This window comes from Aedes albopictus, chromosome 2 (assembly GCF_035046485.1).
Source record: "Aedes albopictus strain Foshan chromosome 2, AalbF5, whole genome shotgun sequence".
NCBI classification, from domain to species: domain Eukaryota; kingdom Metazoa; phylum Arthropoda; class Insecta; order Diptera; family Culicidae; genus Aedes; species Aedes albopictus.
Window position 1 is genome coordinate 212131460 of NC_085137.1, and position 144179 is coordinate 212275638.

A 144179-nucleotide genomic window follows, 5' to 3' on the forward strand; every position below is an offset into this window, starting at 1 on the left:
TCTGATTCCTACACCGCGATACTTGGAAGGACAGTGCTTAAAGTATGCTTGATCTAACTGAAAAACGTCTGATCAATTTCGACCCGGAGATCAATTTGACCCCGGTTTACGGTACTGTCATGGTAACTTCTCAAGTTATTCAAGGTTTCAAAACTTCAACGCCCCCTATACTGGTACGCCCCAAGGAAAAGACTTTACTATTGCGCCTTATTCGAAATTACTCGGGCAAAACCCCTCCACTCCAGGCATCATTATTTCACGAAATGTTTATGGATCTATCGCGGAAGGGACATTGTTGCTGGAATTCTTTTCGTTAATTTGCAAGAATTCTTCTTAAAATTTATAGAAATTTATCCTAGTCCATGGATTTTTTTTTGAAAATTTCTCCAGTGATTCTTCCAGAGATTCTTTCAAAAATTTCCCCAGGAATTTTCCTAGACACTTTGTCAGCAATTTCCAAGAAATTCTCCTTCTAGGATTCTTTAAGGGATTCTATAGGAAATTCATACAAGGATTGCTACATAAGTTCATGTTTGTATACCGTCATGCATTTCTTCAAACACATTTGAAAGAATTCCTCCCAAAATATGGTCAATTTTTTTTCCCGGAGATTTTCTTTGGAAGCAATTCCAGGAGATTTTTTATAAAGATTCGGAGATTCTTCAGAACATTCTCTTAATTTTTTTTTTAATTTATAAATTCTACCAGAAACTTTTTCAGAAATTATTGTTTGAATTTCTTCAAAGGTACCTTCAGGAATAACTCAATTTATTCTGGTGTTTTCTCGGACATTTATTTGGAAACTCCTAGGAGGAAAATTCTCAAGAGATTGCTCTGGAAGTTCCTCCAGGTATTACTCTAGGTTATGCCTGCTCTAGGCATTGCTTTGGATTTATTTGGACCTTCCTTCAGGGATTCTTTCAGAATTTCTGTTTCCAAACATTCTCTCTGCAATTCCTGTAGAAATTGCTCCACAATCTATTTCTATGCATTTTCAAGGGAATTGTTAAGGGAAATTTATATACCTGTAGAGATTTCTTCTAAAAAAAATTTTTTATTTTCCTTAGTGGATTTCCAAAGCAAAAATTCTCCAGGGTGTTATATTGCTTCAGCATGAGTTCTTTCAGAAATTTCTGCAAGTTGTAGTTTGAGGAACAAATTCCTTCACGCTGATATAAGCCATTTTTCTCTGAATATTTAACTACAAATGCAAATCTACAAGAAAAACTTTGTGTTTTTACCATAAATAATAGCATAGCATCTGCTGAGATCCGTGAAGCTCTTGAAATCTCAAATGTCATTTAGAGACACTATGGGAATGTTCCAGGTCAGCCAAACTATCCATGAGTTCAGAACTTCAGGTCTACACTCGTAACATTAGCTATATCTGACATACTGAGTAACATTTCATAATCAACAGCGGTGATTGGACCTACCTAAAGTCTTCCATATATTTTTATGAACCTTTGCGGCATTGAGCGTCGTCCAAACTATCCAGAAGTTTAGCTCTTGATAGTAACAGTAGTTAGTCTCACTATGAACTTTAGACTGTAATCTGTAATGATAGTTTTGAGATATTCCAGATCAACATCACTACTCCGGAGACCATAGTTTCATGTCTACACTTGTGATTATACTTTAGGATCAAAACTCAAGAACAGTTTGGAAGACCTAGAATATCCGGAATCATCTGATACTGTCTATTAAATTTTCAGAAGACTTACTGGACATGATAGATTACAAATCGTAGCTTTGCATAATGAAAGAAGTTACCGTTACACTCGTAGACTTAAGGATCTAAACTCAAGAACAGTTTGGATGACTGTTCTGATACTGTCCATTTACCTTCCAGAAGACTTGCTGGACATGATAGATTACAAATCGCAGCTTTGTATAATGAAATCAGTTACCGTTACACCCGTAGACTTAAGGATCTAAACTCAAGAACAGTTTGGATGACCTAGGATATCCCGACTGATTTGATATTGTCTATTTACCTTGCAGAAGACTTGCTGGACATGATAGATTCTAAATCGCAGCTTTGTATAATGAAATCAGTTACCGTTACACCCGTGGACTTAAGGATCTAAACTCAAGAACAGTTTGGATGACCTAGGATATCCCGACTGATTTGATATTGTCTATTTACCTTTCAGAAGACTTACTGGACATGATAGATTACAAATCATAGCTTTGCATGATAAAAGAAGTTACCGTTACACCCGTAGACTTAAGGATCTAAATTCAAGAACAGATTGGAAGACCTACAATATCCCGAATCATCTGATACTGTTTATAAAATTTTCAGAGACTTACTGGACATGATAGATTACAAATCGCAGCTTTGTATAATGAACGCAGTTACCGTTACACCCGAAGACCTTAGGATCTAAACTCAAGAACAGTTTGGATGACCTAGGACTGATCTGATATTGTCTATTTACCTTTCAGAAACTTGCTGGACATGATAGATTAAAAATCGCAGCTTTGTATAATGAAATCAGTTACCGTTACACTCATAGATTTTAGGATCTAAACTCAAGAACAGTTTGGATGATCTAGGATATCCCGAATGATCAGATATTGTCTATTGAACTTTCAGAAGACTTACTGGACATGATAGATTACAAATCGCAGCTTTGTATAATAAAATCAGTTACCGTTACACCCGCAGACTTTTGGATCTAAACTCAAGAACAGTTTGGATGACCTAGGACTGATATGATATTGTCTATTTACCTTTCAAAAAACTTGCTGGATATGATAGATTACAAATCGCAGCTTTGTACAATGAAAGAAGTTACCGTTACAGCCGTAGACTTAAGGATCTACTAAACTCAAGACTAGTTTGGATGACCTAGGAAGTCCAGAAAAAAATATTCCGCATATACTATTGAATACCAAAACTACAGAAAAACGTAGAAAAAACTCCAGAAGAACGCTTGAAAAAATTCCTGCTTCAAAGGGTTAAGTTAGTTCATTGATTCTCTTAGGGGCGATTTAATCACCCTGGCTTAAGCGTTAAGCCAGGTTTAACTGTATGGGTAAGCCTGGCTTACCGGTTAAGCCGAGGTGAAGAAATCCGCCCTTAGAACTTACCTTAACTTAACAAATAACCCTAAAAGAAAGCTTCAGAAACTGTGGATCGAGCCTGGTTGGATGGTTAAACACGTGACTATCATGCTGAGGCCCTGAGATCGGATCCCACTCCCTTCGGAAGGGAAGTAAAGCGTGAGTCCCGAGATGAACAAGCCGAGGAGCAAAAATCTCGATAATACAGATAAAGAAAAGCTTCAGAATCTACTTTAGGAGTTTTTGATCAGAAATTTTTTTTCCTTGAGTTTGCAATGGTATCTCAAGGAGATTTTAAGGGATTTCATGACAGGATTTTTGAGGGTATTTATTGAGACGATCCTCCTAGGATTTCTTAGATATTCCTTAAAGATATCTAATGTCGTTTTTAGGCAATGCCTTGGCGAGTTTATGAAAACTTCCTGAAGGAATATCTGAACTAATTGTACAGTGATCTCTTAAGACATCCGAGTAGATATTTCTGATTAAACCACAAGAGCAATTTCTAAAAAAAATACCTCGTATGTATTGTAGCACTCATTGAAGGAGTTTCACAAAGAATTCTTTCAAAAAAGCTGGGAACAATTTCCGAAGCTGTCCCTGTAGGATTTGTAAAGAAGTTTTTATAGGAATGGAAAAATTTAATGAGACTTGAAGTTTTGAAGAAATCCCTAAAATGTTGAGGAAGTTTCTGGAGATAAAAATATTTTCTCAGGAGATTTTCAGGAGGAATCCCGATTGTAGTTTTTGAAAGAAATTCTGAAGGATCAGTAGAATCTAATTTTAGAAATCTTAGAAATTAGAAGAAATCCCAGGGAAATTTCCGCTGGAATCTCAGGAGAAAGCCTTTGTAAAGTTGAAAAAATATTGAGGAATTTATAAAAAAAATCGTGGGGGAATCCGTTAATAAAAAAAAAATAAAATTATTGGAGGATTTTCTTGGGGTATTCTTGGAGAAATCTGAGGCCGAATTTCTGAAAAAAAAAATCCTGAATACCTCGAGAGGCGTAAAGATAAGCTACTGCAAAGATCCCCAGAAAAAAAAACTTGGGAGACACTTCTAAAGGCATTTCCGTTGAAATTCCTAGCAAATATTTTGAAAAGAATTTCCAAACCGGAGAAATTTTTGAAATAATCTAAAAAGAAAATGACGGATGAACTTCTGGGGTAACACCTGGAAGAATATACGGTGGAAATGCTGAAGGAATCTCTGTATGAACTCCTGCAGGAATCTCGGGAGTAATAGCGCAAGAATATCTGGAGGGTATCTTGTAGGCTCTTCTGAATGAATTCTTGAATATACTTTTAGACACATTCATGTGGAAATTTTCAATGGAATCCCTATCGTAATTCCTGAACAAATCTCTGGTGGACTTTCTAAAAAAATTTCTGAAGGATTATCTGGAATTTCCCAGATTCCAGATTTTTGGAATCTGGAATATCCTGATGGAATATCTGGAATTCTGATGGAATTCATGGAATAATTTGGAAGAAAGCCATAAAAGATTTCCGTGAACAAATCTTATGAAGAATTTATTGTGAAATTTCAGGGAAGTTTCTAAAAGTATCATTGGAGAAATTTCTGAAGTAATCTTTGTAAGAATGTTTGAAGGAGTCAGCGAAAAATTCCTTGAAAAATTCTAGAGAAGCCTGTGGTTTTCTCTAAGAATCGCTGAATGTTTTTTTTTTGAAAGAATAGTTTCCTGACGAATTGCCGGAAAAATCTATAGAGGTTTTTTTAAGAATTACTTTTAAAGATTTTTTGGAGAATTTTTAGGAGGATCCTTTGACGATAATTCCGAATGAAATTTTAGATGAAATTTTTGAGCGATCCATGGATTATGTTCCAAGAAACTTTCCAAAAAGATCCGTGAAAGATGTCCCGGAAGGAATTCCTGGAGAATTTTCTAAATGAATCCATGGAGAAATATCAGAAGGTATCCAGGGAAGGTTTTATTAAGAAGTTGCTTAATTGATTTCAGGATTAATCTCTAGAAAAATTCAAATGAAATTCAAGGGAAAACTAAGAATGTTTTAAAGCAAACAATAGAAGAATTCCTGAAGGATTTCTTAGATAAATCTTTGAAGGCATTAGCAGAATTTCTTAAAAATTATTTGGAACATTTTCTTAAGGATTCGCTGAAGTAACTTCTGAAGATATACATGCATAGAGGATATTTTTTTTTCATCACTGAAGATAGGTAGACAATTGGCAGGGGTCTCTAGTTGGCCGAGTTCGATTCCCGCTCCGGTCGGGATGTTTTCTCGACTCCCTGGGCATGTATCATTGTCCTTAGAATATACAAATGCATGTAATGGCAGGCAAAGAAAGCTTTTCACTTAATAACTGTGAAAGTGCTCAAAGAATACTAAGTTTAAGAGAGGCAGATCAAGCTCCAGTGAGAACGTAGAGCCATAAAGAAGAAGAAGAAGAAGAAGAAGGTGAAGAAGAAGAAGAAGAAGAAAACATATACAGTCATAGCGTAGTGCACAGTTAAGCTAAGAATTCCTCACTTGCATTTTGACGATGAACCCTAACACGGGGAGCAGTCACTGTTGTAAGCTGCTCCTAACCTGGAGAATAAACGCTCGAGCTGCAGAAGCAAACCTCTCCCTCTTTCATACCAGCCTAAAATAATGATTCTCACCGGGGTTGGTTATCCGATCTTTGAGAAACTCGGAGACTTCCGATGCTACGAGAAGGTAGGAAAAGGAGCTTTTGGTAAGAGAATGATAACCTCATTGGAGTACGTGTTATACGTTATCCAGCATTTACCGTGCCATAGCTCAGTATGCAATTACGAAGTTCATTAAGCAAAGTTTTTTGCTTAGACTTCAGGTCAATTTATTTTAAATAGTCTTTAGGTCTAGATACAGGCATATGTCTGGATCATGTAGCTATGCAGAAAGCATCGGGTGAATTTCGGATTCCTTGATTAAAAACACGCGAGTAACACCGTCTAAGATTTAGTACTTTTTATTTTCCAGAATAGAAAACAAAAACTTACAAATGTACCAAAAACTTGAATCGTTGACACTAGTATAGACAATGAGTCAGAATTTTGACGAAATGTTACCGAAAGTTTAAAACAATTTTTAGTAGCTTTTTTTCCAAAAAATGGCTGTTTTTTTTCTACGCCTCATACGCTAAGGCTAGCATCACTTCTTCATACTCTGATATCTTGGTCATGTTCGAATTTTTCCTTCATTACTGTTTGCTTCTCTAACGCGCTGTTCATTTGTACAGAGAAATTCGCACAACTGGGTCCTTCTTCATGTTAAAACATAATTACATTACAATAAATAATAAAACACAATAAGTATAACGTACAATTTGTTGGCGCTTCCGCGGGCTGTCTGTTTTGAGCGAAAGCTTTTTGTTGTTTTTTTTTTTTCAAGCTGGAATGAGTTGCCGCAGGTCAAGTCCGAATGCGTCTCCTCGTAGAAGGTGTTATGACCATTCCATGTGAGTTTGAGGGGCCGCCTTCAGCTTGACTCACGTCATACTCGCTGTTCTGGGGTTGGGGATGGGGATTGCTTTGAGGAACACTGGGTTTACGAAGGGGTTTTGGTTGAGTTTTTTTTTGTTTCAAAGAGTTCTTTTACAGACGGATTCCTGGGTTACGGGAGCGGACAAAGTTCAGCAGCTCATCGGAATCTTCGCAGACGAATGGCTTCAGATGGTGGCAGGCAACATCGTGCCACTTCAGTCCGTCGTTGTAGAAGTTGTTCAGAATCGACAGGCAAGATTCGTCGTTACCCTAAAATTAGAGGAGAAATGGGAAGATTGGTTCATCTGACTTCAGCGACCTTGGGTTATCCGGTCGTACCTGAGCTGCTTCACGGTTGTCCGGTTGCTGTTGTCCGTATCCTCCGGTGTAGCTCCAGTCTCCGGTGTTGCGCTGGGTGGTTGGTCCGATCTTGACTCCCGATCCGGACCAGAACCATCCGTTCTCATTTGGTGGCTGCAGATCTGGGCGGTCGCATCCAGCAAAGTTGCACTTGCGTCCGGACGTCCAGATGTACCGGACGTTTCCGCGGGCAATGCGCTGCTTGATGAATTCGTTCTCCTGGGGCGTTTCCATCGAGACGGCGTCCATACAATGGCGACGGCAGATGTTACGGGCATCAAGCCAGTCCACTTCCAGGTTGCGGGTTGGGTTGTGCTCCCAGCTGAAGAAGTACGAATGGGCTACACCACGGGCATCTCGGTACGTGGCGTGCCGCACGCCTGGAACGGGGAAGCAAAAACGTTGTTTGAGTTCATCATATGATGTGGCTAGATGTGATAGATTGCGATTTCCGGTCGTCTATATGCAACCTGTTTGCAACTGAGTTGCACACTGCTCGGATTATACAAAGCTACACAATTACATTTGTCATGCGAGGTGTGTTTGAATTTGTTTCCGACTATCAAACAAGATTTCCCACCATGACAAGATTGTTGATTTCAGATGAATGGATTCCGATGGAATTACAGTACGACATGTCAGGTGCATTGATGAACTTGTTTATTTTATATTTTATTTGCGTTCAAGCTTATGAAACGGTTGCGTTTTCTGTGAGATTGGAGTTGCATCTGGTCTTCAGGCCCGTATGAAAAAAATCATCAAGTCACTAAAACCTCTTTTTATATGTGTTATCTTTATGCACTTTTAATTTATTTACCCTGCATAAAAAGAGGGAAAGCTACTCAGAACCAATATTGTGCATAAGAATATTTATTAATGAAGGGAACTATTGCAACAGCGACCAGAGTGGTGTTTATAGGGCAGAGTAAAGTAAGGATACATGGGCGTTCCAAGGGGTCTTAAGGGGTTTCAGTGTGGTACCAGGAAATCTCAGGGGAGTTATTGGGGTTTGAGGGGGTGTTCGAAAGCATTGCAGAGTTTCAGAAAATTTTCGACGGGTTTTATTGGCGTTACAGGTACGTTTTCTGGGGTTTCCGAAGGTCTCGCGTGCGACACAAGGGGTTCGAGTGGGTCTTGAGAATGCATTTCAGGAAGTTTCAGAGAATTTTCGGCGAGAGCCAGAGGCGTTACGCAGACGTTTTCGGGGGTTTCGGAGGGTCTCAGATTCGTTACATGGGGTCCGAGACAGTTTGAATTTTGGAGGCATTTCAAAAAGTTTCATAGCATTGTCGACGGGATTCATATGCGTAACAAAAGCGTTACGGAGAAGTTTTCGGGCGTTTCGGACTGTCTCAGGTGCATTTTATGGGGTCTGAGGGAGTCAGGCATTTCAGGGAGTTTCAGAGGATTTTTAGAGACCCAATCACATTTTTTTAAACGCCTTTTATATTGTTTGATTTAAAAGTGTCCTTGAAACCCTCTGATACGACCCTGAACAAAAATGCCTCGAGGCGTCCCTGAATCCTCCGTAATCCAAGTAAACGACCTTGAAATCATCATAATCAATTTGACATGCCTCTGAAATCCCTTTGGACGCCTATAATAGGGTTCATAAACCCCTTGAAACGCCCCTGAAATGCTATCAAATGCGTCTAAAACCTCTAGATCGTCCTTAAAATGTACCTGAAACACCCTGAAACTCTCTTGAATGACTCTGAAATACCTTGAAACGCCCCTCAAACCCCTGGCAACGCCCTATAAAGGCTCCTGAGATCCCTTGAGTAGCCCTCAAAGCCCCTTGAAACCCCCTTAATACTATGAAAATGCCCCTGAATTCCTCGTAATCCCATTGAAACGTCAACAAATCTTAACAGAGCACCCTTAAAAGGCTTCTCAAATCTCCTGAAACAACCTCTTAAAACGCCCCTGAAGCCCAATGGAATTCCATTTTTTGAGCTCTCTGGGAACTTTCTGGAAACTTCCTTAGCTCCACCTTAAATACCCAGGAGCAAAACCTGTTCTTGCGAATTATATTACCCCTTTAAAGCCCAAACACAATTTATACCTTAAATGTATGCACATTTTTAATTTATGCAGTCCAAGCCATGTGCATAAGAAGAGATTCCAGTGTTTTAACTTCTTTTCCCGATCAGCTAAGATAAAAGTGTAGTGACGGATATTTGAGTTGGCTAAGAATAACACTACGAATCGCCTGTTCCGGTGTTAAAAGTCGTCTTATAGGTGACCTTTAATTCATGGTGTCAAGCGACTATATTCTAACCACAGACAAACAGACGTATCACTAGGAACAAAGTGCGATTAAAATCATCGTCGCAAAAGCATAATCACCCAATGCTGATTACGCTGTATTTCGCAAACCCACTGAGTAGATGGCAGAAGTGAGCAAACGTCAAACAGGAGCAAAAACGATGCGAGAGCCCCCTCACTCATGGTCCATTTGCGAACTACAGAATATTTGAATAGTCCTTTAAAAAGGGATACGCTGGGAAGTGGGTAGAGTGAGACGTCTGTTTGTCTGTGTTCTAACCGTGCCTAATAGTTTGTGGATGTGGACCTTATATCGCCCCCTTAATGCTAGAACTAGGTAACTCGTTTTGGAAAATACGGATAAAAATGGCTGGTAAAACATTTCCTGGTATAAAACAAACTCTTTGTTGGTCTTAAAAGTTGAATTAATATGTGTTTTCGGATTTTCAATTGACAAACTTGTGTTATTGTGGTGTACGTTCAGATATAAACAAATTTCTTGCGATTTCGCAAAACCAGTTACCTAGTTCTAGCATTAATGGGACGATATACCCATCCGCTAACAGAGCTTCTGGAGGCCCTGGTACAAGCGGTCCTTGGCCCTTCACCAGTGTTCTGCCTATATTGCTCTAAACGGAGTAATGGTGTAACTGATTTCGTAATTCTCCGAGATAATCAGCTTCTTTCTAAGAGTCAAACTCGTGGCTCTGTGTGTTTTCGCCTCTGATGTTCTTCAATCGATTTCAATTTGGTTTCATCGCAATTGATCGTTTTCATGTAAATCTCAACGAGTCTCGTTTGGGTAGTGCAAGCCGTCACATTAGGATCGATACCAGTAACATCCTGATTGAGGCGTTCTAGTCACGCTATAGTTCAATGGATATGGTACATATTACGAATTGGACGATACAATTGAGTTGATACTCGTGCTGTTTTACTCCCCGAGAAGGGGGACACCAACTTGAAAGGGCTAGTGGGCTAATGGTACATTTGCCTCCGGTTCGGCGAATCCTCGGCAGGCCTCCGGGTAAGTTCATCATCAGTACATCAACATAATGCATACAAAGCTTGGATGTGACATTCCGGGCTTGCACTGACCTGGCTCTGTGACCCAAACCTCATGAAGGAACGTGTCCAACCCTTGCTTTGACCTCCCTTTCTACATAGACAATCAAGGGATAGTGAAGGCGATTATGTACAACGGGTGGTAATAGTAGTGCGGAGCCAATAAACTGAAGTCACAAAATAACGACGACGTAGTTGGAGAGAAATAACACGCATTTTGAACAAGTGGAAAGAGGCTGCGATCAACAGTTTCATCGCTGTAAACTGTTGCGAGAATTAGCAGTAGCATAAGGAGCGAGCCCCAAGGAATTCAGCGGAAGCTAACATTTCTGTATCAGCGAATGCCTGCACCGAACTCCGACAGCAGCACAGCTCAGAGAGGACACGGAGTTCGCAAGATCTGGGCGAGAACGTGGTGAAGACCAGACGCAGTCGAAAAGGAGAGATGCTGTTCATGTTAATGAATGATCCGAGATCAAAAGCTTGTTGGTCAAAGAGCTCATGAGTGGCAAGCCCAATAAAACAGCTTTGTCATAGGGGGGTGGTGGTTGACGAACTCATGACCGATGAAGAACTGAGACAGAGGCAAAACATGAGTCTATAAGGAGAGTGTCCACCATAGCTCTTGTTCTCACAAGTTCCTATAGGTATACCTCATGCTTCCATGGGTCAGGCGATGACAAAGACCGCCAGCTAAGAATTGTGTGCTTCCACAAAGCCACCTGGAGATCACCCGACTATTAAATAGAAAACCAAATCGACCACGTTCTGATCGACGGTAAATTCTTCTCGGATATATCCTATGTCCGCACATACCGCAGAGCGAATATATATTCGGATCACTACCTAGTTGCTGTGTGTATGCGCTCAAAACTTTCGACAGTTATTACCACGCGTCGAAGTAGAACGCCGCGGCTCAACATTGAGCAGCATCGAGAAGTGGCTCAAGACTACGCTTAGCAGCTAGCAGTGGCCCAACTAACGGAAGAGCAGCTTGGCGCAGCTACACTTGAAAATGACTGGAGGAACACCCGATCCGCCATAGGTAGTACCTCGGCTGCAGCACTATGCTTCGTGACTCCAAATCACAGAAACGACTGGAACGACGGCTAATGTGAACAGTTAAAAAACGAGAAGAATGTAGCATGGGCCAGAATGATGCAACACCGTATGAGGGCGAATGAGGCACGTTATAGACAGGCGCGGAACAAGCACAACTTAGTCTTCCGGATGAAGAAGCGTCAGCAGGAAGCGATGGAAGAGCTGTACTAAGGACACACAAAAGTTGTACGAAAAGCTGAACCGCTCGTGCAGGGGTTTTGTGCCACAAGCCGACATGTGCCGAGACAGTCACGGGAATATTCTCACGAGGGAGCGTGGTCGAGAAGTGGTGACAGCATTACGATGAGCACCTCATTACCAAGATTTGGGTCATTACCAAGATTTGGGAGGAGGAAGTATTACCGGAGGAATAAATGGAAGGTATCGTGTGTCCCATCTACTGAAAGGGCGACAAGTTGGATTGCGGGATCTATCGCGCGATCACACTACTGAGCGCTGCCTACAAGATACTATCTCAAATTTTATGCCACCGTCTATCACCGATTGCAAGAGATTTCGTGGGGCAATATCAGGCTGGATTCATGAGTGAACGCGCTACAACGAATCACATGTGCGCCATCTGCCAGGTGTTGCAAAAATGCCGCGAATACAACGTGCCCACACATTACTTGTTCATCGATTTCAAATCGGCGTATGATACAATCGATCGAGAACAGCTATGGTAGATTATGCACGAATACGGATTCTCGGATTATCTGATACGATTGATCAAGGCGACGATGGATCGAGTGATGTGCATGGTTCGAGTATCAGGGACACTCTCGAGTCCCTTCGAATCTCGCAGAGGGTTACAGCAAAGTGATGGTCTTACGTCAATGACACTAGCAGAGAAATTCAGAGACGCATTGTGGTAGGAAATCGAGCTTACTTTGGACTCCGCAGAACTCTACGATCGAACAAAGCTCGCCGTCACACGAAGTTAACCATCTACAAAACGCTGATTGGACCGGTAGTCCTCTATGGGCACGAACATGGACGTGTAGAAGGCCAACCTTGGAGTTTTCGAACGGAAGGTGCTGCGTACCATCTATGGCGGAGTGCAGATGGAGGACGGGACTTGGAGAAGACGAATGAACCACGAACTGCATCAGCTGCTAAGAGAACCAGTCATCGTCCACACCGCGAAAATCGGAAGTGGGCGGGTCATGTCATCAGGATGTCGGATAGCAACCCGACTAAAAAAAGTTATCGAGAGTCATCCGACCGGTACAAGAAGACGTGGTGCTCAGCGAGCTAGGTGGGTCGATCAAGCGGAGGACAATCTGCGAACCCTTTGCAGATTGTGGAACTGGAGACGCACAGCCATGGAGCGAGCAGAATGGAGACGACTACTATGTATAGCAGAGGTCTCTCAGGCCTTAGTCTGACCGGTAAGGTAAGTAAAGAAAGAAAATCGCAGGCCCGTTAGGAAAAGAAAAAGCGATGCGTTGATCGTCGATATGAACGGCAAAACAGCGTACGCTGCGCTTCACAAGAAAGTTAGAGATGACACGGAGTTAGCAAACACGTGGGTAAGAACGTGGTGAAGACCAGACGCACCTAAAAAAGTAAAGATGCAGTTCGAGCTCAAGAAAGATTCGACAATCAAGGGCTGTGCGTTCAGAGAACTCGTTGTAAAGACAGGTATTGATGGAGCAGTACAACTTGCAAGGTAGTCGGTGTGCTCGTATAGACTGGCGATCCACCAAACATATATAGCGATGTTTCAAATACATGAAGTTTGGTCACCAGGCGAGAGACTGCAAGGGCCATGACAGATGCTCAGCCTATAAGAAGGCGATGATTGAGGTAAGCCAAATCAATCTCAATCATTGCAATACCGCACAGCAACTGTTGTGGCAACCGACCAAATGCGATGTTGCAATAATTGCAGAGGCCCGAAAACTGCAATTGGGTTAAGGATACAGCTCAGATAGTGACAATACAGGCCATGGCACAATGGTTTATTTTCCCATTTTCACGCTCTTAATTAATAGCTCGAAGGATTGACGAGATAGAGCAATGGTGTCTTCAGCAAAGTTGACGGGAATGACCAGCGCCATCTTTTGGTAGTTAGAGTTTTTGGATCAATCCCCCTAAAAGTGAGATACAAAATTAATTTTTTTAAATTGTTGAGATAGAGGGTTGACGTCTTCGGCAAAGTTGTAGCATTTTTGATTCCAAACAACTTTCCTGAAGACGTCAATGTTGTAATTTTTACTCCATTGGAGATAGAGGCCTGTGTTTGAAAATTAACCCCAAATACACGTTTTTTAAGTAAAACATACATTTGTTGAATTTTTAGACACATATAATGCTCTGCAAAGTTGTATGAATCAATAAAATACGCAACTTTGCCGAAGACATCAAAGCTGTAAGAATTAAATGAGACGAGTTATAGATGAATTTATGATTTTTTTCATCCACTTTTAGGGATGAATATCTTTCTTAGGGGCAAAAAGGTGCAGCTGAGGATACCCTTATCAAAAAGTACATCTATAGAGCTTTCAAATAAGGGTTAGTTTGTCCGTCCACGATCGTCTACTGAGGAGATATGACCATAATAAAAAATGTCCTTACTACGATTTAACTGCATTCAAATCTACGTTGACAGAAAAATTCATGGCTACTATGATCAAATAATATATAGCCTTCTCTAAGCGAATTTCCGCAACAGTCCTGAATGTTTTAAATACCAAAATTGTTCTAAAAACTTTTTCCACTGCCTTTTTATAAGATTTCCACTATTTAGTACAAATCCCATTCATTGAATAAAATATTGGGATTTACCGGGATTTAATACGCTCTCACAGAGCCAACAGAGTTCTTCTGTAAAGCAATTTGAAATTTTATATGAAGAAAGTCAACACAATGAACTTTTATTAAGATAAGACGAAAGTTGGTGTCATTTTTATTTCATCATAGTAGCCATGAATTTTTCTGTCAAAGTAGATTTGATTGCAATTAAATCGTAGTAAGGAGATTTTTTATTACGGCCATATCTCCTCAGTAGACGATCGTGGACGAACAAACTGACCCTTATTTGAAAGCTCTATAGATGTATTTTCTGATAAGGGTATCCTCAGCTGCACCTTTTTGCCCCTAAGAAAGATATGTATCCCTAAAAGTGGATGAAAAAAATCATAAATTCATCTATAACTCGTCCAATTTAATTCTTACAGCTTTGATGTCTTCGGCAAAGTTGCGTATTTTATTGATTCATACAACTTTGCAGAACATTGGACGGGTCTAAAAATTCAACAAATGTATGTTTTACTTAAAAAACGTGTTTTTGGGGTTAACTTTCAAACACAGGCCTCTATCTCCATTGAAGTAAAAAATCACAACATTGACGTCTTCAGGATAGTTGTTTGGAATCAAAAATGCTACAACTTGGCCGAAGACGTCAACCCTCTATCTCAACAATTTAAAAAAATTAATTTTGTATCTCACTTTTAGGGGGATTGATCCAAAAACTCTAACTACCAAAAGATGGCGCTGGTCATTCCCGTCAACTTTGCCAAAGACACCATTGCTCTATCTCGTCAATCCTTTGAACTATTAATTAAGAGCGTGAAAATGGGAAAATAAACCATTGTGGGGTAGGTTCTCCATCCAAGAATTGGTCGAGAGTTCATACGACGGTTTGATGGTGGCCAAAATCAATAGAATCTTCATGTGCAGCTGCCATGCACCTCTTACATGGAGGCTATCACCGCATTTGCGTAACGCAAGCAACACACATGGTTACAAAACAGTGACGGCAGCGTATGTAAGGGTTGCGCAGTAAGTCACAGTGACTTCTGTGCAACCCTTTTTTTTCTGTTCGGGTGAGCCACTGCGACCAGTATTTAGATCTTTTGTGGCATTACCCGTATCCTTAGTATTTAGTGCATGTCGTACTACTCCATTGTCATTGAGAGGCAATGAAGCATCGATTTCTGTACAGTTCCTGTTTTGCTATCCCAGAGGTGCAAGAAATAGATTGCGATAAAAAGGTCCCGTTATCATAGAGATTTAAATCCCAGTGAAAGAGCGCCCCTAATCAAACACAATCTATTTGAATTCTGAGAAAAACAAAACGGTGGTACTGATATTTATCCATGCATCGGAACTCTAGCCCCATCCATGTCTTGCTTCTAGTTTAGTCCCAGGACAACAAAGAAAAACCCGGGACTTTAGGCTAATTGCAAAACTCTGTCAAATTAGAGAATGTGTCCTGCAATAAGAATGCACGTGAGTCCTTGGATTACTAGAACTAAACATCCTTGATAGGTTAGTACGCAATTGGATACGTAAAGCATGTTTGTTTTCCTTACATCAAGTGTAGTCTCGGGTGGGCAAAGTCCGATTCTTTAACTATCAGCAAGGCAGAATAAATGCTATTTTAGAAACTGTCACCAGTAACAAGGACTTTGTACCGTGAATCCTTATTACCAAAACACATTACCCCAACTTGACAAACCGGATATCACTAGGGTTCGGTTTGGTAGATCTTGAACCGTAACGCAACACATAAAGGCGATCTACCTACGTTACGGGCTCTGTTAAAGATCGAGCATATTTTAAACCCCCTCAACCATTCATCCATCAGCACGGGTCGCCTGACACCTTGGATTGGGGTTCCCTGTTTAGTGGATTTTTACCACCGGAACAGGTGGTACGTAGTGTTATTCTTAGCCAATTGAGACAACCGCTACCGACACTACACAGCTATCTAGGCTGATCGGGAAAAGAAGTAAACATTGATGGTTAACTTCATATGGACCCGAACAGCCGGCTAGCTCACAACCCTTACATACGCTGCCGTCACTGTTTTGTAACCATGTGTGTTGCTTGGAAAGGCTTTGCAACGAAAGTACGGTCAACAGATTCCACGGAGTGACCGTGAATATATAATAGATGTCACGTTTTGCAGTCCACCACTAAAGAAGGACATGAACTGGAGAGCTATTGAGGAGTACTATCTTAGTAATATCCAAGCGATCTTCTACAGCAGAAGCCGGCGCGTTTCCACTTCGGCGAGAAGAATGCGTATGTGGAGGGAAAAAAGCTTCGATATGAAGGTTTTTGTTGTGTCGCTGAGGGCAAACCTTGAGCAATGAAGAAACGAGAATCGTGGTTCGGGAAATTTGAGTCGCTTTGAAACGCGAGGTCCAGATTTTCTGCGGTAATTACTCCAGGAGTTCTACTGGAAATTGTTTTAGGAGTTACTTTTAGAATTCATCTAGGAGTTCCACCCGAAATTCCTCAAATAGGCAGTTCATTTAGGGGATCCTCAGAGAATTCCTCTAAGAGTTCCTCCGGGAAATTCCGCCGGGATTTATCTAAGAAAATATCTGGGAGTTCCTCTTGAAGTTCATCCTAAAATTTCTCTAGCAGTTCCTCCTGGAATCCCTCTAGCAGATCCCCCAGGAATTCCTCTAGGAGTGCCTCTGGAAAATCCTCTAGTTTAGGTCTTCCGAGAATTCCACAAGAAGTTGCACCGTGTATTCCTTTTGGACCTCCAGAAAAATTTTTAAGAGTTTTTCCGGCAAGATCTTTGGGAGTTCTATCAAATTGCTCTAGGAGTTCCAATTGAAATTCCTCTATTTGTTTCAATTGTAAATCCTCTAGATGTTCCACTGGAAGTTCCTATAGGAGTTCCTCTAGGAATTCCTGTTCCTACAGGAGTTCCTGTGGAAGTTTGTTCAAGAGTTCCTCCGAGAATTTAAGAAAATCTTCTGAAAGTACAGGGAGTTTCCCGCGAGAATTTGTGTAGGATTTCCGGGATTTCCTTTAGTCTAAGAGTTCACCGGAGAATTCTTCTAGGAGTTCTATCGAGAATCGCTCACTGGAATTTCTTCTAAGTATTCCACTTAAAATTTCTCTAAAAGTTCCTCCAGAAATTCCTCATGGAGTTGTCTGGAAATTCCTCTAGCAGTTCTACTGTGATTTTTTTATAAGACATACTTCATGAATTCGTCTATGAGTTCCTCTGGGAATGCTACTAGGAGTTCTTCTTAGAATACCTCTAGAAGTTCATCCTGGAATCCCTCTAGGAAAATTCCCCGGGAATTTCTCAAAGACTACCTTTATAAATTATTTTAGGAGTTCTTCTGAGAGTTTCACAAGGAGTTGCTCCGAATATTTCTCTAAGAATTCCAGGAATTCCTCTAGGATTTTCTCCGGCTAGATCTCTGGGAGTTCTATCAAATTGATCTAGGAGTTCCTCTATTCTTCTATTTGTTCCAATTGTAATTCCTCTTGATGTTTTACTGGGAATTATTATCGGAGTTCCACTGGAAATTCCTGTTCCTACAGGAATTCCTCTGGGAGTTTGTCGAAGAGTTCCTCTAGGATTTCTAGAAAACATTATGGAAATACTCGGAGTTTCCCGCGAGAATTTATGTAAGATTTCCGGGACTTCCTCTATTCAAAGTGTTCACCCAAGAGTTCTTCCAGAGAATCGCTCAAGTAGTTCCACTGTAAATTCGTCCAGACATTCCACATGAAATCCCTCTAGAAGCTCCTTCAGGAATTCCTCTAGCAGTTCTACTATGCATTTCTGTAGGACATCCTCCAGGAGTTCATCTATGAGTTACTCTGGGAATGCTACTAGGAGTTTTTTCTAGAATTCCTCAAGAAGTTCCTCCTGGAATCCTTCTAGGAGTATTCCCTGAGCATTCCTCTAGGAGTGCCTATTGAAAATATTCTAGGAGTTTTTCCGAGAATTCCACAAGGATTTGCTGCGGATATTTCTCTAGGAGTCCAATGAGTTCCTTTAGGAGTTTCTGCGGGGAATCCTAATGAAGTTTCATGAAGAATTGCTCTAGGAGTTCCAGTTGGAATTCCTCTAAAAAATCAATTTGAAATTTCTTTAGGAGGTGCCCCGAAATTTACTCTAGATGTGTAACTGAGAATTTCTCTAAAAGTTCCACAGGGAATTCCTCTAAAAGTTTCTCCAGGAATTCCTCTGGAGGTTCGTCTAAGAGTTCCTCCGGAAATTCTGCTTGAACTTCCTATGTAAACATTGTGAATTTCCTGCGAGTATTTCTGTAGGAGTTTCTCCGAGAGGTACTTTAGTCTAGGAGTTAAATTCGGCAATTCCTTTAGGAGTGCCATCAAGAACTTCTCTAATACTTAGTTCCATAGGAAACTTGTGTAAGAGTTCCACTGGGAATCCCTCTAAGAGTCCCTTCGGGAATCCCTCAAGAGCTCCTCCTAGAATTCCGCCAGGAGTTCGTCAAGAATTCTACAGAATTTTGCCAGGAGTTCGACGAGAAAGACATCAGTTTTTTCGGGAACTCCTCCACGAGTTTCTCAGGAATTTCTCAACATATCCTTGAGAAAACCTCTGGGAGTTCTCCTGGAATTCTTCCAGGAATTTGCCAGGAATTCTTACAGAGTTCTCGAAGAGTTTCTCCAGCTGTTTCGAAGGAATTCTTTTGGGAGTTCCTCACAAATTTCAAGAGAAGTTTCTTGAGATATCTTCTAGCAGTTCCTCGGGAATTTCTCTACATTTTTCTCGAGGATTCCTCCAGCAGCTGCTCAGTAATTCATCCAAAAGTGCTTCGGGAATACCTCCAGAAGTTCCTCAGCAATTCATGAAGAAGTTGCTCAGGAATTCCTTCAGGAGATTCCCTGTAATTCCCATAGAAGTGCTCTGCGATTTTCTCTGGGATTTCTCCTGGAATTCCGCCAGGAGTTCCCCGGGAATTTCGCCAAAACTTTCCTGGGAATTCCTCCAGGAGTTCCGCTAGGAGTTACCCGGCAATTCCCGTAGAAGGTCCCAAGAAATTCCTCCAGCAGTTCTTTGGGAATTCCTCTTTAGGGAAAATTGTTTTTCACCTCCATCACCTCTTAAAAAGTTAGCACTCATGAACCTAACTCTCTGTATAATTATTCTATCAGATCACGAGTATTCATTGAAATCCGTACTAAATGATCTCAATAGTGACACTCCTTGAACGGCATAAGCTAAACCAATACTCACGGTTGGCACAACTTCTAGGATCGGGCAGGGCGAGTCGTCGTTGGGCCAGCACCACGGTGGCACCGATGGCCAACAGCACCAGTGTTCGCAACACGGACATCCTGCAAGCAAACATAGAAATGGAAAGAAATGCGTTAATTATCATCACCATCATCTATCATCACTCAAAAATCGTCGCGTTTCGGGCTAGGTTAGTCTAGCTTCACTTTTATCACCCACCCGAATGTCTTCCGGAAAATTCCCAAGCCTCCGCAAGCAGCCCGTGACAAATAAACTAGATTGCAATCGGGTTGCCCTTTTGTGACCAACCATTGTCGCTGGCTATTAACCATAAAGCCAAACCTATTTCCTGAAACCGTTCATCAACCGGAGTTGTCGTCGTCATCGTACACATATGATGGGTAGGCCACCATACCAGTAATGTGCGGTGTGTAGTCCACGTGAAACGGCATTGTTATCGATTTTCGCTTTGTGTGCATTAAATTTCAATTTCACGATTGAGGCCCACTAACCCAGCAGCAGCATCAGCGCAGCGCGGAATGATGACGGCGGTTTTTCGAATGTGGGATAAATGCGCTTCTCTATGGAGATGAAATTGATTAAACTGATCGGTGGATGGTACAAATATATGTCGGTGTACTTTTAACAAGTTAATTTGCCGTTCTATGACAATCACGGGCCCATTAATGGAAAAAGTCGCATAAAAATGGAAGGGAACGTAAATGTTTATGACTTTTATGTTTTTCTGTATTTGTCTTGACATAAAGACAAGAAATTCCTTAAATTCCATCCAACTTCCGAGCTATTCCTGATTATAAAAATTTCTTGAAATTTCAGTTATCATTCACAAGTAATTACTAAAGTATTTTTTGAATTTAGGTGTTTACTGAATGATTTGAAATGGTTGATTATTAAAGTTTCAATTACTGAGATGTTTCTTTAATAATAGTGTGTTTCATTCTAATTTATTGAAATGAGTAACAGCCTTTGCCATATCATTGCCACAAACGAGAGTATTTTTCGAGAAAAGAAAAGCTTCTCAACATTCCGATCATCATTGCAAAATGGAAAAACGTGACAAGACCTACAAACCAGGAGTCCCAGATTGCATAACACTCTGCGACCTGCTCAAAATTCATTCTACGTCTGCCTCGGGCGGCGTGACAGCCAGCCAGCCAGTGCCAGCACTCAGCAGTCAGTGGAGGATCAGATGTTGAATCAGATTGAAAGGGACAGAGAAGACAAACTGACTGAATACCCATAAAGACATTGCAACACACTCGACTCGGCGGCGCGGCGCCCTCCTGCTTGCTTGGTCGGATTCCGCACCGCAGAAATCACGTTCATGGAAGATAATTCACTCATGATTACACGCGAAAAACTTTCTCCACCCCAAGAGAGGACCACTGCACTGGCTGACTAGGCAGTTAGCAGTAACCCTTAGCCGGTACGTAGGTACATGGCGGTAAGGCCCGTCCATATAAAGGCAGAATAAGGGGACTGCCCTGGGCACTTAGCCGCGTGACAGTTAAGATAGCCATAATGTCATCGTGTGTGATTGATGGAGCTGGAGCGGGCGTGTGAGGTGTTCGGGCAGGTTTGGCCTGGGCTGTGGTTGCTCTTGAAGGAGCCCAAAAGGGTTCGTTGAAGTTTGTTTATGTTGTTCATTGGACATTGAGAGGGCTTAGTTATGTAAATTGTTGTAAGTAGTTGTTGTTGTTGGTTTGATAACTAAGCTTTCTTGTATTAAATTGTTTATGTTATTGGGGAAAATAGCAGAGCCAGTGAATACACAGCTTTTTGGCTAGACCAGCGTTTCTCAAACTATGGGTCGCGACCCACTGGTGGGTCGCTGGCTTAATTTTTGGTGGGTCGCGATGTCTTTATTAACTTATGTCGAATGTAATTGCTAAACATTTTCTAATTTTCAAACACCCCCTTAGATTATCCATTTCTAGAAGAGTTTTTTTTAAATAAAATTTCGGTTTTTCTTAAGGACAAACGTCTTGAAATCCAGGTTCACCAGTGCACCAGAACTTCAAATGCACAAATCTCAAGAAGCAAGCTTCGAACAACGGTGTAATTTTTATTTTGCTCTTGCTTACTTGTAAGAAGCTTAAAATAAGAAGATAAGTTGCGCTGGTTATGTTTTTCATGAGATTTGTGTGCTTAAAATCTTGACTAGGTGCAAAAGTCGACCATTGTGGCGGCCATTTTGAGCTTCTAACAAGTCTGTCATTAATTCTACCCAACATTTTGTATCATAAATCTTGTCTATTAAATATTGAAACTACTGTCTGCGTTCTGAAATCGATTCAAAAACTATGAGTTTTCAATCGGAATTTTAAAGATTAGGGTAAAATTTTAGATTTTGCGCATGCTCTAAAAAAATGAGTTCAAGTTGTTGCTTGCAGTTAGAATTTTCTGTTAGACTTACACGCCAATTTCAGCAATTAAAATATAAAAAAAAACATAAATCAGAAAAAAATATACCATACTTCAACAAGAAACCTAACAATTCCCAAACATCAGTAAAGTTCAACTTCTGTGAAATTCAGATGAATGTCGATAATCTGAACTTTAACAGAACAACTTAAAAGGGATTTTAATAAAATTGGAAATAAAAAAGATGTGTATGGAGGATATCTTTAAAAAATTCAAAAGGGCTCATCTGACCATTCAGCAGTACTAAAATTTTAAAATCTACTTGATGCTGTGATATATATATATATAGCATTTTCAACCGATGTTTAATTTTAAAGTAGATTTTAAAGTTCTGTAGGAGCATCAAATAACCACTATATCTGGAACCTGGTTGAATATATAAGAAACTTGGAATCTTATCTCAAATTTGTAAGACTACTTTACTTAGACTTTTTCAAAAAACTTAAAGAGCACTATAAATAAACAAAAAATAACTTTTTTTAGGCTCGAGGGCTGCGTATCGTAAGTTTATCACAACCTATGAAAGTGATAAAATGTTTTTATTTAAAAAGGCAGTTCAAATTTGCAAATAATGACTTATTTTATAAATTTTCGTGCTGGTGGGTCGCCAAATTCTTTGAAAATCAAAAGTGGGTCACAAGCTGAAAAAGTTTGAGAACCCCTGGGCTATTTTCGGTTAGCATTTTGTTTTTTCTGCCTTCTTTTTCTTTTTGCGTCAACTAATACCCAACATTTCAGGCAAATTAGCACATGACGAGTATGTGCTGCAAATGCTACGAGTCACAGGTGTATGGCGCTTCCTCAAATGTATGAGTCGCACTAATCGGAAGTATTTGTTTACCTCCATTACAAATATCTATGTGCCAGGCAAATGGAAGAAATGTAGACTTTTATGATTTATGACTTTCGGCAGACTGTAGTGGGCTGGACACATGAAACGAACGCCAAAAAAAAAATAAACTCGATGTAAAGACTTTTAAATTCGTTTCTCTCTAAATGGTTTCAAATTTATTAATCGAAAGAGGACTTTTTCTAGCGGAGTTTAGGTTCATCAGATTTGCGTAATATCTTATCATATGGGAAAAGTGGTAAAACTACTAAAATCGAATTTATTTTAATTTTCCCCGATGAAAGATTTTTTAACCTCCAGAATCTTAATATATACAGCTAAGGCTAACTTATAACGAAAAAATATTTTAGGTTCATGAAAGTGCGATAATAATCCTGTTTCAACACACCGTGCGGGGATCGAACCCGTTGTCTTCGGATTGGCGATCCATAGCCTTAACCACTAGGCTAACTGGAGATCCCAAAAGACAACCACATACGATGAGCTATACACAAGGAAGTTCTGGGAGATCCTCAAACAGTCAATAAATGCACTACTTGACAGCACATTGTAGCATGAGACTATATGAGCATAAATTTCATTTATAATGCAGCAATAGATCATTTATTACGATGGGGAGTTCGACTGGAATTTGGTATTACGTGGGTTTCGGCTTCTCAGTCATGAATTTTGCGTCGACTACTTGATTATCTTCGCCTACGTTTCGAGCCCTGAAGAAGGCCCCATCCCGGGTCGAAACGTAGGCAAAGATAACCAAGTAGTCGACGCAAAATTCATGACTGAGAAGCCGAAACCCACGTAAGATCATTTATTACGCTTCTATATCCGATGACTCATACCCCAGAGAGCTCTCTTGTAGACCGAATGGTTCAAACTCCGAGGAGGTTGCGGATACTCTTATACAATCATAGAGCTTAAGACTTGATAGAACATAGTTTCCAGAGGCTGTATGAGAACCTTACCGCGGATTCGGAATCGTGGCGCTGCAGGAAGTGTGTAGGACAGGTTGTGCAGTACGAACGTTTATAGGTAATCATATCATCTATCCAGCACTACATCGGTTGGCAGCCGATCTACGGGAGAAGGTGCAGGTTAAGGATCAAGGGTCGATTTTTCAACTCCAGCATGATCAACGTCCACAGGCCTGACTCCGGAAGCACTAATGATGTCAACTTCGCAATCAACGCGCAGCTCGCAAACGTGTACGGTCGCTACTGAATCCACGACGTCAAGATCATTGAAGACCTAAACGCTTGGATAGGACAGATGGAGGATTTCAGACCGACGACTGAAAATGCCACGCCCACCAGCTAACGAATGAAAACGGTCAACGACTCATCGATTCCACCCCCTCCAAGAACAAGGCATTTCGTTGCACCTTTTTCCAACGCAGCCTCCATTATCGTTACACCTGGAGATCACCACATCAGACGGAATCGTAAATCGATCACGTTCTGATTGAAGGATGGCACTTCTCCGGCATTATTGACGTCATGACCTATCGTGGCGCTAACATCGACTCCGACCACTCCTCTATCTGCTGCCAAAACTTTCCGTTATCAACACGGTACCGGCGACCGTCACGGCAACAGAGCAACAGAAGCAACCGGATGTCGCCTTAGCATACGCGCAGAATCTCGAGGCAGTGTTGCCAGACGAGGGCAAGCTCAATGTGGCCTCTCTAGAGGACTGCTGAAGAACAGTAAAAGAAGCCATCAACGACGCAGTCAAGAGCATCATCGGGAAAGAAGTCGACGAAACGAAAACGATTCGACGAGGAATGCATGGTTATTTTGGATGAGGAAACGTAGCGAGAGCGATAATTCTGCAGCAAGGAACCCGGTAGAACGTGGAACGTTACAAACAGAAGCGAAAACAGCGCACCCGCCTCTTTTGGAGGGAAAAAGTGCCACCTGGAAGAAACGACATGCGAGGAAATGGAACTGCTGTGCGTTCCCAAGAATCACGGAAGCTCTACTAGGAGCACTACGCATCCCGCAACGGCTTCATACCACGAGCCGAAATGTGCCGGGATAAGGATGATAAGTATTCGGAAGGAGAGTAAATGAGCCATGGAATTTGTCCAAGAATTTCTTCTGGAAAATGTGTCCTTTAAAGTTCCTTCTGGTTACTGGAAAAAAACTTGTAATTAGAAGGCATGAAATGTTGCAAATTGACAAATTGAGACATGAATTTTGTAAAAAAAAATCGCGTTCTTGTGGGATTCGAACCCACGACTCCGTATTCGCTAGACCGGCGCTTTAACCAACTAAGCCACAGCACAAGTAATGATTCTGCGGAATAGAAAGCCAAACTGACTCCGAAGCCGCGCCGTGAACACTCCTATTTCACAAACTCATCTCTCTTTCGGCTTTGATGCTAATCCACAACACACTTCTGTTTGTGCCGACTAACTATAAGTGAGAGCGAATTATTTTATGAAGCCGAGACTTACTCTCGCACTCCGCATACCTAGCAACCAGGCAGTTTGTTTTGCTGGTGTCTAATTAGTATGCATTACTTGTTCTTTGGCTTAGTTAGTTAAAGCGCCGGTCTAGCGAATACGGAGTCGTGGGTTCGTATCCCACCAGAACGCGGTTTTTTTTTCACAAACTTTATCTCTCAATTTGTCAATTAGCAACATTTCGTTCTAATTACAGTATGCCTCAGACATACCAGCAAATCTGGTAAAATGTGCAATATGTGCCATTGTTCCTTCTGGTTCTTCTACGGGATTTTGTAGGAGATCCACCAGGAACCGGAATCCAGTATGAAACTTTTACACAGACGTTCCTTCTGAAATTCCTCCAAGGGTTCCTTCGAGGGTTTCTTCAAAGGTTCAAAAAGGGATTTTTTTTACTTGAATCACTTTAGAAATATCTTCTGATAATCCACCATGAGCTCCTTCTGAAGTTCCTCCAGATTTTTTTTCTTGAAATTCTTGCAAATATTTTTCTGGGAATGTATTTTAATTCTTCTGGGATTCCTGCAGCAGTTCCTTCTGGACCATCTATTTTGGATTCCCTCAAGAGTTTTGCTAGATGTGTTTCCTCTAGAATTTCGTCTGTGAGAAAATCATCTCAAGTCCTCAACGTGTTTTGCTTAGAAATGAAATGAAGACAAGATGTCGAAAACCAAAGCGTGTGTCCTCGGGTCTAGGAAGTTTTCCAGCGTAATATTTCCATTTGAGGAAGATCGCGATATTTTGGCTGGCAGGGTCTGGGGGGGAATTTGCTCGTGATGTGTGGTGCGCATGTAGACGAAAGCAGCGTGAGGAAGTAAAGCCATTTGATGGTGTGTCGGATAGGAGAACTATTCTGACCAAAAAAGGCGTAAAGATCTGAAAAGTGCTATTTGCTATTGAGTTTGTGTTAAAATTACCCGGAAACTTTTGTGGAAATGACTACAGATACCTACATTGCATCTAAAAGTGTTTTTGCATGCTTTTTAAAATCATAAATTGAAAGATTTATTGTGCTGAAGAAACCGAAGCAGGAATATGACTAGCGTTACCATATCAACTGGTTGCAATATTTGGAGCTACAAACGTAAATTCAAATAACGTCAAGCCTGCTCTGGTTTTAATGACTGCTTCGAAGCTGGTGAGATCTTTCTTATTAAAAAATGTTTTTTTTAATATTCCATAACTAGGGTAATTGATCCGATCATGGAGGAGTTAAGCGCTGGGTTCATGTTTAAACCACAATTGTATCGTCCCAAGCAAACTTTTTACATGGATTGAATTGAAAATAATAAAATCCATCCTTAATCTACGGGAAAATAACGAAATATTGCCACTTTGATGTTGTTATGAGCATTTTATTCGTTTTTATCTGAAAGAACATTGTGTTCCTAATGTTGCGGTATTTTGTTCCTATTGTTGCGGTATCCCATTGAAATCATATGGGATACCGCAACATTAGGAACACTACCGCAACAATAGGAACACAGCAGCAAACACATTTATGAAAATATTTTTTTTAAATAGGTTTTTGGGCAAATCTTAAGCAAACAAATGGTGCAATCTCATAATTTAAGCACCATACATCTATTAAAAATACCTTTTGGTAACATTTCAGTCGAAAAAGTGCTCAATTGCCATTACCGCAACAATAGGTACTACCACAACGATGGGAACAATTACCCTAAGTATTTGTTGGTCAAAGCTATGGTTATATTGGAGCTTTTTTATTGGACTGTTGTTTCTATTGTTTCGTTTCAGAGAACAAGTAAAAGCGTCTCAGCCTAGTCTTTAGAGGCCGGACACAGGCTAATGCATGTGCTCCATCCCAAGGAAGGTAGCATCGGCGATACATTAACCTTAGCATTGCCACTCCCAACAAATAAGTCTATAAAACCCTTAAAAACGAAACGGTTGGTACGATTGTCCCCGTTTCTTCTAACATCAAATTCAAAATTTTATGGTTATCATATTATTTATAAGTGGACACTCTGACTGCCTTGAAATTATGAATTATCCTCAACCCCATTAGCCTGCACAGTGGCCCTGGCCGGTTTAATATTTGTATCACATCATCGCTGATATGCTGCAAATATGAATGCTGACATATAGCCGAGGCGGTAAACGCACGGGTATTCAGCATGACCATGCTGAGGGTGACGGGTTCGATTCCCGGTCGGTCCAGGATCTTTTCGTAAAGGAAATTTCCTTGACTTCCTTGGGCATAGAAGTATCTTCGTGCCTGCCACACGATATACGCATGCAAAATGGTCATTGGCAGAGGAAACTCTCAGTTAATAACTGTGGAAGTGCTCATAGAACACTAAGCTGAGAAGCAGGCTTTGTCCAAATGAGGACGTTACATCAAGAAGAGAGAGAGAGATGAATGCTGACAAGAAAACATCAGAAGCAATTCCAGCATTTCCAGGATGCTTTTCAATACTGGCTGTGCCAACACTAGAATAGAATAGAATAGAATTCCGTCTGACATTGCACCAGGATTACTTACTGCACTTCTCCAAGAGTTTCCAGGGAGTTAATTCTAGGAATCGTCCAGGAGCTCCTTCTTGAAATATTTCAGAAGAACTTTTCTGGGAGCCCTCCTGGTGTTACTTCTAAGTCCCATGTGGGAATCCTTCAGAAGTTTTTTTTGCAATCTTGCAGGAGTTCTTTCAAGGAATCTAGGACTTATTGTTGGTATTCCTTCAGGAGCTTCTTATGGGAATCTTCCTGATGTTTTTTTTTTTGCTAGGGATACTCTTGGAACTCCTCCGGGGCATCATTTAGGGAGTTATTCTGCGAATCCTCCGAATGCTTTATGCAAATCCTTCAGGGGTTTCTGGAGAAATTTCTTGATCGAGTCACTGCATACCAAACTAAACTCATGTAGAAATTCATAAAAAAGCTTCAAAGAGATTTCCCATCTTCAGATAAAACCTATTAATGTATCTGGCATTTTGGAAATCTCTAGAAGAAGCTTTTTGGAGGATGCTCTAGGAGGAATTCCTGAAGGAATCTATGATAACATTTCTGAAGTAATCGCCAAATGGATTTATTTTGTGGAAATTTATGGAAGTAATCTGGAGGAATCCCCAGATGGACTTTTGTAGGTATTTTCAGAAGAAATTCCTGAAAGGATCTCCAGTTGTAGTTTCTGGAGGAACCCCTACCAAGAAATCCTAGACGGTATTTTTGGATAAATTGACAGATGAAATTTCAGGAGGTTTCCTCAGATAATTTCCGGTAGGATACTCCTGGAGGAACCTCCAAAAGGAGCATCAGTGAATTTGTTCTTAAACAAAACAAAATCAGTAAAGGTGAATCATCAGAGAATAATAATATGGACGCCACAATGACCGACTTGAACCCCTGCTTATGCTTTCAAGAGCACTAATCTTGAAAATAAGTAAACAAATGAGCCTCACTCCGATAATCTTCCTCTTTTTACAAGTAAGAAAAGCCAGGATAAACAAATGCAAGCTGCTTTGATAATTCGTTCGTCAGATTTGTGCCTCCAAAATGTAGTATACAAAATTGTAATGGAATTTCTTGATGTTTCACCTTAACCCTTTGGAACCGGATTGTTTGCCGTTGCTGCCGCAACCTCGCTGGTGTTGCACACGTTTGTTATGCTCTGTTTCATCGTCGGTTTCAATATGACCCCTCCGGCTCCAAATGGTTAAATGAGAAAGAACTCGCATAAAAAATGAATGAAAATGTGCCCCAGCATGTCCACAAGTACAACTTGCAACATATTTCACAACCACTCTGTGCTAATACACCTTATCGAGGACTCATTTCACGGTAGTTCTTCTCCATAAATCAAAGCCAAATCCATTGGTCGTACCATGTATCGTCAGCCCAATAGTTGCCGTCGCTGAAGTCTCGCACCCACCAAGTTATTCTCAAACGTCGTCGTTCCTCCCATTGGTCGTCGTGACACATATTCATTTCGTAACATCTCATTATCCATACCCTAGGCCAAAGTACCGAGACCGACAGGTTTTTTCAGTATGTCAAGCCTTAAAAACCCCGCAGCATCATCACTGACTGTCCAGATGCCGATTTTTCACATTATATTGCACCACACTACCTATGCGGCTGTTGGTTGTTGTGGGCAGGTAGGTAAGTAACCCGCAAAATAGGAAGAAGCATTCAACATGGTCATCATCATTGACTGGTATGACTTCACATTTTACGCAAGGTCCCTCTTGGCGGCATGGTAGGTAGTCGTGGAACATAAAATACGCTTCTAGATTGACCCACACGTTACAGGCTGGTCGGTCGGTCATCATTAGCCTGCAAGGTGCCAATGAAGCGATGGCTTCTTGCTTCCTCTCCATTCACTACTGGTACCGTGCAATGCGGATGAGTTGGTAATATATGAAATTTTAAATATCTTTGGAGTACAAAAAAATCTTGAGGCATGCCAGGTAAAATGATCCTTCGCAAGGGTATTATTATTGGTCGAACACTTACTAAGCACTATCCCAACTAGGACAGAGTCTGTATCTCAATTCAGTGCCCTATGAGCTCTTCTACAGTTATTAAATATTTAAGTGATACCTTGGACATTTAAACATGTTTACTATCGTATGCAGCAGTTGCCAAGGTGCTCTACAGCCAAGGACGTCAAGGAAATCTTCGTTACGAAAAGTTCCTGAACCAACCGGGAATCGAAACAAGACACCTATGACATTATTTGAAGATTCGAAATCTGCAATGAAGTTACATAACATTTTTGAAAAAAAAAACTTTCCCACATATGGTATCAAATCTTAACTCTTTCAGCAAGGTATATGCTTTGTGTTTCGTCTGAGGAAAGAAAAACTCATCTTTCAATAATGTTAACGAAAGTCATTGATAAAGAGACTTTGAATTCCGTTATACTGTGACACTTTGATGTCAACGTGCTTTAATTCAAAAGTGCTTTAATTCACTGCCAGAATATTCGATTTCATCCTACGATCAATCTCACCCCATTTCACAGTGCTCTCGCACGAGGAACCCAAAATGGTCCGAGTGTATGGTACCTTGAGAGGGATGATTAACATCCAAAACATAATCCGGATAGAGGAAGACACCATATAACCGTCCGTACCTAGACGGTCGGTAATGTTCGAGAGACACAACAACAAAAAAACGTGTGCCCATCTTCGAGTGTGTTGTTCAATTACCCCACGGATGGGGGAGGTAAGTACTGCACAGTACTACACCTGAATGGAGATGACGGGTCATTATGTAAGATCGTGACGATCGTGGCGTTGCTGGTTGCTGAGACGAAATCGACGACGATGGACTAAGACACGGACGGGAAGACGACACAGTCACTTTTGGTTTCGTTTGAATTCAATTTATGCATTCGTGGAAGTCGTTTTGGCTGATGTGCTCATCATACTACATGCAGGTATTTACCTGTGGTTCATCTTAACAACAAAGCGTTAAGATAGGTTAAGGATAACAGCGGATCAGCTGAGATCAGCTTGATTGACGGGCGGATGATGGAGTGCGAGTGCTGATAGGCCTTCAAGGATGACGGTTGATTGAATCTGGCTTAGATTTTTGAAGATTGGGTATGTATATTTGGAATTATTCTTTTCCAATGTTGACGTATAGCCCACATAGACTGTATATATAATCAGTAAAAAGCAACAGGCGACTCCCTGTAATGGCGATATCATTATAGAGGCTCAAAACGGCAAGGAACAAAATGCTATGCAGAAATTTTACAAAACTGTCATCGACACAAAAGCTGGGCAATCAGATCCGGAGCCGGTTAAAAAATCCGAATCAGCGAGTGAGCCGTGACTCTTTTCCAGAGAGAGCCGGATTACCTGTCCGCATGCCTTTCCACGAAAGACCCGAGAAAAGGACCGTTTGCTCTTCTTTACATCGCTCTGATCTTTATTAACCCATATCCGCCCAGCATCCTATTTATAGGACAGATGTCCCGAACGCCCAGCGTCCTATAAATAGGACAGTCCTTTTGACGTGAATATCTCCAAAATTATGCAAAATTTTTGAATACTTTCTTCAAAGAAGATGTTCTCCACATCCGTACCTTGCTATTGGTGGACAATATAGTTTGTGACTGGTTCACTAGGTGGCATAAATGATGCTGCAAAGACTACATATTGTCACGAGCTTCATTTCCAATGTAAAAAAAATATTTCCCTGGAATTGTAACAATGCACAATGGGAAAAATAGGTTCTTCTTCTTCTTCTTCTTCTGTATGGCTCTACGTTCCCACTGGAACTTGGCCTGCCTCTCTCCAACTTAGTGTTCTTTGAGCACTTCCACAGTTATTAATTGGAGGGCTTTCTTTGCCTGCCATTGCATGAAATAGTATATTGTGAGGCAAGTACAATGATACACTATGCCCAGGAAGTCGGAAAAATTTTCCCGACTGGGACGGGAATCGAACCCGCCGTCTCCGGATTGGCGATCCATAGCCTTAACCGCTAGGCTAACTGGAGACCCCAAAATAGGTATGAATAGGGATAAATAGGTATGAAACGCGAATAAATTCAATAACTCTGTTCGGAGTGGATGGATTCAAATGAAATTTTGACACAAACTGAAAAAATCTCTACAGTTTCAGATAAGGAGGGTGTCATTCGCCGCACGATGCTGGAAACCAGAGTATCGGGTACGTTTTACCATACTCTCTCTCTTTTTCACCTTTTCGGAAAAATCCAGGAGTGCAAAATAAACGATTTATTCAATTCGTGTTTGTGTAAAAACTTCCGTAGTATCGAATGAAGCTTGTTTGGCTCACCGCATAGGCTTAAAAATTGAAATATCTTCAAGTAACCCCGATATCCCCAATTTCTTTGAAATTTTACATGCCCGGAGCGGAACGCAATCGATAAGAGCAGGACCAACCCTATGTCAAGTTGCCGATACTATAGAAGTTTTCACATAAATACGAGTTAAATAAGTCATTTATTTTGCACGCCAGTCGGAAATAAATGAGGATTTTCTCAAAAAAGTGTGTGTGTGAGAGAGAGAGAGAGAGAGAGTGGGGTAAAACGGACTCAGAACACTAATTTCCAGCATCGTGCGGCGATTGACACCCTCCTTATCAGAAACTATAGGGATTTTTGCAGTTTGTGTAAAAAATTCATTCAAATCTCCGAGCAAAGATATTGAATTTATTCGCGTTTTATACCTATTTTTTCCCACTGTGCAATGGTTAAAAATTTATAGTTCACTTCTTCCGCAGAGCTGTTAATCAATACATACAGAAGTCGATATATCGGCACCAACATTTCAAAAGGGCGTAACTGCTTATGCAACCAATGCCTTCTCACAGAGCTGTGGGTCGTATTTCATTCATCTCACGCAATTCACATCCATTAATCGAAAGAGGAGGATTTTATCTTTCTATTTGTGCTAGTGGATTGCTCGAGAGGGATGGAAAACGCTCCACAGCTTTGTGAGAAGGCATTGGTTGTAAATGCAGTTACGCCCTTTTAAAATGTTGGTGCCGATATGTATGATTGTTTATGTGCTTGTATGTTTATATTTTTGTATGTTTGTCTATTTGTATGTTTAGATGTATGTACGTCTGTATTAGAGTGCACAGATCGAAAAAAGAGTGTAAAATTCTGTGGCATATGATACACATAATTGGAGCGTGGGATAGCACAGAAGTTTACATGACATATCATGTAAAAGTCATAAAATGTCATGTAAACTTCCATTATATGTCATGTAATTCAGCATGACTCTGCGTGTTTGCATGACATATAACGGAAATTTACATGATATATCATGTAAACCATCATAACACTAAGTTTACATGACTAAAATGAAGTTTACATGACGTGTAAATCTCATTATTTTTATTTGTGTGGGTCAACTTCGTATGGAGAAACTTTAAATGTGGTCGTATCAACCCGGAACAAAGCTATTTCAATCTATATTAGCGCCCAAAACAACTGTGCAAAATTTGGGAGCGATTGGTTGCGTCCCCGTATTTCGCATTGCGATTGAAATTTGTATGGAAGTTAGTATGGAAAAACGTAGTTTTTTGCATTTTACTCATAAGTTAAATTCTTTTGTCTAAAGCCGTATAACTAATGACGTTAAAGTATAGCCTAGAATATGCCGAAAAACTTTGCCGAAGACTGCAAAGCGATCCGACACGTGTACGAAAAGTTATTCGCCTGGTAACTTAGGCCAAAAATTGAGATTTTATCATTGATGTTATTCCTTTACATGTTAAATGTTAAGCACCATCGGGCAATCTGTACGTTAGAGTAAGGTGGGGCAAAAGTTCGACCCTAGTTGAATATCCAATTTTTATCAAGAAATCGAAGCAGATAAATATAAATAAATACCGTGTGGTGATTCTACCATCCATAAGCTTAAATTTTGCTGAACAAATTTACGCCAAATGTCTTTACAATTTTGAGTTACAACACTTTTTGTACGTGTGTGTCTAATTCGAACTCTTGCCCCACCACTGGGGCAAAAGCTCGAACCTAGTATTTGTGGTATTTCGCTAACCGTTGCACACTATATCGACACTTTGGTAATTGAAATACCTAAAACCAATTAATATTTGATGTTGAAACTGGAATACACTTCAAAGTTCAATCTGGATTTTACCCAAATCAGGGTTAAATTTACTTCGCCAAAAATTAGTAATTTTTCGCCAAATTCAGATAAAACAACTTTTTTTTCAACTTTGATCGAATTTTCTCACTAATTCCATCATTTTTAGAGATAATATGTACTTTTTGCAGAATTTTAGGTTTTTACCTAAAGTTGCCACATGACTCGAACTCTTGCCCCACAATTCGAACTTTTGCCCCACTATGTGTAAAATATGCTTTCCAAATATTTTTTGCAAAAAGTTATACATGCTAAAGCATCTTCAAAATATACCTAGTTACGCCCCAAAATAAAATATCGAATTCGATTTCATTACAATTCTATTCCATGCGTTGGAAGGACCATCGCATATTACAATTTGTTGATCAAAAACCAACATATTGTCATAACTTTTCGAAATATTTATCAATTTCCATAATTTTTGGAGTGAAAGACTCTATTTCAAAAAGGCTTCGAACAACCTTGACACCCGAAAGATATAATTTGATTTGAACTCAAAAACTTCAAAAGAAACTCTTGCCCCATTCGAACTTTTGCCCCACTTTACTCTATAACTTTTTTCACAAGTGTAGGATCACTTTGCGGGCTTCGGCAAAGTTTTTCGGCATATCCTAGGCTATATTTCACCGTCATTAGATAGATCGTTTTAGACAAAAAATTTCAATTTATGAGAATTATTCAAAAAAGCACGTTTTTCCATACTAAATTCCACACGAAAAGAAATTTAATGATTTTATACATAAGTTTTGAAAAATATTTTTCATTAGATACGTTGTAATAAATTTCATAACGTCGTTTAATTATGTTCATTTTAAAACCTATTGAAATACAATACAAACAAACGTTGCCGCCGAAAATTCAACGATGGAATCCATTGTGATCATTGCTTCGTCTCGGCATGATCAGAAAAGTGTGTTTTCCTTGTTTTATTTGTAAAACTCAGCAAGTGTCAGCAAAAAGCAAGCGCTTAAAGATCACGGTAGGTGTTAAATATAAATTATCTTCATTTCTTCATGCAGCTATTAACACTTTTCTTTTCGACAGGGTATCCCCGGAAATAGCCATCTTTACTACCTGGAAGACGGTCCCATCCCAAGAAAGTTCGCTACCATCACAGCCGGAGCACGCATACCAGGAACCGACATATTATCGAACTTGAATAAACCTAAAATCTTCTTTCACAGGGGTTCAGTTTATGGTCTAACCTTTCAGAAAAGCCTTGGTTCAAAATATTCTATCGGCGAAAAATGAAATAAATCATGTTTGAAGATTTTCCACTATTTTGCTGTGATTCAGAGAATTATTGTGATGATTTATTTAGCTCAGACCATGAATTCCATGAAATTTCTGCCAATTATCTTATAATAATATACTTATTAACTTACTTGTTACGGGTTTTCTCTTCAGTCTATGTGCGAACAACCGGTATCTGTGTGTTATGACCAGCCCAAAGTAGTCTACCGTATTTTTACCTCAATAATTTATATTTATTTTTAGTAACATAAAAATCGGCCTGCACGATTTCCATATTGAGTCTCAAATAAACAATATTCAATACATAATATCGTAATGGCTACGATTAGCGGCGCCAATCGTTTGGACATATTGTAAGCAACGGAGTGGGAGTTCAATTCCCACTCCAACAAAAAAACTCTCCATTGGGTCACTGGGTGTCGCATATTTTGTCCATTTGTTGGTAGACAACAGAAAAAATGAGATTACAGTAAACAGTAACGTCGGCGATGATAAGAAAATAATCAACGCAATTTGTTAGACTGTCAATTGTCATCTTTTCGTCTAATTATATCCTTATCTATATTTTGGATTGGAACAAAAGAACTGCTATGGCGTAAGCTATACTAGACAAGATCAGAATAATACCAAACAATGTACCTCAGAGTTGATCGTAAAGGTTCAAAGGGATCTTCTTCTGTTTGCGAAATTAAGCGAGATTTCTGCGCAGTTATTATAAATTTTTACTCTAAACCACTTTTTAAGAGCTCGAGCTTGATTGGCCATCGTGGATGCTACTCCAGTATCGCCACTCACACAAGGAACCAATGAGATCTGCCGGGAACTAGCAGTCATCTTCAGTGTTTGAGCGTTGGTGATCTTCTATTTTTGGACGAGAATAGCGCCTGCGACGTCAGGTTGCCGGTCAATGTGGACAAGGGAAAGGAAGTGATGATTGCAATAATGTGTATCCACATCAGAAAGATATGCCTCTGCATCTGCTCAAATTCATAAGAATGTTGGAGTGTTGATGGGATATGGTTGGCTTGGCGAGGGTTCACACATTGGTGCGTGTATGCCAGGCGGGCATTCTAAACCACTTTTTAAGAATAGAATAATGCTTGTTGACTCATGTTTGCATACTTATCGACTACAAATATTTGTGGGAAGTTTAGATAAGAAAAAGATCGATTAACCGTTTTTTCGTTAGGTTTTTTTTTCATAGCAACCAGTTGTTTCATCTATTTTGGTAGGGCCGTTCAAACTACAAAAGCATATCTTTCTCATATTCTGGCTGCAGAGTACATGCAACCATACTGAGCTAGCATACATACACCTGAACCTTGATTTACGTCCACTATTGGCTTAGCGAAAAAAAATTCTATCGACAAAATAATGATCAAAATACACATTTTTATATTTTTGTACACTTCTCCTAATCACGAAGATGTTTTAAAAAATATAAAACTGTTGAATTTGCTCATTGTCTTAGCGGTAGATTTTTTTTGTCGCGCAGCCAAACATGGACGTAAAAAAAGGACAAGCTGTATTTACAGTTTAATAGTAAGTATTATTTTATCAGTTTTATTCAAAAATGGTGTAGACATCAAGAAAGCTTAAACGTATCCACGAATGTTTACCAAATCACGATGAGTTTGAACATGATGCATTGAAAACACATACCAAAACTGCAATGTGATTATTTTATTAATTTATTTGTTTTTTGAATTGTAAAATTGCCATTCTTCAAATATGTTCGGTATGGGTTTTCCAAAGTGTTAAGTCCCTCTTTATTGAAAATTATTATGATTGCATAAAAAACTATTCTTTTTATTCAAACTTATCTTATTATTGTTATATTCTTTGCAAAATCTGAACTAATGATCTACCACAGAGACTAAATATTTATTCAAGGACTACCACATCTTGTCGTGCAATGTTGTTCAACTGCAATTCACTAAAACAATTGATGAGGTTAACACATGGCAGACTATCATGGGCTGGTCACATCAAACGGCTGCCGGAAAACGAAATGCGAACATAATACAAGGGAGGAAGCTATAGATATCATACTCGGTCGCGAAAACATTATTGAATTATTTGTAGTTGGGTAGAGTGTAACGGAGTTTGAAGCTCTAGGTGATAAAAGGTGTCTGTCCCATAATAACCGGTCCAGTGGATATTAATTCTCCATAAGGCATTGATGACCGGGATGAATTCGAGTTCAAAAGTAGCAAGTAAGTAATTAAGTATACTATTCTAAGATATATCTCACAAATTTTATGGCTATCAGACACTAAAGATTTGATCGAAGCTATTAATCATTAAAAAAAATGCTCTAATGTACTGCAATTCGATAGAAAATCTTCAAATATAATTTGTTTCATTTTTCACCGATAGAATATTTTGAACCAAGGCTTTTCTGAAAGGTTAAACCATAAACTGAAACCCTGTGAAAGAAGATTTTAGGTTCATTCAAGTTCGATAATATGCCGGTTCCTGGTATGCGTGGGAGCTTTCATTGGAATTCCTTGGTTTGGGAGATATAGATTCACTCGCAGCTGCAGAAGCTGCCTTCTCGAGAGCGGCTCAGCCTTCAGCCCGTCATGAATACACGCCGGAGAACGAAAAGGGATCACATAGCTTAAGGATGCATAGCTCTGAGATGGAAGTGGAAATGCGGCTTCTGTGGAAGCAAGGGCCGAGACAAGGGCAGTGCAATGCTACGGGGGAAGATTACTCCAGTGCGGAACTGCTTGTTTGGCAGCTATGTTAGCTGATCATTGTAATGGTGATTTGAAATATCGAATAAAATAATAAATTGTAATTGTTTCAAGTCTATACCTTATTTTTGTTATATTTTTTTTCAACATTAAGTATCCAACAATCAAAATATACGGCAATAGAATTCATTAGGTTTGACGCATACATACTATAACACTTCTAATACATGTTATTAAAAAAACTGAATGACACTCAAAAGTTAAACTTATAAATTTTATAAGTTGTGTGTTATGCTTAATATTACACTTCCAGATGAGGTTTATGAGGAGAACGAAATGGCAAATGGCAATGCAGAGCCCATATAGCCGAGGCGGTAAACGCACGGGTATTCAGCATGACCATGCTGAGGGTGACGGGTTCGATTCCCGGTCGGTCCAGGATCTTTTCGTAAAGGAAATTTCCTTGACTTCCTTGGGCATAGAGTATCTTCGTGCCTGCCACACGATATACACATGCAAAATGGTCATTGGCAGAGGAAGCTCTCAGTTAAAAAACTGTGGAAGTGCTCATTGAACACTAAGCTGAGAAGCAGGCTTTGTCCCAGTGAGGACGTTACGCCAAGAAGAGGAGGAGGAAATGGCAAAAAAGTATAACATTTTCTTATATATTCGATAAGGAATTTTCTTTTCGTGCATACAAATTTCAACCGCAAAGCGGCTTACGGGAAAGCATCCCATTGCTCCCAAATTTTGCACAGTTGTTTTGGATGCTAAAAGGAATCGAAAAAGCTTTTGTTCCAAAAAATCGACTTTGTTGACCCAGCCTAGTATGTATATATGTATCTATCTTCCGGCATAACTCTGGAATGCGTCAAGAAATTTCAATCAAATTTGGCATACACATTCCTTAGGATGTGGAGGTGATATCTGGAGTATTGTAATTCAAGATGGCGATTTGGGATCCAAGATGGTGGCCAAAACTCCAGAATGTATGCTGTTTGACGGCAATGCTGCTTTGGATACTATGCAATATGGGTATCTATCGATCAGGTTTCATGAGTAGAACTCAAAAACGAATATCCGACGCCATTTTGAAATCCAAGATGTCGGACCATATCTAAGATGGCGCTCATGGTATGGTAATTTGAGCTATGATACTGTGCAATATGGGTATTCGAGTGGGTTAACGTTGACACGGTAAAGGCTGGCTATGCAATTCCTATCCCTACCACCTCGTGGTACTAGCCGGAAACTATGAGCAACCTGAGGAAAGATTGGGTAACCAATTCCGGTGGGAACTTTGGTCATATGCTGACAGGGAAGGGAGGGGGGTCGCTTCGGCAAACCTGAGCGTCTGTTCTCCAGGAGGAGCGGCTCACAACAGTATCTGATTCCCATGTTAGGGGCGGCTGATCTACGTCCGAGTGCCAGGGAAGGACTCTAAGCTCAACTGTGCACTATGGTCCTCCGGAAAGTAGGGGGTTGGTGTCAGGCCCTACGAGCCAGCCGTAAAAAACCATTGTAGCGGAAAATCAGCAACAGAATAATACGAACCGAGACCAACCGCAACGACCCCAACGAACAAAAACGACTTGCGATTGGAAACTCGGTACGTGGAACTGCTGATCTCTCAACTTCATTGGGAGCACCCGCATACTCGCCGATCTACTGAAGGACCGCGGGTTCGGCATCGTAGCGCTGCAGGAAGTGTGTTGGACAGGATCCATGGTGCGAACGTTTAGAGGTAATCATACCATCTACCAGAGCTGCGGCAACACACGCGAGCTGGGAACAGCTTTCATAGTGATGGGTGATATGCAGATGCACGTGATCGGTTGGTGGCCGATCGACGAAAGAATGTGCAGGTTGAGGATCAAGGGCCGATTCTTCAACTTCAGCATAATAAACGTGCACAGCCCACACTCCGGAAGTACTGATGATGACAAGGACGCATTTTACGCGCAGCTCGAATGCGAGTACGATCGCTGCCCAAGCCACGACGTCAAGTTCATCATAGGAGATTTGAACGCTCAGGTAGGCCAGGAGGAGGAATTCAGACCGACGATTGGTAAGTTCAGCGCCCACCAGCAGACGAACGAAAACGGCCTACGACTCATTGATTTCGCCGCCTTCAAAAATATGGCCATATGTAGCACCTTTTTCCAACAGTGCCTCCCTTATCGTTACACCTGGAGATCACCACAACAGACGGAATCTCAAATCGACCACGTTCTGATTGACGGACGGCACTTCTCCGACATTATCGACGTCAGGCCCTATCGTGGCGCCAACATCGACTCCGACCACTATCTGGTGATGGTCAAACTGCGCCCAAAACTCTCCGTCATCAACAATGTACGGTACCGGCGACCGCCACGGTACAACCTAGAGCGACTGAAGCAACCGGATGTCGCCTCAGCATACGCGCAGAATCTCGAAGCCGCGTTGCCAGACGAGGGCGAGCTCGATGAGGCCCCTCTAGAGGACTGCTGGAGTACAATGAAAGCAGCCTCAACGACGCAGCCGAGAGCACCATCGAGTACGTGGAACGGAATCGACGGAACGAATGGTTTGACGAAGAGTGCAGAACGATTTTGGAGGAGAAGAACGCAGCGAGGGTGGTAATGCTGCAGCAAGGGACTCGACAGAACGTGGAACGTTATAAACAGAAGCGGAAACAGCAGACCCGCCTCTTTCGGGAGAAAAAGCGCCGCCTGGAAGAAGTGGAGTGTGAAGAAATGGAACTGCTGTGCCGTTCCCAAGAAACACGGAAGTTCTATCAGAAACTCAACGCATCCCGCAACGGCTTCGTGCCGCGAGCCGAAATATGCAGGGATAAAGACGGAGGCCTCTTGACGGACGGACGTGAGGTGATCGAAAGGTGGAAGCAGCACTTCGATCAGCACCTGAACGGCGTGGAGAACGTAGGCACGGGAGATCACGACATAGGAAAGAATGACTACGCTAATGCAGCACAGGACGGAAATGATCCAACTCCCACGCTGAGGAAAGTTAAGGATGCCAAGCACCAGCTCAAAACCAGCAAAGCAGCTGGCAAGCATTATATCACAGCTGAACTCATCAAGATGGGCCCAGAAAAGCTGCTCACCTGTCTGCACCGGCTGATAGTTAGGATCTGGGAAACCGAACAGCTACCGGAGGAGTGGAAGGAAGGGGTAATGTGCCCCATTCACAAGAAAGGCGACCAATTGGAATGTTAGAACTTCAGAGGGATCACTATTTTGGATGCTGCCGACAAAGTGCTACCCCACATCATCTTCCGTCGTCTGTCACCTAAAACGAATAAGTTCGTGAGAAATTATCAAGCCGGCTTTATCGACGGCCGGTCGACAACCGTACAGCAAATCCTCCAGAAATGCCGTGAATACCAGGTCCCAACGCATCACCTGTTCATCGACTTCAAAGCGGCATACGACAGTATCGACCGCGCAGAGCTATGGAGAATCATGGACGAAAACGGCTTTCCTGGGAAGCTGACTAGACTGATTAAAGCAACGATTGACGGTGTGTAAAACGGCTTAAGGGTTTCGGGTGAACTATCCAGTTTATTCGAATCTTGCCGGGCACTTTGGCAAGATGATGGATTCTCATGCTCACTCTTCAACATTGCTCTGGAAGGTGTAATGCGACGAACCGGGCACAATAGCCGGGGAAAGATTTTCACTGAATTCGGTCAATTTGTGTGCTTTGCGAACGACATGGACATTATCACCAGAATATTTGGAACGGTGGCAGAGCTGTACACCCGCCTGACACGCGAAGCAGCTAAGGTCGGACTGGTGGTGTATGCCTCAAAAACAAAGTAGATGCTGGTAGGCGGAATCGGACACGACCGGATACGTCTGAGTAGTAATGTTACGATGGACAGGGATATCTTCCAGGTGGTGGAGGAGTTCGTCTACCTCGGATCCTTACTGATGGCTGACAACAATGTGAGTCGTGAAATCCGGAGGCGCATCATCAGCGGAAGTCAGGCCTACTACGGGCTCCAGAAGAAGCTGCGGTCTAAAAAAAATCACTCACGCACAAAATGCACCATGTACAAAACGTTAATAAGTCCGGTGGCCCTCTACGGACACGAGACATGGGCCATGCTCGAGGAGGACCTGCAAGCACTCGTAGTTTTCCTGCGACGCGTTCTAAGAACGATCTTCGGCGGTGTACAGGAGAACGGTGTGTGACGGAGAAGGATGAACCACGAGCTCGCTGCACTTTACGGCGAACCTAGCATCCAGAAGGTGGTCAAAGTCGGAAGGATACGATGGGCAGGGCATGTTGCAAGAATGCTGGACAATAATCCTGCCAAGGTGGTGTTAGCTACCGATCCGGTTGTACCTATGTATTGTACTTATGTAATATGGCATTCTTGGTAATAATTGTAGGAAAACACTAATCTACAAATTTCTCGAACATCGTATCTCAATGATATGCTTCTGAATTGCGTAATAAATAAATAAATAAATTAAACGATTACCAGCTGATTCAAAACTTCCTGACAGTCTACGTAGCTCATGGACAGGCCCATTGTCAGCCTGAAAGTGATATCTTTGTTTAAGTAATGAAAATATTTTGCCCGCTTCCTCCGCTAGGTGAAGATTGCATGATAAGTTTGTATTATTCAATACTCCAAATCGTTCCAACAACGCAACCGATAAGTATCTATTTCAGCATCGACGTTGTCATCGCCTTCTCGACGCGAGCTCTTCAATCAACTTTGAAGCCAGCCTTCCTCTCAATTCGGATGGATTGACGTGTTGTACTGATTGGCCCCCATCTTTGGCAGCAACCAACTTAAGTCTGCATGATCGCATAAATTATGCCTCTCACTCTCCTGATGCAGTGTTAGACAGTCAGTGTGATCCGATTGCCGCCGGTCTATAATATCAACTGCGTTCGTTTGAGAAAATGAGCCAGGAATCACGTCAATGGCAAATAACAACTCTCAATTCAACAGTTTTTCAACATCCATCCAATCCTCCCCAATAAGCACTAGGTATGTTCAACAGCCCCATAACGTAATGGGAAAACGGCAGATCGTTGCATCTAGTGTTGTCGTCGTCGACGTCGTCTCGTCAGACTGTGGCGTTTGTTGACCTAGTTGAAATTCAGGGAGCCTTATCATCTGACCACGATATGGTGCGTGCTGTACGCGCGCGTGCATTTGAAATGCAAATGTGGGCGGCGCGGCGACAAGCTCTGATGGCACTTATTGCCGTTCATGTATCGTCTGCGTTTTTGACTGTCGGCTGCGGGCGAACGATTACTACATTGTGATTCATTATGGCGGATGGTTGACTCAATCAGCCGTGGCCAAACGTGAACGAAATCATTGGTAAAAAGTGCCATTTTGGAAGCGTTAACTCTGATTAATCTATTGCTATTCCATAGGCGTTGAGGTAATTTAACTAGATCACGCGTATCATCACCAAATCAAACTAGCCGATCCGATTTGGCATAAAAACATCCAATTGCCAAAAGCTGATGGCCAGCTAGTGGGTCGATGAATGCTCTGTGGGTCACAGCGGTCGGCAGCAAAACAACTAAATGATGCCAATGCCATGGGATGCATTACTGTGCCGATGTGTCAGCCAGTTAGTCGGCAATCATTACATTAGCAATCGCATGATTGCTACCGAGTCGACTGCAGCTCATTTGTCCACACTTTTATCATGCGTAATTGTCATGTGCAAGGAAAATGGACATTGGCGATCAAACATTGAACATTGAACATTTCACGGTCAATCATAATGGAAATGCAAACCGAAAGCAGCGTTCAACGTAGGTCTGGTCCTCAAAAGTTTCTATTTCACACTCCGATCAGGATCAGTCGATGACAAAGACAACTGGTTCAGAATTATGTCCTTAGCTGGTATTGCAGCATGGGCACTGTTACCCTTCCGACATTAGCAACTGCTAGATTGAGGAGGTACTGTTCAGCGAGGAGATGCGACTCAAACAGCATATGTTCTGGCATCCAGCGGAATATGAAATAATCATTAACCGGAAGCTATAGCTAAGGTGGCAGTCCCATCGCGGTGGATAGGGAACCCTAGGCCAACAACTTACTGTAGACCTGTGCGCCGCCGCTGCCGACACTTTTTGCCCCACGCCGACGCCGACCGTGATATCGGCGGCGCGCCATACGCCGATGTTTGTCACGCCGCCAATTTTCATATTTCACGCCGTTGATCAGTGCTCGAACAAAATTTTGTTTACATAAAGTTGAGATAAAATACTAATTATCTTTCGAAGATTCCTCTAAAATTCCAATTAAAGAATTTTTCAGAAGTTTCTTTAGAGATCTCTTCAGGAGTTTCTTCAAAAATGTCTCCAGTAGTTCCTTCAGAGATTCAGGGATGCCTCTAGGAGTTTCAACATGCATTTTTTTTTCAGAAGATCTCTCAGGAAGATCTCGACAGAAATACCTTCAGATTTTTTTCCAGGAGATGCCTCCTAGAAATACATCCGAGATTCATCCAGAAGATTCATCAGGGGTTCCCATAGGAGGTCCTTCAGAGATTAGTCAGAGGGTTTCTACAGGGATTTTTTCTGAAATTCAGGAATTCATTCAGGAGTTTCTTCAGGAATTAGTCCAGCAATTTCTTCAGAGATTCCTCTAGGAGATCTCTCAGGAATTCCTCTAGAATTCCAATAACAGAAACCACTCCAGGAGTTCCATCAAGAGTACCTTCAGGAAATCCCTCCTGGAATTTTTCAACAATCCCTCCTGAAATTTCTTCAGTGATGCCTCTCGGTATGCCTCATGGAAAATTTTCAGAAATTCTTTCAGGAGTTCTTTAGGGATTTATCTAGGAGTTCCTTCAGATATTCATACAGAAGTTCCACCACAGATTAATTCATGAGCATTTTCGAGGATTCATGCAGTCAAGTAGTTCTTACAAGGAATGATCCAGAAGTTCCTTCGGTGACCTCTTCAGGAGTTCCTTCAGGAGTTCATTAGGAATTCCTTCAGAGGTTCTCTATGCTATTGCAACCAAAAATCGCTCGGGTATTCTTTCAGAAGTCCCTTCAGAGATTCTGTCAGGAGGATTTATAGATGCCTCCTGGAGATCCATCAAGAGTTCCTTTAGAAGTTCTTCCAGGAATTCTAACAAACGGTCCTAGAAATTAGTATAAGAGTTCCTGGAGGGATTCCTTCTGAAGTTCATTTGACATTGTAATGGCTTTTCCAGTCCTGACAAATTTCAATTGGTATCCTCCTCAGGGACTCAATTATTGTCGATTTTTCGTCCAGTGTTGTTCTGTCGAACAGTGGTTGTCGAACGGATTGAGTTTTCTCTCACAGCAGTTAACGATTTTTGGATTCAACTGCGATAAAATTTAATTTTGAAATGGCTTTTCTTGTCTTGACAAAATTCGAATACAGCTATTTTATAACGTTCTTTTAGAAATTCTTACAGGAGTTCTTATAAAAATAAGTCCTAGAGTTCCTTCATAGATTCCTCTAGGAGCCACCGGGATTCATGCAGATGTTTCGTCAGAGGTTCTTCCTGAATTTCTTCAGGGATTCCTTCAGAAGTTCAGAAATCTCTCCAGGAGTTCCTTCCGAGAATCTTACAGGAGTGTCCAAGGATTCCCCCAGAAGTTGATTCAGGGATTCCTACAGAAATCCATTCAAAAATTAGTATAAAAGTTCCTTTTAAGAATTCTTCAGGGTATCCATAGGGGATTCCTCGAGAAGTTCATTTAGAAATTCATCCATGAGTTCTTCAAGGTATCGCTCTTGGGATTCTTTCTTAATTTTTTTCCAGGAGAACTCACGGATGCTCCAGGAATAAAATCAGAGATTTCCTACAGGAGTTCTTTCAGGGAATCTTGTTAAAGTTCCTTCGAGAATTTCCTTAGAAATATAATCAGGCATATCTCCAGGACATTATTGTGGGATTTCTTATGGAGTTTCTACAAGAATTCCTCAATCATTTCCTGGATTTCCTGGATTTCTGGATTTCCTCCAGGAATTATTTTGGGGACTCCTCCTAACAATCTTTCGGGGATTTCTCCTGGGAATCCTGCAGGGATCCCTCTACCCAGAAAGATTCCCTCGGGTGATTCCGCTGAAAATCCTTCAAAAATTCCACCTGGAAATCGTTCGGAGAATGCTACCGGAATCCTTTCGGGGATTCCCCCTGGAATTTCTGCAGCGATTTCTCCTGTAATTTCTTCGGTGATTGCTCTTGGACTTCCTTCAGGCATTCCTCCTGAAATTCCTACGGGAATTCCTCCTTGAATTTATTAGGAGATTCTTCAAAGAAATCATTCGGAAATTTCTTCTGGAATTATTTCAAAGATTTCTCTTGGAGTTCCTACGGGGATTCTTCCAAGATGTTCTTCAGGGTTTCCTCCTAGACTTCCATCAAGAGTTCCTCCTCAATTTTTTTCAAGGATTCCTCTTGATATTCCGTCGTGGATTCCTCCTGGACTTCCTTCGGGAATTCCTTCGAAGATACAACTTAAACTTCTTTATTGGAATTCTTCCGGAGATTCCTCGTACAATTTCTTCGGGAGTCTCTGCTAGGGTTCCTTCAGGAGATCCTCCTGGAATTCCTTTGGAGATCTCTTCTGGAATTCCGTCGAGGATTCGCCCTAGACTTACTTCATGCATTCCACCAGAGATTCTTTCAGTGTTTTCATTTGATACCCCGTCGTGAATTTCGCCTGGAATTTCTTTGATGATTTCTCTTAGAACTCCTTTAGAGATTCCTCCTGGATTTTCTCATGGAACCCTTTAGATAATTTCTCTTAAAATTCATTCAGGATTCCTTCTGGAATTAAGTTGGAAGTAAAAAGAAAACCGTGTTAAGTACTGTCCAGTCAACCAGTGATCGTATAAGATGTTACATAGGATGATAAAGTGGAGGCGATATGCGTACTTTTAACATGCGCCTAAATGGAGGCATGCACGCATATGGCCTCCACTTTATCATCTTATGCAACATCTTATACGATTACTGGTTGTCTGGGTGGTTCTTTGAATTCCCTCAGGGATTTCTCGTGGAATTCCTTCAGAGATTCCTCTTGGAAAATTTTCGTTCCTTCTGGAATTCTTTCGGAGATTATTCCCGGAAATCTAAGGTTCCTAGAAAACAAAACGAAAACTGTAGCAAAATCTTAGTTTGCAATGGAGTAATGCAACATGCACTAATACGGATACGGGTACAGGTCTTATTACTGGCCACAGTGACAAAGACAACTTCTTCGTTTCGCCAATGTTGAGATTACGGTCACATTTTGGTCACGCCGATTCACGCCGCCGCCGGCAAAAATAGGCCTCACGCCACAGTCGAGCAAAATAACGTCGGCGCACAGGTCTAACTTACTGTTCTCGAAACCCAAAAATCGAAAATGAAAGTTTACGAACGGCAACGACTTTTAGCGCGAAATAACGGACAATTATTGCAGCTGGGAATGTATTAACCCTAGCCCAGCAGAGCAAACAAGCACAACTAGCCAGTGAGGCATGTCGTATGGAGCTTGGGATCCTAGGACTAAGCGAAGTTGGCCGAACTTTGGGGAACACAGATTGGCATCGGCAAATTCTGGCCTACGAGGTGAACGCGCTCCTCGCCACCGTGGAGCTCAGCGCTCACGAAATTGGAATCTATTAATGAAAGAATAATTGTAGCCAGATTCAGAACACGGGTTCGAAACCTTACCATGATTCAATGCAATTCGCCAACCGATGCTGCTGAAATGCAAGATAAAGAGAACTTTTACAGTCAACTGAATGCTGTCGTGGACAAGTTTCGGAAAGGTGATATCAAGATCCCCATGGGCGACTTAAACACGAAGGTTGATACGGACAACTCGAACTATGAGCACGTCATGGGGTCATGGACTGAAACTTAACCAAACTTCCAAGGAAATCAAGGAAATTTCCTTTACAAAATGTTCCTATACCAAGCGGGAATCAAACCCGTAACCCTCAGCATCGTCATGCTGAATATCCACGCCTTCACAAAAGATGTGGTTATGTGTCTGAAATAACCAAAAATAAGTCTTCGTACTTTATGGACAGTGCCCTATCACTTATCACAAAATCAAGCATTTCCACATGCAGCTCTCGTGTACAAACTCCGGTTCCAGTGGAATTTTCCCGTTTCACGCAGGAGGTTAAATAATAGTTGTCCTCGCGTCGAGACGGATCTAACCGCAGGTTGCCGCCGCTCGTTAACTACATAATAACTCACGCGGATTGCAAAGGTAAAAGTTGTTCCTGTCCTGTCGTACTGGTGCTCCTCCAACCAGTTGGAGCCACCTAGGTGCATTCGTCCGAAGACCAAAAGGGATATAAAGCGAATCACAGCAACCGCCCAGCTATGCAAAGAAAGTGAAACCATTTTCATTCATGTTGCAGCGCGCTGCCGCCGCGTCGCGTCGTACCACGTCGCGCGCGCCACCATCATCGATTGATCAACCTTCTGCATCCAGCATCCAACCAAGCAGGAAGAAGGTGCGGGGGTAGTGAAAGGAAAATCATCCCGCAATGCACCCGCGTGAGCGCGCGCGCGGAAAAAACTGAAACAACTTTTACGAGCCATACAACCACAAGCCACATTCTTTGCGATGGGTCGCGGACGGTTCGGTAGGTATGTCGCTGACGACGCGACGCGACCGCGATGGTGCGTTCCTTTGGGTAAGGTTCAGCTGACTGGTTTCGGAAACGGATCGGAAACCTGTGCTGAAAGTGGATGCGATCAACGAGTTGAAGTGGTGCAGTGCAGCGGCGGCGGCAAACTGCTTTCCTCATGCATCGCGCAATCTTTTTTCCCAAACCATATAAGGGACTCAGGCTGGGGCTTACAAATGGTCAGTTACGAATAGGATTTGGTTTTTCTCGCTACTGATCGTAAGGGTGAGTGATATACTGAACGTCATGTTCAAATTTGTGGTCATGAACTGTCAATAACTAAACAAAATACGAATGACTCACGAGTCTGGATACGCGTCCAGAGTCAAGAGATCGAGGAAAACTGACAAAGAAGTCAAAAGAGTCAGCCAGACAACTTTCATGAAAAAAATACCCGACATTATGCAATCATAAATCCTTGGAAGCAAGGTGGAAGATCAGTAGAACAGATACACTGATACTACCCGAGCAGAGGTCAAGTACTGACGATTAAAATGTGATATTGGTTTATTTGAGATAAGAGGTAAAAGGTAATGGTTCCTAAGGCTATGAAAGAACAATAGACGGATCAGTGTGTACGGTTCAGCGAGGATAGGGAATTCAGATACGAGCGAGTATTGGAGATCGTGTGAAGTTCGGCAAACAGCAAGTTTTCGTTTTCCGCAAAACTGACAGAATATCTAGCTCCTTTTCTGTCCGGAGAACAACTGCTTACTAAAAGGATGCTGTTGAGCTACGTGAGGAGCTTTTAAGGCCCATTTGGACTGTTGTCCGTCCTCACGTTCTACAGAAAGCAACTGGTTCAGGAGCTTTGGCGTTTCGGCTTTAATTAGGATTAGCTGATCGACGAAGGTGCAAGGAGATGCGAAGTAACTGCATCCGGGGACTTCAGGAAGTCGAAGAAGTCCACGTTCTCCCTACTTCTTCCATGCTGTGTTTTCCCCTATTTACGACACTATCACCGCCTACACGTGTACGTTTTCGCGAACGTGAGCCAGGACGCGTATGGTGCCGTAGCATCAGTAGGTCGGCTCCAGAGGCACGTTCTCCTCCATTTGGGAAATTTGTGCCGTAGCATACGTCCGCATCAAGACTGCCCCCGGGCCATAATTTACGAGGGTAGCACCATTGCACCTCGACTATATAGTTGTAAGCTGCAGTGCAGCAGCGAGGCTGGTAAACTTGGCCCGGTGATTCGACTCGTAAGGTAAAGGGGATTCGACTCACGAATTGTGCAACGTGGATCCACTGCGACCACCGTCGGTATAAGCAGTTTGTAGAACTCCGTATCGACCTTATGAGGCTTGAAGAATTGAGGCACGTCGATTACCTGGGAGAAAACACACGGTTTGTACTCTATTGTTTCAGGGCCCGAACTTGCCGGAAGGTTGTTGGCTTTTAGACGAGAAACTGTGATACTGAATTCAACCGAGGAGACTCGTGCATGCCAGCAATTCCACGAGATTTTAGCAACCGAGCCGATGGAAAAAAAACCGCTGTGAAGCGTTCAGTCTGAACAGTAGCTTACATTTTCCGATATGCGACACACTGTAGAAGGACGCGAGATGGGCTAGAGATCGAGGCTGTACCAGCCACTGCAAGGGTCAGTAGCGTTGTGAAGACAACTGTGTCAACAAATCTAGTGCGGCTGATGCGTCAGGAGTATCCGAATGCGGAAAAGCGGAGGCGTAGGTGGTCGGAAGAAGACCCAGCAGATGCCGTACCAACAGCAAGTGGAGAAGACTAGCAGAATTGAGCAGGTTGAGACTTTCCTTAGATGTCGAGGATGTACTGCGAACGAAAGGCAGAGCGGCGCAATAACCGTCGATACCATTTGAGCTGCGGTACCCAGTTGTTTTACCGAAAATGCATCCGGTGGCCGACTAGCTGTTCGAGTACTACCCACGATAACGAATAACCCACGGAAACATTGAGACAAAAGTCAACGAAATTCGGCAGCGTTTCAATGTTCAGAACCTGCGAGCGGCCAAGAAGAAGGTCTGAAGAGTTTGTGTCTGATGCAGAAGGTGCAGAAGTGTAGCTCGTTGAATCCGAGGGTGCCTCTACTGCCGGAGTCATGCGTAACGCCGCGTTTGCCATCGTTCAGCCATACCAGCGTGGACTACTGTGGGTCGCTAACTGTTACGGCCGACCGCTGATCAGAGACGGGGTACGTCTGCGTTCACCTACATGACAATCAAGAACTTCCCGTCCACCTTGTAGTCAATTTGGAGCAGCAGGGATTACAGTCCCGGGGCCTGACGGACCCCCTCCCCCCACGCTTGCTTGAGAGCCAACTGCGTAGTCGCCGGCTAAGAATAGGACTACTGACCCCAATTCAAGGTGTCAAGTGACCCGTGGCGAGGAATGAGTGATCGAGGATCGTTAACGGAGCCTGTGGGGTACCTGGAGATCCCTCACAGTATTTCGTCCCTTACCGTGTTAATGCAGGGCTCTGGCGTGGTGGACTTCATTTTCCGTGCAACTCGTGGGATTAACTATAAAGTCAAGCTTAAATAAAAAGAATCAAACAGAAGCAAGTGACGAGACTAACCCCTTCGCAAGAAGTGGGTTGGCGAAGTCTCCGTTAAGGATAAGCGAAGAGGTAGGAGCAGGAAGCTAGGCTCCAGCGTGAGAGCTCCGATCTGTTCTCCGGCAAGCCAGCCAATGGACATATTGAACGGAGCGTGGTTGGTGAGGGTCATCAACCAAAACCGAGAAGGGCTGTTCGCGATTGCGATCGCTGAGTAGCCACTTGGCAAGATCATCGATTTTGCGTCCACGAAGTCCAACATAAGCAATGTTGGATGGACGATGCCAAGCAGGATCACGTGAGACTCGTAAAAAAAACAGCTGTGGCAAAACCGGCGAAAGTAAAGGTTACGAAATCTACCCATACGGAGGCCTTCGCTTTCGCAGGAAGTCCAAAAGATGTGGCGGATGTGACTGCTTGTTATAAGCACTCGCAGAGGCAGGAGAGGTAGCCGTCAGGTGAGGAGCTGCCTGACGGTAGGTGCAAGGCAAGGAGAACACTAACCCCGAAGGTCGGCAGTAATGCCCGCAAGTCGGACCCCAGCCAGGCGTCCCGGAAGGTTGAGAAGGGTGGGCCTGAAAAGGATGGCCCATCCCGCTTGGAAGGAAAAGATCAGGGACGCCAAGCCATGAAGGTGTAAAAGTGCAGGTGCCAAGCACATGAAAGGCTAAGCGTTCGTCATCAAGACCGAAAAGTCAAAGTACTCAGACGTCTTGAAGGCGATGCGAAGCGATGCCAAGCTCTTGGATCTGGGAGCCGACGTACGCAGTATTAGACGTACTCGTACGAGTGAAATAGAGCTCAAGCGCGACAAGGAGCGAAAGGGCGCTGCCAACACAAGTCTGATGGAAGAGGTCCTTGGTGAATGGGTCGAGGTGAGGGCTCTTATAGCATAGGCGACTCTGAAGGTGAAGAACTTAGACGTGATCAATGAAGCGGAAGAGCTTGACACGGCCACCGCAGCTGTTCAGCTACGGAAGGAACCGGCAGGGACACAGGTGGCCTTGGTACAGCTACATGTGGCGGACATAAATATGTCCGTTAAAAAAGGGAAGCTGAAAGTGGGCTGGTCAATATGCCAACTGATCTTTCCTGAGCCACCAGAAGTTTGCTTCAGGTGTCTGGAACCAGAACACAAGTCATGGGACTGCAAAGTCCCTGACAGGTGCAAGCTGTGCAGGCGAGACGGCGCCGAAGGCCATAAGGCACAAGGCACAAGGCTGGCCTTCAAGAAAGCCGTAGTGAACAAATCGCAGAGCAGGTAAGGAAGTTGAACCTGAACCACTGTGACGCAGCTCAGTAACTGATTTGTCAGGCGATTTCGGAGTGGGGGACGGATATTGCCATCACAGCAGACCCATACCGAGTACCCATCGGCAACGGCAATTACGTTCTCGGATGGATCCAGACAAATGGCGGCAGGGGTTCGAAGTCGGCTTCGTAGGTCATACCGGTGCCCTGCGGTCGAGATCGACCCTTACAGCGATTAAGTGGCCGCGGAGAGGAAGTCCCGGTAGCGGTGCTGTCGTGGCGTCAGTCTACTGGGTTGGATCTGAGCCTGCGGTTGGAAAGGGGTCCCCGGCTAGGGTCGGAGTAGGTGAGACCCTGCTGTCTGCAACCTACGGATGCATCTGATAAGGCCTGAAGGGTAGTGATACCCTTGCCTTCAGCAGGTCAGATCGGGTTGCATGTGGGCATCAGTTCTTGATGCCCGCTCAGCAGTAGGGCGCGGGCGGGGTTGACCCTGCCCGCCTTCCGAGGACAAAGGGAGTGGCGAGGACCACTCGGGAAACTGGCTAAGCGCCAGCAGGCTATCGTGATGGACTCTCCAGAGCGAGTCATCGATGTTCGTTGCTGCTAGGCTACGGCAGCTAACCTTGAGGGTGCGATATGCACTAGCCCCTCTCTGAAGCAATACCTTCTTGGTGGTTCCGGAGAGACGTAGGGTTTGGCGACTATAGGAATGTCTTTTAGTGGGTCGAGGAGAGAGTAGTCCTGGCTTCTACCGGCATTGTAGAAGACGGCCTCATCCCCACACTACCCTAACCTTCCTGTTAGGGTGTCTGATGAGCAGATTTATCCCCCTATGGTTTAGAAGGAAAAAAAAAAGACAAATGGCGGCAATATGGACGACGGGTAAATACCTCACCCAGGAGTTGTTGTCTAGTACCTATGAAGGCTTCGTGGTCGCCAAGACAAACGGAGTCTTCTTGTGTAGCTGTTATGCGCCTCCGTGGTGGTCCGTCAAGCAGTTCACGCAGATGCTGGACTGTGTGACGACCGTGCTGACAGGGTAAAGGTCGGTGGTAATAATGGGTGACTTAAACGCCTGGGTCGTGGAATGGGGAAGCCGTTTCACGAACCAGCCAGCGTGGTCAGATCCTGCTAGAGACACTGGCCATCATACTAGATGTTGACCTGGCTAATGTCGGTACCAAGAGTACCTTTAGTCAGAGTCGATTATTGACGTGACTTTTTGTAGTCCTGGCCTAATAAGTAGTGCGAACTGGAGAGTAGACGATAGCTACACTCACAGCGATCATCAGACAAGAGGTGTAATGGCTCGTACAGAGCAGTTACCAGAGATGATGGAGGCGATCATCGAGGGACTTTTTCCGTGTCATGATCCTAGTCCTTGGCCTCCTTTTGTAGGACAACCGGGGACAGGAGCTGGCGATTATGTGGGTCACTGATGTGGAACTTGTGGGGGTAGCAAAGTCTCTTAGCACAGATAGACCCCAGGTCCGGATGGAGTTCCAAACCTGGCCTTAAAAGTAGCAATTGCAGAGGCTCCCAAGATGTTCAGGTCTTTTATGTAGAAATGGCTAAGAGGCCCATATAGCCGAGGCGGTAAACGCACGGGTATTCAGCATGACCATGTTGAGGGTGACGGGTTCGATTCCCCGTCGGTCCAGGATCTTTTCGTAAAGGAAACTTCCTTGACTTCCTTGGGCATAGAGTATCTTCGTGCCTGCCACACGATATATACATGCAAAATGGTCATTGGCAGAGGAAGCTCTCAGTTAATAACTGTGGAAGTGCTCATAGAACACTAAGCTGAGAAGCAGGCTTTGTCCCAGTGAGGACGTTACGCCAAGAAGAGGAGAGGAGGCTAAGAGTTTTCCCAGAAGTTTGTACATACGAAGCAGAACATGGTTATATTGTTAAAGGCGGGGAAACCACCCGGAGACCCGTTGGGCAATAGATCAGTATGCTTGATCGACACGGCGGGGAAGGTGCTCGAAAAGATTATCCTCAATAGAATGTTGAGGCACACTGAGGGTGTAAATAGTCTCTCGGGTAGCAAGTTCAGCTTCTGGAAGGGGAGGTTCACCGTAGACGCTACCCTGTCGGGGGATTCGCTACTGTGCGGTAGTGACTCTGGATGTAAGAAACGCGTTCAATAGCGTCATTTGGCCGGCTTTTGCCAATGCTCTCCTTTGTCTGGGAATAACCGGGTCGGCTACGTAGGTCACACCGGCGCCCTATGAGCATGAGCATGATTGACCGCCGCGGTTGCTCCTCTGTTATTGCAAGGACATACCGGTGCCTTATAGCGAATAAGTGGCCGCGTAGAGAACATCCTGGTAGCGTCGCTGTAGTGGCGTCGATCTACTGGGTTGGATAGAAGCCCGCGGTTGGAGCGGGATCCTCGGCAAGGTCAGGACAGGTGGAAGCCCCATGTCGGTACGTCCTTCTGTGTGCAGGCTGATAGGGCCTTACTTGCGGGAAAATCATATCGAACGCAATATCAATTCTTAATAGTTGCTGTGCAGTTGAGCACGAGCGTCGTGGTTGACCCTGCCCGCCTTCCGAGGACAAATGGAGTGGTGTAGACCCCTCGGGAAACTGGTTAAACACCAACATGCTTCCTTGGTGGACCCCCAATGGGAGTCATTGATGTAAGTTGTTGCAGGCAACGCAGCTAACCTTGAGGGGGCGATATGCACTAGCCCCTCTCTGAAGCAATGTCTTCTTGGTGGTTCCAGTGAGACGTACGGTTTTTCGACCATGGAAATGTGTTAAATGGGTCGAGAAAAGAGTAGTCCTGGCTTTAAGTTTTGTTGTCGGCCTTCACCCCCCATTACTTGGATATGGGCCGTTCAGGTGTCTTTTGGCAGATTTGTTCCCCTTGGATTAGAAGGAAAAAAAAAGAAAAATTGTAGAACAAACAGCCTATCAGCCACCCAACCTGGACCATCACTTGCCCTAAATACTTTCAGATTGAAAGTAGACGACACCACTTGATTGGATGCATAACACATTACCACATACCCTTAATAAAGTGAACCCGTTTGCGCAACATTAGATATCACTCGTCACGGAATCTCGACGCGTGCCCGCCGCGACATCGCGGGTGCTCGTTACACCGGTAAGCAGAGGTATGCCCCCAGTTGCCGCCAAGACCCTGCACACAAATTGACTCGTTCGGGGACTGCGATTAATGAACTTGACTTGTCCGCCGATAGCTGTGCTGAAGCTACATCAACTCAAACCATCAGATAGATACTTGGTTGTTGCGAAACTTTCCAGATTTTATTGCCCATAAGCGCCTGAATCTGGCAGATGGTAGGTATGTAGGTACAACAGCCTGATGAGCTGTAGAGGTCTTGCGAAATCCGCATGTTGCAACACGGTGTGGTCATTGCTCCCCGATCTGATGGAGCTGCAGCTGCAGCTGATGATGATTGTTAGTTCCTAAGAACCCTCGCAGCATGCAATTAACCTTCTCGACAGAAGGGGGTGGTATGACTCAACCCGTCCTAGACCAGAACTCACCTGAAACGAAACAGAATGAAGGCACTCAATTAGTTTTATGCTGCTGGTTGAAGTAGTGCTCGATGGCAGTGGCTTTCAATCAGGGGATGTATAGGGGAACTATATCATGTGATTTTGCTGAATTCTAGTAATATTAAGTAATCTATACAAATTTCAGTGAGGCATAATTTACTTCATTTGAGCTGATCTTTTTGTAATTCTTGTGGTAGTAGAACTCAGAACACCTAAGTTGCAAACAAACATGTTTCAGAGTTGAGGACCACTGCCGTACAAAGTAGAAGGCGGTCATTTGCTGGTGTGATTACTCGCAAAACTTGTTACACGGTAAACAAATGATAGACCTGAACTCACTGAAACAGAAGGAACCGCTAAATCTCCATGCTCCAAGCGAGCACAACTTGCGAATTAGGGGCGATTTATCAACACCAGGTTTTTTTCTTCTTTCCACGAAGTGCTATTAAATTTGACGCGGTTGCAAATTGCACCATTGTTCGGTAATTAGCTGGCTGCTGGTCGGCAGAAGATCGAGATTGCGATCGTTGTTGCATGCCTTATTTTCGTTCGTATTTACACATCTCCCAGCGGTTGCAGCAGCAGCATCAGCAGCAGAGCAGCATTAGCCTCAGTAGATGCAAGCAACGACGACGACGACAACAGCAGCGACAATTGAAGCAAGCGCGTGCTCGCGCCCACCTTGTTAAAAATGTTAGGAAATTGAGGACGAACAAGCCGCTGAACAAGATAGCCAGCTACTTAGGTAGGTGGATGACGAGCGCAGCGGTCAAAGATGATTGGGCGTGCGAATCACGCGAGAATAAAAGTGAAATCAAAAACGCGAAACTCTGCATGATTGATGAGTTCGATAGGGGCAAAATTGATGTGGGAAACGGAGTTTTATTTCAATTTAGATGTGTTTTACATCGGAAAGGTGTGAGATAAGGTGAGATCCGGGTAATGGGCGATTTTGCATGCAAGCAGCAAAATGGGCTAGGTGATTGATTTTTTGGTAATGATAGGAGTAATGAGTTCAAATGAATGGAATACACCGTCACCCACTCACACGTTCATAGCAGTCTTAGTCTAAAGGGAACTTAATCAAATCTACATATGTTAATTATAATTCTTGGTGAATCAACGCTTACCAGCTGGCGGAATTAGTGCACAATACCGTCAGAAACTAGACGAGAGGATAAAAGAGGCTAATGGGTCTGGCGATGTCAATCCCAAATGATATTTTGATGACCAGTTAGTCGTTTTTTTTTCGAGATTTTCCCCAGATGTTTCTTGGAAATTCTTCCAAGGGTTCCTTGGTAAGTCCCCCAGGAGTTCCTCGGGAATTATTCCAGAAGCCCCTCGGAAATATCTCCAGGTATTCCTTGGGAATTCTCCCAGATTTCATTGGCAAATCCTCCAGGAGCTCTTCTGAAATTCCTCAAAGACTTTACCGGGAATTGCTCCATAAGAACCTGGTGAATTCTTCCAGGAGATCCTCGGAAAATCCTCCAAAAGTCCCTCGAGAATTTTAACAGTAGTTCCTCGGCCATCCCTCTAGAAGTTCCTCGTGAATTCCTGCAGGAGAACTTCAGAACATCTCTGAGAATTCTTCGGGAATATCACCAGGAGTTCTTCAGAGAATTCTCCACGAGATTCTCTGGTATACCTTCCAAGAGATTCTAAATGCTCCCTATGAATACCCCCAGGAAATCCTCAGGAATTCTCAGGGAACTCCTGGAGTAATTTCCGGGGAACCTGTTATGCCAGTGACGTAGCAAGGGGCGTGTGGTCCGCACCGGGCCCCGAATTCAGTGTAGATTTCTAACTCAGAGTAGATTTCTAACACTCCAAAAAATCCTCTAAGATTAACTTAAGAACTTTTTTCACGGATTGCTTCAGAAATTCTTCTAAGTATTGATTTAGGAATACTTACAATGATTTTTTTTCAGGAACTCCTATAAGCATTCCTTCAGGAACTTTTCAAGATATCCTTCAGGAAATCCTTCAAGGATTTTTTTTAGGAATTTCTTCAAGCATTCGTTCAGGAATATCTCTTCGGATTCCTTCATCAAGTCCTTCAATAAATTTCTCTAAGATTTATTTAAGAAATCTTTCATGAATTTCAGCGATCATGCTTGAAGCTATACTTGATTAGATCCTTTTTTCTATAAGATTTTCAGAAGGAATTTTGAAGAAATTCTCGAAATTTTTTCGTAAAGGAAATCCGGACGAAACGGGCGTTATCGCAAATAATATTTAAAGGTATCAATAGAAAAAATCGTGATGAAAACAATATCTAAAGGATTTTGAATGAATCCCAGTAAAATTTCTTCGAGGAATTTCTGTGAGAATTTTTGAAGAAATTTTTACATTTTTTCAATCAGAATTTCTGGAGTATTTCATCGGAAATTTCTTATGGATCTTTTTCTGTAATTACTGCAGCAAATCGTCAAGGAAAATCTTTTAACATATTTGGAAATCCCCTCGGAAATTTTTTGGCAATTTCTTAAGCACTTTTCTTTTGAATTAATTCTGCATTATTTTTAGAAAATTTCTCTGGCCATTTTTTTGGAAATTGTCTCCGCTATTGTGTCGAAAATTGAATTCGCTATTCCTTTGGTAAAAATTTTCATGTTTTTAGGATCTTCGTTAGAAGTCTCATTAGAAATTTCTGCAGCATTTTTTTGAGAAGTTGATCGGCAATTTCTTTGGAAATAACTTTAATCAACGGCTTTGCTGGCATTAAAAAAATCGTCTGCAACTTTTTGCTGGTACTATTTTTTTGTTTGACAATTCGTTTGAGATACTCTGGTTATTACTTTGGAGATAATTTCAACACTCTTCTGTAAACTTCTTTGTCAATTCCTTTGATTAAAGCATTGGCATTTACTTTGGAAATTCATCCGGAGAATCTTTCGAATTATCTTTTGCGGAGTTTTTTCGGCAAATTCTTTGGAAACCCTTTACGTAATTTTAATTGGATTTGATCCGAAAATTTCTATAAAAGGTTATTTATTGGGTTTTCTTAGTCATTTTTTTTTGAAAACTATTTGGACAGCTCTTTTGGAAATTCCTCGGCAATAATATTCAAAATGGATTTAGATTAATATTTTTAAAAATATTGACTTTTTGAAATTTCTTGGGCAATTGCTTTGGAAATTTATCAGGCAATTCCTACGGGATTTCAGCAATTTCATTGAAAGTTTGTGCAGTTATTAAAAAAAATACATGAATGAATCCTTGCGGGAAAGAATACCTGAAAGATTTCATGTACAAAATTATTGTAAAATTCTTGGTAAAATCAGTTTGAAATAAATGTATGAAAACAATTTAGGATACTCAAAGTAAATACTTGAATAAATCTATCTATATCTATATATATAAAAATGAGTTTTTAGTCTCTTTGAGGCAACAAAACTCACGAACGGCTGAATAGATCAGGATGACTCTTGCATGGTTTGATTCATATTCATGGTGGCTGTGTTTATAAGTGGTAAAACATACTGAAATCTACTAAAAAAGTATGGAAATCTAAAAAGTGTTGCTTTTTCATGAACTGGAAAAAAAATCAACTCGATCGAAATGAAACCAATCTAGACTGCGGTGCTTAAATGAGCTGAAACGCTGTCAAACCACCACAAGCTTGGCAAGACAAAGTTTGCCGGGACAGCTAGTACAGAATAAATCTTTAGAGAAATCGCAAGAGAATTTATTAGATGAACTACAGAAATCTTTGGGAAAATTCCTAAAGAAGTTTGGGAAGAATTTCTAAAGGCCTCTTTGAAGAAATTCCTTTAAAACTTTGAATAAAACCTTGCATGAATTTCTAAAGTGATCCCTGGATAAAACCTTAAAGTAATCCTCGGTAGAATCATTGGAGAAATTTTAAATAAATTAAACAAGGAAAGCTTTATCCGATTGATGAAACCATTGCAGGAGATTCTTTCAAGATCTTTGAAGAAATTCTGAAATCATCTTTTGACAATTTTCAAGAGTTTTTTTTAAGAAATATTCAAGAAATCTTTAGAAAAAAATGCCGTAGGAATTCTTGAAACGGTTTCTGAAGAATCCCCGATATTCGCTATGAAATTTTTGCCTTGCATTAATTACTCAAAGGATGCTTCTAGGCTCATACTAAGCAAAATAGTCTAAGGAGGAGTCCTTGTTGAAACTTCTGAAGAAATTGTTTGATTTGATAAGATTGGGTGTTTGTTCCTTTAACATTTAAGCATCTACGCTCTAATTTTCATCCTACTCAAAACAGAGGAATGAAGCGATTTTGTATTTTTGTTAGAGGCGAACACGAATGGTGCCGTAATCGCTTTGTTTTTGAATAGGATGAATTTAGGATTGTAAGATTACTTAGGGCATGTTGTTGACCCTACCAGGAATTATCAGAGAATCCATGGGAAAACTCCTAGAGTTGATGAATATTTAAGAATTCGTTGGAGGAATTTCAGACGGATTTTTCGAAGGAATTCCTGAAGAACTCCTTCAGAAAGTCCTCTGAGAATTTTCTGAAAGGAACTTCTGTAAGAATATTTGAAGATTTTTCTAAAGTTTATAAAATGGGATCTTTGGAAATTTTCTGGAGGAGTTCTAGAATTAATCTCTTAGTAAATCCTTAGAGAAACTCCTTTCGGATTTTTTTTTCTAAAAAAAAAGCATTGCAGTAACTTTTGAAGGAATCTTTGAAGGATATTCTAAAGGAAACCTTGGAAAAAAATCTTCAGAAACCTCAAAAAGAACGCTAAGATGAGTGACGAATGCTTGAGGAAATGCCAAGATAAATTATTGGGGAAATCTCTGAAAGAGTTACGTGAGGGAATAATTAAGTAATCCTTGAAAAATCTATGGAAATACTTAACTTCAGTGGAAAAATAATCAAAAAATATTTGTAGGATTTTCTGAAAGAAACCTTGAAGGAATGTTTGAAGAAATTCTAGAAAAAATCCAGAGAATTCGAGAAATCCTCTGGCGGAATTCTAGTGTGATTTCTTCGAAGAATCATTCAAAAAACTTTTGTAGTTTTTTTTCCTGGAATTTCTTAAAAATTCTATGGATGATCTTTGGCGAACTTCCTGAAGAAATGTTTCGAGAAATACTCGATGGAGCCTTTGTAAGAATCTTTAGAAGTACTCTGAAATACTTTTGAAAACATCCCAGGTAACATTTTGATGCTGTACAAACGTTTCTATAACTATTTTAAATCAGCCCTAATTTGAACAAAAGCTGAGCACAAGAGGTATAATCCTTTATTCATCTCCCAAACATCTAATTTTGGTGATTTTATTCAACCTTTTGCTGATTTGAGGTTCATTGAAAGGCTGCTTTAAGGCTTAATATGCGATTAATCAGTAAATCATGAAATTTATTAATTGTGTAAAAATAAAAACACTTTCATGAGCCTATTTTCACCATTAACTGCTTCTATTTTCAGAAGAGATGTTCAGGAATGTGTAAATTAATTTGTGGGAAAACTGGGAATTGAACTCGGACCTCCTGATTTGTAGTCACTCACCTTAGCACATACACCCCACACAACTATATACTAGGCCGTCCCTTATTTTACAAAAAATGGAAATGTTGTTAGAAAATGATCTTTTTAGTTATGAAATGATTGTGTCAAAATTTGAAGTGCTTACCTCAAGGCTTAGTGGTTCCTTAAGGTACTTAAAGTTGTCAAAAATTGTATAAGACGAAAAAATACCAATAATTTTAGGATAATAAGGGCCTTAGAATTGCTATATCTCTACTCGTTTTTAAATAATTGAGCAAAATAGGGTAGGTTTTCGGGATCTAAAAAAACGTCATGCTGATTTTTTGGTTGCTTTTTGTCAATAACTCAGAAACGAGTAGAGATATCGCAATTCTAAGCTCATTTTGGCCCTTTAGTAGAATTTAGTTTAAGTAGAATAGCGTATTTTTTGTCGAAAAAAAAGTTGATGTTTTCTTGGTTCCATACCATTTTTGACAGCTTTAGGCCCCTTGAGGGACCACTTAGCCTTAACGAGATACGGACTTCAAATTTTTACACGTTCATTTCTTAGCTAAAACGATAATTTTCCAACAACGAACTTATAACATTTTCAATATTTGCAAAATAAGGGACGGCCTACTGTATACTAATCCTCGAAAACAAGAGCATTACTTGTTGTGTCTGGATTGTCAGGAACATAAGTTGAACTAAGCCTGTATTGAGGCTGAAGAAGCGATGTGCACTTCACGAAAACATGCTTGAGTCAGCTGTCAAAAAATATTTGATTAGAGGTTGAACAACAATTGAATAATTCTGCATGAGGGTGTATGTTTAAAAGCTGGTTACCCAGATGAATAATATTCTATTCAACTTGATATTCAGCCATCTATGTATTGCTGATTACACAGGTTGAACATGCCATTCTTCAGACCAATATTCAGCTATCATTGTGTTCAGCCACTGGCACCATTAACCAGACATTGTTCAGCTAATACTCTCACTGTTCAGTATTCATGGTTACTTGAGATGCTCGAAGACAACACTGAGGAGTGCTCAGAGAAATACTGAATGACATCCTTGCATTAACCACTTAAAATATTTTTGAAACCAAATTATTCTTCAAGAAAGATTTTTTTTAACTAAAACGGTCAATCAATCTTTGAAGGAATTCCCAAAGGTTGACTTGGTACAATTCCTAAATAAATTGTTGAAAATAGACATAATTCTTATCTTAGTAAAAATTTTACGACCATTGATGGAATTCTGGGATGTATCCTTGCAGCAATCTCCGAAGAAATTCATAAAGAAATACAGAGAATAATTGTTAACCTTGCGTCAGTCAGTTGGCCAACATAGTCAGCATCTCGCTAATTCTGAGTACAAAAGTCGAAATTTTTTCAACGTTTCGTACAAAATACAACGGCGCAACCATTCGAGAGTTAAATGTATAGATTTATGTACATGGATCCCGAGGAACTACTAGTGGAATTTACGAAGAACTCCTGGAGGAAGTCCCGAAGAACTCCTGGAAGAATTCCCGAGGAACATCTGGATGAATTTCTAAAGAACTTGTTATTCCACAACTGCTGGGAACTCCTGGAGGCATACCAGAGGACCTTCTGGAGAAATTGTCGAGAAACTTCTGGAGGAATTCCTGATGAAATCCTGGATGAGCTCCCGAAGAACTACTGTAGTGGAGCGGACTTGGTGTGACGGTTAGAACACTTGACTATCACGCCGATGACCTGGGATCGAATCTCACTTACGACAAACTCGCAAAATGTGAGCTCTTCCTTCGGAAAGGAAGTAAAGCGTGGGTCCCGAGATGAACTAGCCTAGGGCTAAAAATCTCGTTAATACAGGAAAAAAAAGAACTACTGTAGGAATTTCCGAGGAACTCACGGAAAAATTGAGGATTTTTTTATTATCGTACAAATTGGTACGAAGGTTCTCAGAATATTCAGAATAAAATCCCAAGGAGCTTCTGAAGGATTTGCTGTGGAACTTCTGAACTGTTACTCGAGCTCTTGAGTGAATTCCTGAGGAACTCCCAGGGAAATTCCCAATAAGCTGCAGAAGAACTCGTGGGGGAATTTCCGAGTAACTCCTGGAGAATTATATAAGGAATACGTGGATGAATTTCTGGAAAATTCCTTGTGGAATTTACGAAGAACTCCTAGAAGCGTACCCAAGAATCTTCTGGAGGAATTCTCAATGAATTGCTGGAGGGGTTCTCGAGAAACTCGAAGAGAATTTCCGAGGAACTCCTGGAGGCATTCTCGAGAAATTCCTGGAAAAATCCCCGATGAACTACTAGTGGATTTCCCGTGGAATATCTGGAGGATTTTTTGGAGAACTTCTGCAAGAATCTTATTCAATAAGACTGAAAAAGTCAGTTGGATTACTTAAATAAATAAATAAATAAATAAATCTTCGAGAAACTCCTCGAAAAAACCCCTAGGTACTCCGGGTGGAATCTCCGGAACTACTGCAGGGAGTCCCGAGGATTTCCAGGTATGATTCCCTAGAAAATTCCTCCGAATTCTCGAGAAACTCCTAGAGGAATTCCCGTGGAACTTCTAGAGGAGCTTCTGGTGAAATTCTGGAGGAATCTCAAAGAAACTTTTCGAAAAAATCCCGAGGAACTACTAGTTGAATTTACGAAGATCTCCTGAAGGAACCACTGAAGGAAGTCCCGAAGAACTCCTGGAAGAATTCCCGAGGAAACCGTAGAGGATTTTATAAGGAACATCTGGATGAGTTTCTAAAGAACTTGTAGTGGAATACCCGGGGAACTCCTGGAGCAATACTGGAGAACCCTCTGGAGAAATTGTCGAGGAACTTCAGGAGGAATTCTGAATGAAGTCCTGGATGAGTTTCCGAGGAACTTCTGGACAAATTTCTGAAGAACTCCTGTAGGCATTTCCGAGAAACTTCTAGAAAACATCCACGGAACTACTAGTGAAATTTACGAAGAACTCCAAAGAAACTTCTGTTGGCGTTCCCTAGGAATTCCAAAAATTCCTGAAATGCACTCCTTTAGGAATTCCTGGGGAATTTTGTGCAATTTGTGAAAATAAAGTCGAGGGACTAATTTAGGAATTTTTGGTGAAACCCCTGAAAAAATCTAAGGGAAATCCTGTAGGGAATCATGCATTAGTGCTAGAGGAATTCTTGGTGAACTCCTGAAGAAATGTTTAGATCTTTGGGGTGTTTCTAAAGCAATTGCCGTGGTATTCATGTGGAAGCCATAGAAGGAATTTTCTAGAGGAATTCTTGCGAACCCCTGAAAAAATTCCCGTTGAACTCCAAGAGGAATTCCCGGGAAAACCCTGGAGAATTTCCCTGGGAACTTCTAGAGAACAACGGGAATTTCTTCGATGGCGATGACGAAAAAATGCATGGAATATTACGCGTTGCAAGAAAAATTTTGAATCCCGGAAAATTCCAAGGTGATCAAAGCGAAATTTTCCTAGCAAATGATCGCAGTCAGCTGTGCTCGTGACCATGTGATCAGGTTGTTTTGAATCAATAAGATTGACATTTTGAAATATTCTATACAAAAACTGATCATTTGCTTTTGTTTCCAAACAAGGGGCCTGCAACTCTAAACTTTCTAGTATTTCTTGCTCAAGTATACCAGTAGTATCGCTAGTATTTTTAGGTATGAGCAAAGCATGCCTTGCGTCCATAGCAACGTCCATACGAAGAAAACAGTTCTCAGAGTTGTTGACGTCGCTGCCGACTGGCCTTCGCAAACAGAAGATCAATTAGAAATTTCTCAACGCAATGCCAACGATCAGGGCCGGATCTAAGGGGGGGCCGGGGGGGGCCGGGCCCCGGGCCCCCACATTTTAGGGGCCCCCACAAAAACATTTTTTGGTTGCTAACATTACCTTTATTTTTCAAATTGCTCAAGTACTGTTCGAAAATAAGGAAAAACATTTTTGGCCATCTCTCCGAGGGGCTTCCACATCCGCTCGGGCCCCGGGCCCCACAATCCTTAATCCGGGCCTGCCAACGATACTACAGGATATCTATTCGATTGGTTCATTGATTGTGCAACGCATCGATCGTAACACTTCAATCGGGAAATCAAGTTATGCTGCGAATCAAAATCCAAGAGAGGCCGCGCTAGAAGGTTCTTTTTTTCTGTAGCGATTGACGACATCACGGAAAGAAAAGGATTTACATGGATGAACAACGCTAGTTGGAATGCAGATGCACACATGACCGTTGGCGAACGAGTAACGTTGAATGCGGGTTGAGCGGGACTGAGAAAATGGGAAATCTTTTTACAAAACCAGCACCAGCACCTACACCTGCATCGGCTTGTTGGCGTTAGGAGTACGAGTGATAGTCAACCAGAGCGGTTGAAAATTGACTTCAAAAGTATGTAACCAGCCATGGCGATAAGCGAATAGAATTTGCACGTGGTTCTATTTATTCAGATTTCTAAAGAGAGAACAATAAACAACAATAAATTGTTCAATGACCTATGTGATTATGTCATTTCGTTAACGGTTAACAACCCCAATCTGCCATCATATTTTTGCTGATTAAAATCAACAAACTGAGGGCAAAAAATCTTATTTCAACCTGCAGCAGATTCATCCATTCTACTTACATGTATCACACTCTCATTGTTCTTGATCTTTGTCCAGGAGTTAATAACAGCACGTCTATTAAATAACATTAAGTAACGTTTAAATATGTAGGTGTTCCAACAGATTCCAGGTTGGACATTATCATCCTTCTCCAATTAATTGAAAATAATGAATTGCTGTATCTTCTTGTTTAGCCAAACCAATTCGTTTTGACAGCTCACCAAAATGCTTGGCTCATATATCCACACAAATCAAAGCAATCGGCTTGCTCATCCGAAAGTATTTCCGTAGTATTTTCTAGTATTTTGTCATACTAGTGAAAGTTTAGAGTTGCAGGCCCCTTGTTTCCAAATGAAAATTAAATATCTGACCATGATTCACTTCGAAACATGGCCGATAAGCAGCTGTTGTCGGTCATGAGCATTTCTGAAAGACTGTGGAGCCTCCTTATCCATCATTTGTGATGAACGATGCAAAAAATCCACACGCAGCTGCGGATTAATGCCACGGGAGAATCTTGGGAATTTTCTCAATAGAGGTTCCAAAACGAAAAAATCGAATCATCGGGTGAACAAAAATAACCATTGCCATATCAATATATAAATCTTTAAAATCCAAATCACATTGCAGAACACTTTTAAGGTGAAACGTCAACAAATCCCATTGCAACTATGCATACAAACTTTAGAGGCACAAATCTGACGAACGAGGCCTCGAACCAAGCCACACTTGTTTATCCTGGCTTTGCTTACTTGCAAAAAGAGGCAGCTTTTCCAAATCGACCGCGTTTATTTACGAATTTTCAAGATTGGTGCTCTTGAAAACGTGAGTAGGGGTCCAAGTCGGCCATTGTGGCAGCCATATTGGTATTCTCTGAAGTTTCTCCTTAAACCCTATTTCGTTTCCTAATCCTCCAATATTTTTGACCTAGGACGTGACAGCTGATGATTGCGTGGATGATTGTTTTCATTCTTCTACAAATTCAAAGCATACTGTGCTGGTTTTCTTCTACGCGGGGATAGCCCGGTGCGCGTTATATCCGCACCACGATCCAAATTTTTAAATTTCTGCATAATATTCATTTACGCTATTAAAGAACTGAAATGTTATTTTACTGAAAATCAATAAATTAAAAGGAAACTGGTGAGATAATATGACATTTCACGCTTCCGTATACCACCATTAGATTTACATAACTGAGCAACTTGTCTACCTATAACAGCTCAAAGGCAGTAGCTATAGGTGTCGGCGTTTGCGAAACATTAAAACATCAATATATGACCGCACCTTAATGACCTCCTAATGAACATGTTTTGAACCAGTATTCCAGTGGCACACCACGGGGATGCCCTTTCATCATCAACAATTAACCTAAAGATCCAGTAAAGATAACTACTTTACGATAAGCGGACTTTCCTCAAGCGATCATTCATTAAAATTGTTTATGGCGCTTCCTTCAATAAAAGGGCACCATCAGATAGCCATTACTGACTGTCACCTTTCTGGTTCTGTTTGCCCTGTTGATTGGGTTGGGGCGACACCTCTTACGAAATCGCCTCCTCGCAGATCCAGAGGCGCTTCTCTCGATCCATTTATCAAGTAGCGTATTTTATTGCACTCCCTCTGGGGCTATTAAGCTACTGCCGCAAGAATCGATCAGAAGAGTTATGGCGACACTCGTCCATGGTGGGAATTTGTTTGCCAATACCATTACGTAGCTAGGTTACTGCAGCCCCGTGCCGCCGCGGTTACGTGAGACTCCGGAGGTTCATCGGCGATGTTGAGTCACCTTCGCGGAGAAAGTTTACTGCCATAAAAACGATTGCGGATAGGAACATTGCCAGTGATGATGGCAGATCGATTAGAGATTGTGGCGGGAAATAGTAAAGATCGAATCTTCATCGAAAGGTGACAAAAGTGTTGTTCGACTAACGCAAAGGAAAGATTTCCATGAGCGAGAAGCAACGAACTTGTTGTGAAACGTGCAGCGCAGTCAGACCAACATTCAACCTTGTGGCTCTACTCCACTCTACATACTATGTAGATCACGTTCTTTACTCAATCCCACGAGTAGAAACGACCGCAAATTTTTACGCAAAAAAAAATACCCCGTTTGCATGGGATACTATGCTGCGCGCACAATAGCATTTTCATTTATAACGTTTACCTACCTATGTGCTATGATTACCACGGTTGTAAACCTAGATACCGGGCTTGACAAGTTACAATTTTCACACATCAGTTCCCCAGTTCTATCGCTGCACTACACTGGACAAGGGGGTTGATATTTGTACAACGCCTTTTTCATTGTTTGCTCTTCTTCTGCGAGCGACAATGACGACAACCAGTCGGTCAGTAAGTAAACGGTGCGGTGGGGGCCTTGTCTCGAGAATCAGAGTTGCAAATTTCCCACCACTGTCAACTATGCAGCCGCGTTGATGTCGAGTTGCTCAAGGCAGCCGTACTTCGGTGGAAATGATTCAGATGCCAGATAGAACTTTTCAATGCATCCAGACTGAATATTTTTAGTATTTGTTTTGTCTACATTCTTGCATTTTGTTCGATTATTATACTAAATAATATAAAAAGAAAAACAGCTTAAATGATTCAATTGAACAATATTATTTATATGGTAAAATTTGGATAAAAACACATGAGAAGCTCAGTTTACACGGTCAATTACACCTAAACCTCAAGCAACATAACTAGCAACTTTTATCCACTGAGGAAAAAAGTGTCAAAATCTCAACCAGTTTGTGGCACGCGATATGAAACCACATGATTGGTGCGCGTACGCGCGTCGGCCGGTACGTCGTCAGTTGTGGACATATAAGAGCGCAGATAGAAAGCGACAAACACCAGATCGGGGCATAATCTGATGTCTGAACCACACATCGCGACCGAGACTCTCTGGGCATCTCTTTAGAAAGCGAAAACAAACTGCCAAGCCAAGGTCTGGCTGGCTGACTGTCTGAGGTTGACTGGCTGTAAACACCATCCGGAACAGGTTCTTCTTTTCTCCGTTGTTGGTAACGATGGCGGCTACTCTAAGCTCGGGACACCTGTAAAAAGGTGTAAAGTCGTTTGCGGGTGTTAAATCAATACTGGCAATCCATGAATTAGCATGGATATATGCTTTCGGCAGATTTGACCCTATCAGTTATATTGGTGTCCTATTGATATTAATTTGATTGTAATGTTTTTAACAATTCTTTAGGAAGTTCTTCCAGATATTTCATAATAGTTTTTTTAATTCTCTTCAAGAAGTTCATCAAATACTTCTCCGAAAAAGAGACGAACCAGCCGAGGGCTGAAAGTCTCTATAATATAACTAAATCAAGCATTCGATTCTCCGTAAATTCCATTAGAAACTATTCTACTATTTTTACAAATTCCTGAGGAACCCGTTTGGCAATTAACACAAGCAGTATTTGAATTTTGCCAAGACTGGAAAGGCAGTTTTCAAATTACACTCCATCACAATCGAAACCAAAAACTGATTAGTTTTAGGAAGACGCTGAGAATTTGTTTCGGAATTTTTATGACATTGTCTTTAGAGATTCTTGAGGCAATCTCTTTGGGAATTTCTCAGGCTAATTTGAAATAAATGCTAAGGAAATTTCTTTCAAGTATTTCTGAAGAATTTCTTCAGAAATTCGGGTGATCTCTTTGGGTATTCATCCGACAACTTGTTCAGAAATTATTCTTGGAATTCTTTAGAAAATTGCTTGGGCATTTTTTGAGAAATTACTCCATTAATTTCTTCATAAAGTCCACCCATCACTTCTGCCTAAAACTTTTTGAGGAATTTCTCTTAAAAATACCTAAGAAATTCCTTTCGTAATTTTTCAGGGACAGACTTGGTCAAATTGGTCCCATCAATGGCCGACTTTTGCGCCTACTCACGATTTAAGGCGCACAAATCACAAATCCATGAAAAACAAAACCATCACCGCTGATCTTCTTGACCTTATTACAAGTGAGCAAGAACAACTTGAGCTTGAGCTTGATTGACCGCCCGTAGATGCCACTCCAGTATCGCCAGACCAGCCACACTCTCACAAGGAACCAATGAGATTATCTGCCGGGGACTAGCAGGCATCTGAGGCTTTCCACGGACCAGCACGAATCCATTTTAATCGATGTTTTTAATCTACTTGATATTTTTGTATACTATTCCTTTTCATGTGAGAAACCATTTTTTCATATCAAAAGTTCATATTTTGTCTCGACTAACTTTCAAATAGGGCCTATGAAAAAATGGAACACAAGCAAATAAAAAATTATAACACGGAAACGGCTTGTTCGATCGGAATGGTGTCTTAAGCAAAGTTGTAGAATAATATATGGCGGTTCTCAGCAAAATACACATTGAAAAATTTATTTAGTTTTTCTTCTGAAAAAACTGAATTTTGTTACTAAAAATTAAATATCTCAAAAAGCTTTTTTTTTACCTTCGTGTTTTTTTGTGAGAATCTGTAAAATTTTTATAGTGGTGAAAAAATGTACAAAAAAGTTATGGCACTTTGAACATTTTTGGTTGCGTGTTTTTTTAGAGTGCATGACGAATTTCCCGCAAACTAGTTTTTGGGGTTGGCAACACCCTCTCAGATTTCAATGGAATTGTGTAGGTATGAAGACTATGTACTTTAAAGCAACGTTGCATACTTTGTTGTTGTTTTTTAATTTATCTACACTAATATTTGAAAAGGGCTTAAGTTTTTGACTATTTTTTTATACCAATATAACTTAAAAATAACATGACCTACAAACAAGTGTGGTATATGTGACTTTAAGGAATTTGTGTGAACTTTCAAGTAAACAATTGAAATATTGAAAAAACGATCACGCTAAAAAAAAGTAAAAAAATAAATTGAAGTCAATTTGGAATACATGCCCATTTGCGAATTTAAATTAATCCTATTTCGGAGAACCAAACCCCACACCAACCATTGAGAATAGAATTCAAAATGGATCAAAGTAATTAAATTGCTATTATCTAAATCTAACCCAACACAAAATGTTTTTTTTTTTTGAGTCAAACCAATTTTTGGGTATTTTTATACGTGGATTTTCACATATTGATATTGAACATAGCTTTACATGTTTCAATTATAAATCTATCCAATACAAAGAATATAATTTAGGATTCTCTTTTGAACCAGAACACCAGATCTGTTACACAGAAAGAGAAAAAAATAAATACTTTGCATTAGATAGACTTGTGATTTAAACATATGGAGCTATGTTTAATTTAATATATGAAAATATCTGTAAAAAACGCCCTGGATAAAAACTTTTGTTTTCTACCGAAGAGAAACACGCAAAATGATAACATGAAGTATTTGTTGTTAGGAACCGTCCATTGAAGACGTAGCATTTTAGGGGGAGTTTATGATATTGCTAGGAGCCTTCTATTAGGTATTGGAGAATATACTTTAAGAGGGGGGGGAGCTGTCAAAAATGTTCTACTAATGCTACCGTGATTTCGAATGCAGCGATATGGTCAAACTCAAACATTACAAAATCCTTGAAAAAGGTCCAATAAGGACCGAAACGTCGGGTTAAGAAAATATATAGTTCTTTTTGATTGACCAAATTAGACTGAAATGCCAATTACAGATATCATCCAACGTATAGTCGATCACCCAAAGAAAGTCAAACTCAAAGCAATAAACAAGTACGACCACGATTCTCATCAGTCAACGAGATTGAAACTTTTACTACAAATCATTTTATTGCAATAGGTAAATATCATTTAAAATAAAAAATCAATAATTTTGCTTTCGGGATAAAATTGATCAGTAAATGAAATACCTTTGCATGTGCCAAAAATATGTTTTCCACCTGCATTAACAACCCCAGAATGCGAAATGCTGCGCAAAACTTTAACGAGTTTTCTCAATTTTTAATTATTCAAGTTGTAAATTTAATAAATTTCATGAAAACGCCTTAAAGTATGCACTTGTCATACTGAAAAAGTGATTACTTCCGGAAAAGTGCAATTTTATGTATAAATTTGAATATTTATAAAAATTTTGATTATGAAATCGTGTTTAGCAAATACTTGGCAGCTGAAAGCATCCATTCGAATATTCATTACATGTGCGATACAGCCACGGTAACAAATGTTTGGAAGGGTATTTGAGATTCGCCAACCACGCAATTAAGGAAAATATTGAATTTAATACAGAAATATGTGACTAATTGACTGTAAAACATGTAACTCATCATTCAATAATCCTTTAGCCGGATAATGGTCATTTTCTTTTAAGTTTAAAGCAATATTTTTAACAAATGAAAATGACCATCACGTCGATCAATTTTACCTCACTGATCAATTTTATTCGAAATCACGGTACCTCAGAAATGCTTTTTTTCAAAAGTGCCCATCTTGCAATATATGGTAAAATTTTCAATAATTACAAAAATGTCATGTTTTGCAAATTGAAATATTTCTTCTTATTTGCATTTTTTTGACTTTTAAAGCGTATTGACATTTTTCAATGTTATGAAAGTTCACATGATTATCTAACTTTTTTGTAGTTATGTCATTTTTAAGTTATATTGAGTAAAAAACGGTCAAATACTTTAGCCCTTTTCAAATATTAGTCTAGATAAATAAAAAAACAACGTATGTAATCTTGCTTTAACCGTTATGTGGCCGGCAAACTTTTTGCTTTTTTCTATACCGTGTATTTTAAATGGGTGCTGGGTACCCGGGTACCCTGCCGGCCACATAAGGGTTAAAATACATAGTCTTTAAAGCTAAGAAATTCCATCAGATTCTGAGACAGTTTTGCCAAACCCCTACGGCGAGTTTGCGTGAATTCGTCATACACTCTAAAAAACACACAACCGAAAATGTTCAAAGTGCAATAACTTTTTTGTACATTTTTTTACCATTATGAAATTTCTACAGATGGTAGCTACCAGAATGAACTTTATTCTCACAAAATATCACGAAGGTAAAAAATAGCTTTTTGAGATATTTAATTTTTAGTAACAAAATTCAGTTTTTTTAAAAGAAAAACTAAATAAATTTTTCAATGTGTATTTTTCTGAGAGCCACCATTTATTAATCTACAACTTTGCCGAAGACAGTTTTCCGATCAAACGAGCAGTTTCAGAGATATGATTTTTCATTTGCATATGTTCCATTTTTTCATAGGCCCTTTTTGAAAGTTAGTCGAGACTCAATAAAAAGTTTTTATATGAAAAAATGGTTATTTATATTGATTAGAACAGCTGTGCAAAATTTTATGCAAATCGAAAATGCAAAATTAAAAAAAAATGGATTTTTTTCGCAGCCTTCGTGGAAAGCCTCGTCTTCAGTGTGTGAGTGTTGGTGATTTTATTTTTTTTAGGCGACAATGGCGCCTGGCACGTCAGGTTGCAGGTCAATGTAGGGAAGGGAAGGAAGTGATTATTGCAATCGTTCGTATCCACATCAGACCGAAGAAACCACTGCGTCTGCACAAACTCATGGGGATGTCGGAGTGTTGGTAGGATATGGTTGGCAGAGGGTTCACACAATGGTGTGCGTTGATGCCAGGCGTAAGGTGACAGAATTCTAGATTGAGTTTAAATAAGGGCGAAAGTAACATGAGAGAGTTCTCTTCATCGACTCTCTCTTCTTCAAATTAAAGTGACAAGATGCAAGTATGGTTGCACTTTTTGGTCATAAATCGCTAGGTTGCGATGCAATCTAGCGTCTAAGTGTAAAAAGTTTGATTGAATTAGCATTTTGTCACATTAATTTGCAGAAGAGAGAGTCGATGAAGAGAACTCTCTCATGTTACTTTTGCCCTTATTTAAACTAAATCTAGAATTGTGTGTTTATTATTCTGAAGATATGCGGCACAGTTCGCTTGATTGCATAACTCGTAGGCGTTATCTGATAGATTGGCACTATGCTGTGAAAGTTGGAAGGAAGCGAAACGGCTTTTCAACCGTTTTTAATTCTAGCGATGGCTATGAACATATGCATATACATAAAATATATAAAGAGGAGAGTATAGAGAAAGTGGATAGAAAGATACAAAATAGAAGGAACGGAACGGGCCAAGGATTGAGCCCAGGATCTTCTGCATATGAATCAGAAGCGGTGGCCACTAGACCACCTAGCCCGTCTCCTTATTACAAGTGAGCAAGAGCAAAATAAAAATTACAAAGTTGTTCAAAACTGGCTTCTTGAAATGTGTGCATTTGAAGTTCTGGTGAATTGTTGAAATGGGATTTAAGGCATTTGTTAGGAAACTGCTTTGCAAACTCCCTGACAATGTGTTCATTTCTTCCGCCCGGAAATCTCTCAAATATTTCTTGAAAATATTCTACAGGATTTCTTCGTTAATTCAATTCGCTAAATCAATTTGTTTGAAATCTCTTTGGACCCTTCATCGAAATTCTTTAAGTAGATAATTTCTTTAGGAATTTATTGAGCATTGCATCTATAAATTTGTTAAAGAATTCAATACAAATACCCAGGGCCGGATCTAAGGGGGGCCGGGGGGGCCTGGGCCCCGGGCCCCCACATTTTAGGGGCCCCCACAAAAAACTTTTATGGCTGCTGACATAAGGTTTATTTTTCATATTGCTCAAGTACTGTTCGAAAATGAGGAAAAACATTTTTGGTCATCTCTCCGAGGGGCCTCCACATCCGCTCGGGCCCCGGGCCCCCACAATCCTTAATCCGGGCCTGCAAATACCACAGGCAATTCTCTCAGAATTTTTCTCTGTATTTGTTTTTCTAAGATTTTTTTCTTCAGGCAAATTTGTCGTGACTTTTTTAGACAGTTAGTTTGGAAAATTCTCTGCAAATTATTTAAGGAATGCCTTCTGATATTACCCAAGCAGTTCCTTGGAATCTCCCAGCAACTCTATATGCGAATTCCTCCAATTGGTTCTTCAGGTATTCCTCAGACAATTTCTTTAAGGATTCCTTCTACAATTGATGTAATATTTCTTCTGAAATTTTCATATTTTATTGGAAAATACTTCCGAATTTTTTTTCGAGAATTCTTCCAACAATTCCTTTTAGAAAACCCCTGGCATTCCACCGGTAAAGTTTTCAATAATTCCTTTGGATGTTTTCTCAAAAACTCCTCCCGAAATGCCATCCTGGAATCTCTCAAGTAGTTAATGTGGGGGTTTCTTTGAACATTCTTGATGGAAATCCCCCGACAATTTCTCTAGCTATTCTTCTGGTAATTTAGTTTATTTTTATAGAGAAACTCCCTAAAAACTTTATGTGACAGTAACGACAGGATTGTTTTCAAAAATCCCTTCTGAAATTCCCCTATAAGTCATTCAATAATTTCTTATATAAATTGTTATAAATTTCGTCTGGCAATTTGTTTAGAAATACATGCAACAATTTTTATAGGAAACCTCTTAGAAAATTCTCCAGAAATGTCTCTGAATATTTGGAAAGGAACTCTGCTAGATTTTTTCATAATAATTTTCACTGGTTTCTTAAGAAATGTTCTCCGGCCAATTAAAATTTCCTCAATAATTTCTTAACTCGATCGATATTTTCTTTTTCGAACACCTTCGAGTATTTCTTCTGACATCTCTGAAGCAATCCTTCTTGCAATTCCTTGAGGAATTCTCCTGGTAATTTCATCAAAACCGTTTTATGGATTGATTTGCCTTTGCTGCATTCTGCAGCAGTGAAATCCATCCTGAATCTCACACAGATTTTATGGGGTGTGACTTGATGATCAGTTGATTCACTATTTGCCTTGAGACATGAAAATTGAACGATGTTAAAGAATGTGCCAACTAGCGGCCCTCGTTCTATTCAAATCGAAAAGTAATTATGACTTCATAAGTGGAGTGCAGTGCACCCAAGTAACCACGGCGCTGAAGCCTTATTGCATGCAGATATACGGTGTATTTAGAGCAGTCATTACTTTACATGAACACATAAGGATGATTTAAAGTGGAATTGGCAATTATGCGACTGTTCTAAGATTATACCAGTATAATCTCAATTTAATTCTATAATTGCTCGTTTCCACTTTAAATCAAACTTAACATTGCTCTAAATACACAGTATATCTGCATGCAATAAGGCTTCAACACCGTGGTTACTTGGGCAGTAGAGACAGATAATTGATAGTCTTCATCTTTAGACTTCCATCGGTGGCAAATATCCGTAATTTTGGAGTATTTTGCGTCTGATATGATGGGAGTTAGCACTGATGCAGAAGAAGATTTCTACCCTAGTATCTCATGCTGATTAAGATTCTGATAACATGTCTATGTGAAATTCATTTTTAAAATTTTGTGAATTTATGAATAAAATGCCCAAATGAACCCTTACTCTTACCCCTTTAGGAAAATGATAAAATTTCTTTTGACGGAATCGGGAGCACTTTGCTGGAAAAGGGTTCCCCTATAAAATTTCCATCTGAAAAAAAAATATTTTTTTGAGAATTTTTTGGACTTCCCAAAAGCTCTTCCGATTTTCCAACCAATTTCCCTCATCAGGGAAAAGCGTTGTAGCAAAAAATGTTCATATTGTATGTTTTTGAATTGCTGGGAAAATTTATCTTGTAATTTTTAAATAAAAGATTGCATCTACGATGGTTCGTTCTTAACCTTCCAGGACGCGCGCCATCACGCAACCGAAACTGCACCGCGCTCGCGCTGTATACGAAAAGCGAGGTTTTTTGATAGTGTTGTGATTTTTACAACAGCGCGCGCGCTGAAGGGTTAAGCAAAGAAATTATGATAAAACCAGATATTTAGTTTTTTACTTGCTATCAAACGTCGTTCACTATTATGCATGCTTTTGGTGGGGCGTCGCTTACCTGAAAAGAGAGAAAAATAATTATGTATTAATTATAATGAATATTATTGAAACTGCAGATTCAACAACCCAAGTAACACACATGTTATATAAAAGTTACGACAGCGCAAGTTTTGGTTGTATAGAAGTTTATTTTACGTTATTTCAACAAAATGTTTGAACTACGTAAAATAAACTTCTATACAACCAAAACTTGCGCTGTCGTAACTCTATTATAACATGTGTGTTGCTTGGGAAAATACTTTTTTGCACAAAAATAAAGAAAAACGTAATCATGACACGCATGTATTTAGTAATGTCATGCTAAAGTTGTCTGGTTTCAGTTCCTGGTCGGTTCAGAATAGGACTCTTATTTTTTCAGGGATAGAATTTTATTGTGGGGAGCGGACCTGGTGTAATGGTTTAATCACCTGACTTTCACACCAAGGACCTAGGATCGAACCCCACTCCCGACAAACTCACAAAAATGTGATTTCTTCCTTCGGAAAGAAACAAAAGCGTGGGTCCCGAGATGAACTAGCCTAGGGCTAAAAATCTCGTTAATACAGATAAAGAAATGTTCCTGCCGCATAATATTCGAATACTGAAGAAAAGAAGGTTTTCAGTTTTTTCCGTGTTGGGGACATAATGCCACTGCGACCATTAATTTTCAGGTTTTCAGTTGATAACTATGGAAGTGCTGAGAAACAGGCTTCGCAGTTGTTACTCCAAGAAGGATGGAGAAGATCAATCCCAAAATTTAAATTTGTTATTTCAGACAGAGTTTCTAAAATCGTTTCAGCTAGGCAGCCGCCAAATGGTGTCATCCATGCCAAATATAAATAAAAAAGCCCTGTTATCCAACCAGCCAGCAGCAACCTAGATGTATTCGATTGGCACACATTTAAATATCGTTTTCAGCAAACCCCGATGATGTCGATAGGATGCCGCAATCATCTGTTGTGGTCGGTCACCGACACACGGTATTGTTTGTTTTGAGTTTAATCCAGCGAATAAAAAACACCCGTCCGACCCACCGACCGAAGGAAGCGCGAATCAAAACAAAATTGAAAGTGATTAGCGACCATCGCGCGACCGCGCTACGGTGGTGCGAATTTATGTGGTGAAGACGCGAATCATTGCATTGTGGGGTTTGGGTTTTGGCCCCCTTTTGGAAGCGCAACCCGAAAAGCGATTCGGGCGATGTGGTGATCGCAATGGGTCGGTCAGTGGTGAAGCCAAATTTGGCTCACGCGTGCGCGGCAATGTCTTTGAATATTAATTTGGGACCCCTAAGAGGAAAAAATGGGACCCCCGTTCAATGGCCGGACGATGGCATGACGACGATGCTGCTGGTCGAAATGAAATGCTGGGGAAGATGGGGTCAAATGCGCGTTTGGTGGCAGTCGAAGCGATAAACGTGCGTTAGTTTAGCAAGACCATGGTGAGAGTGATGGAATCGATTCCCGGTTGATCCAAGATCTTTCATAATGGAAGCATTCAGCTGATCAATTGAAATAGAAAGTTCTTAGTGAATAACTTTGAAAGTGCTCACAGAACACTGAACTGAGAAGCTCGCTCTGTGAGTTGGGACGCGATGCCAAAGAGAGAGAGAAGAAAAGTTGAAATTATATTTTGAATCGTGATAAAACCAAAATTAAATCATTAAGGATTTAAAACGGTTCTACATAACCTCGCTGCAACTAATTCGATTTCGAACTTTTGCATGGGTGGTCAAGAAGATTCTCTATGCTCTGAGTAATTACCCAGACAAGATTCTCGATCGAATCTGGATTCGAAATTAGACACTCTTAATACGGTAAATGGGTGTTTGTCACAAGCACGTTTGGTGGCATTTGCCCAACTTCGCATTTTATACAGATCTCTCCTATCATTATGATAGCGAACTACAGGCGATGCCTTCGGGGGCAACCCGTTTTGAGCGCTGGCTGATGGTAGGGTCTGGGACCATTTGGGCAGGAGCACCTATTTTGGGCACTTGCTGCTAGAACTCAGTCAATTTCAAATCGATTGACTTGAATTTTTGTTCATGGCTAGATACTGTGCCTAGCTGACCGTGTCTCAAAAATCAAGTCAATCGGTTGAAATTTGACTGAGTTATAGCAGCAAGTGCCCAAAATAGGTGCTCCTGCCCAAATGGTCCCAGACCCTACATAATACAGTCGTGCAACTATGCAGCTCAGTTGTTGTTTTACATAATACCGATTGCGAAGGGATAGTAGTAGCCCGCCGCTAACTGGTCTTTCGGCGGCGGCGTGGTTTTTCTTTTTTTATTTATGGGAATAGGAAACAGCGGATTTGCCAGTGGCAGCCAGCGTCCGGGTCGTCGTGGAACATTGCTGGTTCGAGCTTAATTGGTCGTTTTTTGGGAATTGGTGCAATATATCGATTGGGGCGGAGGAACGAAGGCAGTCCGTGAAAGCCCGATGAGATAACTGAGTTATCGAGTCAATTAATTAATGGTACCGGTGTGTTTTAAAAACCCGGTTCAGAGAGATCATTTCAATTGAAAATTGCCGTGTAAGCAGCTCATAAGCAGTTTAAGGAACCGAGATGTGATGTGGAGTTGGACTATTTTGTTAGTGATAATAATTTCGTCACTTTTTTTTCAGAAATGAGCAGTGCTGTTTAATTAAAACCAGAGCTGATCACTCAACGTTTCCAAGTTTCAGCGCCCCCAATATTGGTATGTCCCTATGGAAATCTACAACATTGCGCCTAACTAAAAATTATTCCGGAAAACCCCACAATGAATTATTTTTCACGGAACTTTTCTAACATAATCGTTGAAGCAGCATTCTTGCAGAAATTCTATGTGAGTTCAGCTAGAATGTTTCCATAGATTTTTTTTAAATGTGTTCCTGTGTTGAATGTGTGCTTCTTAAGAATTTTCTCCCCAAGGGACCCCACCAGAAATTCCATTAGGGAAATTTTCAGAATTTTTCGAAAAAAATCCAAAATTTTTATTGAAGAAAGTTTTTTGCAGGAACGAAAATTCTCGCATAATTTGCTAGAACGAATCTCTCCAGGAATTTTTAATTATGTCTTCTTCAGGAGCTTCTCAAGAAATTTCTCGAAAGATTTGAATTGAATCTATTTAGTCCCAGAGTTTTTACAGAAATTCATTCAGAAATTCTCCCTAAGATACCTAAATGGATTCTTTAGGTAATTCCTTCAAGGATTGCTATACAAATTTGTGCATGTATTCCTTTAAGTGTTTCTTGAAGCATTTCTGAAGGAATTGCTTCAGGAACATAATCGGAATTTCTTCCAGGAGATTTTTTTTTTCAAATTTTATCTAGGAATTCATCTAGAAGTTTCTCAAAAAGTTCTTCTAGGAGTTTCTCTATGGGATTCTCCAGATATTCCTCCAAAATGTTGGTGGCACGACTAGTGTTGTTGTTCGAAGACATTTTCCGGCAATACAGTCAAAGAAACCTTGCATTGATTCTTCTAAATCTTCGCCAACGTTTCGGCCCTTGTTGGGACCTTCTTCAGGGCCTAAAATTTATTCGTTATTACTTTGGGGACATTTCAAAAGATACTTTTACAAAATTAAATCAACAAATCAAAAATGTTTTCTTTAAACATAAAACGTCGGGTGCGAAAGGGTCAATTTTGTTCCACTTTGGTATCGCTAAATAAGAGTGGAATTAGTCACAGTACGTAATGTACTTTTCATAGCTGACGCACTCACGTTCATTAGGCATTAGTTTAGGCGTATTTTTCTAGCCAAGACTCCTTGCGTGGGATTGTGTTTTTCGGGTATAACGTTCACTTTTTTTCTCGTTACGCTGGAATTCCGGTATGGCGCTCGATGAACAAGGGCCGAAACGTTGGCGAAGATTTAAGGACATAGTTGCAGAAGTACAAAAATGGCAGCCAGTATGGCCGCCACACTCTGCCTTACCGCTCTCTCCCCCCACCATAGTACCCGCCGAGAGCGGAGGGTGGTGGAAAAATATCTCAAATTATGATGTCTTACCTGTTCAAATCGCACTAAGATTACTACTCGTGGTAGAATACTAAATTTGAAGTGCGGTAGAATGTAATCCTTCAAAGTAACTGCAGCTAATCAACAAATTCGTGCAAAATTGTAGCTCTCACATCACTTTTTTCATCGACGGGCACGACACATTTTCTTTTTTGGATCATATTTTTATGCACTTCCGAGTTCCTCAGCACTATAAAAACTTGATCGTATGCAGGTAACCGCTCCTGCTATCACCTAATTAACTTTGTTTCGCAGAAAAACCACTAGATTTACACTTTTTTGGTCGAAAAGACAAAGTAGTACCGAACGCGGCTCGCTGGAACTGGAAATCGTACCGTTGAACTGAGTGTTGTTGTTCAACGGTGCGTGAAAATGATCAAACAGCAGCCCTCATTCATCACAAAATAAGGACAGATTATCTGCCAATCATTGTTAATAATTGAAATGTTTTGTTTAAAATGCATGAAATCGTGCTGTAAATATATAGCAAAACATTTTTTACTGCTAATGAATTGTGATTACATTGACTAATGTCACCCCGTGTAAGGGTAGTTGGTTGTAATCAGAGAGAAAAAGTGCGAGAGAAGAGAGGAGAGTTCTGTCAAATAAAACGTAAATAAACCGACGCATGGTGTGATAAACGTTGAAAATAGTGGACAAAAAGGAAATTATATAAAGATGTGACAATTTATTTGAGAACAAATTGTGTTGATTATCTAACAAGATCAATAATGAGTTTGCCAAAATTCAAAAGTAACAATAATGAACTGCTTTATTTGAAATTGAAATTATTTTGTTCTGTTTCTTAGACCAACTTTTATTGCACTGTGCACCATCCGGTTTGTTTGGTTTGCGTGGGTGGTTGGGTGGACGATTCGAGGGAAAATAGTCTGATTGTTATGATTTCAAGCAACCTTCACCTTAAAAGAATCAACGCAAGGTTTCTTTGACTGTATTGCCGGAAAATGTCTTCAAATTCCTCCAAAAGCTTCTTCAGAAGATGCATTTCAGGAGAAATTTGTTCACAAAGATTCAGGAATTCTTGCAAAAATTCATCCAGGAATTTCTTTTAAAAATTTAGATTTTTTTCAGAAACTATTGATGGAATTTCTTCAGAGGTAACTTCAGGAATTACACCATCCAAATATTCAGGGAGTAGATAGCACGGTGGATAGATCAGGTGGAGCTTGATGTGGCGAAGGGTGGAGAGCGATAGCTACGAATTAAGAATTGTGGCGTGATATTGATTTGAATATGTATGTATTATGGTAATTGTTATGTTGTGCAAATAAATATATTCGGGGAATCTCTCAGTCATTAAAAAAATCTTTTGGAGGTTTGTCTGGAAATTCCTTCGGGTGTTCCTCCACAGATTGCTTAAGATTAATTCAGATCATTCTTCAGAAATTATTTCAGATTTTATTCTGATGATTCTTCCGAGATTTCTATAAATATTCTCTCAGCGATTCCCACAGAATTATTCCAGAAACTATTCCTTGGCATTTTTCAGAAATGTCTGTGTCACAGAGTGCTCCAATTCTTCAAGGTATATTTCTAACATTTTTTCAAAAAAAAATCGAACTTTTTTCGAAACATCTTCAACTGTTTCAGAAAAATTTCTCCAGGATTTTTTTCTTGTTCCTGCAGGATTTTATGCGGAAATTTCTCTTGCTAAGGGATGTTTTTGTACTTACCATTTCAGAAATAGTTTCACAAATTATTCTAAGAATTTCCCCAGACCGTTCTCCAGAAGTCCTTTTAAGGATTCCTTCAGAAAACCCCCCCTGAATCCTTCAGAAATTTATCGCAGGATTTCTTCAAGGAATCCACCGTTACCTTCATTTGCCATTTCTGCAGATATCTTTTGAAGAAATCCCTTCATAAATATCCGTAGAGCAAACCTACTTTATTCTCAAGGAACTATTCATTACTTCTAGAGCTCCTTCACAAGTTAATTATGTTTTTTTTTAAGGAATTGAGTAGGTTTCTTAAAAAAATTCTTTGAATTTCCAATTGATCGATTTCCAAAGATATCACAAAGACTTTCCTTCGGACAATCTTTCAGAGATTTCCTCATAAATTTCTTATTGAAGCATCAATAATACTTCCAGTAATCTTTTGTGCAATTTCTGGAAGAGCTATTGAAAAAAGCCCTGGAGGAATATCTGAAACATTTCCTAAAGAAATCTCTAAATGAATCTCAGGAGATATTTGTGGCGGAACAGTAGCAGCAATTTCCAAAAAACCCTTGTTATTTTGTCTTCTGATAGAATCTCTGCCATGGAAAAAATTCCAAAAAAATATCTGTAGGATTTGTTAAGTTTTTTAGAGGAATTTAAGGAAACTCCATGGAAGAACTTTTGTAGAAATCTTTTACTGAAATTTCAGGAGAAATCCCTGAAAAACTGACAACGAAAAAGTATCTGAAGATATTTTCTAAGGAACTTCAAAAGAAATCCGAGCAGGAAATGACGAAACTTCTGAACAAATCTCCAGTGGAATCTCTGCACAAATTTCAGGAGTCTTTAATGAATCTCCCGAGGAATATCTGAAGAAATTTCTACAGAATTCTTAGAAGGAATTTCTGATGAGTTTGCTGGAGAAATACCTGGAAAAACTCATCGGAAAACACTCGGTGAAACTTCTTAAACAGTTTATTTTTTTTAAGGAAATTCCTGGAGAAATCATTAAACAATATTTTTAGAGGATCAACTGAAAGTATTCCTGGAGCACATGTGGGACTATTTCAGGAGGAATTCCTAAAGGATTACCTGGAGAAACGCCTTGATCAGCTTCTAATTACACTCCTTAATGGAAACTTTTGAGATTTTTTTTTAGATTTCCTGTGAAAATTCAAAGGAAATATTTCTGAATGAATTCCTAAAAGAGTACATGGAGAAATAACACTAGTTTACAGCATTTTTAAACTCGGTAAGCTGATAATCATTTTTGGTGTAGAATCATGCCTTGAGTTCGAAAACGCGAAAGAAAAAAATTACAGTAGAGCGGAAATTTTTTCGACTTTCCATACAAGGTTGATGATTTGAAATCGATTTTTGTTCTATTTTTTAAGCAAAGTCGCTCACTTCAAACATCTCATTCTCCGTAATCAATGCTACGATTGAGCTGAATTTTTTACTGTAACTCGCCTACATATGATATGTCAAATAAACGTCGAGAAAGAATTTTTAAGTTGGGTTTGTCTTATTGAAAAAAATACATTTCTTCAAAAAATTTTGGGAATTTTGCTTAAATTTAAGAAGATTGTCCCTAAAACTCGCCAATATCTTAAATTTCATTAATCTGACGTAAAACCTGTATTCAGATGATCGAATGGTATTGTATTCAGTTTTTAATTTATGAAAAAAGATTTAAAATTGGTTGAACAAAACGCAATATATTTGAATTTTAGTAAATTACATATTTTGAAAAGTTGCAAAACTCGATATTGAGCTATAACTCAAAAAATGTTCTACTTAAAATTTTTTGAAGGTCGATTTTGAAATCGGCACTAAATTGTGCTTCAAAAATTTTGGTCGTAGATAGAAGTTCACGACTTTCGTTTTATTTTGTAAACTTGTGTAATCAAAGTTATTTTTTGAAGAAATGCCACAACAATTTCTAGGAACAATTTGTGAAGGAATATCTAGAGGAAATCCTGAAGGAATCACTGGAGAAATATCTACCTGAATCACTGAAAGTATGAATACAAAAAATCTCCGGAGGATTTTGAGAATTGATCTCTGTAGAAATTGCTGGACACATTCCAGCGGAAACATGCAATCGCTAAAGCAATCTCAGATAATAAAAAACTCTGGTAGACTTTTTGAAGAATTACCGGTACGAATTTCTGAAAGAATCACAGGAATAATTTGTGAAAAAATCTTTGATAATTTTTTGAATATATCCCTGTAGAAAATTCTTAAGGAATCTCTGGAGAAATTTCTGAAGTATTTTCTAAACAAGTCCCTTGACGAATTTCTAACGTTATCCTTGGTGGAGTCTCAGATGGAACCATAAAAAGAGTTCGCGGAAACATTTTTGAAAAATGTCTTAGGGGAATATCTGGAGAAAATCCAGAAAGGATTTCAGAAGGAATTAACGGAAACGTTTCTGGAAGAAACCTTGGTAGATATTTCGATGGAATTTTTAGAGTAGTTCTACACCGAATCCATGGTTGAATTTTGGAAGAGTTCAACAGAAAATTTCTTACTTGGACAAATTCATGGAGTAATCTCCAGAAAAGTTTCTAAAAAATCCCTGGAAGAATTCCTGAAGGCATCCTATACTTTGGATTTTGTGAAGGACTCTCTGAAAGCATTTCTGGAGAAATTCGTGGAAGACGTCTCGTACGATTTTTTTAAGGAATTCCTGGAGGATTACCTAGAAGTACTTATGGAACAATTTCGGAAGGTATCCAAGGAAGGTTTTATAAAGGAGTACCAAAAATAATCTCTCAGGTAATTTAAAGAAAACTTTTAAAAACATTCTAAAGGAAACAATGAACTTTAAAAAAAAGCACTCCTCGAAGAATCCCATGAAAAAATTTCCAGAGGAATCTCCATATATATTACACATGAGCAACTCACTCCCCAATCGACTCAAAAATCGATTCTTGAAATCGAGTGACTCAACCATTATTGCTTTCTAAAGGGTTGCGATTCACCAAAGTTCATTACGACGGTTGTTGAAAAAAGTTGACTTGATTGTTCACTTGATGATTCGATGCAAAAGATCGAAATCTTCCCCAATTGGCAGTTTTACCGTTAGTTTTTCGTTTGGCCTATGCAAGCCTGTGATCCAACTCACTGGAGGAAGTAGGGTAGCGAGTCACTTGGGCAGTGGCCGGTATTTTGGGCACTCTTCGTTATAACTCAGTCACTTCCAAACCAATTGACTTGAAATTTTGTACACGGCTAGATACTATACGCATCTCATCGCATTCCAAAAATTGTGTCAATTGTTTCAAAATTGACTGAGTTATAGCAGGAAAGTGCCCAAAATAGGAGCTCTGCCGAGATGGTTCCACTTCCCTATCGAAAGTTTGTGTATCCTGCCTTTTATTACGTCATGGTCAGTTAAAGCGAAACTGGATGCATTTTCTCACTTTTTGGTTAATGGTTTTTCATTCAATAACGAAGCAATATTTTCATCAAGGTTTCCTCTGATTTTTTTTTCCTTGTGAAGAATGTGTGTCGATTTTACAGAAACCATTTTTTTAGTTCGAAAACAAATGGTTTCTGAAAAAATTGAAAAACATTTTCTACTAGGAAGAAAATTTAAAAGAAACCTTGATCATTCCTCTGAATATGTATGGAAACCGATTTTGAAAATATTGCTTCGTTATTTAATAAAAAAAAAAAAATCAAAAATCAAAAAAAGGCAAATGTATATAGTTTTGCCTTAAGAAAGAAAGAGTCGACTGACATTGAAAAACTAAATCAATCATCAAGTTACGAAAATGAGCTATTGAATCGGCCAAAAGAATCGATTCGTTTTCGGTTCACTCTCAGAATTGAGTCATTTTTTCCATCTCTAGTTTGCATTCCTGGCAAAATTTCCAAAAAAAAAATTCTGGATAATCAAACCCTTGTAGGGCTATGTGGCGGGACCATCATCATCATCATGATGTTCTGTAGTATAAGCTGGAGATTTTTTTTTAAGATTTACCGGAGGGTTTTTTTTACAGAAATCTAAGGAGGAGTTTCCGAAAATATTCAGCAATGGTTTTCTGTCAGAGGAATCGCTCTAAGAATATCTGAAAGAATCACTAAAAGATTTTTGAGCAAATTGATGAAGGAATTTCTGAAGCAATCCCTGCAAGTTTTTCTAAATTGAGCTTTTGTGGATTTTCGAAGGTATAAGTAATGAAATATTTGAATTAATGCTTGTTAAAAACTGAAGAAACCCTTTGCAAAGGGTTTTAAATGTAGAATTTATGTTTTTTTTTGTAAAGCACCAGTACAGGAATATCTGGGGTAATCCTTGATTCAGTTACCACTAAAAAAATTCCGGTACGAGTTTCTACAGGTTTCCTGAAATATTTCCTTTATTTGGATAGATATGTGAAGGAGTTCCTACACGGAAAAACAGTTTACTGAAAAAATACCTCAAAAAACGCAAAAATAAGTAAACCGCTTGAACTTTCTACCCAGCAGTGGGTAGTTTTCTCACTCACTCTCACGCAATGTTGTTAAAAACAAAGCGAGAAGCAGCTACCTAGCCGATAGCCGATCATATACATTCCCGATCAAAAGTTTGTGGTAATCCGTTCAAAAACATGTTGTTTTTGTAGGCCATATCTCCGCTAATTTACATCCGATTTCAAAACTCTAGGTCCCAATAAAAATTAATATATCAAAGAAACTTAACATGATTTTGGTGAAACTTTTTCAAAATAAAACATGTAAACTTAATCTAAAATTATGAAATTTTCTAAAAAAAAATTAATCATACGGCAGTGTCGCTGGAAACTGGGTCGGCCAAATATTAAGATGAAAGCAGAGCTTTCAACTACTTTTTTCCGAACTTAGCTAACAAATCAAGGAAAAAAATAAAATAAAAATTTAAATAAAAAAATAATCGATCAAAAGTGTGAGGTCACCCCTCAATATGATGAGTCAGCCAAAAGTTTGGGCCACTTTAGTTAACACATGGAAAAGTGATTTGCTGATATCTTTCTTATCTTTCATTCAATTTTAATTCTTTTTGGTTCTCAAAATCACTAATCTTGATTTTTACAACACGATTGCGAATGGGAGCACATGGGGACGCAAAAGTTTGGAATGTTCATTAAGGCAGAATGCACAAATATATTTATTATTAATACACGGACACGTTTAATGCATTCCAGTGAGCTTTTTGCTCTTTGAAGGAAGCACGACAACGGACTAGCATGCAACCGCCCAGTGGCACAGCCGAAAACTTTTCCTGACAGTTGCGGCGGGAATCGAACCCGCGCTCCTCAGCACGATGCGAGTAAAGGCTTGGTGACCTTAGCCGCACGACCACGAAGTCAAACATATTAAGAATCACTTAGATTCCCTTATAATTGTGAGAGCGAAAGATAATTTCCAATATGACAGTAACCTTTTCACATTGGAGGGCGCATAAACTTGGAAATAGCTATATAGACGATTAACATATGTTAAGGATGCGAAGGAGTAATTTCCAAGTTCATAAATGAGACTTTTCTTACACGTCTATTCTTTTACTAGAATATTCACAAAGGTATTTTTTCTGGTATTTCTAAAGGTGTAAAACTTGATAATGGCAGTTTTTCTACATTTTTTAAAGCGTAGGAAAAATTTCTTTATTACAATAGAGATTTTCATACAAGAATGGGCAAAACAAACTCAGTCAATTTTAAACGACTTGATTTTTTGTACGAGCTTAGATACAGAACGGCTAGATATGTACACATAAACCACACAATTATGTTTCAAATGGTCTGAGTTGTAGCGAAAAATGTTGAACGAAATCACTGCTTAAATGGTCCTACTACATACATGGATTTGGGATAATAAAGTTTGAATCATCTAAACAGAAAGTGTGAGCAGACAAGTACAAAAATGGATGATGTGCCAAGAAGAGTTACCTACAATAGGTAATCTCCCCTTCTTTCATGCTTTGATTCCATCAATCATCGCGAACTCTCAATGCCAAATCAATTATCGATAAATGTTTTGATTGTTTACGGAAGTTAAAGACCCCCAGTCTTTACACCATATTGGGCAGTGCCAAAGTTATTGACTTCAGATATTATAGTCTGGAAAAGTCTACACAGGTTACAATGTGTATGTTGTTTACACAAGCGCGTTTGCTGCACCATAATGATAAACTCTGCGAAGCTACATCAATGAAACTCAAAATGCAAATCCTTTCGATTGTGCCATTTCAGTTCTGAGTTCCACTCATCTAAAGTTTATTTAGCAGCTGGTTGACAATTTAAATAGAAAGCTAGCCAAATGACATCATTGAAGCACCATGTAGATGTAAACGCAACTAATGGTGTATACCGCTTTCTTTCGAGGCAGTTTTGGTAATAATTTCTTTCCGATGACTAATCAATCAATTAAGGTGGCCATTCCATATAAGTATTGAACGAACAAACTGAAAGAATGAATTTCTCGTTTCTTTATTTTGATCTATTGGACACTACTGTGAATATTTAGTACAATTTGATTGGTTTAGAGATCCTGAACAAACATGAACTTATTTACAGTGAAAGTGTTCAGAACACCAAGATGAGATAGAGTCTACAATAATGTAGACTCTACATCTATGCGATGTGATCTAAATGGTATTTATGAGATTCCTATAAACAATTTCATCAACACAACACCCACAAGCAGAGTTCCTTCTTCATCAGTTACCGAACGAACACTATTTGCACGGAGTTTCTTCGATGCGTGCGGAAACTCATATTTTGCACTTGTGATGCCTCTACTTCCCACTACCTATACACAATGACGCTGCGCGTGCTCCCGTACTGCTTCCCGGGTCTTACATGCCCCATTGTATGGATGTGAAAGAAGAGTTTCGAAAAAAAAGAACCGCTACCGGTTTTGAATTTTTAATTAATCGCATTCACGGCCACCAGTAGCAGCAGCACTACCACGGTAGCAATGCGGCCAGGTTGATTAAGACTTGCACTGTGGATTAGAAAAGGAATTATCTGTCGATTAAATTGTGTTTGAAATGAAATTTCATATTTTTTTTTTTCATTTTTTTTTGCAGAATTCGGCAACAAGCAATACAATGTATGCTTAGTTGGTAGTGCAGCCACTGGTGTCCTTCTGACTTCAACTCTGTTCTGGCATCCAGTGACTGAGTAAGAAATGCCACGGTGGATAGGAGACCTTAGGCCAACAACCTCATTTTTTTTTCATTTATTTAGTTCACATCAAATTCATGATAATACTGAATCAACAATTTGCCGCCATAATACTCGATTTGCAGCTGCAGATCTCCATCCTCGGTCACGCCCAACACTCGCCAGATCACGCTCCACCTGGTCCGCCCATCGTGCTCTCTGCGCTCCACGTCTTCTTGTACCAACCGGATGGTTAGCAAACACCAACTTTGCAGGGTTGTTGTCCGGCATTCTTGCAACATGCCCTGCCCACCGTATCCTTCCAGCTTTGGCCACTTTCTGGATACTGTGTTCGCCGTAAAGTGCAGCGAGCTCGTGGTTCATCCTTCTCCGCCACACACCGTTCTCCTGCACACCGCCGAAGATCGTCCTTAGCACCCGTCGCTCGAAAACTCCGAGTGCTTGCAGGTCCTCCTCGAGCATCGTCCATGTCTCGTGTCCGTAGAGAACCACCGGTCTTATTAACGTCTTGTACATGGTACATTTGGTGCGGGGGTGAATCTTTTTTGACCGCAGTTTCTTCTGGAGCCCATAGTAGGCACGACTTCCACTGATGATGCGCCTTCGTATTTCACGGCTCACATTATTGTCAGCCGTTAGCAAGGAACCGAGGTAGACGAATTCTTCTACCACCTCGAAAGTATCCCCGTCTATCGTAACATTGCTGCCAAGGCTTGTCCTGTCTCGCTCAGTCCCACCTACCAGCATGTACTTTGTCTTAGCCGCATTCACCACCAGTCCGACCTTTGCTGCTTCACGTTTCAGGCGGGTGTACTGTTCTGCCACCGTTCCAAATGTTCTGGCAATAATATCCATGTCATCCGCAAAACAGACAAATTGGCTGGATTTCGTGAAGATCGTACCCCGGCTGTTGAGCCCGGCTCGTCGCATAACACCTTCCAGGGCGATGTTGAACAGTAGGCAGGAAAGTCCATCACCTTGTCGTAGTCCCCGTCGAGATTCAAATGAACTGGATAGTTCATCCGAAATCCTTACGCTGTTCTGCACACCGTCCATCGTTGCTCTTATCAGTCTAGTCAGCTTCCCGGGAAAGCTGTTCTCGTCCATAATTTTCCATAGCTCTGTGCGGTCGATACTGTCGTATGCCGCTTTGAAGTCGATGAACAGGTGATGTGTTGGGACCTGGTATTCACGGCATTTCTGGAGGATTTGCCGTACGGTGAAGATCTGGTCCGTTGTCGACCGGCCGTCGATGAAACCGGCTTGGTAACTTCCCACGAACTCATTTACTTTAGGCGAAAGACGACGGAAGATGATCTGGGATAGCACTTTGTAGGCGGCATTCAAAACGGTGATCGCTCGAAAGTTCTCACACATTAACTTGTCGCCTTTCTTGTGGATGGGACAGATTATCCCTTCCTTCCACTCCTCCGGTAGCTGTTCGGTTTCCCAGATCTTGACTACTAACTGGTGCAGACAGGTGGCCAACTTTTCCGGGCCCATCTTGATGAGTTCTGCTGCGATACCGTCCTTACCAGCCGCTTTGTTGTTTTTGAGCTGATGGATGGCATCCTTAACTTCCCTCAGCGTGGGAGTTGGTTCGTTCCCGTCCTCTGCTGCACCAACATAGTCGTTTCCTCCGCTGCCTTGGTCCTCCGGGCCTACATTCTCTTCGCCATTCAGGTGCTCGTCGAAGTGCTGCTTCCACCTTTCGATCACCTCACGTTTGTCCGTCAGGAGGCTCCCTTCCTTATCCCTGCATATTTCGGCTTGCGGCACGTAGCCTTTGCGGGATGCGTTGAGCTTCTGGGAGAACTTGCGTGTTTCCTGTGAACGGCACAGCAGTTTCATTTCCTCGCACTCCGCTTCTTCCAGGCGGCGCTTTTTCTCCCGGAAGAGACGGGTCTGCTGCTTCCGCTTCTGTCTGTATCGTTCCACATTCTGTCGGGTTCCATGCTGCAGCATTACCGCCCGCGCTGCATCCTTCTCCTCCAGAACCGCTCTGCACTCCTCGTCGAACCAATCGTTTCGTCGACTCCGTTCTACGTACCCGATAGTGCTCTCGGCTGCGTTGTTGATGGCTGCTTTCATTGTACTCCAGCAGTCCTCTAGAGGGGCCACATCGAGCACACCCTCGTCCGGCAACGCTGCCTCGAGATTCTGCGCGTATGCGGTGGCGACATCCGGTTGCTTCAGTCGCTCTAGATCGTACCGGGGCGGCCGCCGGTAATGTACGTTGTTAATAACGGAGAGTTTTGGGCGCAGTTTAACCATCACCAGGTAGTGATCGGAGTCGATATTAGCGCCACGATAGGTCCTGACGTCGATAATGTCGGAGAAGTGCCGTCCATCAATCAGAACGTGGTCGATTTGCGATTCCGTTTGTTGTGGTGATCTCCAGGTGTAACGATACGGGAGGCTGTGCTGGAAGAAGGTGCTACGAATGGCCATGTTCTTGGAGGCGGCGAAATCGATGAGGCGTAGGCCATTTTCGTTCGTCAGCTGGTGGGCGCTGAACTTTCCAATCGTCGGTCTGAATTCCTCCTCCTGGCCTACCTGAGCGTTTAGATCCCCTATGATGATCTTGACGTCGTGGTTTGGGCAGCGGTCGTACTCGCGTTCGAGCTGCGCGTAAAATGCGTCTTTGTCATCATCAGTGCTTCCGGAGTGAGGGCTGTGCACGTTTATTATGCTAATGTTGAAGAATCGGCCCTTGATCCTCAACCTGCACATTCTTTCGTCGATCGGCCACCAACCGATCACGCGCCTCTGCATGTCGCCCATCACTATAAAAGCTGTTCCCAGCTCACGTGTGTTGCCGCAACTCTGGTAGATGGTATGATTACCTCTAAACGTTCGCACCATAGATCCTGTCCAACACACCTCCTGCAGCGCTACGATTCCGAACCCGCGGTCCTTCAGTATATCGGCAAGTATGCGGGTGCTCCCAATGAAGTTGAGAGATCTGCAGTTCCACGTACCGAGCTTCCAATCGCAAGTCCCTTTTCGTCGCTGTGGTCGTCGCCATTGGTATCGGTTCGCATTCTTCTCTTGTTGATTTTCCGGTGCTAGTCTTTTTTACGGCTGGCTCGCAGGGCCTGACACCAACCCACTAACCCAGGGAGCTGGGCTTACCTTCCCGGAAGCTACGGGTTCTGCATTGGCATTTCCTCCAACTACAGTGCTAAATAGCTAGGCTCGAGCGCCAGTCTTCGCCGGGGGTGGTGTTTTTAATGGGCGCCCAGGAGATAATATTTTACCTGAGCTTCCACCCCCAACAACCTATTGTTCTCGAAACCCAAAAAACCATTACAGAAATATAAAATGAAAGATTACGAACTGATACAACGGCAACGACAAGAATTTGACGCAGCTTGCATTATTGAAAGAAAGTTCGTGGGGCAAATCATGGGTGAATGCGCAACAACTGACCAGATGTTCGCCATCTGCCAGGTGTTGCAGAAATGCCGCGAATACAACGTGCCCACACATCAGTAGATCCTCAATTTTCAATCGGTGTATGATACAATTGATCGAGTTCAGCTATGGAAGCTTATGCACGAATGCGGATTCCCGAATATGCTGATACGATTGATGAAAGCAACGATGGATCGAGTGATGTGCGTAGTTTGAGTATCAGTGACACTATCGAGTCCCTTCGAATCTCGCAGAGGGTTACAACAAGATGATGTTCTTTCGTGCTTGCTGCACAATGTGGAACGATCGTCGCAGACGTTCAATATTGACTAAAAATAGTGACTGAGACTGATACTTAGCTGCACTGGCTCGAACAAATGTTGGCAGCACCCTCTCAGATAACAATGAAACTTTCCTAGTGTCTGGACCATGTCTAGATAGCGATAGGCTACTTTGTATGCTTGATCTTTTCATTTTTTTTTCTGGACTGTTTTTTTAAAAGGGGTAATTTTCTTACCGTTTTTTTTTTTTCAAATGTGCTTAGAAAGAAAATGACTACTCCTACAAAAAGTGTTCTAATTATCACAAAATAAGTCAAGTTTTAAGAAAAAAATTGAAGAGAACACAAATTAGGCCCTACACTGATAAAAACATTTAAAAAAATCAAAGTCGATATAAAAACACTATTTTTGATTTTGATGAATTTTTGTCTATAACTAGGTAACCAACCGTTCAGAATGGATGACACAACGTCGAAAAGAAAAAAAAAGGACGAAGGGACAAGATGTCGAAAAGTGAAAGAATGTGTTTTTCTTAAAGAATAAAGAACTCACTATTTGCTTATATTACTCGTTATCGACGTTATGTCCTTTCGGTGTATTGCTCCGTCGAAAGGACAAAACGTCGAAAAGGAAAAGAATAGGTTTCTTTACATGGAAAAAAGAACTCACTATTTGCCTATATTACTTGTTATCGACCTTTTGTCTTGCGACGCTTTATCCCTAAAGCCAACGTTGATACACCACAAGATGGACACTTTTAAGGGAAAATAGTATTTCTAACTAAAACTTTTAATGTCCAAAAGATTCTTTATGCAATTCAGTATCATAATTTAAATTTTATACAACTCATTTTGGTATAATAATGGCCAATTTTTCCGAACTGATTCATTATGCAACTGAAATAAGTTGCATTATGAAAAATAGTTGTATAATGTTCATAATGCAACTTATTTGAGTTGCATAATGAATATTATGCAACTCAAATGAGTTGCATTATGAAAAAATCATTGCATAAAATTTTGTATGGAACTCGTTGCAAAACTCGATTTTATCAGCACTCTTCGTATTTATCCAATTCGGCAAGCCTCGTTGGATAAATGTACGACTCGTGCTGAAAAAATCAACTTTTTGCAACTCATTACATAAATAACTATTTTCAGTAGCTTTTTATAAAAACTAAAACAGTGAAGGTCATAATCATAAATTAAATACCATATTATAAATGTGTTCTCTTAAGAAATGATGAAATTCGCCCCAAATCGTATTCGGAGTTGACAGCACCTTCTCAGACTACAAAGCAACTTTCTGAGTGTGAAGACTTTGACTAAATAAGCAACTTTGCATACTTAGTTTCTTACAAATTTATAGATCTAAACTTTTTTACAGCCTTTATTTTTAATGTGTTCAATGAAAAATATATTTCTACTACTACTACTCCCACAAGTGTTTTTGTTTTATTATCTTAAAATAAGTCATATTTAAGATAAAAAAATATCGAAAAAAAACAATTTTAGCCCAACACTGAAAAAAAACGTTTTTAAAAATTCAAGTGCAAAGTTTTTGATAACAAAATACACTGCAAAAATATCATTTGGACTTGAAAAAGTTTTTTTAGAAACCATTTTTCCTTAAAAGTGCCGATCCTGTGGTATATGGACTGTACATAATCAACTACCTTGAGACAAGATTTCATTAAAATCGAAAATGAAATGATTTTTTTTAAGTTTTTTTTTATCAGTGTAGTGCTCAATTATGATATTTTTTAATTTGTTTTCTATGAAACACTTTTTTAAAGGAGTAGTCATTTGTTTATTAAACACATTTGAAAAGAAAGGTAAAACAATTTAGCAGTTTTCAAAATACAGTCTAGACAAATATTGAAAAAAAACTAAGTATGCAAAGTGACTTATCTAGTCAAGGTTTACATACCTACTTAGAAAGTATCATTGAGGTCTGAGAGGATGCCGCCAATTTCGAATACGACTTGGGGCGTAATTCGTCAATTTTGAGATAAACTGCAATTTATATGGTAAAAAAATGCGATTATGTTGTTTTAGACTGGAAGTCATTAAGGTGAAAATGAATACATTTCCTCATTCTTTAGTTAATGATTTTTTTTTTATTAAACAACGGAGCAATATTTTGAAAATCGGTTTCCATACACATTTGGATCAATCATTAAAATATCTTCATTTTTTTTCTGGTGAAAAAATATTTTTTAGTTTTATAGAAATCATTTTAAATGGTTTCTGAAAAACTGATAAATAATTTCCACTATAGAAAAATATCAGAAAATACCTTAATCCTCCAAGTTATGAAATATTTCTCCGTTTTATAATAATAATCAAAACCATAAATGAGGAAATGCATTTAACTCCATCATTTTAAAAATCATTGCCAACTTTTCAATCCTGTGATTGGGGTCTTCTTCATGGCCTGTTTATTATTCATAACAGTGCAATGGTTGTTATTTATTGAAGAATTGATAAAGTCTTTATATCATGCGAAACAATTCAAAAAATAGTCGCTGTAAATTAACCCTCTAATACCCAAACCCCGCCTTTAAAAGTAGTCTAGTTTGAGCATTTTTGTAAATTTTGTTTCGTGGACAATCCATTTTTTATATTTTTGGCTGATATTAAGGACTGTTCTGTATATTTCAGAATGGTTTTTGGTGTCTTCTAAAGCGTAGTTATATTTTTTAAATCACTTAAAAATTGATGTTTTAGTAATATTTCAGAAGCCATTGTTTATTTTGTATTGAATCGCTACAATCAAAATATTATAAATTTTTCTCAAATCATACTATCATTGTTAAATAGTTAGGGGAGTTGAAAACACTCTTAAATAATTTTCCTTAAACACACACGGAAAATAAAATTTTCCATGAAAATAATTTAAAATAAAAATATTTCAACAGTAATCATAAAATCTCGAAATGTTTTGTTCTCAAAAAATTCGTATTCCAAACAGGCTTGCAGGAAAAATATAAAAGTGTGGGAATGTTCAAAAATAAAAATTAGAAAAATCAAAAACCGAAATTCACAAAATCAAGAATAAAAAAAAAACCATCTTCCGAAACATTTTTAAATCGATTTTAGAAGAAGAAAAACTGTCTTTAAATCAAAATCAAAAATGTGGGTATTAGGGCAGATTTCTTCACCCTGGCTTAAGCGTTAAACCTGGTTTACCTATATGGGTAAGCCTGGCTTACCGGTTAAGCCGAGGTGAAGAAATCGACCCTTAGAGGGTTAAATACTTGAGTATTTAACTGTTCAGAAGGAAATTTTCAACTAACAATATATTGATAATCCTGTCCTGAAGAAAGGTACGTAAGGCAGAAAACTCGAGAAAATTAAAATTCAAAAAAATCTATTCTGTGTACCTCTTTTAGCAAGCCCCTATCTTGTTCTTTGATCTTCAATAAAAAAAAAGACAAGCGCAATAGCTAAAACAGTAGTCAGCAATTTGTAGTTTTTTGGTAATTTATCGCCAAGATAATAAAGGAACAAGTCGCATTATTTTGAAAGTATATTATGAACATAAACTGACAGTGCAAAATGGTGAATGTGGTGTCAGCTTTAACGACACTTTTTAATTAAATGCCATAAAACTCTAACGTTGTGTACAATTTTAAAGCATGCTTTTCCACAATATCTACAGTATTTTTTGCCAAATTTTTTTTTCTTTTATATTTTCAAGGCATTTTCAAAAGTCAATAAAACATATTGATGCAGTTTCCAACATTTTCTTCATTCTGTATTCTTCGGTATGTTTCACCGTTCAATGAATTACCTAATTTTAAAACTTTTTTTATTCTGTTTATCTCACATTTCCAGTGCACTACAATTTCAACTAGTACAGTCCAATTTGGTGTATCCAACACTACACAAATAACAAATCTTCCTTTTATTTTGCACTTTCGTCGCCTGTATCAAATTTGCAACTCACAGTGCATATAATAGTGTATTTCCCCGCAAACAAGCGAACGAATGCAAGAACTGTTAACAGCCCAGACCGCCAACTTTCTTCTGTTCGCCCTCCACCACCCCCACACACACACCCGACTCCTGCAGCTCGCGGTAGCGGGGGAATTTAATGTTTTTATCATGCTTCCTCCCGTGTGCTTCAGTCAGTGTGTGACCGTATAGTAATCTTTAAATACTTTATTTTCTCGCCTTTTTTGCGCTTTACATCACTCAAGGGAAGAAGGAAAAGTTCCGCTTTTTTTTCGCTCTTCTCATTCCATTGCGTCCAACCCAATAGCACTCATTCCAGCTGGACCCCGCGATTATAACGGTTTGTTTTGATTCGATTTCACTTGGTCACTCGATGCCCCTGTCTCTCTTTGGGGACACCGCCGCATGCAACAGGTCCCGCGGAATGTCCATCACCGAGACGGTGACGACCGCAATCACCACAGTCCACAATTTAGTCCAGTCGGGCGGAATCCGATACGCTCACCGACATGCCATGACACTGATCTTCTTCGCTTTCACGTGCACTTCAGCGACGAACTCCCTTGGGAACTTCCTTTCACGGCACAACCCCAACTTCGGTGACTTACCTTAAAATTACAATTATTCTCCGATATTCTTCAACGGTTCAAAACCGCAAGGTTCCGGCTAGCTCCGATCGGGCAAAAATGGTTCACAACACAAACAAATTCAGAGCACTCGCTGATATCCTCTGGGCTCTGGTGGCCAGGAGAGATCAGTACGCTTCGGCAGTTGGGTAGATGACTGAATGGAAAAACGTTCTGGTATCGGTTTATAGCTGGCCTAAATGTGGCCCCGAACGAACCACGCGAACGCGGCGACGACGATGATGATGATGATGACGGTGATGACGATGACGATCGCGGTTACGATTGTGGGACCCCCTTTTTTGAACGACGGCGACGAACGACGACGACGACGATGATGACGATCGGAACGAGCGACGACAGCAATAATATCTGAGCCGGACTTGGACGATGCCTCAATGAGTTGTGCTGTAGCCTACCGTGCGCAAGCGATCAATGATGGGTGGTTGGGCGACTGGGAGCATACAACATACGGGGTTTGGACCCCAATGGGACCGATGGCATGCATCGATCTATGCAGTGGTTCCGTAGCGCGAGAATGGCGAGAGAGATCGGATGAGCTTGCTATGGTTTTGAGAGCGAGAGAGATTGATTTGCATGCGTTAGAGCTTTGCTCAAGAGCTTGGAGAGCATGATACACTGCTGGTTGATATTATTGGAATGTAACTTGAAACATTCATTTACAGCCCGATCAGAAATCTAAGCATGGAGACCAAATTGTCAAATATTTCGCAACATTTAAACTATGTCCATGTGCAATTGTACATTCAGCGAATTGTAATATCTCGACAATGCATAGCGAAAAAAAAGAATCAAACAACGAACACAGAAAAACAAAAATTATAGCAGAAACTTAAAAATTACAGCCATTTGCCGTGAAATGATACAGTCCGCTCAATAATCAGCCAATCAAGCGTAATAAACAAGCTTATTGTTTATAGATTTTGAGACATACTTACCTTACTTACCGATCAGGGGGTGGCCTCTGCTGTGCATAGTAGCCGTCTCCATTCCACTCGGTCCATGGCTGTTTGTCTCCAGTTCCACACTCTGCCTAGGGTCCGCAGATCGTCCTTCACTTGGTCGACCCACCTAGCTCGCTGCGCACCACGTCTTCTTGTACCGGTCGGATGACTTTTTTTTCCTTCTAAACCATAAGGGGAAAAATCTGCTCAACAAACACCCTAACAGGAAGGTTAGGGTAGTGTGGGGTTAAGGCCGTTTTCTACAACAATAGTAAAAGCCAGGACTACTCTCTTCTCGACCCACTAAAACACATTCCTTTGGTCGCCAAGCCCTTCGTCTCTCCAAAACCACGAAGAAGGCATTGCTTCAGAGAGGGGCTAGTGCACATCGCACCCTCAAGATTAGCTGCGTAGTCTGCAGCAACGAACATCGATGACTCGCTTTGGAGAGTCCATCAAGGTAGCATGCTGGCGCTTAGCCAGTTTCCCGAGTGGTCCTCGCCACTCCCTTTGTCCTCGGAAGGCGGGCAGGGTCAACCCCGCCCGCGCCCAACTACTTAGCAGACATCAAGAACTGATGTCCACGCGCAACCCGATCTGACCTGCCCGCAAAGGAAGGGTATCACTACCCTTCAGGCCCTATCAGATGCACCCGAAGGTTGCAGACAGCAGGGTCCTTTCCGGGGACCCCACGACAGCACCACTACCGGGACTTCCTCTACGCGGCCACTTAATCGCTGTAAGGGTCGTTCTCGACCGCAGGGCACTGGTATAACCTACGAAGCCGACTGCGAACCCCTGGACCACCTCTCGTACTGCATCTGAACTAGCCATTCTCCGAGTCCACGCGCCACCTCCTTTGTAGCTCCCAGACGATATGGGTGATAGCCGTTGAAACGGCGTTCCAGTCAAACTCATCCCTACACATCCTATGGACCAAATTGTCCAGAGTTGTGTCCTCCCCGCATGTGGCAAGCATGCGGTCACGCATTGTGCGAAAACGCGGGCACACGAACAAAACGTGTTCCGCCGTTTCCTCTAAACCATTGCACACTAGGCATGGGTCCACCTTCCTTTGGTGGAACTGTCCCACGCACGCTGCCATTTGACCATAGAGGCCATCCTGGCAGTCCTGCGTATGCCTCTTGTGCCGCACATTTCGAAGCACTCCATGTCCTCACTGATAAGGATGCCGATAGGCACCATACCAGTAATGACGCAGAGAGCGTCGTGTGACACGATACGGTACGCGCTCGCAACCCTCAGGCACATTAGCCTGTAAGTACTTTCCAGCTTCCGTCGGTAGCATTTAGTACTTAGCGCAGTTCCCCACGCCGGGCCGCCATACCTAAGTATGGACGTAGCAACACTAGCCAGAAGCTTTCGCTTACTGGCGTACACCGCAGAGCTATTGGACATCATCCAGGACAGTGCCGCAATAGCCGTACAGGCATAATCGACGTGGCTACCGAATGTAAGCTTATCGTCGATCATCACGCCCAAGTGTTTGACGGAGCGCTTGGACAGGATAATGCACTCACCTACACTGATCTCCGCTTGCTGCTCTGACTTCCGGTTGTTAACAACCGTCACCTCTGTCTTGTGGTGAGCCAGCTCCAGTTTTCTGGACAGCATCCACGCCTCCACAACCTTAATCGAGTGGTCGGTAGTCAACTTCATCTCCTCGATCGTTTCACCGTAGACTTCGAGCGTAATGTCGTCGGCAAATCCGACAATCTCCACTCCCACTGGTTACTATAACCTCTACACCTCGTCGTACTGGACATTCCATAACACCGGACCCAGGATGGAACCTTGCGGGACTCCTGAGGTTATGTGAAAGCACTTCCGACCCACCTCCGTGTCGTAAATTAGTACTCGATTCCGAAAGTAACTTTCGAGAATCTTGTACAGGAACCCCGGTATCGCCAGACGCAAGAGCGCCTCGGCAATACCAGACCAGCTGGCCGTGTGTATCAAGCATGTTGGTCTATATGCTGACAGGTCTCCGGGTGGTTTCCCCACCTTTGGCAATAGTACCAGGCACTGCCTCTTCCAAGCTTCTGGGAAAACTCCCGCGTCCAGGCAGAGCAGACCTAAACATCTCGGCAGCCTCTGCAAGAGCTACTTTTAAGGCCAGGTTTGGAACTCCGTCCGGATCTGGGGCCTTACCTACGCTAAGGGACTTTGCTATCCCCGCAAGTTCCACATCGGTGACCCTCTCCTCATCGCCAGCCCCAGTCCCCGGCTGTTCTACGAAAGGAGGCCTCTGATCGTGCTCGCTGCATCCGTCGCCTAGCCCAAGGGCAGGCGCGGCGCAGGTCCGCAATCGCGTCGGTCCACCAGTGAGCCGGTGGCCTCCCATTTCTAGGGTGGACTCGCCTAGGCATGGTCGCATCACACGCACGTTAGAGCACCGCTACCACGGTGGACATCGTGGTCGTTTTTTATACGTAATGTGGCTATTAGACTACCGCCATACCATCAGTGATTAGCGAGAGATTACAGAATCATCCCGTGTGGCTTAACATTCATAATTTCGTGGGAGCTAAAGTGACGTGTGTTCAAATGATGACTGACTGCAAGCGCAACGGTGGCGAGACGAGGAGGAGGCCTGACTGCACAATGGAGACGTTCCCATGGTGATGGCAGTGCTACCTTGGATTGCATGGATTCCGGTGAGAATGTTCTGATTACTTTTACTACAACAAAATGAACTAAATACGCGCCAGTTTCAAAGATTTTATTTGAATCAGGAAGTGTGTTTACATTATCATCATCCAAATAATAACGGTAATGTATACATGCGGGGCTTATTGTAAGTGAAAGTGACTTCTGAATGGACGTGTCTCTCCAGCCATTCTGAAATGGGTCTCTGAATCTGCAATAGAGCTATCACCTTCTAACTCCCGCACTAAAGCTTTTTGCAATAGCATAAAAATGATATTGCAGAAAACTTTTTTCCATAATACCACTGCCGGACAGTGGGGGTTAGTTGGATCACACACACACACACACACACACACACACACACACACACACACACACACACACACACACACACACACACACACACACACACACACACACACACACACACACACACACACACACACACACACACACACACATCGAAAACTGGATGGATGGAGTCAAGCTAAAGATAGCCCACCACAAAACGGAGGTACTTTTGGTGAGCAACTGCAAGGCAGTGCAGCGAGTGGAAATCTCCGTCGGAGAACACGTAGTAGCGTCGAAGCGAGAGCTGAAGCACCTGGGTGTGATGATTGACGATCGGCTAAACTTTAATAGCCACGTCGACTATGCCTGTGAAAAGGCGGCGAAGGCGATCAACGCACTGTCGAGGATTATGCCAAACACCGGTGGTCCGAGAAGCAGCAAGAGGCGGTTGCTAGCTAGTGTGTCATCTTCGATACTGCGGTACGGAGTCCCAGCCTGGGGTGCGGCGCTGAAAACAAAGCGAAATCGGATGAAGCTAAACAGCGCGTTCCGGCTCATGGCCATGCGAGTAACGAGCGCGTATAGAACAATATCGTCGGAGGCAGTTTGTGTGATTGCAGGGATGATCCCGATCTGCATCACCTTGGAGGAGGACATCGAGTGCTATGAGCGGAGGAGGACCAGCCAAGTGAGAACGTTGGTGCGAACGGCCTCAATGATAAAGTGGCAACAGGAATGGGATTCCACGGAGAAAGGGAGATGGACCCATCGGCTCATCCCTGATGTGTCGACTTGGGTGAACAGGAAGCACGGAGAAGTGAACTTTCACCTAACCCAGTTTTTGTCTGGTCACGGCTGCTTCAGGCAGTACCTACATCGGTTTGGCCATGCCGCTTCGCCCTTTTGCCCGGAGTGCGAGAACGTGGAGGAGACACCGGAGCACGTAGTGTTCATCTGCCCCAGATTCGAGGAAGTAAGAAGATCGATGCCGGCATTAAGCGTGGACAACGTCGTCGACGAGATGTGCCGCACTGAAGAGACGTGGAATGCGATCAGCAGGGCAGTCACAAAAATGCTGACGGAGTTGCAGAGGAAGTGGAGGAGCGACCAGCAAGCTGGGATCGCTTAAAGAGTAAGTGCATAGACGATGAGCACAGTTTAGAAGCGACAAAAAGTGCATGAGCACTATAACAGAAAAGCGCATGAGCGCATTGCCCCCCCTGAAGCAGTCGCATCAGTGGTACCAGGGGGATTGAGGCATCTAGGTGTAGCAGAGTTTTTCCAATCGGTTTTCTCTGCTGGGGAGGTTGGGAGGAAAAAAAAAACACACACACACACACACACACACACACACACACACACACACACACACACACACACACACACACACACACACACACACACACACACACACACACACACACACACACACACACACATCAGTCACGTCGTGAGAGTGATGTAGAAATTACATCTTTTCTGCGCAGCTAAATAGCCGCCGTAGCCTGAAAATGGGTCTAGCAATTGTTAGAACCGAAAAGATAGATGAATCATGTATAAGTTTAATATTGGCATGGATTCGTACACTGATCCGTTGATTGTAAGGCATATCCCTTGCCTCTCGGCTATTTCACCGAGTTACACCTATTTTACCGAGTTGGTGATACATATGATACTGCTTCTAAGTATCCGCTGGACCGGGTTTGTTGACACTTTCCGGTACCAAGCAGGGTGTAAGGGTTGCCGGGGCCCGTGGCGTAGTTGGTCACACGTTCGCTTCATATGCGGATGGTCATGGGTTTGATTCCCAGCCCCGGCACTTGCAATTTTTCGTCAGTTGCTCTTCCCCCGAGAGCGACTGGCACTGACCCTCTTCTGAGCCCCGTTGCTCAAACGGACCCGGATACCTGGATATCGGCGAACTGCTACTCATAATGGACCCCCAATCGGACTGGAAAGGAACAACGGCCATCTATCATCCTTGTGCTCATCCTTCTACCATGTATGGAGTAGAAAAGTGAAAGCAGCAGAAAGGCAACCAGTTCGATAAAGTAGAATAGAATATACAGGCGCTGTACAAAATGTTAGTGCAGCTGTCAAATTGAAATCGCTCACGTAGTGCCCTAGTGGACAATAGAGCTGAAATTAGGTTAAGTGAATTAGAATAAAAAAAAAAAAGCAGGGTGTACATGGTGAGTGTGATAATTGTTGGAAAACGATGTATCCGAGTGAGATTACATTCAAAAATGAATACATCGTCTAAAATTACGCGCCTGGAAATTACAAAATTATTTGCTGTGTAGCTGAACCAAGGCTAGCTGCGTCCCTGCCGGGCCCTTCCGTAGCCGAATGGCTGCAGCGGCCACCTCTACCTCGCACTGTTGCCGCAGTGCCATGACGAGATCCTCGGCGTCTGTTGACTCGTTCAGGTTCCTCACCTTCAGAGTCGCTTCCGCCGTCAGAGCCCTCACCTCCACACCTTCGCCCAGGACTTCTTCCGCCAACAGTTTGTTGGCGGCGCCCTTTCGCTTCTTGCCGCGCTTTAGCTCGATAATCATCTCGCCCGTGCGAGTACGTCTAATACTGCGCACGTCGGCTCCGAGATCGTCGAGCTTGGCGTCGCTCCGCATCGCCTTCAAGACGTCCGAGTACTTAGCTACTTTTCCGTCTTGATGACGAGCGCGTTGCCTTTGTCGCGCTTGGCACCTGCTCTATTACGCCGTCGCGGTTTGGCGTCCCTAGCAACCTCTGCCTGCGGATTTCTCTTCTTCCGCTTCCGCTCCACCTTCGTCCAAGGAGGGTCCTCCCCTTGGTTCGCCCTAACCTGTGTTACCTGAGGGCCTATCATCGGTCGCAACCCTCCGTTCCCTTCCAACCGGAACCGGCCAGCCTTTTCAGGCCCACTCTTCCCAGCTTTCCGGGACGCCTGGCTGGGGTCCGACTTGCCGGCATTACTGCCGACCTTCGGGATTACTACCCGCCTAGCCTTGCGGGTGCAGCTCCTCACCTGACGGCTGCCTCACTCGCTTTTGCGATTGCTTGTCACGACAAGCAGTCGCACCCGCCGCACTTTTGGGACTGCCGGCGAAAGCGAAGGCCTCAGTCTGGGTAGACTTCGTATCCCCTGCATTAGCCGGTTCCGCAGCTGCCACAGCTTTCACGAGATTTTCGTGATTCTGCTTGGCATCATCAATCGACTTACGAAGTCGCAACAGAGCCGTTTTCAGGTCCTTCCTAATGTTGGACTTCGTGGACGCAAAGTCGATGATTTTGCCGAGCTGCTGCACAGCAATATCCATCGCGGACATCCCCTCATGTCTTCGGTTAACGGCTCTCGTCAACCACGCTCCGTCCATGATCACCACCGGCTGGCTTGTCGGTGGCATCGGAGCACCCACGCTAAAGCTGCTTCCCGCTCCTATCTCCTCACTTCTCCTAATCGGAGACCTCATCAACCCACTCCTTGGGCCGAAGGGGTTGACCTCACCACTACCGATACCTCCTGTATTCTGATTATTGTTATTGCTCTTCATGCTTGAACCCACGAGTAGCACGGGGAAAATGTCGGATGACTCTCGAGAACCATTTTAGTCGGGTTGCTATCCGACATTCTGATGACGTGACCCGTCCACCGTAGCCTCCCGATTTTCGCGGTATGGACGATGGTTGGTTCTCTCAGTAGCTGATGCAGCTCGTGGTTTATTCGCATTCTCCAAGTCCCGTCTTCCATCTGCAATCCGTCGTAGATGGTACGCAACACCTTCCGTTCGAAAACTCCTGTGCACGTAGGGTCCATGTTTCGTGCCAATAGAGGACTACCCTGCCGGTGGAAGCATAATTGTCCCATGTGCATTTTTGGCAATATTGAGATTTTGCAGCCCATGACCATGTATCATTGGGTACTATCATATGGGGAAATAAAAATAGGTAGTTTGTTCCGAAAATTGTTGAAAAAATGCAAGGCCGATTTGTAACATTCTTAAAAGTGGACGCATAAGCGTCACGTTTCATTGGAAATCCTATGGAACTATAAAATCGCTCTAAAACAAAAATTAGTGCTCAAATTCAACATTGATTGATGTTAGAACACGATTCAGAGTTTATACTTCATAGTTGAGACAATTTACTTTTTTCGAACTTTGGACGCGATTTTCTCGATTGTCTGTTTTTGCACATGGGACATTTATGCGTCCACCGGCAGTACCGGTCTTATCAGCGTTTTGTAGATAGTTAACTTCGTGTGATGGCGAACTTTGTTCGATCGTACATTTCTGCAGAGTCAAAAGTAAAACTTTGATCTTTAGCATGTTTGGTAATTTTTTTCTCAGGATTCCTGGCGAATGTATGGTACTGGTTCCCTTATTAAGCATTTGGCTTCCATTTTCATCCTACTTAAAGCAAAGGATTGAAGCTGTTTGTTTTTTCTTTTCTCTTTTTTGTATTTTTTGTTAGAAGTGGGCACTCAAGTGGCCAAAAAGGAAGTAATAAATCGGTGTCGTAATCGTTTGCTGACGAATAGAATGGATTTTAGAGCGTGAGATTACTGAATCTAGAAATATTTTATATAGAAGCTTGAAACATTAGCAAGCATTTGTCGAAGTTATTTCTCTTGGTAATTGCATCCCCCGTTTCTGGACTGGCAATTCAAGCTTGGCACCAGTAGCTTAACCTCATACCAACATCTTCAAAATATTTCAACAATTGAAAAAAGTTCATTGGGTTACAGGGTGTTGCTACTTATGTCAGTAGTCTACGATGAATTGTTTTCAGTCTAATTGGCGTGTGGCTGAAGACGGTGTGCAGCGTCTTCAAATCATGCTCATTTGATTATTTTTGAATAATTTTCAACTCGGCAAAACATGAGCTTTCCAGCTATCGCACACACGAAACCGCAAACATTATTGATAGACCTCTGATCGCCATACCGGCAACAACAGGTCCCAAAGCTATACACGAATCAAACCAAAATGAAAAACGACGACGCCGATTCGTGTATCGGATGTGAATGCATTGCCATGTGGATTTCCGAGACGAGCTAGCAAACCCTTTCCCATCCATGCCGAAGAGACAGACGGTTGCGGAGGTGTACACTACCGGTAGATGTTACTGGCAACGAGCGTACATAGATAGATACCACACATGCAACAACACCACACGAATATCGTGGGGTGCCCCCTTGGGTTTTGTACTCAGTTGTACAATTGATTAAAGTGAGTCTTACACGATTAAAAACCAGCGCTTAGCAGCGCTCGGTGTACGTATATTTGTTGAGGAACTACCGATCGGTTAACGGAGGTGTGAAACATTCGAGAACATTTTTTTCACTTCACGGCTCGTGCATGAGGAAAAAAAACTCAATTGGATGTTCATGTATCAATAAATCATTTGTATGAGGAACTGTACAAGTGACGCACCAAATTTTCCATTTCTTTAAAACTTTAAGAAATAGCTTTATTTTAAATTAACCCACGAGTGATCGCGCTGTTGTATTTTGTACATCACGAAGAAAAAATCTCGCTTTTTCCCGAGCAGAAGGAAATAACAAGTGAATAACATATCAAAGTATTTATCTTAAATACTACCATACCTTGATATGCCGTTTATTAGGTGGTAATAAGAGGCAAAATAACAAAAACGAATACCAGAATTTTGTATAAATAATAAGTCTTGTTATTTCAATAATGAATGCATACCAAAAATTTCAAGTGCTGTATTTGTTATTTCAAAGTTATTAAATAACAAACTAATAACATTTCTTGTTATGAAACATTTAGTTTCATTTGTTCGATGACTTCATCATGTAATAGCAAATCTTGTTGTTTGGTTATTTTCGCTGCTAAACCAACAAATACTAAATCAATACCAAACTCTGCTCAAATACTTCAGACTGTTATTGTGATGTTCTCATAACATTTCATAGAATAAGGCAGCAAAAACAATTTTAGGTATTAGAGCACATGTTGCTCTTCGTATGGTATTTGTAAGGTATGCCTTTCTGCTCGGGTTGTGCTCAGCATTAGCGTGGTGCTGACAGTGCTGGCCAACCGCGCGACTTACGGAAGGTTAATAAGAGAAACATTAGCGATTTAACCGCTGAAACTTCTTTTCTAATTGTAATACTCCTGATTCTAATACGCAATCTCCGGGAAAATCAAGGAATTTTCTTTTATGAAAGATGCTTCACCGACCGGGAGTCCATCCCAGACAACCTCGTCGTGGCTATATGGTCAGCTTTTGCAATTAGAAGACGATTATACTTGGCGTTGTCGGGCAGTTTCAAGAAATGCAAAAATAATAAACATGCAAATATGAGTAGCAACATAACACTCTTTAACTTGTTGTTTGGTAAGGAAATGAAGAATGTTTAATTGTTTGAAATATGTCAACAACATTTCTTATCCACGCCGTAGCTCGCTCAACTACTGATTCAGTCGATTGTCTACTTCAAATGAACACCGCTGTTTACTTATCTTTATGCTTTTCTCGTAAAATCAAGCTGTGCCGAAAGGTTATCATTTCACTTCAGAAATCAATTTTCGGGAAAACCTTGGATGTGGTTGGATAGTTAATTCTTATAAATCGACATACCCGAGCAGAGGAGAATAGCAAGTTAATAACTACGAAATCACATAACCTGTTTTTATATCTTGTTTTGTTATTATTAAATTATCAAGGCATAGCTTTTACATAACAAATTTTGTTGGACAATCTCATTCAGTTATAATCAAGCTATTAATATACATTAACTAAATTACATTTAAATAACATGTTTTGTTGAAGTACAAGTTTAGTTATTGTTGTAGTATTGATCCACTTATCAGCAATTGTACAACAGTAACAAGTTTTGAAATTACAGCAACAATTCGACAATTATGACCTGTCCCTTTGTGTTATTCAATTTTTGTATTCAGTTAAGAAGAAAATTTCTGAACGACTCCTTTTAAGAATTTCGGATTAAGTTTTCGGATAAGCACTTTGAAGTTCTGGAGAAACTTTCGATAAATCCCTGGAGAAGTCTTCAAGAGAACTCCTCGCGTAATTTTCTTAGAAATTTCGAAGGTAATTCTTCTGAGCAATTATTAGAACTCTTGGCAGAATCTTTTGGAAAACTCCTGGAGAATCTTTCGGAGAACTCCTGGTGAAATCCTCAAAGAAATTTTCAGAGAAATCTTAAGATGAACTTCATGGACTAATGATCACAGGAAATTCTGAAGAAATCCTTGAAGGGATTCTATGCAGTATTCAGGAGGAATTTCTAGAGGATTCTTTGAAAATCCATAAAAGATTCCGTAGAAGAACTCACGGAGAAATTTCAGGATGATTTTTGGAGCCATTTATGGAAAAGTTTATGACCAAATCTGTAGACGAATTTCTAGAAGAATTTTATGACAAAGTCACTTGATAAACATATAAGGAGTTTTTGACGGAATCCTTAGAGAAATAAATAGAGGAATATAAGAAAAAAAAATTGCAAAAAAATCTGGTGAAAGTCCTGTAGGAATCATCAGAGGAAGTTCAGGAGAAATTATAGAAATTTTTTTGGAGGAATCCTTGTAGAATCCAGGAGGAATATTCGACATAATTCTTGAATCCAGGGAAAAATCGGAGGAATTTAAAACAAAGTTTACAGAAAAATTTGTTGTAATCTGTACAATATTTTCAGTATCCCAAAAAAATTCTGCAAAACTGTTGAGCATTCTAAAAATTCTTCAGTTTCTATGCTGAAAAAAAAAACAAAACAAAAGTCACAAATTGCTATCGACGATCAAACTTCTTCAAGTACATGTGTTGATTTCAAAACCGTGCTCCGAAAACAATTAAAGTAGAACAGTTTATAAATTACAGGTGGAATTCGAAGCTCGTCCTATTTGATAATATAGAAATTACTAAAGTTCGATTATCTTGCGACTTCAAATCTCTTAGAATGAATTAAAAGCAGAATATAGTATTTTACGATCATTTGAAAATGTTTCTTACTCAGAGTGATGAACCTCATGTTATTGGCGGGCTTGTGAGACAAAGCGAATTATTTCATATTATAAATTATTTAGTAACGAGTTTGATACCATAGCAAATTCTGCTCTCCGATTATTATCAATAACATATTTATATCAAAATTTGTTATTAAAATATTTTCTGAATTCACTGTTATTAAGTTGTTATTGAAACTAACAAAACAAGTTATTGAAATGGTTTCGCAGGAACATTTTTTTGTTATGGAATTTGTTATTGTGCCGCTTATGACAGACAAGTTTATAACACAATATGTTATGGTAATAACTTAGAAATAATCGACATTATTATTCAGTTATTTTGCCCAAATAACACAGCTTCTTATGCTGTTGTTATTCCCTTTTGCTCGGGTAACTCGACGAACTGAACAAATGTTTGTCTGTTTTCGAAAATTTGAGGGATAGGAAGGATAAGCATTTAATTAGCTGTATATTGGGTCAAAAGATATTTAGTCACAAATTCTTCCTCAAAATCTTCTAGAGATTCCTTTAGACTTTAGAATTTCCTCCGTTAATTTCTCCAAGAACTCCTTAACAAAGTGTTGCACGGAAAGCTACCAAAAATGCTACATGGTTTCCTTTGGAAAATACTTCAAGGATTTCTTTATAAAAAAAATAGCATAGACTGTTCCAGAAATTCATTTACGAATTTCTTCAGATTTTTTTTTTCATGAAGATTCCTCCACATTTTTTAATGCATTCATCTAGACAACCTTCCATAAACCTCATCAAAAACAATCCATGAATTATTTTTTTTAAGAAAATGATTCTGGGATACATTAAGAATCAGAAATATTTGGAAAGATAAATCAGAACTCCTTTGAAACTTTCACAGAAGTTTTCTAAAAAAAATCTTAAAGGATTGCTTTACACCGTGTCCAATAAGTTCCCATACAAAATCAAATTGAATTCATTTCACATCTGTAATTGAGATTTTCCACGTAAATTTATTTATTGAAAGGCCAACCAACACTGACCAAATTCAGCAAAAGTTTTGGAATTAACTGTCTTTTATCCTTCTCTTATGTTGTGCTAAAGAAGCATGACTGCATCTTATCCTGTTGAATCACACCATTCTCACTTTTAAAGCATGCTTGCATTCCTATTGCGATAAATTTTGTCCAAAATTTACGTTTTATGAAGCTTAATTTTCAAGAAAATCAACCCAAGTGGAGCTTACTTGCCAAATTCTTACCATGTCATCACTAAAATTGTTTTGTTTAAGCCTTAGTATATCCATTCAGTACCATACTTGGGATAATAATTCAAAATTTAACCTTATGGACTTTATTTAGCTACTGCAGAATGAAAAACTTTTCGAACATTGTTCTTGCGTGTCGCAGCAAACGGATTTCAGAAAACGGAAGTGTGCTGCTAGGCTTATAAAAACAAATAGAAAATTATATTATTCTAGACCGGATGCTTTATTTAATCAGTTTTATGTGGCTCTTCAATACATGCATTCATTTTGAAAATATGAATAACAGGTGTGAAATAAAATTACATTTTCTTAATTTGTATTTTGTATAAGAACTTATTGGACACGGTATAAAAATTCTACAAGAGATTATTAAGGAGATTTCCAAGATTTTTTTCACATTACTGCAGATATAACTTTAAGACTGCAGACTCTTTCAGAAATTGCTCCAAGGATTTGTAAACTCAACAGGGATTTCATCAGAAATTCCGCCGGGTAATCTTCTATGTATTTTCTCAGAAATTCCTCCAGGATTTCCTCCGAGCGTACCTCCAGGAATTTTGCTATGGATTCCTTCAGAAATTCGTTACAAAAATTGTTTATGGTTTTTATTATGGAGTTCCCCAGGATTTTTTTTTTCAAAAATATCCCAAGAGGTTTTGTTAGGTATTCCACCAGGGGTTTTCAGGTGTATTTAAAGGCGTTCCTTCTGGAATTTCTCTAGGCAATCCATCAATGGATTCTTGGAATATTCATGTTTTTTTCTTCAGAAATTCATTTAGAATTTTCTTCGGATTGTTTTTTAATTTCTACTGGAATTTCTTCAGTGATACTTTCAGAAATATCTTTAGAGACTTTTTCAATGTTGTTAGAACTACTTCAGAAGTTTCAGCAGGGATTTCTTTAAATGTTGTTCCAGGGATTCTTTCGGAAGTTGTTCCAGCAGTTCAGTTCCTTCAGGAATCGCTTAAGTGGTTTCTTCAGAAATTCGTCCAGCAATTCATACATGGGAATGTACCAGTGAACGGTTGTCGAAATCTGGGAGCTTTGACTAACTAGCTCTGATTTCACCATGACAGCACTGGGAATAATTCAGCACACATCTTGTAAGTAATTAGTCGAAACATTACACTGAACTTTTTATGGAATTTGCTACAAATTTTGGAATTCAATCAGCTCAGTACACGCCAAGATAGTATAATACATCTACCAAAAATATCAGGAATATATCACGATTCTCGGTGAGGAAGTTATAAGAAATCTTGAAAGAAACCCGTGCATGAATGTACAGGGGGTGGCCAAAATGTTTGGAATGGGCATCTTTTTTTCTTTTACAAAAAAGTTCAAAGCGCTGTAAATTTTTAATAGAGTCCATCAAAAATTCTCAAATTTTGTCTGTTTGTTCACCTATTATATGTGCATGATTGGTACAAATTTGAGCTCGATTCGTTAATCTTTCGCAAAGCTAGAATCGTTCTCGTTAAACACTATTTTTTAGACAACTTATTTTTGAACTGTCATATCTCGGAAACCAGTGAACCGAATTGAATGAACTTTAGAACGTTTATCAACAATACATTCACGCTTCTCATGTCATTAAAAAATAGGTACTGTTTTGAACGTTGAAGAAAGTTATCATCGTTTGAAACTTTTTGGATCTTTCTTGAAAAAATGTAAATTTTTTACATCAATGTCATTGCATTTTAGTGTTGATATCCAGAGATTTTTTGCTTCTGTTCTCAAGATATATCTTATAAGATGTATTAGAGCCTATTTGGATTGAAAGAATAACACATTTAGTATTTTTTGTATAATATTGTAAATGTGACTTATTTTCCTCTATATGGGTGAAAATGTCAAACCGGTATAATTTTAATTATCGTAAGAAAATATTACATTTTATAGAGTCGTATCAAGTCTCAATATATTGTTGATAAACGTTACAAATTTCATTCAATTCGGTTCACTGGTTTCCGAGATATGACAGTTCAAAAATTAATTGTCTAAAAAATAGCGTTTTACCAGAACGATTCTAACTTCGCGAGAGATTGATCAATCGAGCTTAAATTTGTACCAATCGTGCACATATAATAGGTGAACAAACAGTCGAAATTTGAGAATTTGTGATGCACTCTATGAAAAGTTACAGCATGTTGAACATTTTTGTGAGAGAAAAAAAGTTGCATATCCTAAACATTTTGGCCATCCCCTGTATTTGTGCAAGGAAGTTGTGAGATCCTTCTCGATTTTAACTATTGATTGCGAATCAAGTGATATATTTAACTAATGATTTTGAAAATGGTCTTATTGGCGTTTTGGAGTTATGGAAAATACTTATCCATATTACTTAAACAGTGTTGCTTGTTGTCAAATCAGCGATAATAATTGTACGCTCTTATCAGAGATGCCAGATATACAGATTTTTCTGTATTATACAGATTTTTATAGGTTGATACAGACAGGATACAGAGTACAGAAAAAATACAGATTTCATGATGTTGATACAGATTTTTCCTCCACATATTTTATTTTCCTCATACATTCACGCTAGATGGAAAATAAAAAAAAATAAAAATTATTGAGAGTACAAACCCATTTAATTATTCAAACTTTTCACATTTGACCTCAATTTTCAATCATTCTCTTAAAGGGAAAATTTTCATTCGAATTTAATTTAATAAAAAAAAATATTACGAAACATAAAACGTCCTATATATGCAATAAGCATACGTTAAGGGCAGGCTTCTTTACGTTTTTATCACGTTGAAATCTTAAACTTGTAAAATATAACTTTTCAACCTTTGCCCAAAATTAATACAAATACAAATAAAAGGAAAAATCGAATAAACTATATCTTTGCTGATTGTTTTTATGTGTATTGCTGTTTGCTTGACAATTTGCAAGAGTCGCGAATTTTCAGTGAAATATTAAGTTGTAAGGAAATTTTATGCTTGAAGTACTGAACATGAAAAATGATACAAAAGTTGGAAACTTTGCTAAGCAAAAGACCAGGTTTTCTTTATGCTTTTCATTCTTATATGTAGAATGAAAATAATGAGAAAACTTACGAATAATGTTTTCGTTAAAATTGAAAATAATGACAGTTTTTTTTAAATAATAAAATCGAATCGAACCTGAGAAGAAGTAGCCAGTACACACCCTTTCAAACAACTGAGTTACTAACTATAAAATTGTGTTAAAGATTGAAAATCGATAGAGCTTTTGGAAACTACAGAGTACGAAAACAACTTGCAAAAATATGATGCATCGAATGTAGCAAAAAGAACACGTCATATGTGATGGAAAGTTTAAACATTCTCAACGTTACCTTGCAGATGAAAAGAATTGCGAACGCGAATTCAACTCAGGACCTTTGGGTGTGAATATCACGTCCTAGCATTTTTGGCCATCTTAGCTTGTTGAAGCACAGAGAAGGCGGCATGGGAGGGGTTTTTCTCAATTTCGGTAAAACGAGGAGAGGCGCCTAGTATATGGAACACCGGTAATGGGAAGGGATTTTTTCAAAGAAATTATTGCAGAAATCCCTTGAGAAATTTCTAGAGGGCATTCTTAAGATATTCCTTGATTAATTTCTCCAGGAATTCTCTAGAATAGACTTCTATGGGTTTCTTCTTAAATTCCAGCAAAAAAAAAACTTTACACATTCTTTTGGAGATTTGTTTAAAAAAATTATCGAAAATTTCTTTCAGTGACGGATATTTCCATTAATATCTCCACGGATTTTTTGAGTAATTCATTCAAAAATATTTCTAAAGAATTGCTACGGAAATTCCTTAAGAAATATCTGAAGAATTTATTTCTGGGATCTTTGCAAATGTGTTGTTATGCGTTCCACCAAGAATTTCCCGAAATGTTTCTCCAGGTATTTCCCCAGGAAGTTCTTAACCTTCGCGCGCCATCAAGCAACCGAAACTGCACTGCGCTCGCGCTGTATACGACCAGCGAAGTTTTTTCGTAGTGTTCTACTTTTTACAACAGCGCGCGTCCTGAAGGGTTACTTTTTCTAGGATGTAAAAAAATAAATTCGGGTTAAGTACTGTTCCTTCTAATTCCACTAAGAATTTGCATCCTTTGACAGATACGTATTTCGACCTCAACTGTAAGGTCGTCTTCAGTGCCTCGTACTTGACTGGACTAGACTTGACTGGAGACGAGTCAAGTACGAGATACCGTAGACGACCTTACAGTTGTGGTCGAAATACGTTTCTGTCAAAGGATGCAAATTTTTAGAGGAATTAAAAGGAACAGTATTTACCCCAATTTCTTTTTACTTACCACTAACTTTACTTCCTCTAACTCTTTCTTTCAGAATGTTCGGCTTATATTTCTTCAGAAATTCGTATGTGAAGATATATTTATATCCAGAGATTTCTTCATAATTTCAAAATTGAGAAGTTACTTCATGGAGTTTTCCTGAAAAAATAAAAATTCTGAAATTCTTCAAGTAAATTAATCCTAAACAGATTTCTTCGGGTTCCCCAAGATTTTATTTGAGAAATTCGTTCAGTGATTCCTGCAGAAACTCCTTCATGTTTTTTTAGAAAAAAATTAAAAAAAAAATATTGATAAACATCTGGAGTAAGTCTATCAATGAAAGAATTCTTGTGAAATGTCTGCAGTGATCCCTGGAAAATCCGTGGAGGAATTTCTGGAGAAATCTCTTGAAAAATGCAGACATTGCAGATAAAGGTACTTGTGGAAATCCTTCATTGAATTTCTAAAGATTCCCTGGAGGATTTTCTGAAGGGATCCTTGGAAGAACTGCTAGAGGTATTTCTGAAAGATTCATAAAAAAAATATCGTACAATTTATGAAGAGATTTCTTGGAAGAATTCTTTAGAGAACCAATAAAGAAATTAAAAAAAAATGGAGAACCCTCTACAAATATTCTTCGAAACATTTCTAGATAAAATCTTTGAAAAATGCTTATTAGTTGAAGTTCTGCAGCAATGAATTAACCACATCTGCTGTTTTCCTACTCTCCGCATCGACCAATGTGGCGCTAGCTTCTATGCGCGAAAAATCGCTAAAAGTAAATCGCATTAATATTGTATGGCGAATACCATCTAAAGGCAAATTCTTCAAAGTGGAACACATTATTCGAAAAAATATTTGGTAGTGGTTATGCACAATTGTGACCACTATTAAGCCTACCAAATATTTTTTCGGGAAAAGCTTTGTATTTCAAGTAATTCAAGTTTAGATGCATTTCGCCATACAAAATTAAATTGATTTACTCCTGCTGATCAACTGTGGCTGCGCGCAAAGCGGGTAGTCCATTGTTGAGGGAATCTTTTTAAAAAAAAAGAAAAAAAAACCTGAAGAAACGTCTGAACAAATCCAAAGCAATGCTTGGAGGAATTTCTCAAGTAACTTTTGGATAAACTCCTGTAGGAACTTTCCAGAATTTTTTTTTGAGAATTTCTAGAGGAATTTCCAAAAAAATCCTTGTGTATTTTAAATTATGCTAGTTCTTCATACAAACTGGAAGATTCTGAATTTCTGATAGAATCTCTCAATTTTTGTTGAAGAAAAATATCTCCTGGAATTGCATCTTTTCAAGATACGTGAGAAGAAATTCATGCAGAAACCCCAGGAGAAATTATTTGATAAATTTTCGGAGAAATGCTATAGAAAAACTCCTGAAAAAAATTTGGAGGAATTTCTCCAAAAATATCGAAAAAAATATATATTAAGAAATACAAGCATAACTTATGTAGCAATCCCTGAAGGAATTTTCTCTTTAATCCTTTAAAGAATCCCATGAGGATTTTCGAAAGGAATTTCTGCGGAAACCCGTGAACCAGTTTCAGGATATTTTTTGACAAACTCCCAAGAAAGTCCCAGGGAAAATTCCTGGTAGAATCTCTGGAAAAATTTTCACAAAAATTTGGCAACGTAAAAGTTCAGAATTTTTAAGAATATACATATTTATTTTACTATGCAAAATCATAACGTTCTGATATTTACACCGTTTAGTGAAACCTTACTGTAAAAAGGAATGTTCGTGCAAAATTCGGGACACAAAAATCTACATGCGCAACATACAGATTTCTTACGGGGTCTGACTGGATTTACGGAAACTTGGTGTTGTTTGGCTTTCAGTCACAGTTTTAAAATACAGACAAAAGCAGATTTTCTAAAATCCTGATACAGATTTCTGGAAAAATCATCTGGGATCCCTGGCTCTTATAAACCTTGTTCAAAATACCAAGTTCTACAAAAATGCTTCAAATATACATATTTTTCATTTAGGGGTTGAGTACATTGGCTTTTCCAACATATTTTTTTTTTTGGGACAGCCTTATACACACTGTTTGCACCATTTCATTGCAGAAACGGAGAATTTATCAACATACAATATAAGAATCTAGCTTATTACCACAATCTAGTTCCTCACCAATTTATGAATATGAAATTTAAAATCAAGTTTATTTCTCCAATTGAGCAGTGTTACCAGCTTATGCATCGAATCATAAATATTCAATAATTTCTTTATCTATATCTATGTACGAGAAAGGCACGATCACTACTAGATGAATTATTAAGTTTTTTTCTATCTTCATTAAGATGCGTTTCAGTCACTCGTAAAATCACCTTTGTAGCTATCATCTTAAGATTTATACGCCAGATAAAGTGCAATTACGTTAATTTATTTGTTCATTAATTTGGACAAAACAAAAGCTTCTGATTTTGCATGGCTGCTGCTCTGTTCATGATTAGGAAGTTGTACACACTCAAAAATTACAGCGCCCATGCTGCAACCACCGGTACCTCTCGTCATGATGTCACACTGACTGGCGCCAATTATGCCATATTTAGACTGCGTAAATTTGCAGAAAGAATCTACCCAAGTGGGACACATCAACAACCATGCTTCAGCATAATGGTGTGTATAGTTGCCTCTGTTGTTGGTTCGAGCTCGTTCGAGCTGCTGCTGAGGTACGATTAGCCCAAAATATCCCACTGCACTCCGAGCGCCCACAATGGGTAATTGTGGGCTTCTGGGTAAAGATGACTGATGTAACACTTTTCGCTTTCTTGGGACGCATAAATTAAGTAAGTTATTTTTGGCATGGCGGATACAGACGGGTGTCGCTTTGCATCGACGCGATGCTGGGAACACTTCGAGGGGGTAAAACGATCACTTAGTGCTACGACTTAGTGGCGGTTGAGGTGATTTGATAAATTAGTTGTAATAATTATGATCTTGCATTCGTCGCAAATGGAATTTCCTGCCTGCTTGGGTGCATCCGATTGGTGATCTTTCAACAAAGGGTGTGTAATGGTTCTCGTTCGATTGATCATCTTTTCAAATAATAGATTTTAAGACACATAAAGAACAATTACACCGTCTTCGGCCAGAGGCCAGACTGAACATTACTAACATTGGACAACGAACAACACATACACATAACACCCAGTGCACAATGGGAAAAAATAGGTATAAAACGCGAATAAATTCAATATCTCTGCTCGGAGTGAATGGATTTGAATGAATTTTTGACACAAACTGTAAAATTCTCTATAGTTTCAGATAAGGAACGTGTCATTCGCCGCACGATGCTGGAAGTCAATGTATTTAGCTCGTTTTACCCCACTCTCTCTATTTTTCACCTTTTTCGAAAATTCCCGAAGTGCAAAATAAATGCTTTATTTAAGTCGCGATTGTGTAAAAACTTCCGTAGAATCGAATGGAGCTGATTTGGCTCACCGCACGGCTTTAAAAATTGAAATATCTTCAAATAACCCCGATATCCCCTATTTCTTTGAAATTTCACATGTATCTCCGCCCGGAGTGGAACGCAATCGTTGAGAGCAGGGCCAACCCTATGTTTAATTGCCGATACTATGGAAGTTTTTACACAAATACGAGTTAAATAAGTCATTTATTTTGCGCACCAGTCGGGAATAGATGAGGATTTTCTCAAAAAGGTGTATGATAGAGAGAGTGTGGTAAAATGAGCTAAATTCACTAATTTCCAGCATCGTGCGGTGAATGACACCCTCCTTATCTGAAACTGTGGAGATTTTTGCAGTTTGTGTTAAAAATTCATTCGAATCCATCCACTCCGAGCAGATATTGAATTTATTCGCGTTTTATACCTATTTTTTCCCACTGTGCAGTGGCCCAGCGGAGAATTTTCCGTTCAACGAAAAATTTTCCCCGACTGGAGCGGGAATCGAACCCACCTTCCGAGGCTTACGAGACACCTAAACGACTGACGCCGCTAAATGCTCGGTCACGAAGCCCACAACTTCCTATCTATAGGACAGATACCCCAAACGCTCAGCGTCCTATGTATGGGATAGCACTATTTTGGTGAATATCTTGTTATTTAACTCTCGAGCGATCGCGCTGTTGTATTTTGTACCACACGATGAAAAAATCTCGCTTTTTGTACTCAGCATTAGCGTGGTGCTGACGTAGGTAGTCAACCGCGCGAGTTACGGAAGGTTAAGCAATATTTCAGCATACTGTCTTCAGAGGAGTTGTTCATGATATACATACTTCGTACATGGTGGACAGTTCACTTTAGAACAGGCTCACTAAGTAGCTCATTCAGTTTGACAAAGATTTCATAAGCCTATTACATATTTATGAGACTAAGTTCAAATGTGCCATTTTTTCTATCCGTTTTAGAGTTATTCACGATCTACTATTTGGTGAAATTTGATTTTTTATGTACTTTTTCTAAAAATGTCACATCAGAACTTCCAAAAAAACATATACAATGTGAAAAATCACGAATGCTCAACAAGTTTTTGTCTTGATTGTGTTAAGGAATTATGGTGACTTCATTTAATGATTGTTTGCTTCCGTTGACAAATCCCTCTTCTTTGATATAGAAAGGTACCTACTAGCGAGAAACTTTATCATTTGGTACCATTTTGAGATGACTCAGTAGGCCATGGAATTTTTAACAGTTATGTACTGACAATGGTTAATATACGAGCATAATACATAATCACGGCTCATTTTCTATAACATTTAGAAAATGATAGGGTAAGAAATCAAACTTTGAACTAGTCAAATTGTAATCTTAATTTGAACCATTTCAAAATTCATTAAAACAACGTACTTTTCAGGCAAATATTGTTCCGAAAAAGATGTTAAACAGCTTTTCGTAATATAACCTGATAACATGGACTTTAAAAGCATTGAAAACAGCATTTTTGTCATGAAAAACAGGCAATTGAAAAATCACTGTGATTTCACCCATTTTCCCCAAGAGAAAGCATATTTTCGGTGCACTCGTACAGCTCATGCATTGTATCACACGCAATATGTGAACACGTCAAATGAAAGCTTATTTATCGTAGAATCGACCAACCGAATAATACTCCGCATTATTTGTCATAAAATTATCAAATATAAGTGATTCTTACTTGGAGAATGTTATCTTAAGTTGAACCATTTGTAATCTAAATTTGAACTAGTAAACGGGGGTGAGCTTCTAGTGTTGGCCTGTAGATTGCGCTAGTGGTTGCTTTGTTTACTCTTGGGGGATGAAAAATTCCAAATTTAGTTTCCAAATTCCTAAAGAATTTCGAACATTCTGAGTTGAGATTCCACTGCCTAATGAAAAATAGGTATGAGAATTAGCAGATTCATGTGGTTTTTAATTGTTTAGCATGGAATTGGCTGTTTTGTGAGTTGCTCGAGCTGCTGCCGCCAGTAGTTCAAATTAAGATTAAAATTGGTTCAAATTATGATTACACGCTCAGAAAACCGTTCTGATAAACGTGAACAAACAAACGCAAATATGAGAACAAGCAAATATACACCGTGAACTGGAACTACAGGGGATACTCAAAATAACTGGGATAGGTAAAAATTTCACTTTTCAAAAAATGTTCAACTCGCTGTAACTTTTCGAAAAGGGCATCAAATATTCTCAAATTTTTACTGTAAGTTTATCAATTAGTTGTGTATCAGTGGTCAAAATTTGGAAAAGATCGAGCCATTCTACACGAAGTTATAAAGGTTCTAGAAAAAGGTAGAATTATCCGATAGCCAACTTTGAGCTGTTATATCTCTGGATTCAATGAACCGAATGCAATGAAATTTTGATCATTTATGACTTTTATAATGAGCTATTAAAAGCTTTTGACTTAACTTAAAATTCTTTACACAAAAGAAAATTATTACGATTGAATTATTTTCCTAATATACCACAAATTTATCCAAAACTTCATCATCGTTTTAAAAAATCGAGATAGTAATTATAATTTATTTAAATTCCCTCTAATTGACTGTTTTGAAAGGAAGTAAAAAAATAACCGGCATTAAATTGAAAAAGTAATGGGATGCATATAAAAAATAGATAAATTTACTAAAAAACATAGAAAAAATAAAACCACTATTACTTTTTTTCTTATTAATAATTTCAAATTAAGTAAACTGCTTTTCAAAGTTCATTATATAAGTCATAAATGATCAAAATTTCATTACATTCAGTTCATTGAATCAGGAGATATAACAGCTCAAAGTTGGCTATCGGATAATTATACCTTTTTCTAGAATCTTTATAACTTCGTGTAGAATTGCCCGATCTTTTCCAAATATTGACCACTGATACACAGCTAGTTGATGAACTTACAGTAAAAATTTGAGAATATTTGATGCCCTTTTCAAAAAGTTACAGCGAGTTGAACATTTTTTGAAAAGTGAAAATTTTACCTGTCCCAGTTATTTTGAGTATCCCCTGTAGTTCCAGCTGTCAGTATGGGCGTTCAAGAAAACGTGAAATCTAGTTCACGGTGTACATTTCTTATTGTTGTTATGGTTGCTATGCATAGTTCACGTTTGTTCCCGTTGCCGTGATTGGAAGTGCACGTATATCGGAATGGATTTTTTTGCGTGTACGATGGTTCAAATTAAGATTAAAATCATAGTTGATGAAAAATCAAATATTTCAATGAAATTCGGTGCAAATACAAACTTTTTACCATTTAACAGAAAGCTTATACCCGTGGCTTTCATGTACATACGATTATGCCGTAGTAAATTATTTCCGTGTGGGAGAAAAAATCACTTAAAATTTGCACTGCTTCAGAAAGCCGCAATTTGGTTCAAATTTTGATTACCTACCCTACCTACATTCCGCGAAACATGCCGTTTTTGTTTTTCAATGATGTTGTTCAAATCATTCAAAGCCATGAATAAAACGGTCTAGTAGTCCCTATGAATTGCATCAACATATAGGACGCTAAAAATGACGTCACATGCAGGGTTGCCATTATGCCAGATTTATCTGGCACTGCCAGATTTTTGAGCGGCAAAAAGACAAACAGAGAAACCATCGATTTTGCCAGACTTTTTCTATCAAGACAGATTTTTCATCTGTCATCAGAAGTTTCCTATTGTCAAGCGAAGCAAATAAAATTTCTCGGCCTATCTTGATGTATCGCCCAAGAAATATTTTTTCTTGGATTGCACTATGCAGTTGCGAAGAAACGACATTTCAAATGGCAATCACTGTAGAAAGTTTCTGCCTTACTTTGTCATCTGCGAACTGCTCTAGTAATTTCGAAGCGGAATCATTACTTGGCCATTACTTATCCTATATTTTTACACAGTTCGTTGGGGTAAATTTAAAAAGCAATTTGATGTTTGCTTGGCGACGATTTGTCTAATTACCCCTCCTCGGCTTTTGTACTGAGTGGAGCTGTCAAGCAATTCGATTTAAAAATTTCTTTGAAATTGATGTTATCAAAATGAAGTACTAAAAATCTGAAAAAAAAATCGTATTGAATCAAAAAAGGCGCTCTTTCGAATAAATTACAAAAGAGTTAGATTAAAAACTCAAAAATGTTTATTTTTGATAAACTTATATTACCTTTTATGATACCATTACTCTGTTTAAGGGAGTATTTTAACTCATTCAAAATATTTCTCAAAAATATTCTTTTTATCATTCTTAAGTTTTGAATTCGGAACAAATTAATAAAAACAGATTAAGATGTTCAAAGTTTTACTTAAAGTGTCTCGAGTATACCAAAGTGGATAATCCATGTCGTTTTGACAGGTCTCCTGCTCGATTGGAACTATGGTGATGACACTAGATCGATTGTTCCAATTTTGACGTATCTCCTCTTTGTTTTATCCAGGCTTGTTAGTTTTACTTTATCAAAGCAGCGCCAGATTTTGCCAGAGTTTTGATAACTGGTTTGCCAGATAATTTTGAAAATATAGTGGCGACCCTGGTCACATGTTAACGTCCATTACTGTTGTTTACCAAAATAGCCTACCTTGTCTTATTGTATGCCGTGTATGTGTTATGGAAATCAAATTGTTCTAGCCTTGGTTAACATTTACGTTAACTTGCTGGCTCATCTCATCCCGCCCGTTTCAGTTTGCCTCGGTGTATCTTATTTTCAGTGTTGATAAGATAGCTCAAGTCAGTAAATGTCAAAAAAGACATGCTCTGCTTTATAGAATGTCTTGAATTGGAACTTATTATCTAAAAACTAGTATTCTTACGAAAGGTGTTTGTAATCGCGATTTGAATATGGAATAGATCAACGGGTTCGCCTTTGCCATTGCCACTGTTTCCTTGGCTGTTTCACTGGTCCAGAATTTATACGCCTTTGTGCGGAGAAATAATTGAGAAAATCGACCGGAAAGAAAGATGAACGCGAAAATATGGCTCAACATTTTGTGGAGAATATCTTTAAAAAAATCAATATACAGTCCGAAGCTTGTCGAGAGAGCTAGCGTTTCTAGATTCTGTGCTAGTTAATTTCTGTATGAAGGGATTGAATAACAAAACCTAAAAATCAATTAATGATATCACCATAATTCCTTAACACAATCAAGACAAAAACTTGTTGAGCATACGTGATTTTTCACTTTGTATGTCTTTTTGGAAGTTCTGATGTGACATTTTAAGAAAAATACCTAAAAATCAAATTTCACCAAATAGTATATCCTTAATAACTCTAAAACGGATAGAAAAACCGTCTTCGGCAAAGTTTTTCCCCACATAATTTCCTATCTTTTCATGGAAATTGTTTTAAATTAGCATTAGGACGACATACTTTTTATGGAGAATAAAATTCAAAATATATAAAAAAATACAAATTTTAATAAATTGAAAAATTCAATATCAAAAAGCTCCCTGCAAAACATGTCGTTTATTATTTTTCCCAAGTAGTTTGGATCTATATCAAGCTGTAAAAAATATGAAAATGGTGGGTATTGCCAATTTTTGTACGAAAAAAAATGTATGAAATATATTACGAAAAATGGCTATTTTTCAAAAATCTCGCCGGGGCGACCTCTAAACGTCAATTCTGAAAGTTGCCGTCATACAAAAGTTTGTTTCTAACACCCTAATCCTTACCATTTGCAGGGTGAGCCCCCAAGCTTTTTGACCATGTGCAATTTTGGGACACCCTCATGAACATCTCCAGTGATTCCTTCAAACGACTCTCCAGGGTTCCGATAGTGATTGTTTCAGGGCTTATTCAAAGAAATGCTACAGGAATTTCTCTCACGAGTTTTTCAAATATTTTACAGATACTTCTACACGAATGCATGGACGATCATCCAAGATTTTTCCCATAGCTTCAGTGATTCCATCATGGATTCCTCCAGAGATTTCTTCAAGAATTCCTCTAAGGAATTCATCAGCCATTCCTTCGGGAATTTGACGCGGAATATTTTTAGAGGATTCCTGTGCTTTTATTGAGGTTGCCTACTGGAATTTCTCCAGAGATCCTTTTGGGTATTTCTGCTGGCATTCTTTCAGATTTCTTCAGAGATTTCTCCATATATTAATTCAGGATCTCAACTAGAGATGGATCCAATCATTCCATCTGGAATTATTTGGCGGGAATTTCTTTCGGGAATTCAGTCAGAAAACTTTATTAGAGATTATTAAAAAACTAAACCAGGAATTTCTTTAAAAAAATTGCACTAAAAATCCTTAAGGAGTCCATCAAAGAATTTCGACCAGAAACTGCACATATGTATTTCTTAATGTTTTTATCCGGGGTTTCCTACAGAAGTTCTTCCAGGAATTTCCTTAGAAAGCTCTTCTGGTATTTCTTCAAGAACTCCTCATGGGATTGCTTCTGGGATTCCTCATAGAGTATCTTCTAAAATTCCTCCAGGTGTTTTTCCAAGATTTTCTCTAGGGTTTTACTCGAGAATTCCTTCTGTGGTTCTTTCAGGAACAACTTCTGGGATTATTTAAAAAAAAATCTTACGAGAACTTTGGTTGGGATTTCTTCAGGAATCCTTCCTGGAATTCTTTCTGGAACTCCTCCAGAAATTAATCCAAAACTTCATTCAAAAATTGTTTGCAGATGCCCTTAAGAATGCTTCATGGGATTGCTTCCAGGATTCCTCCAGGGGTTTCTACAGCAATTCCTCCAGGAGTTCTTATACGAACTCTTCTTAGAATTCCTTCAGGATTTGTTCAAGAACTCTGCAATTTCTCCATAAACTCTTCCTGGAATCCCATCAGTAATTGTTCCTAGGATTTGTTCAGGAGTTCTACCTGGAATTCCTCCAGGAATTTCTCAAAGAATTCCTTCAGAAATTCTTCTAGAAATCCCCCTCCTCCAGGAATTTCTCCAGAGATTCCTCCAGGAATTCCTGTGGAGATTCCACCAGAAGTTCCTCTAGAGATTTCTCCAAGAATTCCTTCAGGTATTCCTCAAGGAATTCCTCCAGATGTCTCTAGGCATTGCTTCAGAGATTCTCCCAAGAATTCTGTCCGAGATTCCTGCAGTAAGTTCTTCCAGGGATTCCTTATGGAATTTATACAGGGATTCCTCCAGCAGTTTCTCTAGAGATTCCTCCGGGAGTTTATCTAGATATTCCTTCAGGAATTCCTGTAGTTATGTCTCCAGGTATTCCTTCAGCAATTGCTCCAAGAATTCCTCCGGGAGTTCCTCCAGGCCTTCAGAAATTTATCTCAGGAATCCTACAGCTCTAAGAAGTCCTTAAGCAATTCCTCCAGGAATACCTGCAGGCGTTCTTCCAGGGTCTCCTCCAACTATTTCTCCAGGGGTTCCTCCGGAAATTCCTCCCGGGATTTCTATAAGGGTTCTTGCAAGAATTCTGCCAGACATTTCGTCCAGGGACTCTTCCAGGAATTCCGTCAAGAATTCCAACTGGAACTACCCCAGGAATGTCCCCTAGAATTCCTTCAGAACTATCTCCAGGAATTCTTTCAGAAACTCTTCCAGAAGTTGATCCAGGCATTCTTCCAGGAATTCCTTCAGAAATTCACACGGCAATTTCTCCAGAAATTCCTCCCGCAATTTATCCAGGAATTCTTCCTAGAATATCTCCAGGGATTCCTGCCAGAATTCCACCAGAGATTCTTCCAGGAATTCCTTCAAGGATTTTTTTAAGGATTTCTCCTAGAATTCCTACAGAAATTCCTACAGGAATAACTACAGGAATTCCTACGAAAATACGTACAGGAATGCCTACGGGAAGCACTCCAGAAATTTTTCCGTATATTATTCCAGGCATTAATTCCGAAGTTTGTCCAGGAGTTCTTCCAGGAGTTCCTCCAGGAGCTCCTGCAGGAATTTCTAAAGGTATTTCTCTACGGATTCCTCCAGAGATTCCTCCAGAAATTACCTAAGGAATATCTCCAGGAATTCATCCTGAAATTGCTCCAGAGTTTCTTCCTAGAATTCATTAACTTCAAAGAATACTTTCCAACGGTAGGTCACAGGAGAACTCCAGCTCCATCTGATCAGCAAGCTCTCAGTCCATCATCGAAAGTGAAGATCCTTTATAGAATTGAGTGCCAACGTCCTAAACTATGCCGGCTACAGATTCGAACTTTACCACACGAAGCAGAGTGGCCACATTCCTACCATTGATATGGCACACATTTTCAGCAGGAAGTTTTTTTTTCCTGTGATTGAATCGAGAATTCCTTCGGGGATGTGTCAAGCTTATCGTTAGATTTTTTTTATCTGATTTTTAATGTAATTTCGTCATTCCTCCTGGTTTTTGGGATTCTTTGAGATTTTTTCCGAGATTCCTCTTAGGATTTTTCCTGTGACTAAATTACTCCGTGTAGAGGGTTGACATGGAGTCTTTGATAGTAACACTAAAACACTTATTCAAAATGACACCATAGACGAAAGATAAATTGACTTTCCGTAGTAAAACTCTTTGATTCGTCAAAAATTGGTCAATGAAGTTTCTCAAACAAACAATTTCTGTTAAAATTTACCAAACCCGTCACGACAAAATGGTGGAAGAACTTAAGATCCATTCATCTGCTAAAATATTGCAACTCATAAAACATTGTAATACAATGGCCCGCATGTGATCGCCTAATAACTTTGAACTTTTGCATCATTGTATAAATGGCTAGTTGCGGGCAATCATCCATGCCGAATTGTATCGTCCACAACCAACAAAAATCCAACCAATTGATTTGCATAACCATCATCAAGTTGTCTCATGTAGAGTTCAAGTTAGCAAGTAGGTAGTATGCATTCGCAATAGCGCTCGTGATGTACATTCACCGGCGGCGCGTTAAATTAGCAATGAAACCTTGCAAAAATGTGGAAGCTTTATCATAACCTTAAGCGATGATTAGTCTCCTGAGGTGAACCTTCATCGAAGACGACGATGGCCAGATTCCAGACGGACTTTTGACAAATCGTCTTCAGCAGATATTTTTTTGTTTTGCCGTTCCTCTCATTCCTCCATTTATGGTGGTCGTTGAAAATCGCCAGGATGATGCTGTTGATCCGTGCGCGCGCAGTTCACTTTTCAAAGCGTTCAATGTTAAGTTCAAGATCACGCGGCCACTTCAAGCCGAAAGATGATCACGAGCGAAAGGTATAGGTCTCGACAAGTTCAACCGCACCAAATGCAATGACACTCGTGGTAGTCGGGGCGCTTGTTTTACAATTACTCGTTCACCGCCATAACATGAGGATGATCGGATAGGTTTAGTGTCTTTATTTTTTGTTATTGAGGTAGTTAGTTGATGGGTTGAGGAAGTGATGCTAATTATGTAATTAAGGTATTTCCGGAATCAAGTCCTTTTCACAGAGCTCATTAGTTACCTTAAAGATACACGCAGTAGTGAAAAGTTGATACACTAAAACCTCCATTTAGGTAATGAGTCGGGACTGCCTAAATAGAATTTTTACCTAAATGGATTCATTACCTAAATGGATTCAGTCTATTACCTAAATGGAGTACAAGGTTGAAAAGAAGTTCTAGAAGGGAGAATGACTAGGAGATTTAAAGGGGGTCATGCGGAGTTTCAGAGGACTTTCAAGGAAGTCTCAGGAAAGGAGGGGCTTCAGGGGCATTTTCGGGGGGTTTGGAGGGTCTCAGATCAGACTTGTCATTCAAATGACTAGATGGGCACGAAACACGAAAAACCCTACAAAATTCCGCCAGACTGAAAAATTGTTGAATGTCGGGTCAAAGTCGGGTCAATTTTTATCGTATGTTGGGCCACTGTTGGACCAACATCGAACAACTGTTGGGTTTATATTGGGTTTGCCGGCCAAAATGAAAACAGGTCGATGATAGGTTGATGTCGGGTTTGACGTCATCAATGATGACCAATGACAATCAAATTCCATTTAGGTAACGTTACCTAAATGGAGGGACCTAAATAGATTTTACCTAAATGGATCCTACCTAAATGGAGGTTTGAGTGTATAGCAAACGTTGACTTTTCTCAATATAGGATTTGATAAATTGAGTCTAAATTGTGAAACGGAACAACAAATCTGTCGATTTTTCCGTGTTTACTTATCATACCGGTCAGACTAAGGCTTGAAAAACCGTCACCTTGCCGCGTCCCTCTGCGAGATTCGAAGGGACTCAAGAATGTCTCTGATACTCGAACTACACACATCACTCGATCCATCGTCACCTTGATCAATCGTATCAGTTTATCCGGGAATCCGTGTTCGTGCATAATCTGCCATAGCTGGTCTCGATCGATTATATCATACGCCGATTTAAAATCGATGAACAAGTGATGTGTGGGCACGTTGTATTCGCGGCATTTCAGCAACACTTGGCGGATGGCGAACATCTAGTCCGTTGTAGCGCGTTGACCCATGAATCCTGCCTGATATTGCCCCACGAACTCGCTTGCTCTGCGCGGTGATAGATTTGAGTCTTGTAGGCAGCGCTCAGTAGTGTGATCGGGCAATAGTTCCCGCAATCCAACTTGTCCCCCTTTTTTGTACTTGGGACACACGAAAACTTCCACCCATTCCTCCGGTAATACTTCCTACTCCCAAATCTTGGTAATGACCCAGTGTAGTGCTCTCACCAGTGCTTCCCCACCATATTTTGGAAGCTCGCTTGGTAGCTGATCTGCTCCAGCGGCTTTGTTCTTCAACTGGCCAACCTCCTCCTCAATTTCTTGGAGGTTGGGCCTGGAAATCTTTCGTCTTGGGCACGTACTCCTAGATCTGTTACCACGCCACCTTCGGTGCTTGCAACGTCGCCGTTGAGGTGCTCATCGTAATGCTGCCACCACCTCTCGACCAGCTCACGCTCGCTCGTGAGGAGATTCCCGTTATAGTCTCGGCACATGTCGGCTTGTGGCACAAAACCACTGCGCGAGTGGTTAAGCTTCTCGTAGAACTTTCGTGTGTCCTTAGCGCGGTTCAGCTCATCCATCGCTTCGCGATCTCGATCTCCCTGCTGGCGCTTCTTCCTCCGGAAGACTGAGTTCTGCCTGTTCCGCGCCTGTCTATAACGTGCCTCATTCGCCTTCGTACGATGTTGCAACATTCTCGCCCATGCTGCATTCTTATCGTTTTTCAACTGTTCACATTCGCCGTCGTACCAGGCGTTTCTGTGATTCGGAGTCGCTAAGCCTAGTGTTGCAACCAAGGTACTATCTATGTAGGATTGGATGTCCCTTTCGGAGTCATCTTCAAGTGTAGCTGCGCCAAGCAGCTCTTCTGCTAACTGCTGCACGTAGTCACTTCTACGTTACGCAGCTGCTCGATGTGGAGCCGCGGCGTTCGACTTCGACGCGTGCTGATAACTGTCGAAAGTTTTGAGCGCATGCATACAGCTGTTGGAAGCTAGTCCACCATAGCCACGCAGGCCATAGCGAGGCTAGCTCCGTCGATATCTGTTTCTTAATAATAAATAAAAAGAACGCGAGACATCTTCCATCAAACTAGACGGCTGCCGACTGATACCTCAATCAGCAACCGCCACACTCTTTATTCATTCCAGGTATATACAATTTGACTATCTTCTTTAATAACATCATACCTACGCCAACAAATCTACCTCGCTCCAACACTCCTACCTCGTACCTGAAGGTTCGACGCTACCCGAGCGTTCAACGCTACCTAACTTCCAACAACAGCGACTAAGTAGTGATCCGAATCCCAAGTAACCATGACGCTGGATATAGAGCATTAATTTCGCTTTATAGTATATTATATGACATGCGATATAAAGTTGTCTTGTCATATAGGTACCATTAAAGTAGGTTTAAAGTCGAAAGTGGCGCTACTATTGTTGATTTAAAGCAAGCTTTACTGTGGCGATTGCTGAAGCATATAAAATGCTTGAACCATATAGCTAATGCAATGAAATAGTATGGAATGCATACTTAAGGCATCATGTCAACAAAAGAAAAAAAGTATTTTTTCATTTTTCTGTCTATTTTTATCTTCTCATACCTGTTCCGATACTCTCACACTGATGTTTTTTATTCTATTTCGGGAATTGAACCTAGACTGCTGAAACTGGACCGCGATGAAATTCGGACGCGCTAACGCTGTGCTACGACTACCATATATTTTGCACCTGGAAAAATGTGCAACATAAAGTAACATATACTCAGGTCGTGCTTTATTGAGTTGTGTTTTCAGCAGCTCTAAAAAGTTGTGTTAGGGTCTGAATACCATCAGTTATCTTACACTCCCAAATCCATTCGAAAACAAGCGACTACAGAACCGATTGATTCCACAAACAAAGGTAATATAAAGATATAAATTAGTCTGTGTTGGTTCTATTCTTATTGTTTTCATACGTGCTCACTTCTATCATTTCTTTTATGAAATCGGGGCACTATGTTAAATAAGGAAACCAATATCTCAACCCCACATAATTTTTGTTCCCTCAGCATCTGATTGTCTTCAAGTCCCAACAGAAACCAAAAAAACCATACGCAATATAAGTTTTCAAATAGCAACATCTGAGCATAATAATCCAAGTTCTACGCAGCAATCCATGAAAATTTGGGTTTGTTTTTCTTTTCTTTTGAATGGTTGTGTTTCTAAAAATGTTTTACAGATTTTTTTTCGAACTGAGGGTTTTTTCTGTTTACAAAGATGATAGCATTAGTAAAGGCATATATAAAGTAATAAATCATTGCATTATTGATTGCCATAAAGCTTTTAACATGGTAATGCAATGAAGCATTAAACAACGTCGCTATAGAACTATACCGAACTGTCAAAATCCCATAATGCTTCAATGCTTTCATAATGTAGAGTAAACGCTTTATTACTTGACAGGTGTAGAATAAAAGTTATCTCGCATTAGCTAAACTATAATACGATTGAATTAATGTAATGATATAATGCTTGTGGTTACTTGGGATCTGTATTCGCACTGCGGTATGTGCGGACATTGGTTATATCCGAGAAGAATTTACCGTCGATTAGAACGTGGTCGATTTGTTTTTCTGTTTGATGGTCGGATGATCTACAGGTGGCTTTGTGGATATCTTTGCGAGAGAAGGAAATGATTCGGACAACCATAGGTAGTACGATTCTTTCTCGTTATCAGGTCTCGTTGATGATGCTGTAGATGAAGAAACAGCCCTTAACTCTTGACATTGTTGCGTTGATCGGCTGCCACTCGATCACACGTTGTTGCATCTTACCTACCCAACACTATAAATCCTGTTTCCAGTTCATTGCTGATGCCACAGCTTTGGTAGAAGGTAGCTACTCGATGCCCCCTTTTCCACTCTTTCTTTCCAGTCCAACAAAGTACCAGCAACGCCACGATGTCGAAGTTGCGGGGATGTAGTTCGTCGTAAATTATCCTATTACAGCCTGCGAAATCAAGTGACTTGCAGTTTCCAATCGTACATAGTCCTTTTTTCGTCGCGTGTGTCTTTGCCGATTGTATCGAGTCGTATTTTCTTCTATGTTATTCGCTATGGGGATTTTTCCAGGTGACTTATTGGGCCTACGCCAATACACATGTCTCGGCGGAGAACCATCGTACCAGTTCTGTTAAACGTCCCAACCAACACTGGGACGACCACGCTGATGGGGCTACCACCTTGGATCTAGCTGGGCGTAGTGCGTTTCTTACTCAGCCATTGGATGCCAGAACAGACGCTGTTTGAGCCGCACCTCCTTGGTGTACAGATGCTCGGTCGTATTTCTTCAATCTAGCTGAAGTCAAAAGCACAATATTTCCCAGGCTGCACTACCAGCTAAGCACACAACTCTTAGCCGGCGGTTTTTGTCATCTCTTGACCCGTGGAAACATGAGGCAGGAAGCATGTGAGGACCAGAGCTATGTTGGACGCACTCCTTTTCGACTTACCGTTTTGTAGCCCCAGAAGAAATACAAAGAAAAAAAGAAAAATCCAATTAAATAATCACAATCCTCAAAATGATTTCGTTCCAAAAAATCGGTAAGAGGCTTCAAGGAAAAATATGATAGTGTGATGATGTCTAAAAATCAACAACCAAAAATCATTAAATCGCGTGCACGTTTAAGTCGATTTTATGCATATGACGAAAATTGATATTTGGATCAAAATTTTAGAAAAACCCTACTAGTGGGTTAAGTGGTGCTTTTAAATACTGCAGAATGCCCTATTTTGCAAATGTTTGCACACGTGCAACATTTTTCGCAGACGGCTTCAAATTCTTCAGAATTACTTCCAAAACTTTTTCTCGATTTGATATTTATCCACCAGAAAGTGCTTTGAAGTGCCATCTCAATTACCAGCAAATCTGTATTACACCAACGAACCTAACCTCAAAATGACTGAGAATTCTCAGATTGGCAGATGTAACATGAGCATAAAAAGGACGGTAACAAGATCGATGAAGTAGAATATATGATCCGTCTTTTTCGTGCATGTGTGTGGTCTGTCAAAATGACCTGAGAAGTGTCAAACATTGTCATGGCTAGCTTTGTTGGTGTAATGAAGAAATGTGTTACTGTGATTATCCTTCATCCAGCTAACGTACATTTTGCACCTTCGGAAAATCACAAAAATGGTCATAACTTTTTTGTTTTTCGATGGATTTTGATGAACATCCCGAAAAATTCTTCTAGTTTAGGATTCCGGGGACATGGTTTCCTGGTCCACATGGTACCGCAGTTATTCCGGATTGTCTTGAGGTACCAAAATTGGCCACATACTTTGCACAACGTATACCTCAAGATCTCGATGAGGTAGAAGAATAGTGTCTTCGGCGAATTTGTTCAGAAAGTTAAGAACTAACTGGCAATGGCGACTTTAGTTCGAGATTCGGCCGCTAGGCGGCACCAGTGTCAAAAATGTTCAAACCCTTATACCTCAGAAACCTGATGAGCAGCCTGACCTGACCTGACAGCATTAATGTATTCGGCAAAGTTCGTTCGTAAGCTCAGAGCTGTCTGATAGTAAAGTCTTTGGTTTGAGATTTTTCCGCTAGGTGGCGCCTTGTGTGAAAAATTCAAACACGTATATCTCGATACCTCAATGAGCTAGAAGCATGCCGTTTTCAGTAAAGTTGTACTGCAGACTAAGAACTATCTAGTTATAGCGTCTTTGATTCGCGATTCAGCCGCTAAGCGGCGCCAGAGTTAAAAATGTTCAAACTTTCATATCTCAGAATTCTGATAAGATGGAATGATGCTGTCTTCGGCAAAGTTCTTTAGCATGTTCAGAACTATCTGATGGTAAAGTCTTTGGTTTGGGAATTATCCGCTAGGTGGCGCCTTGTGTCTGAAAAATTCAAACACGTATATATCGATATCCTAATGAGCTACAAGCATGCGATTTTCACCAAATTGTTCAGCAGGGTAAGAACTATCTGGCAATGGCGTCTTTGGTTCGAGGATCGTCCGCTAGATGGCGCCATGGCGCAATGTTCAAATATCTATATCTCAGAATCCTTACAAGATAGAATGATGCCGTCTTCAACAAAGTAATTCAGCAAGCTAAAAACTGGCTGAGAGTTGAGTCTTTGATTCGTGATTTATTAGCTATGTGGAACCTTGTGTAAAATATTCAAACACGTATATTTCGATTATTTCGATACTCTAATGAGCTAAAAGCATTGCGTTTCTGCAAAATTGTCACGGGGAACTTTCCTAGGAATTTTTCCGGTAATTTACCCAGGGATCTTTTCAAGGAATTCCGCCGGGAATTTCTCCAAGAGTTCCTCCGAAAATCTCTTCAGGAGTTCCTCTGTTTTTTTTTTCAGGATTTCCTCAAGGAATATCACTGAGCTTTTCCCCAGGAATTCCTCCATTCGTTTCTCCGGGAATTCTTCCATGAATTCCTCTGGGAATTTCCACAGGAATTCCTCCAGGAATTTCTTTAGGATTTTTTCCAGGAGTTCCTCCAGGAATATCTCCGGGAAAGTCTCCGGGAATTTCTTCAGGAAATCCGCCAGGTATTGCTTCAGAAATTTCTTCAAAAAACTGTCCAGGAAATCGTGCAGGAATTCTTCTGGGAATTCATCGGGGAATTCTCCAGAAATTCCTCCGAGTATTTCTTTAGGAAAACTTCCGTTTTTTTTTGCAAAAAAAAATCCTCCGGGAATTTATCCTGGAATTCTTCCGGGAATGTCACCGGAAATTCCTCCGGGAATTTCTCCAGAAATTCCACTAGGATTTTTTTTTTCAGGAAACCCTTCCAAAATTTATCTTGCATTCCCAGTGGGAACTGGGAACTTCATCCGAGAATTTCTCCGGAAATTCCTTTTGGACTCCCATCAGCAATTCCTCCGGTGATTCATCCAAGAGTTCCTTCGGTAATTCCTTCAAGAATTCCTTCGATAATTTCTCCAGGACTTCTTCCGGGATTTTTTCTAGGAATTCTTCCAGGTATTCCTCCCGGAATTCCCTCCAGAGATTCCTCCCGGAATTCTCTCCGGAGATTCCTCCCAGAATTCCCTCCGGTGATTCCTCCCGGAATTCCTACCGGGGATTTCTCCCGGATTTCCTTCCGGGGATTCCTCCCGGATTTCCTTCCGGAGATTTCTTCCGAATTTCCCTCCGGAGATTCCTCCCGAAATTCCTCCCGGGGATTCCTCCCGGAATTCCCTCCGAAGATTTCTCCAGGAATTCCCTCCGGTGATTTCTCGTGGAATCCTCCTCCGGGGATTCCTCTAGGAAGCACAAATTCCTGAAGAAATTTCCAGAGGAATTGCTGGAGAAATTCCTGAAAGAATTTCTAGAGGAATTTCCTGAGGAATTCCTGAACGAAGTCACAGGGAAATTCTCAGAGGAATTCTTGAAGAAATTCCCTGAGCATTGTCTGAGAAAATCCTGGAAGATTTTCCGAAGAAATTCTCAGAGGAATTTAACAAAAATCCCCGAAGGAATTCCTGGAATAATTCCTGGAGGACTTTCTGAAAGGTTTTCTGAAGAAATTCTCAAAACAATTTCTGGAGGATTTCCTGGAGAAATAACCGGAGACAATCCCGGAGGAATTCTTTGAGAAATTCCCGGAGGAATTCTTGGAGAAATTGCCGGATACATTCCACGAATAAATCCTGGGAAAATTCTGTGTGAAATTTCCGGAGGAAGTCCTGGAAACAATTCCGGAGAAAATCCTGGAAAGATTTCCGGAATAATTCCTGGAGAAATAACCGGAAGAATTCCTGGAAAAATCCTGGAAGAAGTTACGGAAAAAATATTGAAGGAATTCCTGGAGCAAATGACCGGAGGACTTCCTGGAGGGATTCCCGGGGAAATCTTGGAAAAAAATCCGGAGGAATTTCTGGGGAGTGATTCCCGGAGGAATGCCTGGATAATCTCCCGAAGGAATTGCTGGAAAAATTCCCCGAAGAATTCCTGGAGAAATTACTTAAGGAATTTCTGGAGAAATCCCCGGAGGAATTCCTGATGGGAGTCCAAGAGGAATTCCTGGAGAAATTTCCGGAGGAATTCCTGGAGAAATTTCCGGAGGAATTCCTGGGGTAATTCCCACAGAAATTCCCGGAAGAATTCTTGGATAAGTTCTCGGTGAAATTCGTGGAAGAATTCCTGAAGGAGTTTTTAGAGGAATCCTAAACTAGAAGAGTTTTCGGGAAGTTGTGAAAATTTCATCAAAATCCATCGAAAAACCAAAAAATTATGACCATATTTGTGACTTCCCGAAGGTGCAAAATGTACGTTGGCTGGATGAAGGTTATTATTTAAAATGCTTCTGGGAATTCCTCTGAAACTAATCACAAAGCTCAAAAATTAAAGGAACTTCATATTAAAAAAATAAATATTTATTGCTTAAGAGTATCAAAAAATGAGCAACTTTTTCAAAAGTCTTGTCACCAGAAAGTATGGCAGTAGGTCCACAGCTATTGATTGACTAGCATTTCCTCTGAGTAAATCATCAGATAAATAGTGAAGTTTTCATGACAGTTCAATACTAAGCTTCAACACAATTTGCGATTTTGCACACTATGCTCATATCTACTTCTCAAAGCTATTTGCTCAATGACCATTGCATTACATTGGCAATAGTAAACCAATCAAATCATTTAGTTTCATTCATCCCGTATAGGAAGAGACTCACATCCTCAATAGAATAAAGCTGATGGCCAACAAACTCCCAATCAAATTGCATTGTTGTTTGGTTGCAATTTTCGTTGTTTATTTCTTCTGAAACGCGGAAATGTTCTATGTATTTGGATGCAATCTGATGGATGCTATTTTTCCCTGCGGCGGCAGTTTAGTGTGAACCTATCGGGGTACATTAAGCACTGTAAAACGAATTCCAAATTGCCAATTCAACACGAGGTAGATTGTGAGTTATTTCGGTTCGAATGAACATATCGCTATACCATCAATCACCAGCAGCTACAAACGAAAATTTGGCACGAACTCTAGCTTAACCTGCTACCAGCACCGACCCCGAACAATGTAAGAAGCAATTTTATCCATCAACATCCGTTTCACGTTCGGCTCAAGCACTCGGTCTCGTGGTATAGGATTTCCCAGGCGGTTTTCCATTCTAGTCACGAAGTGCACTCAAGATCCAAGCCTCGCATGAAACGGAAAGTAGTTCCAAGAGCGTATGAGTACTGTCGGTCGAGCCTACCCGCGGCACGGCGGCGGCGTCGTTGGGTTGCTGCCGCTGGCTGCTGCTAAGGTATCCTACTCCGTTCGCATCGAGATGACATCATGAAGATGATAAATGATGGATTCCGCATCGCATCACATGTGTACCTCTACCGGGGGCAGCGTAGATTGGAGCGAACCCACTACCGTTCGCTGAGTCACATTTCAAGATGAGCTAGATGCAATTAATTTAATGAATATGAAACAATCTCCCTCGTGTGAGATGAGTGTACTGCCGCCGTGTCGTGCAACGCTAAGTACTACTGAGAGTCCCATCTTGATATCACAGCGTGGCGCGCTTTTGCAACATAATTATACAGATACAACACATAGTGCCATTCCTCCGACGCGACATTGCAACAGCACTTAGATGCGATACGATGCGCGCATTTGGGATTGTTTATGTGCGGATAAATCATTGAAATGTAATCATTTTCAATAACCAACGTTGGTTGAATCCCTTCACTCGATTAAATTCAAGTTTTACCCTTCTTACACCCATAAGAAGGGTATAAATATCGCTCGAAAAACCGACTTTCGATCCGAGGCCCGGAGGGCCGAGTCTCATATACCAATGAACTCAGCTCGACGAACTGAGCAAATGTCTGTATGTGTGTGTGTGTGTGTATGTGTGTATGTGTGTATGTGTGTGTGTGTGTGTATGTGCGTTACAAAAAAAAGTCACGCACGTTTCTCAGCCGTCTGTCAACCGATTTGAGTTCTCTTGGAAGCAAATGAAAGCTACTACATCCTAGTAGAACGCTATTGATTTTTTTTTTCGATTGGACGTTTGGTTACCGAGATATCTCTCGAAGAGTACTTATGAGTCATACTTCTAAACTTTTTAAGATTTTTGACCAAGTGTATCATAATAAATATTTCGACCGTTTGTCAATCGATTTGGGTTCTCTTGGCACCAAATGAAAGCTACAGCATCCTAGTAGATCGCCCAGAAATTTTATTTCGATTGGACATTTGGTTACAGAGATATCTTTCGAAGAGTACTTCGAATTTATACAACTAAACCTTTTGAGATTTTTGACCAAAAGTATCATAATAAATATCTTAGCCGTCTGTCAACCGATTTCGGTTATCCTGGCACCAAATAAAAGCTACAACATTCTAGTAGAACCCTATACATTTTCATTAGGATTGGACATTTGGTTACCGAGATATCTTTCAAAGAGTACTTGGGAGTAATACAGGTTAACTTTTTGAGATTTTTGACCAAGGGTACCATAATAAATATCTCAGCCGTCTGTCAACCGATTTGGGTTCTCTAAGCACCAAATGAAAGCTACAATATGCTTGTATAAGGCCCTGAAATTTTATTTCGATTCGACATTTGATTACTGAGATATCTTACGTAGAGTATTTCAATAAATTATTTTTTTTATTATATTCACTTGTTATCTTGCATTTGTTTTTGACCAGTCTATGGGAAATTATTTTTCAATAAATAATGCTGATCTCATACAAAGTGTATTCTAGCAGGTTATTGTTTTCAACAAAATTATAATTAACAAATTACAAATACACAGGAATTTTATGAAAACTAACAATATGTTAAATGAAAGCTTTAAATTTATATATTGTGGGAAAAATGCAAGAACTGTACAGCCAAAATAACTAGTTAATGCCAAAACTGATTAACTTAGTAGATGTATCATTTTTGTCCTTTCAACACCATAACCATGAATACCAAGTACTTCGGAGTTAATTTATTCGACTGATTAAGAGATATTAGACAAAGTGCATCTTGCTGATTTTTTTTTATCCATTTGTTAATCGATTCAAGATTATTTGGCAGTTAACAAAAGATACAATATTCCAGAATATGAAAGCTATTTTTTTAACATTCCATATAAGATTCTTGGAGGTATCTGGCATTACTGGTAAGTCCATGGTCTATGCTATTTTGGGAACCATTTCACTAGATGTCAAATCCACAATATTTTCTAGAACTTTTGGCCAATCGCACAAAATAAATTTGCTTAATACGCATAATACAACAATATTTTTAATAAGTGTAAGAAGGGTTCTGTTCACCATAGGTGGATTAAATCGGGTTTTTTTTTTGTGGACACACTCGCATCATTCAAGCGGAACTAGAAAAAGCGACTTTATGAGTGTTGAATCTCGGTGGCATCCCACCACTATACTATTCTGAAACTAATCGAGAGAAACTGAAGAATCATCGCTCGTCTGTGCTAAGGTGGTACAATAAGGAAAGTAGACTGTCCGTCCATCCGTCTATATATCAATGTGCTGTGCATATTTGCATCTAACCGCGGAGAGTGACTTCTAGGTGACCTCTTAGGAATATTAGTATTCACGGTGTCGATCACTATTTGTACGATGTACGTGTGGGAATTCATAAGAGTTTTTGATGTAGTTGATATTATGCATTATTGGTAATTTCGTTTTTCAAACTAATCTAATTATTCGTTTTTTTTATTACTAAGACGTCAATGAGGGATGCATATTTGAATTGGTGAGCTCGATCCATGCTATATTTTTATTGTGTTAGTTTAATAAAATGCAACGACCAGTCATTTTTCACACTGAAAATATACATTTTGTAGATAGTTTACTTTGTGTGACGGCGAACTTTATTCGATCGTAAAGTGTTGTGGAGTCCAAAGATCCACAAAGCGTCTCTGCATTTCTCTGCTGGTGTCGTTGTCGGCAAGGGCGTAGCCAGATTTTTGGTCAGGGGGGGGGGGGGGGGGTGGTTGCAAGCACCCTTAGCAAATTTGTACCTACTAGCTTTTATAACTAAGCGCTGCACGATGAAATTGAGTATATCAACATTATATTCTTATAGCATTATTTAATCCTTCAGCTCTCACGCTGTTGTATTTTGTTCAATACGTTAAAAAAAGCTCGCCTGATCTACACAAATCAACGTGATGCTGTCAGCGATGACCAATTTCTGGAAGATTAAGGATTTTATTCATTCGTGCATTATTTTGCTCTGATTTTATATTGTTAAAGTCTACAAAATATTCTTAAGAAATTATAGTTGAAATCTTTTGAAAATCACAAACTGTTTTGACGACTTACCTAGAATAGCCTGGTTCCTGTACGCATCCCTTTTAAATTATCTTCCAATATTATTCGCCGGAAGAATTCCTCCACCAATTCTTGAAATAATTAAAAAAAAAATAACACGTAATCCTGAAAAAGTTCTTGGGTACATCCCTGAAAAGATGCTTGAAGGAAGTCTGAAATTTCCGAAGGAACTCCTGAATGAATTTTTGAAGAGAACCTGAGAGCAATTTCTGAAGAAATCACTTAAGGAATTCCCGGAGAAATCCCTGAAGAAAAACCTGGATGAATCCCTGTTGCAATTCGTACAGGAATGCCTGAAGGACGCCCTGTAAAATCCTTGGAGGAATTTTCGGAGGAATCCCTGGAAGAATTTTCGAAAGTATACCAGGAGGAATTCCTGTATAAATGAAGGGAGGAATACCTAGAGAAATTTCTGAAAAGATCTCATGAGGAAATCCTTGAAGAAATTCTACATAAATTTCTGGAGGATTCCTTAGGGGATTTCTTGGAGAAATCCCAGAAGGGACTTCTGTAGGAATCCTTGAAGCAACTACTGGGAAAATTAGTCCTGGAGGCTGAAAAAACTACTGAACAAATTCCGGGCGTTATTCCTGGAGGAATACTTGGATAAGACCCAGCCGGAATTCCTGGAGAAATGTCTTGGATGAATTCTTGGAGCAATCCCTGGAAGAATTCCTGACGAAATCTCCAGAGCAACTCTGGGAGGAACTGCTGGAGAAATTTCTGAAAAAAATCCCTTGAGAAATTCCAGGAGGATATCCTGGAAGAACCCTTGGGGGAATTTCTGGAGGAATCCTTGGAGAAATCTCTGGGAGTATCCCTGGAGATATTCGTGGGGGAATCCTTGGAGGAATCCCTGAAGAAAATCCTCGAGGAATGTCTGGAGGAATCCCTGAAAAATTCCTGAAAGTATTCCTGGAGAATTTCCTGGAAGAATATCTGAAGAAATCCCTCGAGGATTTTCTGGAGAAATTCCTGAAGGAATAGCTGAAATCTATCATTTTTCTATTTCAGAAAAAAATCACCTGTAAAATCCTCGAAGGAACTCCTGAAAGAATCCCTTGGGCATTTCTTGAAGAGATTTGTGGAGAAATTCCTGTAAAATTCATAAAGGCATTCCTGAAGAATTTCATGCAATAATTTCTGAAGGTATTCCTAGAGGGTTTCCTGGAAGAATCCTTGGAAGAACTTCTGGAGGATTAACTGGAGGAATTTTCGACGGATTTCCTGGAGGAATCCTTTGGGAAAATCTCTGGAGGAATTTCTCTAGAAATCCCTGAAGCTATTCCTGATGAAATCTCAGGAGAAATTCCTGGAGAAATACCTGGAGGAATTCCTAGAGAAATTTCTGACATAACTTCTAAAGGATGTTCAAGAGCAATTCATGGAGAAATATTCGAAGAAATATTTGAAAAAAAAAATCTGAGGTAATTCCTGGAGGAGTTTCTGGAGAAATTCCTTGATAAAATCTCGGAGGAATTCCTAGAGGTATTCGTGTGGGAATTGCTGGAGGAGTCCATGAGGTAATTACTGGTGGAATCTCTAGAGGAAATTTTAAAAGAATAATTGGATGAATTTCTAGAGGAATGTCAAGGGGAATATCCTAAAAAATTCCTGAAGGTATTCCTGGAGAATTTCCTGAAATATTTTCTGAAGAAATCCCTAGAGGATTTCCTGGAGGAAAGTCGAAGGATTTCCTGGAGGAATCCCTGCAAAAATCCCTGATAAAATTCGTGAAGAAATCCCTGGAGGAATACCTGTCCAGGATCAATTTCTGGATAAATTCCTAGAGAAATTCTTGGATGAATTTCTGAAGAAATTCTTGTGATAATTCCTCGAGAATTTCCCGGAGGAGTTCCTGGAGAAATTTCTGTATGATATCTTGGAGGAATGCCTTTGGGAATTGCTGGAGGAATCCTTGAAGAAATTCTGGGAGGAATTCTTATAACAATTACTGAATAAACTTCAGGGGGAATCTCTAGAGGAACCCCGGAAGAAATATCTAGAAAAATAATCGGCTGAGAATTCCTGGAAGAATTTGTAGAAAAATTTCTGGGGGAATTCCTGGAGAAATCCTCAAAGGAATTTCTGAAGAAATCTCTGGGGAATCATTGGAGAAATTCGTGAAGAAATCCCTAGAAAAATCCCTATACAAATTCCTGGAGGAATTTTTAGCGGAAATCCTGGTGGAGTCCTTGCAGCAATTCCTGGAAGAAGATCTGGAATATTTACTGGAGAAATTCCTAGATGAACTGCTGACATGATTTATTAAGGAATTCCTTGATTAGTTCCTGGAGGAATGCCTGCATGAATTTCTGAAGAAATCCCAAAAATAACTTCTTAAGCAATCCCAGGAGTCCCTGAAGCAATTCTTGGAGGAATATCTGGTGAAATTCCTGGACGAATCGCTGAAAAAAAACCTAGAGAAATCTCTGCAAAAATCCAATGAGGAATCCATGGAAGAATGCCTGGAAAATTTTGTGGAAGGAAGCCTTATGTTTTTCCTGGAGAAATCTTTAGAGGAATACTTGTATTAGTCTCTGGAAAAAATCCTTGAAGAAATCCTTTGAAGAATTCCTGGATAAATTTCTGTAGGAATTCCAGGAACAATCTCGGAAGCAATTTCAGGAGGCATCTCTGGAAGAATGCCTGGAGGAATTCATGAAGGATTGCATTGAGGAAACCTTGTAAGATTTCTTGGAGGAATCTCTGACAAAAAAAAATTAGTAATTCTTGTTTGTTTGTTTGTTTGTTTGTTTATTTTCGACACTTTACACCAGAAGGTGCATTCATGTCGTTACGTTAGTAATTCTTGAAGGGATCCATGGATATTCTAGATATCCTAGAGAAATGCATGTAGGAATTCCTGAAGAAATCCCTAGAGGAATATTTGGCGGAATATCTGGAGAAATGTCTAGATGAATTGCTAAAGGATTTTTAGATAAATCACTGGAAGAATTCCTGAAAAAAATCGTGGATAAATTTCTTAAGGAATTCGTAGAAGAATACCAGAAATAATTCCTAAAGAAATCGCAGATGGAATTTTTGGAGAAATTTTGGAGGAATCCGTAGAAGAGTTCCTGAAGAAATGCCAGAAGGAACCCCGGAAGCAATATCAAGAGAAAATCGTAAGCGAATCCCTAAACAGTTCCTAGAGGAAGTACTGAATTAATTCCTGGAGGAAATTCAAGATTCTCCCAGGAACTCTTCTTAAGATTTTTTCAGGAATTCCTTCTTGTATTCTTTAAGGTTTAAGAATACAAGAAGGAATTCCTGAAAAAATCTTAAGAAGTGTTCCTGGGAGAATCTTTGGGAGAATTTTTAAAATAAGTTGTTCCAGAAAGAAGGAAATTTCCCGAGTCAAGCGCTGCAGAAATTCTTGGAGGAGTCCCTGGAGGATATCCTAGAGGAATGCCTGTAGGGATTAACGAAGGAGTCTCTAGAAATACTCCTGGAGAAATATCTAGAAGAATTCCTGGAGGAATATCTAGAGCAGCGTTTCTCAAACTATGGGTCGGGACCCACTGGTGGGTCGCGGGCTGATTTTTTGTGGGTCACGAGGGCTTTATAAACTTATGTCAAATGTTATTGCTAACCATTTTCTAATTTAAAAATACTCTCTTGGAAAATCAATTTCTTGAAGAGTTAATTCTATTCAAAATTTTGTATTATATTGACGCGCTTATCTTGGATTCTCAAAAAGCTGCGTTAGGAACGCGCAGCAGCAGATCCCGCCCTTTTATTTTGTACACGGTGTGCAACTTAGCTAAAACTGTTTTTGCAGCCGCCGGATGAGAGCTGTCATGGATAATAAGCCGCCGTGTACAAATCAAACGGGGAGTAATCTTATCGCGATAAACAACGGCTGGTTAAGATCATCAGCTTCTGAGTACACTAAATCCTTTTTTTACGCGATGGATACGTCCGCGCAAAAAAAAAGATCGTGTAAAAAAAGTTCGCGTAACTTCGTGAAATCGCGTAAAAA

At 40.3% G+C, this 144179-nt stretch overlaps 1 protein-coding gene across 1 annotated transcript; it reads right to left on the reverse strand.

The window, feature by feature from the left end:
* Window positions 1-6033: 6033 nt before the first annotated feature.
* On the reverse strand, window positions 6034-98032 carry LOC109420723 (L-selectin). Its single transcript, XM_019695182.4, has 4 exons — window positions 97640-98032; window positions 19333-19433; window positions 6903-7303; window positions 6034-6833 (listed from the first exon to the last, which is right to left on the reverse strand). Exons 2-4 carry the CDS (start codon window positions 19430-19432, stop codon window positions 6675-6677), a joined length of 660 nt encoding a protein of 219 aa, XP_019550727.1. The 5' UTR covers window position 19433; window positions 97640-98032; the 3' UTR covers window positions 6034-6674.
* Window positions 98033-144179: the final 46147 nt, after the last annotated feature.

Coding starts and splice junctions, on each gene's coding strand:
- LOC109420723 (XM_019695182.4), bottom strand. CDS start 19,432: ATGTCCGTGTTGCGAACACTGGTGCTGTTGGCCATCGGTGCCACCGTG. Junction 7,304..19,332: donor TCCTAGAAGTTGTGCCAACC/GTGAGTATTGGT, acceptor TCCCCGTTCCAG/GCGTGCGGCACGCCACGTAC. Junction 6,834..6,902: donor ACAACCGTGAAGCAGCTCAG/GTACGACCGGAT, acceptor CTCTAATTTTAG/GGTAACGACGAATCTTGCCT.